The sequence below is a fragment of the Haliotis rubra genome, unplaced genomic scaffold (assembly GCF_003918875.1).
Source record: "Haliotis rubra isolate DU_JTF1 unplaced genomic scaffold, ASM391887v1 Scf721, whole genome shotgun sequence".
NCBI lineage: Eukaryota > Metazoa > Mollusca > Gastropoda > Lepetellida > Haliotidae > Haliotis > Haliotis rubra.
The window spans coordinates 333,866-478,044 of NW_025767437.1; the positions used below are offsets into that span (position 1 = coordinate 333,866).

The following is a 144,179-nucleotide window of genomic DNA, read 5'->3' on the forward strand; positions in this document are numbered from 1 at the left end:
CATCAGGCCATAATCTTGCATGATTTAAAAGTGTATTATAACTTAACAAGTCGGAGAGAGTGATAATTCTACAAAATGACCCCATGAAAATTCACTAGCCAGTTGGGCTAGTGACTGTGGAGATTTACTGGCCCGACTGGATTTTACTAGCCACGGGCTAGCGGGCCAGTGGCTATTTCGCACACTGCCTGTAACTATAGTCTAAGTAAACTTAGGCTCAGTATTATTCGTTACATAACTTTTCTGGAGTCTCAGTATAGCAGTGTACCGAATAATACTGCGCTTAAGTTTACTTAGACTGCCTGTAACTGCAAACTAATGTTACTGATTGTTTGACATTTTGAAACTGATAACTTCTCATCAGTGTGTTTTAGTTACGTCTAACTCATTTAGAATATGTTTTGTGTGTCATCTACTTTGATAATAAACTAATTACAATATTAACCGAGGTTCACTGCGATAAAACATACAACAATAAAACCAATATGAATTGTGGAAATATATCCGATTGAATCACAAAGAAAACTGTTTAAAGGGACGTAACTCTGTATGCTCTTTTGTAAAGAAAGCCGACATTTAAACTTCCGGTTGCGCTCGCGCGAGAAAGGGATTTTCCATGCAGTCTGACACCGTACACAATACAAATGTTCAGTTCAGTGTCCGATAAGATAAAGTCGTTTATTTTCCAACCATCACACGAGGAATCAAACCTCAGTGTTTCAAGAAAACGCAAAAGAATTACGGATGAAACGTAAGTGTCTGTTGTCTGCAGGTGTCAATAAGTGTAGAAAACACCATAATGAAAACAGCGCTGTTTTCCCCTAGTTTGTAAACATTACGCCGGTCATCACTAGTCTTCAAAAGCATTTCATACACTCTAGCTTGTTGTTTCCGATAGGTTTTCGATTACACACCACTTGGATTTCTTTTAAATAGAATTCTGTACACTGAACATATACCGCTGAAATGGGATACGCAATTTTTTTATTACCCACGTGAAATATTATCTTCTCTTTTATGTCGTGCATTCTTGAAATATTTAAAATCTCCATCGTCTGTAAGCACGACTTCGACTTCGTGAAAGTAATTGAGTAAATTTAACTGATCAGTGATATCAAGAGTTACATATGTAACACACGATGAATCAGAGTACGGATTTTTGATATTTTGGTTGTGTTGATATTCATATCCTATTAGCACCCTGATTAAAATGACAAATATTGTTCGAACTGCAGTTTTTCAGAACTCAGGTTACTACTTGAAAGTAAAGTAGGTAAAACTTTACTATGGATGCTTTACAAATAATTAGTCCAGTTTGAAGATTGGCACCTGACATTTTACACTTTTGAGCACTGTAGTCACCTTTATTCTCATGAATTGATTAAAATGTTACATTTTTCTCAAATGGTTTCATCAGAATTATTTGAACTAAGAATGACAGCAATCTCTAAAAGATCGAAACCACTAGGTTGTATTTCACTTTCATCACTTTGAAAATAATGTTCTGAATTATCAAAGGATCATGAGAAAACTTACCAATTGCTTAGCCTGATTATTTTTCCAAACTCAAATATTGGAAATATGTTTTAACATATGTACATTCAACTCTGACAGCTTGACTGAGCCATATGACTCATGTGCAACCTTTTATTAAAACTGCAAGCTAAGTATGGTATGTGTAATTGTCATGTTTTGGGTCTTCATCTGTGGGTACTTCAAGATTATTTGATAAATGTTTGATATCCAGGGTGCAACTTTGTTTTGCACCTGGTTCAAGTTAAATCAAGTTCCTTAACATACTCAGCATACTTAATCATAGGCGGATCCAGAGGAGGTGCAGGGGTGCGCACACCCTGTTTGTCTTGAAACTCTCTGGAAAACGGGTAGTATTGAACTCTGCACCCCACCCCCTTCTCAAAAAGCTGTATCTGCCCCTGGCCCTAATTGATGTCTTTATACAGTTAAACTTTGGTCTCTCTTGGCGTTCATATTTCATATCTCCACCTTCAAATCATGTTGATAGTCATTCTAAATTCATCAATTTACATATAACTTAATAAAATCAAAATATGAACTTACCCCTCTTCCGGCAGTATACTGTTTTTTTGTCACAAATTGACTCCTTGATATTTCAGAAGTCATAGGTTGTAATGAGTTGAAAAGCTTTTACTGTTGTTTTTTGTTTTCAGGCTGTTTTTTCATCAACTTTTGTTTTTCTTCATTGCTAAACATGTGTGCACTTCGTTTCAGTGATGGTCAGGACTCCGATATCGAGATTGTTGAAGTTAAGAGACCTAAAAAGGAATCCACAAGCTCATGTAAGTTTGAGAGTCACTTTTTGTGGTTCGTTGTAGGCTTATAATGATGGTTTTATACAGTCAAATTCAGTCTGTTAGTAGTGTTATTTTGTGATAGGCTGTAGTGGTGGTCTGATTAATTGAAATGATCAGATTGGTCGCCATGATTAACTGAACGACCAAGCAATGGATCATGTTTTCTCATAATAAAACGCAAACAATTTTGTAACACTGGTTTGCATTAACAACATTTTTCACAAGGTTGATTTAGTCTGTTACATTTCATAAGCACTACAAGCTTGTTCCTTGTCATGATTGAAGTTATCTTAAAGACTCCAGGAAATTTATGTTCCTAACATACTAGTCATCCTTTAAGATGTGAAATTTGTAAATGCATTTTGTGCAATTTGAAAAAAAAACCCAAAGAACTACACGCTTTTTTCTATGTTTTTTGTTCATTAGCAAACATAACCAGGAGAATTTGATAAATGACTCTAGCCAATTAGTTGCAATGAACCAATCATCAATTGTGAGATTTTAACCAATTCCCAACACTAATAGGCTGTAATGTAATGGTAAACCAATAAGTTGTTTCTGTATTCCAGGTTTTTGTATTGGTAAACATCAGAAAAGATCCGAGTTAGAATTGGTGTTCAGCAACCCATGCTTTTTTTAAGAGGCAACTAATGGGATCGGGTAGTCATGGCTCGCTGACTTGATTGACACATGTCATCATATTCCAATTGCAAAGAGTCATGCTCATGCTGTTGATCACTGGATTGTCTGGTCCATACCTGGGTTATTTACAGTCCGTCGCCATATCACTTGAATGTTGCCAAGTGCATCCTTAAACGACAATGAAACAAATACTGTAATTGTATATATTTTCACGGGGTGCCATTTTCTTGGAAAGTTCACAAAAGACCTGTTAGCACAGTTGTTTTTTCATGCATTTCAAACACCGAGTGATGGTATCCATCACAAAGTTTTCACAACTGATTGACATGCAGTGATCAAAGCTAGTCCCCATAACTAAATCGTGTTAACTAAAACAATCAGACAGAGGTGGGATTATACTTCAGCTATAGTCAGCTATCAATTAAGTGACAAACTGATAACAAACATTTGCTGATTGTGATGGCTATTTCTAGTAAACTCGTATATGCCTCTATTCCTTTATATATTGTTTTGATGTTATCTGATAGAATAAAAAAATTGCATGTTGTTCCTACTTGAGTATTTGTCATGACTGACCATGAATATTTCGCTTGGTATGATTATTGACGCACAATCATTTTGCGCTGAAAGTGTGAAAATTAATCCCAGGCGAAAATAACTACGATTACACTACAGTAAAACGTTTTGGAAACTGATACAGAATTAAATTATGAAGCAATACACGGAGAAGCATATTGTTTATCTTATTTCATCAGTGTGCAACTTTAGCCCCTAATCCAGTGCATTTCCTGTGAGTCTTGTAAGCTCTGCTGTGGAAAATCCATACACTATCAGATGAACATATATGGAAACTGATGTCAAGTATCAGGTTGATCAGTTACGGTTGAACACCATTATATCAAACTTTCGTATTTACATACCATATTTCCTCCAATATGCGCTTGGTCTCTAATAAGAGCTGGCCTCCAATAAGCGCCGGGGGTAAAGCAACTGTTCAAGAACTAAGCGCCAGGTCTCTAATAAGCGCCAGTTGTGCCACATGTTTACAATGGAGGTTTCAAATAAAATACAAATGGAGAAAATATTTATTTCCATTGAAACTTTACGTGTCGGGTCTTAAGTGCGCCAGGCCTCTAATAAGTGCCGGGTGTCTAATAAGCTCCGGGTCTCTAAATAAATTGAAAAAATAAGTGCCTGGGCACTTATCAAAGGAAATGTAGTAGGTCCTTTTATGTCAAACTTAAGGTTGTCTTGAAGTTAAGTGTTTGGTCTCTGTGTATTCCTGCTTTATTCATGATTTTTCATTGTTTCGAGCCTCAGTTAACTCCAGGTATTTATAGGTCCTTTTCACTTCAACACAAGGAAGTTTGACAACAGTTCTCATTTTTGGTGTGGAAAATATTGTCATTGTACCATGACACTCTAGTTCACCTGGACAAGTAGTTGACTCTAAATTGATTTTAAGTGTCTACAAAGTGATCTACTAACACGACTAACCAATAGTGGTGTAACGATTCATCGATAGTATCAATGTTTACATCGTCAACTACGCGATACGAGTGCATCGATACAAAACACATTTGGGCAATATATCAGGATATTTATATCGCGAGGGTCCATGATACATCGATGTATCGCCACAAGAGACGATATATCCCGATACAACTTAAATACTACTTAAGTTGTAAGGAGTATTGCATTAGGAATAGGAAAGGAGTCTCTTTGAAGTTCTTCTGAATTTTAAAAACAAATTGAACTTTAAAGGAATTTGTTTGTGTCTGTTATCTCTGTTACATGAACAAAGGAGTTGGTGTATAAGTCACAGAGTGTGAACATTTTACAAACTCTGTGAACTGAGAATAATTGTCTTCAAGTAATTGAAATATGCAGATATGTTTTAGTTGTTTGACAAATAACACTATTTATTTACAACTATGAACGATGTCTTAGCGTTGTTAAGAAAGAGAACAAAGAGAAGATAAAATGTAGAAAGCAGACTTAAGTGATTGTGAATGCTGATATAAATTACATTGAGTTGTTTGTGAAAGCATTGGTGTAGAAACACTTCAGATTTATATATATTAGATCAAGGTATACTGAATATGTTTGACTTTCTTAAGCATTAAATGCTGAAACTTTATTAGATGAACAGCTTTTTTAAGTGTGTGTGAATGGAACACAAGTTCTGCTGTATAACAAATACAGTTTCAGTCATTTTATCTATCATATCTGTTATCTGTTAATTGTAGAGTATCGGGATACGTATTATATCGCCACCATTGTATCATGATGATAATCGTCTCGCAGGTTCCTTGCCAATACTTTCATGATATATCGTCTCGCCTCATTTAACTGGTATCGGGATATATCGTCTCGCCACTTAGGCCACGATACACAGCTCTACTAACCAAAGATTGCTCTCAGCAGTCATGAATCCTATTTCACACCATCAGACTAATAATGGCTTGATTGTGAATAAAGAATAATATTTTCTTTGTTTATTTTTGGTACAGTCTGGTCTTACCTGAAGCTACCAGTCAACAAGATGGCCCAGTGGGTTCGGCAACGAGGATCGGGCAATTTCTCCACAGAGTTTGGTGTGCGTGAATTACCAGAAAACAGCCGATGGCGCCAGCGCTAACGACCACGTCACCAGGAGCAACATCCAGCAGTCAGGCCAACTGTCAAGGTGCCAACAACCAATGGAGGCTCTGTACATACTCAGGTATGTGTGCCATGAGAAGGTTACCATGGTTACCTACCATTCTTTATCAGAACAGGTCCTCCTTGGGGTACTTATAAGCATTTTTATGTCCATTAAAATTTTCTATGACAGTTGTAACTATAGTTTTGAATAAAATGTTTACAAAACAAAAACAACCACCCCTGCAGGTCACCACAGCCAAGAGAAGGTAACTCTAACCCACAACCTCGTAACTCACTTTCCATGCTGTCGTTCACATAGTGAAGATGTGCATACTGTCCTGTAAACTTTTTCAAGTTGAATTCCTAGTAAACAAAGATGAGTGAGAAAGAAACATATAATCGCATGGGTTGGGGTGGTGTTCAGGGCGACCTGTAGTCTCTGGATAACGAAGTCACAACCTACTGGAATTGACAGCAGTCAGGTTGGAGTTCGAGCCCGAACGCCAGGACTCGAATTACCTTTACGGCCAGACGTTCTCACTCTGAATGGGACACCACACCTGAATCCTCGGATTCACTGGGTGGCTTGGCCACTGTCGGGTCTAACCTCCAGACACGCGGAATTCCTGCAGCTGTTGCAGACACAATTCTGGCTTCGAGGTGGGATTCGACACCCATTCCGTGTGTTGATAGGTGGGGCTCGCTGATGTGCAGATAGGGGATTTCAGAATCCCTATTCTGCAGATTTAGTTCAGATATTGGAGTAACTTTAACCCCATTTTGGAAGAGAGCCTTGTGGCTTCCACCATTCGCAGGTTGCACCCGATGGTGCTCTGCCAAGGCAGTACCGTCTCGTACAGTGTTTCGTAGCTGGCATGAACAGGCAGGGCTCGATTTAGTGCTTTGTTACTTGCACGGGTGCAACCCAATATTACAAAGTGCAACCCGGTATTGGGACGGGTACCAAGGCCCAAGCCATTACCCACCCGTCCCGTGTATCCCGGTTACCCGTCCCAGCTCTAGTGTCATCACGTTCTATTTGTATCCCACTAACCCCCTTTTTAGTACATGTGCTCCAAATAAGGTAAACTTCGTTTTTACACATTTTTGACAGAAAAATCATTAAAATAAATAAATAAAAATAAATAAGAATAATGATAAATCAATCATATTAAATGTCAGGTATTCATGAATAAATATTCGTATTTGATACTATATATTCGTTAGACAAAATTTTACGTCATAGTGTATTCACTGCCACCCTATTAGACTGTATTATTATTTAAAAGCGATGTTTAACCCAACTCACTCACTGAAGCTGCTGCTTCTATATAAGAGATATCAGAAATATTACACTTTTTCAACATATATCCAGGGTTTTCTTGGATTCACTGAATTCCATATATTTCATGATATCAATTCTCACTTCAGTTTTTTTCGAAGATGCCTTCTAAGTTAAATCTTTGCATATCCTTTTCCTTCCAGATTCATGGTAGACCACCTATCCACACAGACATAGCTGCTTCGAGTGAGTACAATGATTGGTATCAACAGTTATCACTGTGTCATTATGAATGACAGGTCTTCTTTAGCCCCTGAAACTAACTTTTCATGCAGACTCAGTTTTTTTCAGAAAGTTTGTGTATGGCATTGAAGGATTACGTGTATATTCTTGCCAAAGACTGTTGGTCAAATGTTCAAGTTTCTGGCACATTCAAATCTGTATTAACCTTGATAGCTCCAATCAAAATTCATGTTTGATGGGGTCTTGAATAATATGTCCCACAGCCTTTTACATTCTCGTTGTATACATGGTAGAATTTATGGATAAAACTTGCTCTGGTTGTTCTGTTGAACTGTCACGCATTCATTGATCTGTTGCCATGGTTAGCCTTTCCATGACATGTCAAACTGCTTCAACAGTCACAAATCCCTTAAACTGTTATGCATTCATTGATCTGTTGCCATGGTTAGCCTTTCCATGACACATTCCTTCAGCAAAGACACATTCTTTCAAAGGACAAACATTCCTGAAACATGTTCACTAGTAGCACATTCCTTTAAAGTTTAACAGTCACATATTCCTTCAGATTCTTGCAACTGACACACTGTGCTTTAGCTGAGATATGTTTCTGGAACTAACATGCATACCCTCAACTATCCAAAATTCTGTCAACTTTCGAACATCTATTTAGACATCTTGAACTGACTCACATTCCTTCAACTCACATTCTTCGAAATTGTGACACATTCCTTCATCCAACATACATTCCTTCCACTGTCACACATCCCTTGAACTCTCATATGTCCCTTGAACAGTCCTGAAACATGTTTACCTACAGCACATTCCTTGAACATGTTGAACTGTCAGACATCCCTTGAACTGACACAGTCCTGAAACATGTTCACAAGTAACACATTCCTTGAACTGCAGACATCCCTTGAACTGACACAGTCCTGAAACATGTTAACAAATAACACATTCCTTGAACATGTTGAACTGTCAGACATCCCTTGAACTGACACATACCTGAAACATGTTAACAAATGACACATTCCTTGAACTGACACAGTCCTAAAACATGTTAACATATAACACATTCCTTGAACTGACACATACCTGAGACATGTTAACAAATAACACATTCCTTGAACTGACACATACCTGAAACATGTTAACCCACAACACATTCCTTGAACTGACACATACCTGAAACATGTTAACCTACATACAACACATTCCTTGAACTGACACATTCCTGAAACATGTTAACAAGTAACACATTCCTTGAACTGACACATTCCTGAAACATGTTAACCTACAACACATTCCTTGAACTGACACATTCCTGAAACATGTTAACAAGTAACACATTCCTTGAACATCTTGTCACACATCCCTTCAACTGTCGCACATTCCTTCATGATACAGCCTGCAGCACACCTGTGAATGAGACTCCACGTGTGAATGGGGAGCAGAGCGTCCACCACCAGGAGGTCCAGACTGACCAGCGGTTACCCCGCCGTCGCCAGGTCACTCCATCTGTTCGCAGTAGAGGCCTCTTCACAGCCCAAGAGGTAACAACAGTTGTTTACCATGTATTTGTTCATATCCTTTAACACCCAAAACAGAGGTCCAAGCAATTGAAACCAGTATAGAATACAAGGGTACCCTTGATAGTACATCCATTTGTAATTTACATGTGTCAGCACATGAAATGACAGAACTTATGAAACACCTCAATAAAATACCTCAGTTTCATATTTTTTGCTTTCAAAATTCTTCATTTATATTTGTGCAAACAGGTGCAAAAATAAGACATGATTTTCAGAATACTGATGTCACACGTATGGAGAAGTTAAGGGACAGTTCATAATTTATGACAAAGGGGAATGATGATGATTTTAAGGAGGGGGTGGGGTCACCCATTTTGTTCTGTGGAGGTAAAGGGGTATATCAATTTTCTACACAAGTAGTGGGGGTAAGTTTGTCAGAAATTTTGTACATTAAAATGTTGAAAAATTATTTGTAAAATTTATGGGGAGGGGAGTCATTGATTTTGTACATGACATGCAGGGAGGTCACTTACTTTGTACATAAATTTTAGGGGGAGAGGGGGTCATTCACATTGTACATGCTTCTCCATAAAATCATCATTGACACCCTACCCCCCCCACCCCACCCCACCACCCCCTAGCCATTAATTATGAATGGTCCCTAAGAACCGTAACTGTGGTCCTGTTGGTTGGCTGATTAATAGAGGAGTCGTTGATCTATATGTTACCAATTATATGGTGACATAATTATATGGTAGCACAATTATATGATGGCACAATTATATGATCGCACAATTATATGATCGCACAATTATATGATCGCACAATTATATGGTGGCATAATTATATGATGGCACAATTATATGATGGCACAATTATATGTTGGTAGCTGTAATTGAAAACTCAATTTGTTCAAACTTCAGAGTGTTCGTCTGGATGAAAAGAAACGATATCGTGAGCTGCTGCAGACGTTTGCCCCTTCTGTTCGGTTGAATGAAGAAAACCGAGATAAGACAGCAGACACTTCATCTATCAGGACGAAGATACCCTCTACCTTCGATTTTGGGTAAGCTGTATCATGTTTTTGGTTATGTGTTTTGAGACTGATGATTCAGGTCTCAAACATTGAAGGATTGACTGAAATAATACATGAAAAATAACAAATGAGAAATTTTATGGCAAACTGGTAACTGTTCCTCATGAATGCGTACAATCCTCTGCATACAATTTTTCACTGGGAGTCCAATGGTTGAAGCGTTCACTCGTCACACTGAAGACCCGGGTTCGATTTCCCACATGGGTACAATGTGTGAAGCCCATTTCTGGTGTCCCCTGCTGTGATATTGCTTGAATAGTGCTAAAAGCTGGGTAAAACCATGCTCACTCACTAACTCATTCAGGAGGTACATATATTCTGCATTTCTGGTTTTCATATCTTGTGTTCTTAAATTAAGCAGTATGGTGGCGCATTTGCAGTTCAGCCAAAAATGTGCATCTGCAAACACAGAAAAGTAATTATGCTCAATCTTCTTACCCTTTTTGGTGTCTTCTAATTTTGTATATTCTAAAATATTTCAGCATGTCCAGAACCTCTTTATCACATTCGTGTGTATGAGAGTTTAGTCCTCACTTTTACACACACATCATGAAGCCATACTAAACAGGGTACTTGAGGTTGACTTAAATTATGCGGAAAGTAAGACAATCTTTCCTGACTGAACATATTAAATATATTTGTTCAGAATAATCTTCTTATCAGTGGGAAAAGTAAAAGATGTTGAAACACAAAAATGTCATACATGATTAAAGCTTCAATAAATGTTGCTAGAGACTTGGAAAAATGTTTTAGTGTCTAATATATGTTAAACATATCAGGGAATTCATGTTCATTTTATTTGTGGGAACAGTGTTTCACTGATGCATTCAAATACAGTCCATGTCAATAATAAAGAAGTTCAAATCTATGAAATTTACTTTTTTATGTATTTCATGTCAAAATACCAAATAAAGACATCTTTTTGGGGTTGCTAGGGGAAACAACAGTATCCTTGGTCACAGTTACCTTGGCAACGACGGTGTGTTTGCCTCTGAGCTGAAGGTCAAGTCCCCTACCCCTCGTCCCACAATCTCCAGCACACTCCTGACCACGCGGAGGAAGAATGCCCTGGACGTGTTCCAGTCAACGCCATTGTCTCGGACAGGCAAGGAACAGAGAAACATGTCCAAGCTTCGAGTTCACCAACAAACAGGTAGATTGTTATTCATTATCATTAACAGACAGATGGACTGTTATTCATTATCATTAACAGACAGGTGGACTGTTATTCATTATCATTAACAGACAGACATGTAGACTGTTATTCATTGTCATTAATAAACAGGTTGACTGTTATCCATTATCATCAACAGTCAGTCAGTCAGTTATTCATTATCATTAACAGACAATTAAACTGTTATGATCATCAGCAGACGGATATACTGTTATTCATGACCACTAACAGACAGGTAGATCACTCTATGATCAACTGATTGACTGACTGACTGAGTTTGGTTTTACGCCGCTTTTAGCAATATTCCAGCAACATCACGGCGGGGGACACCAGAAATGGGCTTCACACATTGTACCCATGTGGGGATTCGAACACGGGTCTTCGGCGTGACGAGCCAACGCTTTAACCACTAGGCTACCCCACCGCCCTCTCTATGATCAACAGACTGATAGACATTTGTTCTTGATTATCAACTGACAGATCAGCCATTATTTATGATCAACAGATAAGTGGACCATTATTCATGATCAACGATCACTGGATTGTCTGGTCCAGACTCAATTATTTACAGACCTCTGCTATATAGCTTGAATATTGATGAGTGCAACGTAAAACTAAACTCACTCACTCACGACGGATTCTTATTTATATGTATATTTCCTTTATCAATACGTTTGCATCCTTCACAGTTGTGATTCCCGATGAGAAGGATGATGAGATCTCAGAAAGGATATCGCCCAGGTGAGTATACTGAAACTTATCACTAATGTTGACGTATAAACATCATAATCATAATAGGCCACTGTGTTGATAAAGCCAAGGCAACACAGGCTTGAAATGGCCTTGAAGTGGTAGATCTGGCCTTGGAAAGGCTATCATCTTGAATGTGCCCAGAAAAATGCTTTAAGTTGGGAGGTCCAGCCTTCAAAAGACTTTACATTTTAGTGTGCACAGAAAAAAAGCTTTTGTAATGATTATTTCTTGGTGATGATGTTGTATTGGAAAAGATTAGTCTGGAACTCAGTGGATGAATATCGTTTACAGTGATGTTTGGACTTTTGTTCGAATATTTTATCCATGTATTTGAATGTTAACAATGATTAATGAAGTTGTTCTGACAGTGAAATATTAACATAATCATGATAATGAATTTAGAAAGCAGATTTAGTCCTTAATTTTAGACTTGTAACACATGTTCGCTGACTTGAAAAGATCTTTAACAAGGGTTAATGAAGATATTCTGACAATGAAATACTATTAACTATTACGAATTTGAAAGCACATTTAGACATTAAATTTGGACTTTAAATGTATGCTTGCTGCCTTGAAAGATGTTTAAAATGTCTTGAAGTTGGTGCTGCAAGTTTTGTTTTCATGTTTTGTTGTCATACATAATGTCTCAATACCTGTGTCAGGATGTGTGTTAGGTACAACATTCCTCATTGTTTGCAAGAACATACTGTATGACAAGCCTTCGATGGTATGAGATAAGTTGAAGTATGTGTTGTGTTCACAGTTTGGAGAAGACATCCCATGAATTCAAGACGTCACCGTACGCCAGCGAGGGATGGATGGAGGACTTGTGAGTTGAGTTACATTGTTCATGTTCACCGATGGATGGGTGGGTGGGTGGATGGATAGATGGATGGATTGAAAGGTGGGTGGGTGAATGAATGGATGGGCGAGAGGAGAGAGGGAGGGAAAGATGGATGCGAGGGAGGGATGGTGGGTGGGAGGATTGAGGGAGGGATGGGGGAGGGTGGGTGGGATGGATGAATGGGTGGGTTGGAGGAGGTAGAGATGGGTTGGTGGAAGGGATGGGTGGGTGGGATTAGGAAGGGTGGATGGATGGGTGGGTGCGAAGAGGAAGGAAGGGGTGGGTGGGAGGATGGAGTGATGGATGGATGGGTGGGTGAGGGAGGGAGATAGAGATGGGTGGGAGGAGGGAGCGGTGGGTTGATGGGAGGAGGGAGGGAGGTAGATATGGGTGGATGGTTGGGTGGGAGGAGAGAGATAGAGATGGATGAGTGGGAAGAGGGAAGGAAAGATGGGTGGAGGGAGGAAGAGATGGGTAGCTGGGGGGGAGCAATGGATGGGTGGGTGGGTAACATACTCACTCACTCAAGACTCCATGCTTTCTTGTTGTAGAAAAAATCGCTATTCAGCAGAAGCAAGAGAGAGGAACCGGAAGATCACTGAAGCAGAAATAATAGCCAAAGTCCATGAGGAAAGGGTATGTTACTATTAGTTTCTGGCCAAACACCTTATGTGTTAACATATGTTACAAATTTGTCGTGGAAGGTCAAGTGATTTCAAGAAGACTGTAATACTGTGTCGTATATGCATAACAAATCCCCCAAAACATCACAAATTGCAAGGTCTGTTGCAGCTCTAGTTTAACCTTTTTTATTTGTTTACTGTTATATATTAAAGAAACTGAAAGGCTTTTATACCTTGTTAAAGGATATTTTTGTTTTATATATGTGGTATGTAAGTTGTATCTTTAGTGAATTTGTTTTCATAATCAGTTGCTGTTCAAACCAGTAAACAGTCATTAAATTTGAACCAGTTCTCTGTATTGATGATATTCTAAGGGACTCGGGAAGGGTTCAAAGGAAAATTAATAAATGATTGTTTAGCAGCCCATTTGTTGTGTCTCCAGTCATATTTCAGGAATGTTGCTAAAACCATACTCACTTGCTCATTTACTCTAAAATAATCTTTTCATTTATTTTTTTTTCAGAGAAAAGAACGAGAGGAGAATTTGGAGAAAATGGTAGGTCAGAAAATGTGGAACTTCTTTAATTCGTATTGAAACATTCTAAGTGTTTTTTACCAGAATGATCTGCTTGTGAAGTATATATTTCTTATCACATGAGAAGATAATGTGTAATGTCTGTAGACCTACTCAGATTTTGAAAACTTCTCTCCTCCTTGTGTTGTAGATTAAAGAGCGGATGAGGCTGGAGGATAAGGAACCTCCAGTATTAGAGGAACCACCGACCCTGGAACCAGAAAAGGAAGAGGAAGAACGGTTACCAGGTTAGTAAATAGTCATCCGATTATCGCCAAGGTCCCAATCCACACTGTGTATGTACCATTATGACACATTGTAACTCTTTACTTTATCATAGGCTTAAAGGGGCTTTGGAGTAGCCTCGTGGTTAAAGTGGTCTCTCGTCACACCAAAGCCCTCAAGTTCAACTCCCCACATGGGTACAATGTGTGAAGCCCATTTCTGGTGTCCCCGCGCCGTGGTATTGCTTTAATATTGCTAAATATTGCGTAAAACTACACTCACTTATCATAGGCTTACATTATCATTATGCTTTGTGCATATTGTCCAAGGGATAACATTTTAGTAAACTAAACTCAGGATCCATTCCCGTAATTTTTTGCAAACCAGCCTCAATGCTGGGTTGGCAGTGTCCATCAACATGGCACCCTGTCCTGTAGATCAGAATCGTGTTAGGGACAAATTCAGTTTTGAACCGACTGGCACGCAAAAGAAAGCCCGTAAGACACCCTTAAATATCTTTGATGGAAAGACTGTCTTCATGTTCATTAATAACTTGCGGTGGCTTTGGTTTCTAAATTATATGAGGTACCTCCCTTTCCCATGTGTTGATTGGTTACGTCAATGAAAATCAAGGGCAGGTAATTTTCGAGGAATGGTGGACATTATAGGTTTGCCGATATGCGAGCCCTTGAGAAATAGAGGAGATGATTATATAATGAGGAAATGAGGAGTTTGACTTTAGAGAAACTCTGCACCTTACTGCACTGGGATGTAGAAAATTTGTGTATCTAAAACTGATTGCAGATATTTCAAAAGTTGGTACTACTTAATAATAATTTAAGAAATGCAATACATTATTGATACAACAAATTCTAAATGAAGTCTCTTTGTTCAAGACATCACAAGCGATATGGAAAATATCATCTCCACTGCCATAAAAGGCTTTCCTCCGGACCAGGTGCTGGTGGAGGGCTACAGGCTACAGATCACACGGAAAGACATGGCAACCTTAGATGGCCTGAACTGGTTGAATGATGAAGTAAGATCATGAAGATGACTTGAAGCTTTGTTACTAGCTTACCTCACATTTCTACATCAGTTAGATGCAGCGGTGAGACTGGGATATTGCTGTAGTTTAGGCATTTGTTTCATCGCGGAAGGTCGCGGGTTCGATCCCCGACCGCGTCATACCAAAAGACGTTAAAATATGGTACTTCTTGGTCCCTGCCTGGTGCTCGGCATTAATGGGTACATCAAGGACTGATCGGCTTGGAGTCAGTATAATGTGTCGGAGTGGGGTATTCATGCTTCACTGCGGCATGGTATCTCAGTGGGCTAGCACTATAAAACAAGTCTGGGCTAGTACAAGCAGCCGCACATACACATACACACGCATGCACGTTGTCATATGAGCGCAATATTCTCCAGCACGACGTTAAACCTAATTTCACCTCACCCTTTTTGTAAGATAAAAGGATCATGTGTAGGAATTGTCATTCTTTTGAGAGTCTGGGGCAGAGGTGTATCTTAATGGTAAAGGATCTGCTCGTCACGCTGAAGACCCAGGTTTGATTACCTACAAGGGTATTATGTGTGAAGCATAGTGAGTGAGTTTAGTTTAGTTTTATGCCGCACTCAGCATTATTCCAGCTATATGGCGGCAGTCTGTAAATAATCGAGTCTGGACCAATCCAGTGATCAACAGCGTGAGCATGGATCTATGCAATTAGGATATGATGACATGTGTCAACCAAGTCAGCGAGTCTGACCACCCCATCCCGTTAGTCACCTCTTACGACAAGCATGAATTACTGAAGATCAATTCTAGCCGGGCTGAAATATTGCCGATGCGACTTAAAATCATAACTCACTCCCTCTAACCCGGATCTTCACAGGTTACATTGATTAGGGATGCGTTGCAAGTCGGGAATTGCTTAGAGTAAGCAAATGAATCACTTATCCTGGGCTTGCAACAGTTTGAAGCGTTTCTTACTCTTCCAAAATGGTGGAGTGATTACTGATTACTGAGCGATTACTCTTCACGGGTCCCATTGTATGGGACAGTGGGGTAGCCTAATGTTAAAGCATTCACTTGTCTTGCCAAAGGCAAAGGTTGTATTCCCCACATGTGTGAAGCCAATTTCTGGTGTTCCCTTCTGTGATATTGCAGTAATACTGCTGGAAGCAACATAATACTCACTCACTCACTCACTCACTCACTCACTCACTCACTACTCACTCACTCACTCACTCACTCACTCACTCACTCACTCACTCACTCACTCACTCACTCACTCACTCACTCACTCACTCACTCACTCACTCACTCACTCACTCACTCACTCACTTCATTGTACAAACCGCCTCCGTGGTGTAGTGGTTAGAGCATCCGCCCGGAGAGCGGAAGGTCGCGGGTTCGATCACCGACCGCGTCATACCAAAAGACGTTAAAATATGGTGCTTGTTGGTCCCTGCCTGGCGTTCGGCATTAATGGTTACAACAAGGACTGATCGGCTCGGAGTCAGTATAATGTGTCTGAGTGGGGTATTCATGCTTCACTGCGGCATGGTATCTCAGTGAGCTAGCACTATAAAACCAGCTTCAGTCTGGGCTAGTACAAGCAGATACACATACACACGCATGCACGTCGTCATATGAGCGAAATATTCTCAAGCACGACGATAAACCCAATTTCACCTCACCTCACTTCATTGTACACAATTCATTTTAGAAACTGATCAACAAATGTAATTGGTAATACAAGACACTTGATATGGATGTTCAACTTCTTTATTATCTACACACGTCGTTTGTTGAAGTTGCACATCCATATCAAGTGTCTTGTATTACCCTACCAACTTCTTAATGCCTATCGAACATCTGAAATGCATTTGGGATTACCATTTATCAGTAAAGGTCATATTCTTGTATTTTGGTGGGCGGTTTCCCATGATCTAACCCACACACCAGCACTACATGAGCAGCACACAAGAATTGGGGTAACCCTAACCAACACGGGTTCGAACTCACATGGGTACAATGTGTACATCAGAAGCGTGATACTGGAATATTCAGCGTAAAAACCTCAGTCAGTCAGTCATTCCCAGCCACCAAGTCTAACAACTTGTTATCTAGCCAAGTACTTTTTGTACACCTCTGATAAGTGCAAATTGACACAGCTCATATGGCTGCAAACTATGAATGCACAATGCCTTTTAGAACGAGATCAGTGTACTTATACAAAGAAAGCTTAATCCCTTGTACAACATTTGTTAGGTTTTACCAAAGATGCTGGGAGGTGGAGTAGCCTTGTCATGCCAATGACCTGGTTTCTATTCCTCATATGGGTACAATGTTACACCCATTTCTTGTGTCCTCCGCCATGATATTGATGGAATTTTGCTAAAAGTTGTGTAAAACTGAACTCCCTCACACACTCACCAAAGATGTAAATGTCAGAGACCTGGATCTAGCTTGAGGTATCAAGTCATCTTTCTCCCACAGATCATCAACTTCTACATGAACATGCTAACAGAGAGAGGAGAGCAGGAGGATCGACCCAAGGTGTACGCCTTCAACACATTCTTTTATTCCAAATTAATGAATGGCGGCCACTCAGCAGTGAGAAGATGGACAAGGAAGGTGGATGTCTTTTCACACGACTACGTCCTTGTTCCAGTTCATCTAGGTGTACATTGGTGTATGGCTGTAAGTAGTTGTTATGGAAACAGATGCACAGTTGCTGATGTTTTGTAATTGTTCCGGTTCATCTGGGGGTTCATTGGTGCATGGCTGTAAGTAGTTGTTAGGGAAACAGTTGCACAGTTGCTGATGAAATGTACTTGGTTTGAGAGTGGGGGTTCAACCATTGGTGTATGGTTGTAAATAGTTGTTAGGGAAACAGCTGCACAGTTGTTGATCTGGGTGTTCATTGGTGTATGGCTGTAAGTAGTTGTTAGGGAAACAGCTGCACAGTTGCTAATGAAATGTACTTGTTCCGGTTCATCTGGGGGTTCATTGGTGCATGGCTGTAAGTAGTTGTTAGGGAAACAGCTGCACAGTTGCTGATGAAATGTACTTGTTCTGGTTCATCTGGGGGTTCATTGGTGTATGACTGTAAGTAGTTGTTAGGGAAACAGCTGCACAATTGCTGATGAAATGTACTTGTTCTGGTTCATCTGGGGGTTCATTGGTGTATGGCTGTAAGTAGTTGTTAGGGAAACAGCTGCACAGTTGCTGATGCATTGTACTTGGTCTGCAACAGTGACAGTGTTTTTCGAGACGTTTTTTTAAATAAATTCCATAATTATTGTCCAAATTTACCAGCTGTCATAATGTAGTCATTACAACCACCAGTGGTGTAAACTGGTCATGTTTACTATGTTTGAGTGGGGATGAAGGAGGGGAAATGCTTCTAAAGTGGCTTTGCAGAGTTGCATCCCTTAGGAATGCCAGGAACCTAAAGACCTGGGTTCGATTCCTCACAGTCACATTGGTACAATGTGTGAAGCCCATTTCTGGTATCCCTCACCGTGAAGCGGTGTAAGACCATACTCACTCACTCACTCATGGGTGTCATTAAGTCACTTTGTGCTGACCTGTACTTGTAAGCTGTCACGCTGTATCGTAACTTAAATCCTGTTCAAAGCGTTGTCACTCACTGACTTGGTTTCATGGGCAGTCTAAGTAAATTTAGGCTCACTATTAATTGCTACACTGCTATACTGAGTCTAACAAAACCTAGTAGAAGGTCGCGTCAGCTAACCTTTGAGCGACCTATGACCGTCAAATCAAACGCGAGACGGCCGAACGGATTTAACCAATCAGACAACGACTACTTGTTAGGGTTTGGCGAGACTTACAAAACGGTTTTTTGGATTTTCTCTTCCCTGGTCGCTGACACTGATCTATGAACATACGAAAATCCGCATAAAACACAGATATTTGACCTGCAGTATATACGCTTATGGGTTTCTAATGACATGGTTACTATAATCTTTTATTTTTGCAAGATGACATCCTTGAATATTGACAAAACAGCTATTTTCAGCGACTGTTTACTCATTGCGTGTATCACTCGGGAGCGATCGTGCGGAAAATAGCATTTGGAATCGTTCGAGTTTTTTAGGTAAAGGTTCAAACGGTATGTGCGAATGTTAACTTTCGCGATTTGGTAAGCTGTGTTCTGATTGGTCAGTCCAAAAGGTTAGCTGACACAACCTTCTACTAGGTTTTGTTAGACTCAGTACAGCAGTGTAACGAATAATACTGAGCCTAAGTTTACTTAGACTGTTTCATGGGATATCTGGGGGCAGTGGGGTAGCCTAGTGGTTAAAGCGTTCGCTCGTCCCCCCCAAATGCCTGGGTTCGATTCCCCACATGGGTACAATGTGTGAAGCCCATTTCAGGTGTCCCCCGCCATGATATTGCTGAAATATTGCTAAAAGCGGCATAGAACTCAACTCAATCACTCACTCACTCATGGGATATCTGAAGTACCCCAATCTTAGAACATCTGAATTCAGAGCATTAGGGCCCTTATTCTCAAAACGTTCGTAACCCTAAGAATTCTTAACTTTGATTATATCCAATGTGTTAAGAATGGGCTAAAGAAATTTGTAGGGCTACAAACGTTTTGAGAATAACCAGCCAGATTATTTGTCTCTGCTGATAGACATTAAGAGAATCACCATCGATTATGACTTACATTTTGTTTTCAGAAACTATATATGTTTTAGTTAATACAAACAATCTTGAAAATATTTATCATGTTTTCTTTTATTATTGGATGATAATATTCATAACATTTGGATTCCAGTTGTGTGTCGCGTTAGAGATACCAAGTGTTTTAGTACTGTCATACCACCATTTCTGTTTTTAGGTGATTGATTTTAAAAAGAAGAAAGTCAGCTACTTCGACTCAATGGGAGGCAGAAATGTACAGTGTTTACAGGGATTGAAGTAAGTTTGTTCAGCATTGTGTCTGTGGAACAGAAAGGGGAAGTTAAGAGATAGCCATAGTGTGTATTCAGTATAGAGCAACCTGACCTGTTGTATAACAACTCGGAACAAATTTGGAACAGTGCTTGAATGGATGGAAGATGCCTAGTTATCAGTCACCTAAACATGTCCTATAAAATCAATATTGGGGGGTAGCCTTGTGATTAAAGAGTGCACTCGTCATGCCCATGACCTGTATTCCATTCCCCAATTCTGGTGTCCCCCGCCACGATATTGCTGGAATATTGCTAAAATCAGCGTAAAATCATACTCACTCACTCACTCACTCACTCACTCACTTAAAAAAAATGAAACAGTTCATAAACATTTGGGGCTTCTTGAATCGACTGTCTGGTGTGGCGAATTGTCACGTGGTAGGAGTACTCTTGCTGACTGCATTCAACTAACCATGAGAGAGTGGGATAAGTTATCTACTGATGACTTGTTTGTAAAGCTGTAGCTGTTGTTGACATGCAGAGATGCCAACCTCTACGATTTTATTGTAGTCGCTACGAATTTTAGGCTCAAACTACGCCAATACGATTGCATTATATATTCTACAAAATTTGAAGATCATTCATTAAAATTTGAATATACAGACAAAAAACTATATTTTCGTCGATGAAATACATTTTTGGACTTCACTTATCTTCCATTCATCAAATACAATGACATACTTGAACTGGAATCAGTAACAGTGCGATTTGACCCACTTATTGTGTATTGACGGAATTTGACCCACGGAAAATGACGATCCAATCGGAATGATTTAACCACGTGACCGTTCCTTTCGTTTGATTATACGAATCCGGTATGTGAAATTAAGCTTCACTCTTGATTAGTGTTGTATTATCTTTCTAAGAATCCATCGTGATTTTATGTATTTAGTTGACTACTAATTTTATGGTCAAACTACTAATTCTGATCCTTGAAACTACTATTTGCAACACTTTGGGGTTTGCATCTCTGGACATAGTTGGGCATGTACGAAACATGATCTGAGATGAGTTTGTGTTTCTTCTCAGAAAATACCTTGCCGATGAGTCAATGGACAAGAAGAAACAAGCCTTTGATTTCACGGGATGGGAATTACAAATTGAGTCTGTGAGTAGTTTTTTTTTATTTCTTGATTTCATGTTGATCCCCTGCAATGTCATGCCAACAAACTTTAAAAGTTGGTACTTATTGTTTCCCTGCCTGCTGCTGGGTGTTGAGGGGATAAAGCAAGGATTAATCAGCGTATCCTGAATGTTGGGTTACAATAATAACATGTCAGGACTTGATGTATTGTTCAGTATATTCAGTGAAAACATACCAAAGGAAATTATTATCCCCGCCCCGCAGTGAGGGATATAGGTTTGAACTCTGTCCGTCCGTCCGAACTGATGGGAACTGATTTTCTCAGAAACTGTTATAGATAGGGAAACCAAATTTGATGTTTTGGGGACATGAATGCTGTGATGGTGTTCGAAAACAGAAACCGTATTAAGATTTGTTACAGAGTTATGGCCCTTGTCATGCATTTCTTGACTTTGTGCACTGTATCCCCAATGGGGACAGATTTTCTCAGAAACCGTTATAGAGAGGGGAAACCAAATTTGATATATTTTTCCTTATCCTGACTCATGCTCTTTTGCTTGTCTTCTTCTTCTTGCGAACATAGTGGAACACTTGTATCTCCTTATTTGAAGCTCCCTTCAAAATAAAATCACTAATTGGTACTCACCAAGAGTTGCTCCCCTTTGTCTCCCCTGGCGGGAAAGGTGTCGCCACCCTCTGGCCATGTGCTTCACTCTCTCCTTCTTCGCCCAGTGAGCAGGATGTGAGAGCGCCTTGTGTCTCCTTACACACCATATCCTTTGATAATCTCTTAGTTTTTACCTCTCATAGGTTACTATAGAGGTATAGCTAGTATCCTTTACTATTTGTATTGATTAATTATCGTTATTTCTACTGTTTATTCAACGTGTATTCGTGATTGTTCAGCTAGCTTTTTACGTTGATGAAAATCTATACGATTTGTAGATTACGTTTTCTGCCTCCGATCCACATGTAATATGCCCTAGTTGTTCTACATGTATGCGCTTAATTCACGTTGCAGTTACTGCATTAATTTATCTCATTCTGCATTTAATAAATATCATCTTTGCGTCTTAAGACGTGCTGCAGATAGATCACGCAAACAAGGGCAAAACATGGCAGAGAGTCCAGATATTCCATCCAGTCAGCTGCTAGCGATCGACCCTCTCCCGTCTGGTGTTCTGCTAGAGACCCCTGCGGCAGAGGAACGTGGGACGCAGTCCGTTACCTCGAAGAAACGACCGCCTCCCCAGACATCCCGCCATTGCAGACCAAGTCTAAGAGGGCCTCATCGCCGCCTCAACGCAGGATTGAGGACACCCAGGGCAGCAGACTTCCAAAGGGAAATTCACGAAGACAGCAAGAACTTTCTCAGCCGAGATCGTTCCAGCAGCAGAATTGGGCCTCTACGATGATCAGCCGATAATCATCCCGACTTACGCAGAAGAAGCGACCCGGTGTCAGCGACTGTGACTTCTGCAGAGATCACCATGCAGCCTGATGCTTCTACACCGGCGCCAGGCGTCATTGATGTGAACCCATCGCAGAGAAAAGGCGCGCCGGCGACTTCGTCACAGATCATCCCAGAAGACATGATGCGGCAGTTTATGAACGAACATCATGGAGGACCACTACAAACTGCGCAAGCAGGGTCCGAAGCCAGCGAAGGCTCCAACGTGAACAGCACCCCAGAGGCACCCCGTCCAGCGTAGCAGCCAAGACGATGTCACCTTCGCGAAGGAAGTCCCGCACCACCTTGACGAAGGACCTAGATGTACAGCCAGCGCGGCGAAGGTCTTGGAGAGATCATCACCATCTACGATTTCATCTCTAGATATGGACTCAGACCATCAGACATCACGGAAGCCTTCGCGAAGGTCATATCATCGATCCCCCGGACCGGACGCAAATGAAGCATATGATTCCAGATCCTCATCATCTAGAAGAACATCGAGGGACTGCCGAAGAGCTTCGCGAAGCTATCAACACAAGTCTCCGAGAAGATCATCCCATAGACGATCTCCACTTCGTTCATCACCAGGCCGATCACCCGTCAGATCTCCACATAGAGCGGCGCACAAGTCAACTAGATCGCCACAAACCTCATCAGATATACAGACAGCTACGCGCCAGTCGAAGAGCATCTACAATTTGTTGATGATGATGGTTTTGAGGATGATGGAGGAATCATATTTTCTGATGCAGAATCACGGTATTGGATGGTCAATAACCTAGATCTCACATCACCATCTAAAAGTGGCAATACAGCGCAGGACGTATTTGATGAAGGAAGATGATCCAGATGCAATCACTCTACCCCGATCGAATCCGATTGCGGCAGTGCCACAGAACCTAGATGCAGCTTTCAGAAAGCTCACGAAAGTTCAGATACCACATCTGCCCAACTTTCAAGCCAAGAAGTTCTCCACGATAACATGGACTCCTTCTACAAGGCCCAGGACATCGATGAGAACTATAAGATCATCAGCGATGTAAAGAACAAGATTTACAAGATGGATGATCGCAAGTTGGCTCATATAGAAACCATGGACGAGGCGTATGTTCTTTGGGTTAAATAGATCTAGGGCCGATCAATGAGACTCTTATTACTAGATTCGGGATTCCACGACGCGGAAGATGATAGAATGATTTATTCTGCCTTACTTATGCAAAAGAAAGATCAGCAGTTTTTAACGGATCATCTTACATCTGTTTCAGCAGCACTGACCTTAGCTTCGTCGTCAAGGCCTCCTCAGCCTCCTGTAATTGGGGAGAACTTTACAGCCCCACTTTATACAGCCCGTGAATTGACAACATCCATCTTTGACGGAGAAACACAAAGTCGCCAAGGAAGTCTCTAAGGATTCCAGGGAAGTCCTTATGATTAGATCGATGGACACACTAGCCAGCGTCATTCGTCAGACTTCACAAAGATACTCAGGCAGATCTAAGTTCACGGGCCTACAAAGAGCAAGAGACAGGAAGATAGCCAGCTCTAGAGGTAAAGATTCTTTTAAAATTAAGCCCATATGGCAACCTATAGAGGAGGATCAGGAAGAGGCAGGACACCCAGAGGTTCCCGCAATTATAGGCGCTGAAACACAGGTTTGAACGACTGGAGTCTTCCACCCCCAGCCATTCCAGTACAGCCAGCTCAAGTGGGTGGACCCTCCAACTACACTGGGAAAACTGGGGAATATTGCAAGACCCTTATACGTCTCCAACATTCTTCAACACGGATTTTCAGTATCCCTCTACAGGCCAAGCCTCCGCTGACAATCAAACCCCCAAGTTCGATTTACAAAGCAACAACTACCAAAGATAAGAGAGGCTGTTTCATCACTCCTATCCAAACAGGCCATAGAAGTAATAGATCAAGCAAGCGTCGAACCAGGTTTCTACTCCCCAGTTTTCCTAGTTCCCAAGAGAAAACTCCACGGAGAAATACAGACTCATCTACAACATGAGCTTTTTCAACAAGAACTATCTACGCAAACCACGAAGTTTCGCATGATACATTTACCTCAGTTACGCCAGATGATTAGATCCTATGGACTACATGGGCAGCATAGATCTACAGGATGCCTACCTGCACATCCCCATTCATCCCGATTCCAGGAAATACCTACGGATTTACTCTAGAAGGGCTACATTACCAGTGGAAAGTACTCCCCATTGAATATCATCAGCCCCTGGCTATTCACGCGAGGATAACGAAACCGATTATCAAATTTCTACATCGTCAAAGGGCTCATGAGTCGTTTTACCTCGACGACGGGATACAAGTAGATCAAGATCCACTCGCGTCTCAAACTACAGTTAAATTACATCATAAAGCTACTAACACAACTAGGTTGGTTAGTAAACTTTACGCAAGTCGGACCTAGTACCATCGCCAAGACCTGCAGTTCCTAGGTATTCGATTCATCACAAATCGCATAACCGTATTATGGTACCAGAAGACCGTTGGCTCAAGATACAGCAGACCATTCCACCAGCTCTACTCTCTCCGTTACCACTCTGCGACAATGGCAGAGCCTACTAGGTCTTCTCACATCAGCCCAAGACATGACTGTCACAGGCAGATTACAGTTACGTCCCTACAGGTCCTCATCAACGCACATCTCAACTGATGTACAACCATTCAGTCTACACGAAACATCTCAGACCGCATCTACTATGGTGGACCAAGAAATCGAATGTCTGCGAAGGGATTTGTTTAGCAGAGCAGGAATACAAAACCCATCTGTATGTAGGCAGCGTCACTCCAAGGTTGGGGAGCTCATCTCACCAACCACACGATATCAGGGTTATGGAATCAGCAAGAATGCAAACTCCATATAAACAGTCTAGAAATGAAAGCTGTAATCAACGCCATTCTACATTGGAGCACATTTCTACAAAATCGCAGCCTAATGATCCATACAGACAATTGACAGTGGCGTTCTACATAAACAAGCAAGGCTCAAGCGAGATCGATGAACCTTTTGAACCTAAGCTTTCAACTGTTCGATTTAATACAAGATCTAAATCTACATGTCAGAGCAGTGCACATTTCGAGCCAGAAATATACTAGCAGGCGGCTCTCTCGGCCTCATCTACCATCACCGACAGAGTGGATGATCAACAGGAAATTTTGCACAGATAATCAAGCAATTAGGGCCGCTAATAGACCTATTCGCCACGCCGATTCAACAATCAGCTACCGACATTCGCGTGTCACCAGTCCCAGACCCCAAGCTTGGCAGCGGACGGCTCTAAGTCTATCATGGGAAGGCCTCAATGCGTCGCAGTTTCCGCCCGCCAGCAATAATACCTCAAGTATTACAGAAAATCAGACAAACACAGAGCCTACCATAACTCACTTTGGTGCCCTACTGGCGGCCAGAACGTGGTTTCCCATACTAATTCAAGAAATCGGTCAACCAACACTGGAGCTACCCAAAGCGGCGCAAACCTGTTAATTCATCCTCACACCAAACAAGTGCACGGAAACCCAGCAATGTTCCAACTACTGCGTATGGACTGTATACAAATGTGTTTAAACAAGAGAGGATATTCTGCCAGGGCGGCAAAAGCAGTCACGCTTTGCTTTACGTTACTCAACTCAGAACTTGTACTCTACGACAAGTGGCACAGTTTCAGAAAATTATGCAACAAAGAAAGGGTTTACAGCAAGAGAGGCTTCACAACCTCAAGTGGCAGACTATTTGTGTTACCTACGCCAAAACAAACATTTAAAAGGTTCAACGATATCAACATATCTTGCAGCTTTTAGTTCTGTAATCACCATGAGAGCGGTGTCAAATTGACAAGATCTCCAGAGTTACTGGCCTTACTAACGAGCTTTCGATTGGAGGACCAAAGCGAAGTTCCACGCCCAGCTTGGGATCTGAATGTAGTGTTACAACACCTCACGCAGTGAGGTCTATGAACCTTTGGAATCGACAAACTTTGAATTTCTCTCACAGAAAACACTGTTTCTGCTATCGCTAGCCACAGCAGCAAGAATGTCTGAAATTCACGCTCTGGATTACGAGAGGATACAGTTTGATGACAATCATAACACAGCGCACCTCGGATTAAGATGGGATTTCATCGCAAAAAATCAACTGCCAGGTCAACCAGACAGATTATTCCACATCCCGGCTATCCTCTATTCTCGGATCACAAGATACACAAGACCTATCACTGTGTCCGGTAAGAGCTCAAAGTTTATTTGACGATCCAAAACAAGGAGAAGATTTCTCAAACGTTTATTCATCCCCTTATCGCCTACTGAATCAAACAGAAGTGTCACGGACCACAATATCTATTTGGATAAGGACTGTCACAAGTGCCTACAAGGCAGCAGGCTTGGACCCACCAACAGCATCAAATCCACATGAGATCAGGGCACTGGCCTCTACCCTCGCCCTACACGGTAACTGTTCCTTGAACACGATTATGGAAGGATGCTATTGGAAATCTAACATGGTATTTGCTAATCACTACCTAAGAGACATCACTACAGAAGATGTCTCTGGCATTCACCATTTCGACCACTGGTCCTCGGCTCAGCAACTGACAGTCCCTCGTGAGGCGTTAAAATATTATCCTCACAAGATTAATATGTATTTTATACATACTCATCTAGCTTATAACTCTACGGAGTTTTAGGGCTATGTATATATGTTCAGCTTAAGTATTCAACCTTAAGCATATACTTTGGTATAGTCAATTTCAGTGCCTCTATCAGAGTCACCTATATATATATATATAATTTATATGTATTGTTCAATATATTCATAATGTAATTCCCTTTAATGGCTTTATATAACCTATGGTTTCTTTATACAGGAAACATCCTAAATCTAAGACTTCATGAAGTTCCGTAGGGATATTACAGTATATCTATACAAAATCACTAATTATAAATCCAAAGTATTCTGTTACCCACCTCCGTTCAGTAGGATGCTACAAACAAAAAGAGCATGAGTCAGGATAAGGAAAAGATGTAATTTTTAGAGTAAAATTGATATTTTATACTTATCCTGACTCATGAGGTTAGCTCCTCCCATCCTCCCCACATAACACTTTGGATTTCCCTGTAAATTCAAGTGTTGGGCTCGCTAAATCAGGAGAGAGTGGAGCACATGGCCAGAGGGTGGCGACACCTTTCCCGCCAGGGGAGACAAAGGGGAGCAACTCGTGGTGAGTACCAATTAGTGATTTTATTTTGAAGGGAGCTTCAAATAAGGAGATACAAGTGTTCCACTATGTTCGTAAGAAGAAGAAGACAAGCAAAAGAGCATGAGTCAGGATAAGTATAAAATATCAATTTTACTCTAAAAATTACATGTTTTTGGGACATGAATGCCGTGATGGTGTTCGAAAACAGAAACCGTATTAAGATTTGTTACAGAGTTATGGCCCTTGTCATGCATTTCTTGACTTTGTGCACTGTATCCCCAATGGGGACAGATTTTCTCAGAAACCGTTATAGAGAGGGGAAACCAAATTTGATATGTTTTGGGGACATGAATGCTGTGATGGTGTTCGAAAACAGAAACCGTATTAAGATTTGTTACAGAGTTATGGCCCTTGTCATGCATTTCTTGACTTTGTGCACTGTATCCCCAATGGGGACAGATTTTCTCAGAAACCGTTATAGAGAGGGGAAACCAAATTTGATATGTATTTTCAGGACACAAATGGGGCGGTGGGGTAGCCTAGTGGTTAAAGCGTTAGCTCGTCACGCCGAAGACCCTGGTTCGATTCCCCACATGGGTACAATGTGTGAAGCCTATTTCTGCTGCCCCCGCCGTGATATTGCTGGTATATTGCTGACAGCGGTGTAAAACTACTCTCACTCAGGACACAAATGCCTTAATGGAGTTTGAAAGTGTAAACTGTTATTTTTTTTTACAGAGTTATCGCCCTTGTTGTGCATTTCTTGACTTTGTGCATATTATCCCCAATGAACTGTTATAGATAGGGAAACCTTATTGGGTATGTTTTCAGTTCATGAATGTCATGGTGGAGTTAGAAAGCTGGAACCATGTGGCAAGGGATATTGATGTGTTTTTATGTTGAAAGTGTTGATTTATCATCCAAAACTGTGTTCCACAGGAGATATCACTTGTGTGAGATCAAATGATATCTCCTAGGAGATATCGTTTTGACAGTAGATTTTGTACAATGCCCTGACAATGCTATGACGTCATGTACTTGATGACGTCACAATGCTATGACATCGCTGCACTGCAAGTCTAATGGCAGTACCGTGTTCAGAGATGTACATTTTTCATTGAAAATTAATGAAGAGTGATTTTGGATGATAAATAGAATCTCACCCTCGTATCTTCTGATATCAAATATATCAACACTCGTTGATAAAAGTTAAAATATCCTCGGCAAGCCTCGGATATTTGTAACTTTATCAACTCGTGTTGATATAATTGATATCAGAAGACACTTGGGTGAGATTCTCTATTTATCACCTGACCAGTGACCCTATTACTGTCAAATTGATATGTGAGAGTGTCGGCTATTATCCTGCCTGACTTGGAATTGTTCTATTATGCCCATCTCATTTTGATAGGTAACTACCAAATTCAAGTAAAACACTTCTTTTTGAAAAATTAATGAATATTCAATTCTTGTGATCATGAATAACAAAATAAGTTAGTGAAGGCCTTCTGTTCGATTTACAGAATAGACGAGTGAATCATCACAGTCCCAGTATCCATGTTAAGCTTCACCATGGTATCTCTGTAGGCTAGCATTATAAAACCAGAATAGATCTGAACTTACACAAACAGCTGCACCCATATACAGTCGAGCACCGTTGTCTCGATATTCATGGGACCAAGAAAAAATATCGAGTTATCCGAACTTTGAGACATCCGACCAGCGGCATATCATCACACGTCACTATGAAAGAAAACAAAACAAAAAGTAGATTTTATGTATATCTATTTGTATATACATTTTTACTCACGGGGAACGCAATCTTGAAACAACTCAATAATCACATGCTAGTCACGTGATTACACAAAACTGTCATTGGATATTCTCAGTATGTTTTGAAACTATAATTCGTTATCAGTAGTGTTAGGTCGTAACAGTGAGTACTTCCTAATTAATTCCTTCTTCATTAATCGTAATTAAATAACGAATAAGTGATACCTTCAACTCAATTAGCCCTAATTAGTTTACACTACCACACCCCCTTTGATGCATGCCGTACATGTGGAAACAACCTCAGTTTAGAGGGATACTTGCCCATGAAAAGTAGGTGAATATTGAGTTTCTTTGCAAATATCGAGTTAATGGGGTATTTTGCTTGTTGTGATCATGACATTATATCGAGATATCCGAAATATCGAGACATTCGTATCAAGTTATAAGATCTTGAATAATGATAAATTATGAAGGATTTTGCCGGGACCGAGATGTTATATCGAGACAACCGAGATATCGAGTTATCAGAGTTCGACACAATGGTGCTCGACTGTATGCACATAATATACTCACATTGCTGTTCAAGTGCAGTAGGGCGGTGGGGTAGCTTAGTGGTTAAAGCGTTGGCTCGTCACGCCGAAGACCTGGGTTCGATTCCCCACATGGGCACAATGTGTTAAGCCCATTTCTGGTGTCCCCCGCCGTGATATTGCTGGAATATTGCTAAAAGCGGCGTAAAACTAAACTCAGTCAGTCAGTCAAGTGCAGTAATGTTACAGTTGAGTGTTGAACCCCGGTTTTACCTCACTCACCCTTGGTCAAGGAAAGCAGAAATGAAAACTTGGGACTGATTAGTGTGACCTGAAGATTTGTCCAGGAAGGATAATTACATATGGATGAACAACCTCTTTATTACTATATTAGAACTGGAGCGACGTTTTGTTGGAGCTTCTATCACCATTATCAAGCAAATGAGAGTTAGACCGTACACTGAAACTTCGCCCCTAAAGAAGTTGTTGGTCCTTTTATTATCCGTCCTGAGTGCTCCACTTTCTAACTGCCTCTCAAATTTGTTGTTAAATTTAATTGTAAAATGTTTTAAATGTATTCCAGGACATCCCACAGCAGATGAATGGTAGTGACTGTGGAATGTTTGCCTGCAAGTTTGCTGAATACATCACACGAGAAGCCCCTATCAGTTTTACACAGGTTAGTGAGACATTTAGGGCTGCCATGATCAGCATCCGAATATCTGTTAAAATATTAATACCCAAATTGGCATAAAAAATGTCATTGTTCATATTTTATAGGACAGAAATGAATAAGTGGCTTTAATGATAGCTTTACATTTGGTATTGTATGCTATGCTATCATGCCTAGGAAAGTATCTCTGAATTCAAGAAAATACTGTCAAAAATCTAAATCACAACACAATATTTTTTCCCAAGTTTTCGGCCACTTGTGCCAAGTTGTGAATCTGATATAAATCCAGTCCTGACGCAATAGCCGACTGAAATGATTCCAAGAGATGCCAGGTGGTGGGGTAGCCTAGTGGTCAAAGCGTTCACTTCCCCGGGTTTGAATCCCTACATGGGTTCAATGTGTGAAGCCCATTTCTGCCCTGATGTTGCTGGAATATTGCTAAAAATCGTACTCACTCCCCCCAAAATATGACTGCTAACCTTCCAGCATCTCACTAGCAGCTCGTTTGTATCCTCCCAAAGGAGCTGAGAATGAAAAACAAGTGCACATTAAATGGTGTAATAATGTAGTGCTTTGAGCTTGCTTTAGAGTGTGGAATAGGCACATTACAAACATTCACATCATCATAATCATACTCATGCTCATCATCGACCGCCTCCGTGGTGCCACCCGGATAGCGGAAGGTCGCGGGTTCGATCCCCGACCGCGTCATGCCAAAAGACGTTTAAATATGGTACTTGTTGGTCCCTGCCTGGCGCTCGGCATTAATGGGTACAACAAGGACTGGTCGGCTCGGAGTCAGTATAATGTGTCTGAGTGGGGTATTCATGCTTCACTGCGGCATGGTATCTCAGTGGGCTAGCACTACAAAACCAGCTTAAGTCTGGGCTAGTACAAGCAGCCGTACATACACACGCATGCATGTTGTCATATGAGCGAAATATTCTCCAGCACGACGTTAAACCCAATTTCACCTCACATCATGCTTATCATCAAACATGCACATCATCATTATAATCATCAAACACATTATACTCGCCATCAAACATACACATCGTCATCGTACACATACTCGTTATCAAACATACACATCGTCATCGTACGTACACATACTCGTTATCAAACATACACATCGTCATGCGCCATCGTGTTACACATACTGCGTTATCAAACATACACATCATCGCCATCGCCCACATACTCGTTATCAAACATACACATCGTCATCGTACACATACTCGTTATCAAACATACACATCGTCATCGTCCACATACTCGTTATCAAACATACACATCGTCATCGTCCACATACTCGTTATCAAACATACACATCGTCATCGTCCACATACTCGTTATCAAACATACACATCGTCATCGTCCACATACTCGTTATCAAACATACACATCGTCATTATCAAACATACACATCGTCATCGCCCACATACATTATCACATACATCGCCATTCGTTATCAAACATACACATCGTCATCGTCCACATACTCGTTATCAAACATACACATCGTCATCGTCCACATACTCGTTATCAAACATACACATCGTCATCGTCCACATACTCGTTATCAAACATACACATCGTCATCGTCCACATACTCGTTATCAAACATACACATCGTCATCGCGTCCACATACTTTCGTTATCAAACATACACATCGTCATCGCCCACACATTTCGTTATCAAACATACACATCGTCATCGTCCACATACTTTCGTTATCAAACATACACATCGTCATCGCCATCCACATACTTCGTTATCAAACATACACATCGTCATCGTCCACATACTCGTTATCAAACATACACATCGTCATCGTCCACATACATTCGTTATCAAACATACACATCGTCATCGTACACATACTCGTTATCAAACATACACATCGTCATCGTACACATACTCGTTATCAAACATACACATCGTCATCGTCCACATACTCGTTATCAAACATACACATCGTCATCGTCCACATACTCGTTATCAAACATACACATCGTCATCGTAACTGCGTTATCACATACTCGTTATCAAACATACATCGTCATCGTTCCACATACTTTCGTTATCAAACATACCAAACATCATCATCGTACACATACTTTTCGTTATCAAACATACACATCGTCATCGTACACATACTCGTTATCAAACATACACATCGTCATCGTTACACATACTGCGTTATCAAACATATACACATCATACGTTATCAACACATCATCATACACATCCTCGTTATCAAACATACACATCGTCATCGTTACACATACTCGTTATCAAACATACATCATCATCGCATACACATCCTCGTTACAAACATACACGTTATCAAACATACACATCAAACATACACATGCACATCGTACACATACTCGTTATCAAACATACACATCCTCGTTATCAAACATACACATCGTCATCATCATCGTCATCAAGTAATTATACCCTTTCTCCTTGCAGGAACACATGCCATACTTCAGGAAAAGGATGGTTTACGAAATATTAAAGAAGAAACTGCTACAGTGACAATGACCCCCAGCTGTAGTAGTCATTATCATATCTTACCTCATTCTATACAGACAGCTGACAGTTACCGTGGTTACGTGAATCCTGAATTTATCCTTGTTTACACACATTATATTTATAGAACGTCCAGTTTTGTTGAACTAAGTCAAATAATGTTTCATGTTGAAGAGTGAATGTGATCAAGCTCAGCTTGAATGGCATCAGCTTTTTCTGCCAGATTCGCGTGACCTTTGTGACATTTTTGTGGCACATGTTGTCGAAGACAGGAGATCTTAGCCTACAAATAATCAGGGAAGGAATGACGTTTTTACCGTACTTATTTTCATCCAAACAATTTTGAAACTTACATGCTGTGGAAGGAATTTTCAATCATTAGTCGAGAATATTTTATGCCTTACGGTTGTTGATGTGATAGAGATGTTGGTTGTTAGCTGCCATTGTTTTTACATAGTGTTGGTAAGTCGATGAGTTGCTAGTAAGCTTCTTTGCATTCTATTGTGCTAAACGTGTTACATTCAATTCACAATATACTATAGAAGCAGATAGAGAAAACACTGGAGTGTTCATGAAAGTAAATATCCTAACATTTATTGTGCAAATTCAGTATAGCAATAATAACGGTTTTGTTTATTCTTAGATGTTAAACTGGGTGTTTGATAGCTCACATCCTAATCTTTCTGGGCTTATGTTGTGGAGCTTTGTCATGAAAATTCATCTCCTTCAAGACAGTTATCTGTGTTAAAATAGTATGGATTCTGTATCTTCAAGGCTTGACTTTAATGATGATAACTTCAAGATGAATGTCACAATTAAAAGGATGTTTAAGAGATTACAGAGTGTCAATGGCTCAGTAAAATATATTCCCAGTACTTAAAGGGCACACTTAGAAATCATATTGTTTCAATGTTTATTAAATGATTCAGCAATTTCTGTATATTAGTAGATGTGAACTGGATAGGTGCATGGTAAAGGAACATATTAATATGTAAGATTAACCAAATACACATGAGGTTTAGAAACTGATGGTATCATCTCGATTAGAGGCGAAACTGTTTCTTTTAATATCCATAGTGATTGAAATTAGCATCACTGAGATCAAAAATGGATAGTATTATTCTTGGCCCAGTTTCACAAAGTTATTGTAGCGTTACGACTGTTGCAAGTCTATGATGCAGTATAGGAGGTTTGACGGTCATAGAGCTACAATAGCTTCGCCAAACAGGGCCCAGGTTGACACTTCTGTAAGCCAAAGGGCGTACTGAACATCTTTATGAGTACTCTGTGGTACACATGGATAATATTATATTTCTTTCCCAGCAGTGTCGCATGCTTGGATAAAACAAGTTTTGTTTTCTTTCCTTGGTGCAATCATGGTGAGTTTGGTTCTGACAATACAGCTGATGTTTATCACAGCCTCATCAAAATTTTGTTGTCTAATGAAGGTGAGCTCCAGGACCTATTGTACTCTGGACACACCATCTCAAGCTAGACTTGGGCACTTGCATCCCTCTGTGAAAACACAATGTGCATCTGTAGACAGTTCGAGGGTTCACGAGGACACGTGATCTGTGCTCTTATGGCCATAAATCATATAATTTATTTCTCCATCATAACATTGTGCGAGGACTATTCTTATGAAATATATCATTGGTGCAGACCTTATCTCTGTATATATCTGTATATATCATCAATTGTATTTTTTTTGTACGTCCAGAATATTTAAGTTCAGCAACGATTCATCATCAGCCATCTTTCGTTAATGAGTTCATCTTGGTGTCATGACGAGGAGAATCAGATGATGAAGGCAGAGGGGGTTAGCACAGTGGTGGAGGTGTTTCCTTGTGGAGGTGAACTGGTTCAGTTCTCCACGGATGAAGACACCATGTGTTGATTCCATACCTTCATTTGAGAGGGGTGGTGGGATAGCCAAGTGGTTAACATGTTCGCTCGTCACGCCAAAGACCTGGGTTCGATTCCTCACATGGGTACATTGTGTGAAGCCCATTTCTGGTGTCCCCCGGCGTGATATTGCTAGAATATGCTAAAAGTGGTGTAAAACTAAGCTGTGTTACTAAATTTCCCGAAAAAGATAGATGTCAGATATCAGACTTTCCCTGTTATGCCTGTTATTCAACAGTAGATTTCTCATGTATTTTCATCCCAGTCCTAACATTTCAAAATAAAAAATTATTGTTTCTACTGCACTACAGGCTCAAAGAATTGTGAATTCTGTTTGTCAACAGAAGCATAAAATGTTGTGTTTTTCTTTGTTATCAGTAAAACTGACATATTTTGTAAATTGTCACTGCCAAAGATATTTGTACTTTGTTTCCAGAGAAAATCATAGATATGCTCAACTGTAATTGTTTAGTTTGAACTCCTTGAGGAACTATTCCATTGTTAAGGGGGCTGGTGTCCTTGGTTCCAAGACTGAACGAAATTTTACAAATACCCTTCCATTACAATTTCATGTAACATTTTTCATGGACTCAGAGATAAATTATTCCATGATTATTCATCCCTTAGCTCACCTGTAACACCCCACCCCACCCCCACCCCCACTGTCTCTCCCCTTCCCTAATCTCCTACCCACCCTCTGTCTCCCCTCATAAACAACCAGTCCCTAAGCATGTGTTACATAATGACAGATTTCAATTCTTTTAAATTTATTGAAAACAAATGACAGATTTCAGAAGGCTTTTTTCTGAAATCGAGTATCATCTCATCTCATGAAACATAACGAATAATCCAGCTTTGTTATATATTGTGTAAATACACTTTGTACAAATTCAATAATCACATAACCTGTTGTACATGACTGAACATTCAACATGGTTACAAAAAAACACATGTATTTGTTACAGTGAGGGGATATATGTATGCTTGTATGTATGGTGTTTGAATATGCGAAAGTTTACTGTACATATTATGAACGACATCTTAGTGCTCGGTGTGTATGCTTTTGATGTTCGCAGGAAAATGTCTTATGTGATCCGATTGTGTTATTTGTGATGAAATTACTTTCAGAAAATGATAACTCCTAAAATATATTGTTCAAGACAATTTGGATGAAACAGCATGCACATATTGTCAATAAGAAGTTGCAGGTTTGGTTTACAAGGGAGATAACTTAGGATAAAGGGAGACAATCAGTTCCATTTTGCTTTCATGTTCAGCCATCTTGAGATACATGTATCAACGTGTGAGGTATCTTCAAGATTTATTAATCTAAAACAGTATTAATTATTCTTAATTAATTAATCAAAATTACATTGAATATATTGGTGTGACAGTGGTGTGAAAATTGTTAAAACTTTGATTACAGAAGATATAAATATGATGATATCAATGTTGTGACATTCAGTTGCAAACAAGGACATGTCAGTATATGTTATATTGTTTGTGGGTGCAGGAATCACTATGATCACTACAATGAATAGCTGCAGAGTAACCTGCAGTATCTCAAATGCTTATTTACTTAAATTGTCAAAGAGTGCATTTTCTAGATACTTGTAAAGTTTATGCACAAACCTCTAAACGCATTATGAGAATAAGGTTCACAAATATGTTATTTTAAAGGTTAGACAGTACATGGATTCCACTGACAATAAATGTATTACAGATTTAACTACCAAAGATGTGAACCTGTAACGTGATAAGAAATTGATGCGTATATGATTTTCAGGATGATTGTGTTGATTTGAAAAATTAAATATTTTCTCACTGTAGTCTGTTTGTCATTTCTTCACTCCTAGTAGAGCTTCAAGCAATATTGTCTGAAAAATGGTTTTGACTTTGTTCATGGTTGTTTTAATGGTGACATCACTGTTTGTGTTGCTGCATCCAACAGTGTGTTCAAGGGTGTGTTGCAAACAAACAATCGCTTGCAATCGATGTACAGCGATTCCCCTGATGAGGGGTGCTAACTTTCAGCCGCTTGCAATTGCACCAATCACTGGATGAGGTAGCTTCGTTCTCGAACCAAAATGGTGGCTTAGGGAAATATGAATTTGACAGCTGAACAAGAATTGTTTAACTTGACCAGCTGGGAAATTGGCAAAGGCGGCTTACATCCCAGCATCCTCAGTTTGTTTCACAACATCAATGTAGTCATCAGTAGTCATAAATTCATCAGTTCGTCATCGAGACTCTTCTTATACGTATTTCATTAGGGCCAGGCGAGCAAATAGTAATCGCTCCGCCATTTTGGAAGAGTGAGAAACACTTCAAGCTGTTGCAAGCCCCGGGATAAGTGATTCATTTGCTTACTCTAAGTGATTCCCGGCTTGCAACACATCCCTAGTCAATGTAATCTGTGAAGATCTGGGTTAGAGGGAGTGAGTTACGATTATAAGTTGCATCGGCAATATTTCAGCCTGGGTTAGAATTGTCTTCAGTAACCCATGCTTGTCATCAGAGGTGACTACGAGATCGAGTGGTCAGGCTCGCTGACTTGGTTGACACATATAATCTATCCCAATTGCGTAGAACAATGCTCACGCTGTTGATCACTGGATTGTCTGGTCCAGACTCAGTTATTTAGACACTGCCTCCATATAGCTGGAGGAATATTGCTGAGTGCAGCAATAAACAACATACCAACCAACAAATCAAATCAATGTGTTGAAGACACACAAGGGGGAGACTGTTACAGTACGCACTAGCCATGACGGATTAAACACAAGGTGTTATTTATCTTCCTCGGGTCCTGAAAACAACCTAATTCAGAAACTGTTAAACCAGGAAGTTCAGACATATATGTCAGCTGGTATACATAACTGTTGAGTAAGTGAATGTACTCTATGCCCCAGTCATCAATGTTGTTTTTGTTTGTTATTTTGCTAACAATGAAATCCAATATTCAGGTTTGTTGTGATTGCCCATATTTTGCTTCATGTGTATTCTCACACAGATGTCTACAAGATCCCGGGTCAGCTGCAAGAACTAGTCTAGACAAACTACAGGGGTGGAAATAACCCATTGCCCGACGCCCGAGTCCAGTGTTTTTTTCTGTTGGGCAAGCAAATTTGTATATCACACTGTACCGGTGTCCAGTTGACTTTCCAATATTAATTATGTTGTTTATTTAAAAAATTAACAAGAAAACGGCCGGTATAGTGGAAAAATTATCAGGGCAAGTGATTTTACATGTGCCACTGTACCGGAGTATACTAGCAATTTTAAAGTTATTTCCACCCCTGAACTAGTGATTGAAGTTATGAGTAACATCCTGTTAAACAAAGAAGAAAATCTGCAAAAACCAGTATGTTTGTTGTTTAGGCCAAATAAAAAAAATGTGGTTCTGATTACACGTCTATAAAATTTAGGGTAGGTAGGAAGGATTTTTATTTTATTTTTACATTTCAGGATTTTTTAAAAGGTGGTGTTCACGCGTTCACAGGAAGTCATTTGACAGATCCAGCAGTTAATATGAAAAGTGTCTGAAAAAAGGTGCCATGGGCAGCCCTTATCTCTCCCAAAGGATTTTCAGCTTGTTTTCGAAAAATTGTTTATTCAATCAAAGGGCTGTCTGACTGCTCTGCTATCTGACTGCTTGAGAGAGACCACAAGGGCTGTCTAACTGATTGAGGGTGGAGTCCACAAGGGCTATCTGACTGCTTGAGACTGGAGACCACAAGGCAAGGTAACTGCAACATAGTCATGGCATCACAATAACTGCAAAATCAGAGGTTACCTTTATTCTGTTTCCACCGAGTCAAGAGCAAACACTTCTCCATTGGATGTCCCAACTAACAGCGAGGATCTATTGAAATTGAGACAAAGAGCTGTGGGTTCTTTGACAACAATGTCATTAAATGGCTGTTTCAGCAAGCCCAGGAACTCGCCCTGCTCAGACACAATATGTATGCCATGATTCCAGTCTGCAACATAAAGCACGCCAACGTCTGCCGTAAAGATGTCCCAGAACTCGGGCCGAGCAAACGGAGACTTGTACGTCCATTTCAACTGGAAATTACCGTCGAACATTTTCAAAAACTTTCCTCCATCTGAAATGAAGACATAGTCATTCTGGTTGATGGTTATGAACCTTGGCGCCTCAAACAGAAGCTTTCCATCCCAGGTATACTTGATAATATGAACAATTCTTCCTTCCGGAGTCATCACGTAGATACATCGATCATTTTCATCACAGACATAGATACGACCATGACTGTCCACGGCAACCCCACGAGGAAGCGAGAGACCATTTGCGATCACTTTGGCCAATTTGCCTTCCAAGTCAAGAATATTGACAGACCCTCCACCAAGACTCTTCCCACAGTCTGTCAGGATCAGCTCACTGCTTGGAGCTTTGACAACACCCCAAGGTTTTACAACATGGTACATCTCTACTTCACAAATACCTTTCTTGATTTTCTTCAGAGAATTGCAGTTGGAAGCAACAAAGATACTCCCATCATATGCTGAGGCCATTCCTGTTATGTAGAACCCATATGCAAGACGATGGACCAGTTCTCCCACCATGACAGCGTTGTTTGGGTACACAGGGGAATCATCCACTACAGATTTTCCACACAGGATGTGACCTAGCGATGAGCTGCTTATCGCATTAGAGAGCGTTTCTACGGCATGGAACTCTATTTGACATTTCTCAAAATCATCCTCAGGCCAAGCGAATCATTCGACACACTCTGTCTCACTGTTTCTACGTGTCCGAACATGTTTGTGATGAGATGAGCGTCTGAACTCTTTCTTACATCTTTCACAAAACTCAAACCTTCCTTAATCCGCTGTGCATGTTCTTGCAACAGGTTGATCTTCTGTTGTTGTTTAGCATCAATCTGAGACACGCTCATAGCTATGTCTTGCATTAGTGCGACTTTCTTTTCTGTGATTATGTCAACTGTCTTCCGCCACGAGGCCTCAATCTGTGATGCAACTTTACTTGCTTGCTCCGACAGAAATTCCTGATTCATGAGGACCTTCTGATGCTGTTCCTCTATCGCCTCCTGCAAACCTTGCATTTCTTTTTCAACGACCTTCAACTTGTCCTTTGCTTTTGTGACAATATCAGCAACTGCCATGGTTCGATGTGACTTCGTAGCCGGGAGCCTGTTGTGCGGCACAGAACACGACTTACACAACCACATTTTACAATCGTCGCAAAAAATGTCAGTTTTCCTTTCCTCTTGACAAAGTTGGCAATATTTCGCAACTGTCTGACCGGACCACTCAAGGTCACTGTGTCCAGCCATGCTTGAACACTGGGCCATGACGGTCAGCAAGTTTTCCACGATGTAATTTGTTTTCAACGCCTCTAAGTTTCCATTTGGCACAATGCTTTGTTCTCGACACAGTGGGCATATGATGACCATACCAGGAAAGGAAGCTTCCATGAGCCTCTGTAAACATGGCAGACAAAACGTATGCTGGCACTGTAACACTTTGGGTTGTTTGTAACACTCAAGACACAAGGAGCAAGACAGTTCATCTGTTAGTTTCTCCTTGCTAACATGAGATGGGGAGGCAGTTGCCATGGTGATTCTGAAACACAATTAAACAACAGATTTACTCAAAGTTGCCCCAAAATCAAGAAGTAGGCCTGTGATTTCTAGGAGAATTCATATTCAGTTATCATAAAGCAAAACGTATTATATATATGTGCAGATGATCAACAATTAATTCATTGGGTTTCATTTATTGTTGAACATAGAGCAAGACACGGCATGAACACTTATAGGATAAACATGGATACAATGAACATGGACAGAGAGAACAAATGGATATGACAAACTCTTACAAAATCTGAAATTAATTCCCCTTTTGGCTTAGGTTAGGCCATATTGCAGTACTCAGCAATATTCCAGCTATATGGCAGCGGTCTGTAAATAATCGAGTTTGGACCAGACAATCCAGTGATTAACAGCATGAGCATTGATCTATACAATATGGGATATGATGGCATGTGTCAACCAAGTCAGCGCCCTGACCACCCGTCTGTCACTTCTTACAACAAGCATGGGTTACTGAAGATCAGTTCTCCGGATAATCACAGGTCTCTCTTTCTCAGGTAACATCACTGATTACAGGTAGGTTCCAATAAGTGAATGTAAAGTTAACAGTGCATGCAGAAGAATACCATATGTCTGCAATCAATGTGGGCTTGTAACAAGTTGTGGAAGAAGAGCCGTTCATTGCACAATTTTGCAGCTATCCATATGACTCATTCCTTCACTGGATTTCACGTAGGATATTAAGTTTCAAAGTCGTGTACACTAGTACAAATTTGACCTATATTATATCGACACTATGATCATCTAGACCAGAAAAGCTTACCTGACTTCACACTGTCGTTATCAAGATCGTTGAGTTATATATGCAGCCGGTAGCTTGCATATATAACAAAATGTCATTGTGTCAAATTGATGTGAATGAAAATCACAACGTATGTAATTTGTAAACCAGACCTGCACAAAACACTTGAGATGTCACTTGTAACCACACCGACTTCATGTTCAACATTACACGTGGACAACATTTTTTAAAAGAATTACCTACCATTCGTGTAAGAAACTGTCGATGATTGATATCGGTGACAGCGATTTTAACGGGACATTTGTCAATCAATGACTGCCCTCACAAATCAACTTAGATTGTATCGCGGAAGTAAAACGAAAATAGAGTTACTTGCCCTTGAATCCGTTCAAAGCGCCAGTCAGACTGGGATCCTGTCTACGGTAAAGGGTAAAATACTAAGATCGCAACCAAATTATTAGACTAATGCTAAGTCCCTGAACATATATAATATTAATAGTAACAAATAAACCCATTTAAATTGAAAAGGAGCCCCAGTGATATGGGAGGAAATCTAGACTTGCTTCAGACAAGGGATTTAGCATTGCAGGGAAGGCTTGGCAGTAGGGAAAATAATAATGTGGTTCAGTGACCGTGAAAAAGTCTACCGAAATAACAGAGGACTGTTTAATTGCAACAACCAAGATATGCTTCCATTTTTCATATTTAAAATTTATTCATCGCACCAAATGTCAAAATGAATATCTTGGTATTTAATCATACCATGTAATAATGTCAGTTGACCCATTATATTAAAATACACATTTAACTGATTTGAAAACATAAAACACGGAGACTATATAACTTGTAGATTATCCCTGCATACACTAACCATGGTGACGTGAAGTATATAACAAACGCCCAAAGAACAATCTAACTAATGGTGCCATGTATTCTTGAATAAAATTTAAATAATTTTACTACATATAGGCTAGCAAATTCAAATTGTACACACACACACACACACACAGAGTATGTCCCACTGTCCCTGAACCACATTATTTTCCCTTCTGCGTCGCCCTCCCTGCAATGCTCAAGTTTAATGAAGCAAGTCTAGATTTCCTCTGAATCGCCCGTCTCACTAGGGCTCCTTTTCAGTTTAAATGAGATTATTTGTTGCTATCAAAGTTACTGACTGACTGACTTGGAGTAAGACTTGGACAAAATTGGACTACTTCAAGTTCACAAATAAGCCCATCATAGTGTCACTCGGGTAAAGTCTAGAGATATTATTGTTCAAATATTTACCTGTCCATCTGTTTCCGAATATTTTAACGCCCAACTCAATGTTAACAGACAGACAGATGAAAATGTGCCACACTATTCGAGACTATGTCCTTACATAAAAATAATATAAAACTCAAATTGCAAAGGTTTTTGTTGTTGTTGTTGTTGTTGTTGTTCTTCTTGTTCTTGTTTAACGCCACACTCACTAGTATCCCAGCTGTATGACGGTGGACTGATAAATAATCGAGTCTCAATCAGATCATCCAGTGGCTGGGATCACTCGCATCGATCTAAGCAGATGGTATACGACTGACTGAGTTTGGTTTTACGCCGCTTTTAGCAATATTCCAGGACATCACGGCGGGGGACACCAGAAATGGGCTTCACACATTGTACCCATGTCGGGATTCGAACCCGGGTCTTCGGCGTGACGAGCCAACGCTTTAACCACTAGGCTGCCCCATCGGCCCCTGCTATCAAAGTTATATTTAGAGACTAAATGTTAGTCTAACACACATGCACGCACACACCAAAGATATATATATTGGCGCTTGCAGAGTGTGGATGGAGATAACAATTGTTAATAACGGCTCTTTTGTTGTCATGTTTATCTAAGTGAGTGGCTTGACAATATTGATATCTTCATGACCTACTGACCTGTACGAGTGTACATATATAGGTCAGGTCTCGACATAAGGTGAATATGTGATCGAGGGAGTGAGTGAATGTTTGACACCCATTTTAGCAGTGTTCCAGCAATATCACGGCAGGGGACACCAGAAATTGGCTTCGCACATTGTACCCATGTGGGAAACATATTATTAAAAAGAAGAGACATTGCATTAAGTTTATTAGGTATTTATCTTACGGATCCTAATCTTGCTGATGCAAAGATTTAAAGTGCTTTATAAGTGCATATCATCGTATACCACCTGCGTAGATCGATGCGAGTGATCCCAGCCACTGGATGATCTGATCGAGACTCGATTATTTATCAGTCCACCGTCATACAGCTGGGATACTAGTGAGTGTGGCGTTAAACAACAACAACAACAACAACAACATCAACAACAACAAGAACAACAAAAACCTTTGCAATTTGAGTTTTATATTATTTTAATGTAAGGACATAGTCTCGAATAGTGTGGCACATTTTCATCTGTCTATCTGTTAACATTGAGTTGGGCGTGAAAATATTAGTTCGGAAACAGACGGACAGGTAAATATTTGAACAATAATATATCTAGACTTTATCCTAGTGACACTATGATGGGCTTATTTGTGAACCTGAAGTTGGTCCAATATTGCAAAGGTTATCAGACTGAACTCAAAATGTCTCCCTCCATTGACTCATTTAAAAGTTCCCTGAAAACCCATCTTTTCAGAAAATATTACAATCTATAACTTAACTTTCCAAAAATTTAACCCTCGTTCTAGCATAACCTTTGCTTTGTAAATATTTGTAAATATGTAGCGCTTTGAGCATGACTTAGGTGTGGAATTCAGCGCATTATAAATACACATATTATTTATTTATTATTATTTATGTAAGTGTAGTGCATATAGGTAATATAGGTAATCAAACATACCTTATATATATATATACGCAGGTACCATAACAGACCCTGTGTTCAACCTGTTCCGTACTTGCTTGACAGCGATACAAGAATCTGTATCGAAACGTCGCATCATCCGATTGAAGAAGTTGTCCATCCATAAAGTTGGTCTGATCCAACATACCTTTCCTTCTGTTTTATTTAATTATAGAACACTTTTAGAAAATGTTGATAACACTGACTGGTTTTCAGTAAGGCTGGTTTGTATTAAAAGATATCGGTGCTGTAGTCTGGTACAAAATACTGAGTTTTATACATTGATTAGATATGATAAAAAAATAGTGTCTGTGTATGACCAGAGACCATATACCGGTATATGGTCTCTGGTATAACCATTACTTCCCTTCCAAGAACGGGGCGGTGGGGTAGCCTCGTGGTTAAAGCGTTCGCTCGTCACGCCGAAGACCCGGGTTCGATTCCCCACATGGGCACAATGTGTGAAGCCCATTCCTGGTGTCCCCGCTGGAATTTGCTAGAAAGCGGCGTAAGACTAAACTCGCTCACACTCTTCCAAGGACACGATCCGTGAAGATCCGGGGTAGAATAGGTCTTCAGCAACCCATGCGTGCCACAAAAGGCGACTATGCTTGTCGTAAGAGGCGACTAACGGGATCGGGTGGTCAGGCTCGCTGACTTGGTTGACACATGGCATCTGTTCCCAATTGCGCAGATCGATGCTCATGCTGTTGATCACTGGATTGTCTGGTCCAGACTCGATCATTTACAGACAGCCGCCATATAGCTGGAATATTGCTGAGTGCGGCGTAAAGCTAAACTCACTCACCCACTCTTCCAAGGACACTGCAGTCCGTCATTGGACGAAAACGATACTGTATCGTAAAACTGTATTCAGAGGTACAGATCTAGATAAGATGCGAATATCTGGATAAAGTATGCAAAGATGTATGTGAAAACTCAAATCCTATCAGTCATTGCGGACAAGTACGTTTGAATTTTTGTAGATACTCAATAAATTTGATCTTACATGCGTACACACACAAATGTCAAATTTTAGCTTGCGTACCTGTGGATAGATAAAATAACGGAGGTGTATTGAGAGGTTCTATTTCAGTACATGAACTTGGCAACTTGCAGTGTTTCTTATCGTTTGTCATATTACAGATCAAATATACATAACAAATACGTAAACCAACATTTTAACTTTAGAATTTTTTACAATTAATGGAAAATGGCAAAACACCTAATTGAGTTTGAATGAGGAGGGTACAATTTATTAGGTTACACAAAGGAAAATTTGAATACATGTACCCCATTAAACGTACATAACACAATGACCCCAAAGTTATCTGTAGCTCTTCTGTATGGATGTGATTTTGTTTTCATTTAGCAATAGAACGCGGACTAGGTATGTGATTATGTTCAATATCAGCTTTCAACAGACAATGGATACTTTTGTCTGTCTGTTTTACCTATGTGTTTTGTGAAATTATGGTAGGAAAGTTCGATGGATTGTGAAATATATTTATCCTGTACATATCTATTTGAAATATGTTTTAATGCTGTGTATCTGTGAGGAATAATTACACTGTTACTTTAAAAATATGTTTCCCTCCCCGATATATGATACAACAGTGAACTTGTTCCACTATGAGCTGAGTCGGCATATGCGACTTTGCCTGGAGCCCTCGTTCACGTATTGCGCAACAAACCATTAAACCCAGTTTAAATGTTACCGGAAGAACTTATTTACTTCCGGTGACCAAAACAGACGCTAATTTTGAGATCTGATTTATGAAATGCACCTCTCTTATTCATTTGTGTTTCTGTGTCAATATGCATTGAAACCATGACAGTAGAAACTTTGCTTTTAAACGCAAAATGAAAATATTGTTTTTGCAAGATGGACCATGCATGAAGTAAAGGTTTCATTTTATGCTTGTTTACTTGCAAAGTGAATTGCACTATAATATTTTCATTTACAGTGCCGAATTGAATGCTGTCGAACATTCATAAAAATTAATAACATTCGAGTTGGTGAACATGAGTGGCTATGAAAATCAAGCCGTTGACATGGCACGAAACAGGCTTGAAAGCCTGAAACGAAGGGGTCTTTTGGACAATGAACCCACATATCCGCCGCCATCCCGACCACCGCGACGCGTTTATGGTCGACCACCGCGAGGTGGTGTTGGTGGACCACCGCGAGGATATGGATATCATGATCCATATGGTCCTGTGAGAGAGCAAGAACAGTACGGTACAGATTATGATTACCACTATGAACCACCTCCAAAAAGAGCATTACTTCATGATCCTCAACGCTTTGAACCTGAGTGGAAAGAATATGGTCCTGCTCAGGGGGGCTACGGTCGAGGTGGGCCAGGGGCTGGTCACTTTGGTAGGGGTGCTGAACGTATTCGAGGAGCCAGTGTATATGGAGGTGGAGGCGGAGGCGATCGTGGACGTAGAGGTGATCGTGGACGTGGGGGTGATCGTGGACGTGGATGCGATCGTGGACGTGGAGGTGATTATGGCCGAGGGTCTACTTTGCGCGGAAGAGGTGGGCCAGATCATGGCAGAGGATCTGTTTTACTTGGTCGAGGGAGAGGAAATGCATTTGTTCATGAGAGTAGTCATGGTCGTGGGACTATTAATCAGGGAAAGGTGGCTGTAAATCGAGGTAGAGGACAGACCAACACAAGAGGCAGTCCAAGAGTTGGTAGTTCAAGTGGAAAACCTACACCAGACACCATCAAAAGTGAAAGTGACTCTGTTGATCAGAAAAGTTCTCTATCCACTTCTTTAAATACAGACTCAACTAAAAACAAAGACTTAACTATCAAAGGTGAAGGTGAGGAAACAAAAGTCAAAGAAACACCTGATAAAAATTCCAAATTAACACCATCTATAAAGGAATCACCAAGTAAAATGGCATCAGCATCTACCAAGTCAACAGCTCTGAAAGAATCTCCAGGTACAGTACCACCAAGTGGCCTTGGAGGTGGTTTGCCATCATGTATGTTAATTCCAATGCTTTTTGTAATATATTAATTGGATCTCGTTTATGGTCCCCGCCCTTATCATGCTCATAATCATGATAATCACGATTGTTTGTTTTTTTATCTTTATACAATAATTATACCTCTTTAAATGTCACATATGTTATATTTGGGATTACACTTTCTTAGTAAAGTACAAATTCTAGTACTTTTTGAGTTGAGCCCCATCCGGGATTCGAACTCACACCCTCAGAGTCAGGCACCTAATCGCCAGCACACAAAGTCAGCCGCCTAACCCATTCAGCTACCGCGACTTCCACAAAAATGGAAGTCGGACAACTGGTAGTCTTTAAATGTCTTCATGCCTTAATCCTGTTAAATGAACTGACATGTCATCGATTTCAAAACATGTAATTTGCAACATAATCATTGGCAAATTATATTAAGGTAAGCTGTGGATATATTACAGATAGAATGAGGGATGTGACAAGATGCCCAATCGTCTTTGACGACATTAGAATCTATGTCACAACATTGCCTTTCACAGAATAAAGAAGTTATATATCCATAAAATTATCATCATTCTTCAAGATGCCCAATGTTTCTGTGACTGGTGATCATGGATAAATAAATAAAAAGTTACTTTTCAATCCCAGCTGAACACAACAGTGTCATGAAAAATTGGTTTACAGGTATGGTCAAACGTAAAATGGGAAAAATAAAATCTGGACAGCTGTGCATGTAACATTGTATTGGTCCTGTGTCAGTCTTGTAGAGTTCCTTCCTTTCAGTAATCAGAATTCTATTGAAAATCAGGGAACGGTGCTCCCGATACTTTTTTAACTGTACAAGTACAGTAGTTGTCATTATCAGAACTAACAAGTACCCAAGATATTTTGTCCAGAAAGTACTGCTAGTTTCTAGTATTAAGTAGTGCAGGTGTAATATTATGCAATACGGCAATCTATTCTGATCACAGGGGTAATGTATCATGGTTTGTGTGAAATAATCTCTCCCACTGTCAGTAAGTCTGCCCAAACAGTCCCACCTATAGATAATGAGTCTGGAGAATGAATGACTTTGATGAATTGGATGTATGTTCCAGCTGGAAAGACATCATCTACAGCAATTAAGACAGCAACTGTGTCTTCATCACCAATATCTACTGCAACTGAGTCTCCAGCAACATCTAGAGCAACTATGTCCTCAGCAACATCTACAGCAACTACGTCCCCAGCAACATCTACATCCAAGGTCTCCAAGCCATGCCAGTCACCAGCATCCGATGGGAAGGAGAGTGACGAAGAGAGCACCTATTGTAAACCGTGCAATACCTTCTTTGCCAATCATGTGGTATGGGCCAAATTTTCTGTTAGTTATTATACCACACAAACCAGTAGAATTGGTCTTCAGAAATCTATGCTTGTTGTAAAGGCGACTAATGGGATTGGGTTGTCAAACTTCCTGACTTGATTGACACGTCATTGTATCCCACTTGCGTAAATCAATGCTCATGCTGTTGATCACTGGAATGTCTATTTCATATTGCCGCCATGTTGCTGGAATACTACTAAGTGCAGTGTTAAAGAGAAAAAACAAGAAAAAAACAACATAAATACCAGTACCACATGTTAATGATAGCAACTGTCAACCAAGCCTGTACATTTGTAAACTCTTGCCACGATAAGAAGAGAATACCTATTTGGGTTGTCCACAGTAAAGATGAACAATAAAGATGAATCCATTCAGTACAGGGTTCTATGTGAAGCAGAAATTTGCATGCAGTACCAACAAACATACAAACTGGACACAGAAAAATACAAATTTTTAAACTCATCCTATCTCACGATTTGCACTTCTCTCGCTTGCTTTGACGCTGAGGTCCCTGGTCCCATGCTGAGCATGCAGCATGCTCCCCTATCTACCCACGTGACTACCTCAGAGTGATCATTCTTCTTCTTGTCGCATGACAGAGTGGACACGTTACAGCTCTTGTCATAGAGTTTTGAGTTGCTTTTTGTATTATGGGAGGAGGAGGGGTGGTGGTGGGGGTAACCTAGTGGTTAAAGCGTTGGCTCGTCACGCCGAAGACCCAGGTTCGAATCCCCACATGGGTACAATGTGTGAAGCCCATTTCTGGTGTTCCTCGCCTTGATGTTGCTGGAATATTGCTAAAAGCGGCGTAAAACCAAACTCAGTCAGTCAGTCAGTGTATTATGGGGAAATCAGATCCTCCAAATAAAAAGCGTAAGTTTTGCGCTCAGTGTAAAACAATATTTTCGACTTGGGACCCACAAATTTCGTGTGTTGATTGTGTGGGTCAATGTTCATAGGAGAAACGGTGTGAGAAATGTGCAGGGTTATCTACTGAGGATTTCAAGGCTTATAAACAGGTCTGTGCTCGTAGAATTGCAGATAGGGCTAGGAATACCTCTGTTGACCAAGGCCCCTCCCCGACCAAGAAACCACGCCTGGAGCGTCCCACCCTCACGGCTTGTCGTTTGAAATCCCCACCCTCCGAGCGGAGGATTTTTTGGATGCTTCTTCAGATTCATATCTCTTGGAAGAGGTACGAAAGCTTTTTGGGATGCTTCCTTTCTCTGGTTCAACATCTCAGGCCGGTTCTAGTAGGGTAGGGGGCGGTGGGGTAGCCTAGTGGCTAAAACGTTGGCTCGTCACGCCGAATACCCGGGTTCGAATCCCCACATGGGTACAATGTGTGAAGCCCAATTCTGGTGTCCCCCGCCGTCATGTTGCTGGAATATTGCTAAAAGCGGCGTAAAACCAAACTCAGTCAGTCAGTCTAGTAGGGTAGTTGTGGTTGATAAACCTCTAGTGTCTACAGCCTCCCCTGAACTGCGGTCTACACTCTTGGTTTCTAGGGCCTCTGGTTCGTCTCAGACCGTGACCACAGTCGCTTCGGTTCATCGATCTGCATCACCTGCGTTACAGAATGAGTCTGTTTCTCCAAGTCATTCTAGACGATCCCGTTCGATTCATTGATCTATCTCGTTGGAACGTTCCAGTTCTGCTAGTCATTCGAGATCACCTCACGGATTTGTCTCGAATCCATCTCGTAGATCGATTGAGCGGTCATGTTCACCCCAGCAGAGTGGTACTTGTCGTCGATCTGTTTCTATTGATCGAACCGAATCACATATTGATTCGCATAGTGGTTTCGGCGCTCCCTCCCATTTGGATTCACACCAGCGAACTGATTTACCAGGCCGAATCAATTCACCACGTCGAATCAATTAACCATGCTGTAGAGATTCGCGTGAACGGATAGGTTCACCTTTTCGTGATGGCTCACGTCGCCGAACCAGTTCAGTTCACCATCCGGTTTCACCTAGTCATTCTGAGGCGTTTTCTTGAAAACCACGACTTCTCGGCGAATTGATTCACGGGTTCGTTTCATCTCACCGATTTGGTTCGTCTAGTCATTCCGGTTCACTCCACTTAACTACTTCATCAGATCGAAGTGGTTCACATATTCGTTCTGGGAGTTCTCCCTGGACTGGATCACTTCGGCGTTCAGGTTCACCTGTTCTCTCTAGGTCATCCCATCGGGATGGTTCTCCCTGGACTGGATCACTTCGGCATTCAGGTCCACCTGTTCGCTGTAGGTCATCCCATCGGGATGGTTCTCCCTGGACTGGATCACTTCGGCATTCAGGTCCACCTGTTCGCTCTAGGTCATCCCATTGGGATGGTTCTCCCTGGACTGGATCACTTCGGCGTTCAGGTTCACCTGTTCTCTCTAGGTCATCCCATCGGGATGGTTCTCCCTGGACTGGATCACTTCGGCGTTCAGGTCCACCTGTTTGCTCTAGGTCATCCCATCTGGATGGTTCTCCCTGGACTGGATCACTTCAACGTTCAGGTCCACCTGTTCACTCTAGGTCATCCCATCGGGATGGTTCTCCCCGGACTGGATCACTTCGGCGTTCAGGCTCACCTGTTCGCTCTAGGTCATCCAATCGGGATGGTGTGGAACCCTACCCAGGATTCCTCTCAGGGGCCAGACTTGAATACAATGCTTCGGGCTATTACAGTAGCATGGAATCAATGCCAACCTTTGACTACTTCGAATTCAGTTCCCGTTGCATCTACTGGTAACCAGTCTTGGTGTGTCTCATCAGCCTTAGTCCTGCTCTCCAAATAACTCGAATATTTCTACCCCGGAGGGTAGTTTCGATTTGGTAGAGCCTTCACATGTACTTGCCTGGATTGTTGAAAAGCTTCCAACTACTGGTGAGCAGAGCCCCGGATGACCTTAATGTCTCTTATGCTCTTAAGAATAGAGACTTATCAACTATTACCTTGCCACCACGATCGTGCATTCTACAATTGACCAGTTCACTGGATGATGCGTTTAAGAAATTGAAACACGTTAGGGATGGTTTGTCTTCACCCAAGTTTATACCATCCGTCGCTCACGGGCATGGGTTTTCTGTATTGGCTTCGTGCGGTTGACGAAGATATTTCTACCTTGTGTGGCAAGCGTGCTGCTTCACCTTTCTTTGTGGAAGACAGGGAATTGGCACATATGGATTTGACTGTTCGTCGTACACTACCCTTTATCAATTGTGCTATTTCGGCAGTGGACGCCGTTGCTGTTGCTGTTGACTATGCCTATACTGACCAAGATGCTTATACTAGGGGATGCATGGCGTTGGTTCTAGACCAGTTTCAGGTCGTTCTAGACCAACTATCCCATTTTATGGTTACATACTTGCGGTTCGTCTTGGGATGACCGATTCAAAGCTGAATTGTTTAGGCAGCCTTGGTCGTCAGATATGCTTTTTGGTGGCAATATTGGAGAGGTTTCTAACACGGTGCATCAGGAGACTCATTTTCAGGTTTCTGTTGAATTACTAAAAATGCAGAAATCTCAGCTGCAGAGTTCCATTAAACAACGCAGAACACCACGGTTTTCGCCAACCAACCCGGAGTTGAAGGATTGTTTTCGTGACTGACCCTTCACCCAATCGCGAAACAGGGGTAGGAAACCTTCCCGTGGTGGCGTCTCCTGTCACCCCCCCAAGGCCGGTCCCGATACAGGAAGTGGCTCCTCCAAGCAGTGACTCAAAGAGATTGCTGCCCGACTTGGTCCTACCACCCCCAGTCGTCCCAATCGTCCCAATCTTCGACTCACCGGTGGGCGGGAGATTAGGAAAGTTTGCTCCCAATTGGGACATTCTCGGAGACCCGTACGTTTCGACCATCCTCACTCATGGTTATCAGATGCCACTTGTCGGGAATCCACCTCTCACAGTCACTCCTCTTCAACGCAATTATCCTCCAGATCAAAACTTGTTTCTTCAGGCCACCATAGACACACTTCAGGACAAGCATGCTGTAGGACAGCTCGACCAGCTCATCGCTACTCCGGGGTTCTACTCATTCAAACAATTCTACTAATTCAAACAAACTTCGTTTGAAATTCAACATGAAACAGTTCAATGCCCGGTTTCTATCTCCACCGACCCACTTTTGGATGGTGTCAGTCAACCTTCTATGCACCATCTTAACGAAAGGGGACTATCTCATTTCCCTCGACCTGCAAGACGCCTATCTTCACATACTAATACATCCGGACCAGCAAAGTATCTTTGGTTCATGTTCCAAGGGCGTCATTACCAGTGGAGGGTACTGCCGTTTGGAATATCTACAGCCCAGTGGCTTTTTACTCGGGTAACCAAACCGATAACAAGCTACCTGCATTGACGGGGAATCACTTTCGAAAGCTATATCGACGACTGTGTTCAAGCTCAGCAGGATCCAGTCGTCCTTCATCTCAACAGGCAGTTCACCATCAAGCTGCTAACACAATTAGGGTGGCTCCTGAACTATGTGAAGTTGGAGTTAATACCGACTCAGAGATTACAATTCATAGGGGCGGTATTCGACACAGAACAGGCCATGTTGTTTGCACCCCAGGACAGATGGGACAAAACTCGGCGCATTCTACCTTCAGCATTGAACTCACCCAGAACTCTGCGCCAGTGGAAGGAGTTACTAGGGTTATTGACATCGGCACAAGCACTGACTTACAGGGGCCAAATGCAACTTCGCCCTCTTCAGATGTTTTTGTGCCCCTACATCCGGAACGACAACCCCAGGGAGTTGATTCGTCTTCCCGTGCAACTACGACCAGTTCTTCGTTGGTGGCTCGACGAGCAGAATGTTTGTGCTGGAGTCTCTATGGTGCCCTTCACACCGATTCATCACCTGTTCGTGAACGCATCCCTCGAGGGCTGAGGAGCCCACTTTCTTTATCATCAAGTGGCCGGGCAGTGGTCATCTGCAGAAAAGGCCCTTCACATCAACGAGTTGGAATTCAGTGCTGTCATTCTTGCCATTCAGAATTGGGCGGCAAAACTCCGGTCGTGTCATCTACTGATTCAATCAGACAACTCGACAGTAGTATGGTACATCAATCATCAAGGCTCGACAGGTTCGGCAGCTTTGCTCCAGTGGACGTTTCGATTTTACTATCTAATCAACTCTCTCAACATTATGGCCAGAGCCCGACACATTCCCAGGGCGAGGAATGTCATAGCCGATGCCCTGTCACGCCCCAAACGACCATCACCGATAGAGTGGAAGTTACTGCCCCTGATATTCTAGTCAATGATCTACCCGGTATCACGACCAGACGTAGATCTATTCGCCACTCGGTACAACCATCAGCTCCCACGGTTCGTGTCCCCAATTCCGGATCCTCAGGCGTGGGACCACGATGCGTTTTGCTCACATTATCTGATGGACTTATCGGTCACTGACGTCCAGGCTCTGCACCAGTTTGTACCCCTTGTGTTGGCCTAGCAGCTGTCTGACGTCAGCCCATCAACGCAGATGAGTACAGTGCACATCTATACATTCGCTCTCGTGTACATACTGAATAAAATTCTGAATTTCATTTCTGATTTTTGTTCTCGATTCTTCTGGCATTAGAACTCTCCACTCGATTTTATTGGCTTATTGCAATTAGTGTCTATACGGATCTACAGTGCTTAGTTCTCGTATTTGCGATGTAGAAGTGTTCGACAATCTCGCTTGCTGACCTCTACTCTACGGAGCAATCACGTCAGTGTAGTGAGTCCTTCCCGATTTCCTTTGTGGATTTCATAGCGTTCTAGCTCCTAGTACCTTAGCACACCGTTGTGGTCTAACTGTGGTAAGTAGTGGAAGTCATGTGGTGGTGTTCTAGTACTGAACGTTAAACTTGTGAGCTTTCCCAATTCAGTTTCCTTTTCCCCTCTTCGCGATGGGGTCTGGGGGGCTGTCTCGAAGCAGGTGCGGGGGGTACTCTGATAAAGTGAGGTGACTCACCCAGTTGCGTCCCCTTGCGGCCGAACACCACATCGCTCGGGAGCACCCACTCCTTGGGAGCGATGGTGCCTAGTAAGCTAAGGGGTTCAGGAGAACCCATCACTAGTAAAGGTACTATACTAGTCAAATCCTGCGGCCGAACACCACATCGCTCAGGAGCACCCACTCCATGGGAGCGATTGTGCCTAGTAAGCCAAGGGTTTCAAGAGAACACATCACTAGTATAGGTACTATGCTAGTCAGATCTGGCCTCCCTTGTTCATTGCTTTCTACGGTTGTCATTAGCCTATACAGTGTACACTGTCAGTGCTTTTTGACTTAGGGTAATCTGCGACCTGCCGTCCAACCGTGGGATAAGTGTAAATCGTGAGATAGGATAAGTTTAAAAAATTTGGAAATATTAACTATAAATTGTATATTCATATACTTATCCTATCTCACGTGATGTATGGCCGCCCAACCTCCCTGCTACTCAGTTTACGGCGGTTACAGTTAACTGTCATTGTCTCCAAGAAGAGAATGATCACTCAGAGGTAGTCATGGGGGTAGATAGGGGAGCGTGCTGCTTGCTCAGCATGGGACTAGGGACCTGTCCTATAAGGAGAGCAGCCTGGGGAACACGGGCGTATGGACCAGAGAGGCCTACAGGGACAGTTCTAATTCGTTCCACTCAGCATCGGAGCAAGAGAGAGAAGTGTAAATCGTGAGATAGGATAGTATATAAATATACAATTTATAGTTAAAATTTCCAAATTGCTTCCCAAGTCCCGAGATAATATTCTTCATACCAACTTGTTACCAGGGACTATAACATTCCTGCCATCAAAATAAATACTAAATCTTACACCAGTACACTGCACCATTTAATTACTTTAGAGGATCATGTATTTCATGTAAGGACCTTTTATATTAGTAATTGCGGTCCTCTTCCATGAAATTCCAGCTTAGCCTGTAGCAACTGAGGCTACCAAAATAGATTATTTGGTTAGATGCCATAATGGATTGGGTGGTTAGATGCCAAAATGTATTGGGTGGTTAGATGCCAAAATGGATAGGGTTGTTAGATGCCAAAATGGATAGGGTGGTTAGATGCCAAAATGGATTGGGTGGTTAGATGCCAAAATGGATTGGGTGGTTAGATGCCAAAATGGATTGGGTGGTTAGGCTGGTGACTTGGATGATTGTGTGTTGGCATACCCTGAAGGCGCAGGTCACTGTTCACAATCTCACACTGGATTGTCTGATGATTTACTCTGTTTTCTTCGTTGCAGCGATACATGGCCCATGTTCGTGGAGTAATTCATGCACGGACCATGCATATAAAGGACATGATGGAAACCTTTAAGGAGACCACTACACAAGCTCTTGAAAATGGTAACTGGAGTGCTCTAGAAATACCAGACCCAGCATATGTTGTGTCAGCTCATTTTGTGTATTTGATGAACTAATTGCTTGAGATTCAGCACATCACTTCATAATGTCAAAACTTAAGAAAATTAAAATGCCGTATTTTGAAAATGTCTCATGTTGATGTTGCCTCAGCTGCACATAGTCCAGATTGATGTTTTAGATGGTACATTTTAAAAATATTTTCTGCAGTTTCTCCCACAAAATCTGGTCCAAATTTACAACCTGGAATGCAATCTAAGACCGAAACAACTGTCTCCTCGTCGACCAAAGAACCCATCTTAGCAGCAAAGGAGCCTCAGTCAACAACAAACAAGCAACAGCCACCAGCCAAACAGACCCAGTCAGCAACAAAACAACAGCCAGCAACAAAACAACCCCAGTCAACTACAAAACAGCCACTGGCAAAACAACCTCAGTCAACAACACGACAGCCCCAGCCAGGATCTACAGCACCCCAGAAAACTACTGCTGCAGCAGGATCCGAGCAACCAGCTTCTGCAGCTGCAAAAAATGACACGGATGATGAGAGCTACTGTGTCACCTGCAATATATCTTTTAAGGATAGAGGGGTATGTACATGTTGAGAGCATGCTGTATGTGCTGGTTGTGAAATGGGGCTTTTATTGACTGTCGTGAAAATATTTCAAATACGTGTGAGAACTGTGATTGTGATTTGAGGAAAGATGTTACCAGTAGTTGCAGGTACTTTTTCATATTTACAATAGTTGTAGGCACGGCTGGGATATTAACAATAGTTGTAGGCACGGCTGTGATATTAACAATAGTTGTAGGCACGGCTGTGATATTAACAATAATAGGCATGGCTGTGATATTTGCAATAGTTGTAGGCATGGCTGTGATATTAACAATAGTAGGCATGGCTGTGATATTTACAATAGTTGTAGGCACGGCTGTGATATTAACAATAGTTGCAGGCATGGCTGTGATATTAACAATAGTTGTAGGCACGGCTGTGATATTAGCAGTAGTTGTAGGCACGGCTGTGATATTAACAATAGTTGTAGGCACGGTTGTGATATTAATAATAGTTGCATGCACTTTTTGATATTAACAATAGTTGTAGGCACGGCTGTGATATTAACATCAGTAGGCACGGCTGTGATATTAACAATAGTAGGCACAGCTGTGATATTAACAATAGTTGTAGGCACGGCTGTGATATTTACAATAGTTGTAGGCACGGCTGTGATATTAATTATAGTTGCATGCACTTTTTGATATTAACAATAGTTGTAGGCACGGCTGTGATATTAACATCAGTAGGCACAGCTGCGATATTAACAATAGTTGCAGGAGGCGCTGTTGTTATGATATTACCAACAGTTTCATGCACTGAAAAGCTGCATGCTGTGGTGATGTTACCAGTAGTTGCATGCACTTTTTGATAATAGCAATAGTTGCAGGCACTGTTGTGATATTAGCAATAGTTGCAGGCACTGTTGTGATATTAGCAATAGTTGCAGGAGGCGCTGTTGTTATGTTACCAATAGTTTCATGCACTGTTTTGATATTAGCAATACTTGTAGGCACTGTTGTGATCTTAAAACAATAGTTGCAGACACTGTTGTAATAATATTGTGACTGTGTCAAGCGTTATTTTGATGATGTTGCAAATCTGCCAACTTTGTTGTACTGGCATAGCTCTATAAATGATGATAATTATGATTCTTTATACTTAATATCATCATGATGACAAGAACAGATAGAGAATTGTCATCATGGCTATCGCATGTCATTCATTGCGAAAGAAAGTATATGAGCATTTACATACCGGTATGTTTTCCTTTCCTAACTTATATAATATTCAAGTCTTTCTGTTAATTATTAAGTCTCAATCTTTCCTCAGCAATATGTGCGCCACACAAAAGGCTTGATGCACACGCAGAAGCAGATCGAGTTTGAAAAAGCCCAGGGAAGCTCCAAGTATGATGACGCTCCAGTTGGAGGTGAGTTGAGGGGAAATCTAGCCAGTATTGTCAGTCTGTTTACGACTTCTTCAAAGCCTGAATAGGACCGGGGTAGCTGAATGGTTAAAGCGTTCACTTGTTATGCTGAAGACCCGGGTTTGATTCCCCACATGTGTACATTGTTTGAAGCCCATGTCTGGTGTGCCCTGCTGTGATATTGCTTGAATATTGCTAAAAGCAACGCAAAACCCAACTCACTCACTCACTTCAAGCTGCTGGAATATGGGTGAAATAGCAGCTAGGAGTATGGCTGGAATGCTTTGAAATTTGATGCTTACCCAAAATTATTTTTTTTTATACGTATTTAAAAACTAGAAGAAAATGAGGACATCAAACTTTATAATGTTTATTGATAACAACTTCTTCATTGTTAGATACAGTTTTATACCAATATTGATTTCCTCTTAATTAGGTTAATGGTAATTCATACAAATGTCCATCAAAGTTGATTTGACATTTATTAGTTGAAAACAATATTAAGGATGTATAAGTCATGAAATCACTGAATTACATTCACAGTTGTAGGATGTATGAGATAAAATGCATATGCCCCACACATTTTTGACTGATGTCAAGTTCCTTTTGTTGTAGACACAAAGCGGGTGTTTACTTACCCCACAGCGAGAAGGCGAGGCTCAGGAGCTGTAGTGGGGGTGTCAGCCAGTTGGGGGCGTGGAGGAGGCAGGGGCAGGGAGGTTCAGGATGAAGGCAGGGGGCCTGGGAACAGGTCAGAGGAAAGAGGGGGGTCAGTGAACCGAGGAGATGCAGAGGACAGAGGAGAGGCTGGGACCAGGAGGGGGGTAGGGAACAGAGGAGTTGGGTCGAGAGGAGTTTAGAGAACAGAGGGGGATAGGGAACAGAGGGGCTGTATGGCATAGTAGACCGTTTGGATATCACAGAGGGGGGTCACATAGTGGAGAAAGATCCGATTTTGAAGAGTCTGTGTATGATGGATGGTCGGATTGTGGAGGAAGGCCGGGGTGTGAGGAGGGGTCGGGGTATGAGGAGGGGTCGGGGTATGAGGAGGGGTCAGGGTATGATGGGGGGTCAGGGTATGAAAGAGGGTCAGGTTATGGTAGAGGGTCCAGCTCCAGAAGAGGGTTCGGAATGAGAGCTGGGTATGAAGGAGATAGAGAATATGGTCATGAATCAGGATTGGGTCGTGGATTAGGGAGTGTTCGAGGGTCAGGATTTCGTCAAGGGTCCAGGTATGAGGGAGGGGCAAGAACTGAAGGCTCTGCTGAAACCCCTGGCTACCAGGAAGTGAATGAGGAAGAGGAACCAATGATCACAGAACATAACAGGTATAGCAGGATTGGATATCCATGGTAACCCATGTTAACAACTTCTATGTTACCATATCCAGTACGAAAGCTAGTTACAATATTTAGTTATCTGTATTATAAACTATTTGAGTTTTGCTTGGACATGAAGTAAATATATTGCTCCACTTCAAGCTGATTTGCCAGGATGTACCTGTAATGTTTAAAGTTACATTCAACCCATCTCACTCACTTCACCATCCCAATGCATACTTGACCTGTATCTTTGTCTGTCCAGACATCAGGAGCAGCAGACTTCGAGGTCAGTGAGGAACCTGAAAGAGGCCGGCATCACAGACAAGATGTTGGAAGAGGCCAATATGACCTTGCCCAAGGTCAACCCTTCAGAGAGGGAGCTTCGCCCCGATGATGTTGGCAAATGTCAGTTTCCATCTGAGTTCACTTGCAAGGTGAGATGCTCTACATATTGGACATTTTTCATTCATTTCTTTATGGATACTACCAAATGGAGCCCAAAAAACAAATGGAGCCCAAAAGACATAATCATAAGATACAAATAGCCTGCTCAAAGTCAGTTTACTATTAGTTGGGTGTCTCAGTTGGTTAATGCTACAAGATTATTGTAAGTCTGCCTGCACATCACTACAAGAGTGAAGGAATATTCAACTCAACATATAATCCCATTTCACCACCACCGCTTTTTGGCCTTTGGGGTAGCTTAGTGGTTACAGCATTCGCTTGTCACGCCAAAGACCCAGGTTTGATTCCCCACATGGTTACAATGTGTGAAGCCCATTTCTGGTGTCAACCGTATTATTGCTGGAATATTGCTAAAAGTGGTGTAAACCTAAACTCACTCACTATTTGCTTGTTATACAGGAGCTTTATGAAACAATCAACATGAACATTACAACGACATTTATTTGTATTTTGTTGCAGCTGTGTGATGCCAGATGCACATCGGCCGTCACGTTCCAGTCCCACCTGGCGGGATCAAAACACAAGAACGTAAGTCTGTTTGTAGATACCTGGACATCAAAGTGCAGCTCTTCTTGTTGGCTGTACAAAGCAGTCTTTTGTATTGTGCAAAGATAGACTGTCGACAAAAGAATCCTTGTATATCAGAGGTTGATTTAAGGACATGAATCTTACTTGCACCCAGTGCAACCTTGTAGTAACCTTGTTGCACCAGACAAAAACATGTTACACCTGCTGTTCAGTTTGAAAACATATTTAAAAATCATTTTATTTTAATTAGTTTTCTTAGCATGAATAGTAACAGTCATTCAATCATGGTCTGTGTTGTCATCAAGGGTCACTGCTCCAAGCCACTTCCTCGTTGTGTTTCTACCTGGCTTCTGTATTGTTTAAACAGCAAAATATTAATATGCCTTGGGTGCAAGTTGGTATAAATATGAGGTTGCATTTTGCAGTTCCAGCTTGTATTTGTTCAAGGTTCATTATGAATATTTTATAAGGATGTTTTACAAGTTGGTGGAAAACAGTACCACAGTAAAGTGCAAGGATATGTTGGTAACAACAGTACCTTAGTATAGTGCAAGGATATGTTGGTAGCAACAGTACCACAGAGGATAGTGCAAGGATATGTTGGTAGCAACAGTACCACACAATAAAGTGCAAGGATATGTTGGTAGCAGCAGTACCACAGTATAGTGAAAGGATATGTTGGTAGCAACAGTACCACAGTATAGTGCAAGGATATGTTGGTAGCAACAGTACCATAGTATAGTGCAAGGATATGTTGGTGGTAACAGTACACAGTATAGTGCAAGGATATGTTGGTGGCCACATTGCCACAGTATAGTGCAAGGATATGTTGGTGGCAACAGTACCACAGTATAGTGCAAGGATATGTTGGTAGCAACAGTACCACACAGTATAGTGCAAGGATATGTTGGTGGCAACAGTACCACAGAGTATTAATGCAAGGATATGTTGGTAGCAACAGTACCACAGTATAGTGCAAGGATATGTTGGGAGCAACAGTACCGCTGAGTATAGTGCAAGGATATGTTGGTAGCAACAGTACCACAGTATAGTGCAAGGATATGTTGGTGGCAACAGTACAACAGTATAGTGCAAGGATATGTTGGTGGCAACAGTACCGCAGTATAGTGCAAGGATATGTTGGTGGCAACAGTACCGCAGTATAGTGCAAGGATATGTTGGTGGCAACAGTACCACAGTATAGTGCAAGGATATGTTGGTAGCGACAGTACCACAGTATAGTGCAAGGATATGTTGGTAGCAACAGTACCACAGTATAGTGCAAGGATATGTTGGTAGCAACAGTACCACAGAGTATAGTGCAAGGATATGTTGGTGTCAACAGTACCACAGTATAGTGCAAGGATATGTTGGTAGCAACAGTACCACAGTATAGTGCAAGGATATGTTGGTAGCAACAGTACCACAGTATAGTGCAAGGATATGTTGGTAGCAAAAGTACCACAGTATAGTGCAAGGATATGTTGGTAGCAACAGTACCACAGTATAGTGCAAGGATATGTTGGTAGCAACAGTACCACAGTATAGTGCAAGGATATGTTCAGGGGTGGAATAACCCATTGCCTGACGTCTGAGTCCTGTTTTTTTTTCTGTCGGGCAAGCAAATTTGTATATCACACTGTACCGGTGTCCAGTTGACTTTCCAATGTTAATAATGTTGTTTATTTAAAAAAGCAACAAGAAAACGGCTGGTATAGTGGAAAAATGATCAGGGCAAGTGACTTTACATGTGCCACTGTACCGGAGTACACTAGCAATTTTAAAGTTATTTCCACCCTTGATGTTGGTAGCAACAGTACCACTGAGTTTTTGAGGGTCCCTAAGACTCATACTCTTAAATTTCAGGGGTCCTGGACAACAAAATGGGGGTCCAGACACTTAGATATTAATATTAATAGTGTCTTGTGTATTATGATCATCACATTATTTGTTACAGTAATTGAATTACAAATCATACCATAACCCAGCTAGTAGAAAACTCTTTGATAACTTATTGTTACTTGATTTGAATTTTTACAAAAAGTATTTGGACCTTTTCTGCGTCCCTGTCGATGCGCTAATAAATTTTGTTGCGTCCATTGTCAATTTTTATGCGTATAGGACCTGTAAATCCCTGCTTGAGTTTTAGTCTGTTGCAAGGAGAGCTGCACTTTGTGGTCCTATTTACATGCTTGTTATATCTCCATAAAGAATCTTTGAAATTTCATTGGTTAGTCCATATCATGTGATGAAACAATAAATTGACCTGACATGTGATCAGTAGTCGTACCCCCATTCCCTATACTACTTACTAGAAAACAGTGCGTCTGCAATTGGCAATATAAGTTCTTGACTGAATTTTATTGCAAAAACCAGCAGACTATGAAGGTGAAATAGTGAAGTGACAAAGCAACAGATTTCTCTTGGTGAGGTCACAAGATAAAAAACCCTGTGTCTATTGTTGGCCTGGCTGAACCTCAGCTGTGACATGATACATACCTGGATTATATGGGCGCGTTACGATTTATATCCTGCTACAATCCTTCTGTTACCTAAGTTCATATATCTCCTTTCTGCTGGTAAATCACAAACCTGGATCACTTATTTTAAATCTGATAGGGAAGGTAGATTATTGGAAGGGAAAAACGTATAAGCTTGGGGGCATTGTGAATTTTCCAGGGCTCCAGATATTTTTTCAACATCAGGAGTATGTACTGCTTATTTTTTTATTACAAGAGTACTTGAAAAACTTAAGAGTACATTTAGAGTACTGAATGGAATTTAATGGGGTATCAGCAATTCATATTTGCACCACAACATTGCTACTCTTGTGTAAACAGGTCAATAAACAATAAAACAATACTTTTTCAGATAAGTACGTCAGTAAATTATTCTAATACCGTACACCATTGCTGTGGTGCGTACCTGCTCCGTTCTCTAAATTATTTCTTACCGTATCGTGCCCATTTTATATTTGTACATACGCTGATACGGCCCTTATCTGGAGCCCTGATTTTCAAACAGAAAATACTAGAGTATTTGAATCAACTGGTTGTCAAACAGTTTCTAATTCTTTTTTGAAATTTTTACATCAATATAAATTGCAGTGTATTGTATTGTATGTATTGCAATACAAGAGTTGTAAATTGATGTATCATGAGCCTCATATCATATTTCAACAGCATATGGACTCAGTGAAGTCCCTCGTTCATGAGTCGGTTGGAGGTCTTCGGCAGGAGTTCCTCGTCCCTTCTGATCGGGGCCGAGTCCGGGATTGGGATCGCCGAAGCTCGCTCCGATCCCTTGGCCTGAGGCGGCTGATCGATCCTTTGCCTTTGGCTTCGTGTCCCAAACGCCTCGCTACCTCCCGAGAGAGGAGGGTTTGCTCCCAGTCCTTCTTCATGTTGGCGCAGGGTCCATTGAGGATTCCTGGGGTTCCGTCCTGCTCCACCCTCGCCCCCATGAGAGCTGAGGAGCCGGGTTCTGTCCGGGCTTCCTCCCTGTCTCGGGACCGGGTTCGAGTGTAGTGTCGGGTTGCCTGGAGCTGAGAGTTCCTTCCAGCTCTTCCCTTCCCCCTGGTGTCTGTGGCTCTCGGCCTCCCACTGGATCGGGTTTGGCTCCTCTTCACGTGGAGATCCGCATTCTGACTCAGGCTTCTATGGAAGTTGGGGAGGTCGAGGAGTCGGAGGGTATTTTCCGTTTTCCGTCAGCTCCCTGAGAGGTTAGGCAACATATTGCCCAGTAAATTCCCCAAGCTGTGGCGCCGACATGTAGCTCGGACTCTACTGAGTTCCGCCTGCCGGGGGGGGCATTTGCTCCTCGGCAGCACTCTCCTCCGCATCTTGCCCTCCCTGGTGCAGGACGTGATGGATCCTCTCCTGGTTGGTTCTTGCCTCAGGTTCGATCTTCCCTACTTACCTAGCTCATATAGTTACACAAGTATCCGTGAGAAGGAAATGTGACAAATCTGATACAAACCTAGTTAACGTTTCTCATTTCAACAACAACAACAACAACAACAACAACACATACAAATACAAATTTAGTGAACTCAAACTCTTCTCCCTCGTTAAGTGTTGAGCATTGCCACATTCCACTGCTTTTCGACTGTCCGGGTGTGTATTCGACAAAACATTCAACAGTCCGGGTGTGAACCAGTATCCTACCCAGTAGGAATTGTCAAAGCATGTTCTTTTTTTGTGTGGACTTAAAAAAGCACAAGAAAAGAATTCACATGTCGTTCTATAACTAAAACAAGCATGTGTGATAACTGTAAGACTTGAATGTGTTCTCCATTAATACTAACTCTGTGTACTAAGTACAGGAAGTTGATGAGTTCATATTTACATACCGGTAGTTTATGAGGGGCGTCGGGGTAGCCTAATGGTTAAAGCGTTCACCCATCATGCCGAAGACCCGGGTTCGATTTCCCACATGGGTACAGTGTGTGAAGCCCATTTCTGACGTTTCCCACCATGATATTGCTGGAATATTGCTAAAAGCGGCTTAAAACTAAACAACCTCACTCACTCACTCCGAACTCTGAATCAACTATGAGGCCAATATTATACCTATCACAAATATTGGGTTATGAATATGAATATTGTGTAATGAAAACAAATATTGGGTAATGGATACAATAACAAGTCAGCAGATGATGTAGGAAGGCGTTTCCTATTCTCGCGGTACTTACGGATATCAGCTGAAAAAATAACACACGTTGTGGAGTGCATGGAAGAGCAATCCTGCCGGAAAGGGCGGGGAAAAGTTATGACATGTCCAAGTTGGTATAAGGGAAGACATTGCAAGATTTTGATCACTCGCAGACTTGGGCCACTTCCTAGTTACCGGTCGGCAAGGTTAACAACCGCTCCGTTTCGTGCATCAGAGATATATCGGCAGAAAACGTGTTTACCGTGAGAATAGGAAACCCGCGAGGATATGAGACGGACCTATATTAACAAAATACATCCTTTGACATGTTTTGACCATGTTGACTGCGTTAGTTTATTATGACAATGACCAGTGACCACATTACAAATCAAATATGTCAAAATGTTGACTATGATCCTGCCTGACTAGAATATATTCCATTTTGCATATCTCGCTTTCATGTAAACATCTAACTTCAAGTGAAAACATTCCTTGAGAATATTTGAATCTAGTGATGGCAAACGATTGATTGAATTTATGGATTGAATTCATGAAGATGGTTCAATTCACTGAAAACACAAGCTCTAGAGAGAACCCCTTGCAGTCTGTTCACACATACACTCGCTTCACAGCACATTTCGGTCGGTGGGGTAGCCTAGTGGCTAAAGCGTTGGCTCATCACGCCGAAGACCCGGCGTGATGAGTCCCCACATGGGTACATTGTGTGAAGCCCATTTCTGGTGTCCCCCGCCTTGATGTTGCTGGAATATTGCTAAAAGCGGTGTAAAACCAAACTCAGTCAGTCAGTCACAGCACGTTTGGTCACTAGCCTCAAGCCCGAGCCCAGTAAAATTTTGCTTGGTCTAGTAAGTCAGTTATTAATAATCCACATAATTGCACTAAAACCCAGTGTTAATACTAATAATAGCCATGTTGGGCTGGTAGACACGAAACATTTTTGAACAGACTGACACAATGATGCACACAATGTTCCCGACATTTTTCAAGTGATTGTTTAAAATGGTTTGTTTATAGTTAAATACCCACAAAACATGGTCTGCCATATCCTCCACTATCCACTGTTCGTAATATCATTTACAGTCCAGTATGTGGAAGCTCTTCTTTTTTTGAAAAAAAAATCCCAACCCATTAAGCATAGTAGATAACATGTGGCTGAATTTTGTACTCGAGTCCATATCAACTTCTTGGAATTCTCGTGAATAGTAGAAAATAGTTTTGACATCCAAGTACCAGATGTCCCAGCGTTATAATTCGGTGAGTGTGTGAGCAGTCTTTCGATACACACTGAAACAGATGATGTTGCGACTTGGACATCTTCTTACCGCCTATTTCCCTAAAGAATGCAAGTTAACTGTTCGTGAGACATCTTGTAAAATCGATTTTGATAAACGTGCCGGAGATATGACAAGTGATAATTTCGGAAATACATTTTGTGATCAGAATTGATCAGTTTGTTGCAAGATCCACCAGCTTTACCTACAACAGATGATGTTGATGCGCCATACAGATTGGTGACCGGATGTTGACCGTAGCACATCTGCACTCATATATTACCCACAGATTATTCATGAGCTCATTGTTATGTCACAAAATTATTTTGTCTCACATTTACTTGATGAGAAAAAATGAATTTGTGTCCGTCTTTTTGTGTGTTGACATGACCATTTTATGCAGAATACACCTAAAATACTCTATTGTAAGGCATCAATGCTATGCCCTGTAAGGTTAGGGGCAGTGGGGTAGCCTTGTAGTTAAAGTGTTCGATTCCCGACATGGGTACAATGTGTGAAGCCCATTTCTGGTGTCCCCCTCTGTAATATTGCTGGAATATTGCTAAAAGCGGCATTAAACCATAGTCACTCACTCACCCCTGTGAGCTGAGCGGGACCCCCATTTACCTCTGCTTGTCATACGACGCAGCTAAGGGACCGTTCATAATTTATGGCTAGGGGGGGTGATGGTGATTTTTATGGAGAAGCATGTACAAGTGAATGACCCCCCCTAAAATTTATGTACAAAGTAAGTGACCCACCCCTGCATGTCATGTACAAAGTCAATGACCAGCCTCCCCCTTTTTCCTATTTTTAAAGCACAATTTTTAATATCTTTATCTACAAAATTGCTGACCTCCCCTTGAAACGTGTACAAAATTGCTGACCCCCTACCTCCCCAGAACAAAATGGGTGCCCCCTTAAAATCATCTCTCACACACACACACACACACACACACACACACACACACACACACACACACACACACACACACACACACACACACACACACACACACACACACACACACACCATAAATTATGTACGGTCCCTAAGTCGTGTACTCTTGCCATCAACCACTGGTTTCGTTTGACCAGATTATTTATTTAATTTATTAAGTTTTGCCTGCCTTATTATAAAGCTGGAATAATGTTGAGTGCAATGAAAAGTAATTAAAAGCAAAAGCCCTCTATTGGCATAGTCACTCAAAAAATGTTTAGGTAGCAAAACATTGAAACCAATTGCCAGTTTCGTGTTTGAGTGACAAATGTAAATACTGTTACTATGGGAATACATGGATGAAGACCTCCATGATTTTTTAGAAGAAAATTGTAAATTTTGTTTGTCATGTACAAATTTTCTTCTGAAAAACATGATATGTGTTTCTTTATCGTTTACTCTATTGAAAACATTTTTAAATGATCAGATGAAAGTTCAATGAAAATTCTTTAATTTTTTTACACTTGAGTAGATTTGGATTTATAAATTTGGTGCCAAAGAGACATGTTTTATTTAAATGCGAAACCAGATGTTCGATAAATGACTTCTACATTTGTTTAGCATAATTAATCAGTATTGTTAATATCATTACTGTTGTTTGTGTAGAGTGATGCAACTGAAAATGATGATATATTTTGTTTGTTGTATGGGATTAATTATTCTGGAAGTGCTCATTTGTTTAAACAATACAGTTTATTTCAGTCGCCGAGAGCTGTTGAGGTAGGTGTTTCGTTTTATGTCCATGAACATGGCCAGTTTTGAGATGATAACCTGATAACTGAACACTGTGATTTATGTTTATTGCAGAATGTTGAAGCTGCTAAAAAAGGAAGTAAGTATGACACTTGATTGATGGGAATTGATTGACAGCTGTCAGTCAAACTCGGCAGAGACAACGCTGCATAATCTGCAGTGGCAACCCGCCAGTCGATCCAGAAAACTACGAAAGAAAAACATTTTTCGTTTTGCGCAAGATGTCTGAAATGCGATCTGATGTTAAATATTGACTGATCTCTTTCGGAAACGGGATGTTCTTTGTAAGAATGTGATAGTAGTTCGACCAGTGTTTGCCTCTCTTTTCTTATTCAAATGTGTCTGTATGGATTGGCATACAGAATTTTGAGAAAGAACTGAAGCAGCTTATTATCAATATATGACATTAAAGAAACTTTTTGCGTTTGATCTGTTAGATCAACTCTTTCGACACTAGTACAGGTGTGAGAACACATGTACAGATGTCTCCAAATATGCTGGTAGCTCTATGTGAAGCATAGTTGAACTAGTCATATCAGTATTTTAAAACACACTTCGATGTACAGTAGACGTTTCACAGTCATCCTTCAGAATTCATGAGCGCCTCCGTGGTGTAGTGGTTGGAGTGTCCGCCCAGAGAGCGGAAGGCCGCGGGTTCGATCCCCAGCCGCATCATACCAAAACACGTTAAAATATGGTACTTGTTGGTCCCTGCCTGGCGCTCGGCAAACATGGGTTCAACATGGACTCGTCGGCTCGGAGTCAGTATAATGTGTCTGAGTGGGGTATTCATGCTTCACTGCGGCATGGTATCTCAGTGAGCTATAAAACTATAAAACCAGCTTAACTCTGGGCTAGTACAAGCAGCCACGCATACACACGCATGCACGTCGTCATATGAGCAAAATATTCTTAAGTGCGATGTTAAACCCCATTTCACCTCACCTAACCTAAGTATTCATGTGCATTAATACATCATATTTTATGTTGTTTTGTTGACAAGCTCTCGCTATGAGTAGTTTCTTAGCTTAGGAGAAGATACACGCAAAAGCCATCTTTACTTAGTCTTCTGTAGAGGGTTAGTGTTAGTCTTAGCAACCCATGCTTGTTGTAAGAAGCACCTAAATGGATTGAGTGGTGAAACTAGCTGACTAGGTTCATGCATGTTGTCGTATCCTAGTTGTGCTCATTATGTCAATCACTAGAGCCTCAGGTCCATACTACATTATTAGCAGACCACCTTCATTGAAACAAACAAACAAACAAACAAACAAACAAACAACCAGAGCCATTTATTCACTTGAGGTAAAGGAGTTTACAACAAATCACATATTAATGCCATCCTCGATAATCTGCAGGGTATACATTCCGATAAATCTCCACTATACCTTGGATGCATCTACAACTCGGCCCGATGATTTTATTACCTCCCTTTGCTGGCTTTTTATCCTATCAGGTGTCTATTCTGGGAAGTTGAGCGTACCAATCACAACTCACTTTCGCTATTTAAATTATCTAACCAATTAAACTTGGCAACACAATACTATATTGGCAGATGTACTCTGAATGAGGTAGAAGGAGTTCTTGCATATATATTTTTAAGATTTCAGACCTGTCAATTTGTCTGTATGTTTTCTCCCAAATCTGAGTGGCACCGCGAACAAACTTTCGTGGCTGCGATCACTATCTTTGTTGACACTGGCAAGCTTGGTTGTAACGGCGGTTATCTGATTGGCTACTGTGAAGATACAGAGCCAGTAAAGGGAGGTAATAAAATTATCGGGCCGAGCCGTAGATGCATCCAGGGTATAGTGGAGATTTATCGGAACGTATAACCTGGAGATTATCGAGGATGATATTAATGCATGTTTAGCTAGAAAGATATTTCCTTTGCATGAAGCCAAGGGAGAAGACCGACATGTTATGGGGCATTGCCAGTTTTATTTGAGATTACTCACAGTTGAGTACCAGCGTATCATCGCTTACTTCATTCATGAAAGAAAACTGTAATTTTCTGGGATAACAATTTCTGTGCCACATCAATGAAAATGGACACTAAACGAAGCTATAGCAGTGAACCGGTCCGTAGTCTTAATGCTTATAGAATGCAGGGTTCGTTTTAACCTTATAAGACATGCAGAAGTTCACAGCGTTTTCAAAAATGCAACAATATTTGTTTCTACATGCACCAAGTGCATGTTAGAGAGGTTCAAATTTATGTCTTCTCTGTGAACATATTCAATACCTCTGACTTATCATACACCATGACTAAACCCTATGTAATGTGTATTTGTCATACATTCTTTGAAATGAGGGTACTTCAAAAGTTTGTATGATACTGTAGTTTCATCTGTCGTTGACAAGGGTGCAACCAGTTTTTGTATGGTGTAACCCGATAGTTATGTCAACATTCACCCAGTTCAAATTAAATATCAAATTTCTTCAATCAAGCCCAGCGTCCCGATCCAAAAAGCGTTTGTAGCGCCACAAGATTTGTAAGCCTGTGATAAACTATCGAGTCATGACGGGTCGTAATGTCCCGAACGCTTTGGGGATAGGGACCCTGGAATGAATATATGATAAGCTGTTCGTTAGAATTCCTAACTGCTTTTAAAACATGCATATCAGTGTTATTTGTGTTGAACAGGCAACATTCATTCCTTACATGTTTCATTTTATGCTGAGACTTCCAAACACGGCACACATTTCTTGGAATCAGAATGACAAGCATTATTTACCTTCACACATCTTTTTCATATGTGTCAATCTGATTCATAAGCCAGGAGAAATTGGAGGAACGGTTTCAGCAAGACGAAAGTAATAATGGCATCTCTGTTGTTTCATCTGTAGGCCGGGCAGAACATGGCCCCTCAGTTTGTTTATTGTTTTACAGCTAAGATCATCCTCAAAAGCAGGAAGAAAACCCGGCCCAGCCTGATATCTTTGGATCGAACATCCAAGATCGAGAAACTGTTTGAATCAGTAACAGACTGTGCTGTACTTGGTGAGTGAACTAAGGTTACGAACTGAAAAAACATGAGTTGACATTGGCCCCCATCACATTGCGCTTGTTGAAAGAGCCATCTTTATAAAATCAAGTTGTTAGACTTGATGTCTTGATTGATGGTATGCCATTATGGCATGCTAAGGATATCGATCACTGGATTGTCTGGTCCAGATGTTTTTGCAGGCCTCTTTCATATGGCAGGAATTTTGTCTGAATGGGTTGTTAAACAACAGACAAACACACTCTCAGAGATTAAAACACATTTCTTGATGTATCTGGACCTGCTGATTTGTCTGGTGTCTCGGTCTTTTTAGCTGATGGTGTTTTGATGACGATAACGATGATGATGATGAGTGTTGTTGCAGGGCTGGAGTACCTGACAGAGTTCCAGAAGCTGGACCCCAAGGCCGTCACCATGTGTGTGTGTAACCTGTGTGAGTCTAAGGTTGACGAGAACATGGTGGTCTCCCACATCATCGGCACCAAGCACAAGCTCAATTACATGGTTAGTAATGCACAGACAGCAGGGCAGGGTGACGCAGGGATGGGACTGCAGGGTAGGGATGCTGGGGAGCTGTTGCAGGACAGGGTGACGCAGGGAAGGGTGATGCAGGGAAGGGTGATACAGGGCATGGCAATGCTGGAGAGCAGTTGCAGGGCAGGATGATGCATGGGAGGTGTTGCAGTGAAGTAATGCAGAGGTTAAGTCAGATTGTTGTGTGAGACTGCAATATCAGTCGGTTGTGTGAGGTTGTGATGTCAGATTGTCCTATCTCCTGCAGAAAGAGAAGCACCCCAACGCTTTTGAGCACTTCAAGAAGTTCTCTGGGAAGAAGTCTCAGCAGTCAGCATTTGCAGAGGAGCTGGCCCGGGGGGCTGGAGGTGGAGGACGGGAGAGGGCAGGTCATCATGAAGGTCGACCTAGAACAGTATGACTTCGAGGATGAAAAATCTGGTAAGAATATCATAGAATCTGGCAAGGTAGAACTTGGTCTTGTGAAAAACATAACAGTTTTTGTAAGGCCATTTTAATGTAATGTTAACATATGGAAAACAAAGGTAATATGTAAAGGTCGAATAAAAACATGTGGATGATCTAATTTTGTCAGTGCCCTCACTCACTCTCTATGGCTTATGGCACTGATGCCTAGATGAATGCAAGGTACTGTTAGTATTTGAGAACCCTGTTGTTCAGGGACTTAGTGGTGTTGATTCAGAGAAATGGCTCTTAACCAAACATTTTTTGTTTTGCTACAGAACCTTCACAATATCCCCCGGAACGTCCATATTTGTCTGAAGGTCATTCAGATCAAGGTCAAGGTTACAACTCATCAAGGTGACTACCACTACTTCATGTATATGGTGTATGACTATATCAGCTTTGTTAAAATAGTTTTCTTCAGATTTTTGTCAGTTAACTGTGAGGTAGACCGTTTGGGTCTACAAGGACCATTGCGTACTGGAACATGTGTTCCTCTTTTCATGGGATGGTGTGGTAGCCATTCCCCACATATGTACAACGTGTGAAGCCCATTTCTGTTATCACTCCCCTCCCTGGGATCTTGCAACCAGCCACTGAAAAAATAATTATGTATTTGGAGAATATATCAGATGTGACAGGGGACACAACAGAATGTTGTGGGTGTTTTCATCTGATAGGGATGCCCTGATACAAATGCTTCCCAACAAGTTCTGCTATGTTCAAGTCATAACTCACTAATTCTTTTTCAGAAGAAGTCCTCCTTGGGGTTCATATAAGCATTAAAATGTCCATTTTAAAATACCATACGACAGTTGTAACAATATTTCAATAAAATATTTTACCAAACAAAACTCGCTTTTAAATATTTTATTGAAATATTGTTACAACTGTCGAGGTATTTTAAAATGGACATTTTAATGCTAATATGTACCCCAAGGAGGACTTTTCTTCAAAGAATTCATAACCCTACAGGTTTGTACAAGTTTTCTGGTTGTCTACAGACAACTGGAACTGATTTAGTCTTTGCCCTGTGATATATGAAACAAGTCATGCACACAGGTTTTCCACATCCTTGTGCAATCAGGCAGTCGGGTGGCCTAGTGGTGAAAGTTGCTATTTGCCACGCCAAAGACCTCAGGTTCGACTCCCCACATGGATACTATGTGTGAAGCCCATTTCTGGTGTCCCCTACGTGATATTGCTGGAATATTGCTAAAAGTTTACATAAAAGTAAACTTACTCATTCACTCACTCTTTGGTCATGTGGACAAGGCATTGATCTCATATCGGTGGGCCTGAGGTTTGATTCCTGGAATATTGCTAAAAGTGGCGTAAAATCATGCTCACTCACTCCTTGTGCAATCACTGTATAGATGAGGTAACCTGACAAACAGCCTGACGTTACCCTGTGATTAGAGTGCTAAGTTGATCGTAACGTTATTATAGGATTATGATCATTGAAGTTTTAGATCGTGTTATGGAATGGGACCCTGTGTTAGAGCCCTACAACTGTAAATCCACATGCTCATGCTTTCAACCACTGGTTTATCCTATCCAGAGCCTATTTAATTCATCCATGGTCATGATGATAAGGAAATCTTATTCTTATCTGAGATAATGATAGTAATTTTATTAACTCAGTTATTTTGCTTATGTGTTTGAATTTCTTCATTCATTCTGTTTTCACAATATCAGAAGGTTTTCTTGCCATTTACGCTTTCATGGGATGTGTTCATCTAATATGCAATATTTTGTCTTCCACAGATCTGGATATCGTGACCCATCAAGACATGGTAGTCATCGCCAACAAGATACAGGTAGGCAAGTGTCTGATCTCGTGTCATAGTCTTTTCCGAAGTTCCAGGGATGAATACATCCCCAGTGCCTGTTATAATAGACAGACAGGATAGAGTTGTCAGACTGGATGACTCAACCGATGTTATTCATTGAGTCACAATTACTCAGGTGCTCATGCTGTCAGCCATTGGATTTTCTTGACCAGACTGGCCCGGAGAGAGGAAGGTCCCGGGTTCGATCCCTGACCGCGTCATACCAAAAAACGTTAAAATATGGTACTTGTTGGTCCCTGTCTGGCGCTCGGCATTAATGGGTACAACAAGGACTGGTCGGCTCGGAGTCAGTTAATGTGTCTGAGTGGGGTATTCATGCTTCATTGCGGCATGGTATCTCAGTGGGCTAGCACTATAAAACCAGCTTAAGTCTGGGCTAGTACAAGCAGCCACACATACACATACACACGCATGCACGTCGTCAGATATTCTAAGGCACGACGTTAAACCCAGTTTCACCTCACCTCTTGACCAGACTGGAATGTTTGGCAGCTTGACTCCTGAGACTTTCTAGGATTCAGTCCTGCCCCACAACGAAACACATGTGGTCTCACCTTAGCCAAGTGAGTTTGTTCAAAATTGCCCCTGTTCACCAGCAGAAAATGACATAACCTTCTAGCACCTAACAGGCAGCTTGGGTTATCCAGGGTAATAATGTTGTGCATGCTTTGAGCATGTCGAGTATTGCGCAGTATAAGTACCCTCATTGTTATTATTATTATTATTGAGTGTGGGTTAAACAGATAAACAAACAAATATAACTCTTCACTTACATGCTGTCAACCCTGGTTTAGTGATATTGTGTGTATTTATGGAATAAATGTTAAAGAACCACTAAACTTTGTTTTTTGTCACTCTTTTAACCATTACATATGAAAGATTTGTGGTTAGTCTTATGCGGAACACCAAATTTATTCTTTAAAAACTTGAGGTTATTTAATACCGAAGCATTAAAGTTGCCAAAGTCGTTCTTGCTTCCCGCCTAAGCCAACGAAAACCACAGACAGGTTACGAATCCTGTCGCCAGAGCACTGCAGTGACGCTATATGAGGAACGCATTTTCAGTTAGTTGTATAGAAAATGTAGCACGCTTTCATCATTTTGATGATTTCTCGACATCAACGACGCATATGCCGAATCGTTGCTTGTTCGCCAATTGCTCCCTTAGGGTCGGGCGATGGTGTCCCTACGCACAGATTTCCACAGGACCCGCGTCCAGTTCGTGCTAAATGGGTTATGTTTTGTGAGCGGCTTAGCTGTAGAAGCCTGAAACGAGCATATCTTACTTGTGTTCAGATCGCTTCCACGGAAGTTAAAGAATCAAAAAACTACTTACTAGTTGTAGTAAAATTGCATATGATTGATGACCATAAAGATCTTTCTATGACAACTTGTAACATAACCATTTTCTTCCTTTAGTGAGGTTGTGGTCAAGCAACAATAATATTGTAAGTAGTATTATATTGACATTCCACCCGCGCCACGAGAGAAATTGTTATGTTATACGCTGTCATCATTCAAAACTCTATTGGTCATCAATCGAAAAATACATATTTTACTACTCAGTAGAAAGTAGTTTTGATTTTGTCCGTGAAAACAAACCTAAATACCATTTATCCTCAGACCGGCTATGATGTTCCCGACAGGTACCGCATATTTTAAAAATAAAAATCTGTTAGAATTCAAGGAGATTATAGTTTGTTTTCACAAGTTAGAAAATCAAGACTACTTTCATCAGAGTCAAATATGTATTGGAATCATAAACCAAACGGATTTTGCATGACACAACTTATAACATAACCATTTCTTCCAGTGCAGCTTGTGGTGGGTAAAAGTCGGTCAATACCGCGCGCGATAAATTTTTTGCCACATTCCCATGGTTAATGTCCACTCACCAGTATGTAGATACCAGTCAATGCCTTTATATTTGGTCTTATAATCCTCTAATTAGTTTATTATCATACTTTGTAGCGCATTTTGAAACTAAATAAAAAGCAGACCATCTGCCGATACTTATAGTGAATTTATAACAGAACTGTAATATCTAGACATTTTATAGTTTGCCAATGTGAATCATAATTGCATTACACACCCTAGTGCATGTTGTCTGTCTCTATTACACTTCACGGTGAAAACAATGATTCTGTTGAATGCTACCACAAATGAATAAAAACAAAATGCAATATTAAAATTAAAACAGATTAAAGTTATAGGAACAATATCAGGCCATTACCTTGTTCGAGGAATGTATCCATCAATATCCACAAACTGTTCCAAATGATGTGTCTTTTAACAGTTTAATATACTTAAAAGTGATAAATCTTTTCAGGTATTGGTGTATAATCTCATTGGTCACCCAAGATAGCACACCTGGCAACTAATTGCATAATGTCCGCCTTTCTTTAAAAACAGTAATTTAGTTAAGCCAATAATGGGCAATCAATCAATGTATTGTCGTTAATCCTTTGAAAGAAGTTGACGCGCTTGTTTTACGCAGGAGACACCTATTGACACAGAGTGGTATTCAGTATAGATTAGTAAATCTACATACATAAACACTACCTTTGACAATTCCGCTGTGTAAGATAAAAGTAATTAATCAATCAGCGTTAAGTTATCGGTTAATCTTTTGATCGATGTTTATAATGTTGAATATTTACTCCAGACACAAGAAATGCCAAATGGAACCTTTGTCGGTAATTTAAGCGTGTTACCACTAATTATACCTGTTATAAATTCATTAACTGACCATCAAGTAAATGATGACAAATAACATGTGTAGGTTTATACCACCTAACATCGGTTACAACAAGGGAGTATTAATTGCTGTATTGCATGTGAAAACTTATGGGCTTGCATTAATTGTTTTGAGAATACAAACAGATTTTACATGACATGATTAAATATCGAGGTAAAAAGCACAGAAATGGGATCAATTTGGATCAGTCATTATACAAATAGGGCCTAACGACACCAATCGATTTTGACAGAATCGCCTATGAAAACAAGTTGTAACCGGGAACTAGGCAAAGCATGAGACAAAAAATTAAATGACAGTAGATTGTGAGAACATATAGCTTTCATTTTCCACAACAATTGTCCCATTTCAGGTTTATACAAGTCCTGTAAACAAGATAATTTAACCCCTAAAATGTAGATGAATTCTGCACAGGCCCTCCAAGCTATTCCTCATATGACGTCACAGAGTCGCGCCGCTCTGATTGGTTGAAATTTCGTTCGCGGGTGAGAATTGTGCACTGTTGTCAAAAAGGTCGATTTAAGCCAATTAAAGGTCGAAATGAGTAGTTTTAATGACGGGGTTTCATTTATAACGATGCGAGTTAGTGATTTATGTATTTTTACCCCCTAGAGTTTATGTGACCTTTAAAGATTTCTTGATTGAATTATAACAATTTTTTAAGCAATAACTTTTTACACTATTCAATCTTATAGTCACTGCCAGGAGATTGGGGGGAGATGTGGATGATGCAGCAAGGAGGACTTTCCCTAGAGGAGCTTCAGGAGAGCACCATGAATGGTACACTGTTTAACCAAATTTCTGGTGCATTTCTGGATGTCAAAATAAATATTGTATTTTGAGGAAGTGTTTCAATATCTCTTGCCAATTATGAGGCTGATCTATTTGTGAACTGTGCAAGTGCATGACTTATTTCAATTTGTGTTCCCACAATCAACCTGCCTTATGAAGGCATGTAAAATGACTTACAGCCTCTGTCATGGCTGTTATGTTACTGTTGATGATGACTAGTGTTCTCACAATTTTTGAAGTCAGGTCAGATGCTATGAAATAGTTGAGACCATAAGAATTTAAATGCTTGATGCCTGTTAAGTTATGTCCAAAATGAATTATTTGTGTTTCAATTATTATTTTTCGAGTTATTGTGTTTTGTTTTCTTTGATTTTGATTTGATCCCCCTCAGTGCGCTTTTTATGGGTATTAAAATGGACTCGATCCGTGGGTCCGTGGCGTCCGTCATCCGTCCGGTCCGTAACATTTGTCTTTACCGGAGCATAACTCTAGAAACCCTTCTAATGTTTCTTCACCAAACTTGGCACATAGATAGATCTGGTGGTGTACTGGTGCCTTTTGGTAGTTTTGGGAATTTGAATAAAATATTTTGGCGCTTTCCATGGCAACAAGTTTGACAGACCTTAGACTGAAATTGGTGGTAGTGCTCTTTTCTCGAGCAGAACTCTAAAACCGTTTCACTATTTCTTCACCAAACTTGGCACATAGATAGATCTGGTGGTGTACTGGTGCCTTTTGGTAGTTTTGGAATTCTGAATAAAATATTTTTGTCATTTCCATGGCAACAAGTTTGACTTAGCCTGAAATTGTGGTAGTGCTCTTTTCCGGAGCTGAACTCTAAAACTGTTCACTATTTCTTCACCAAACTTGGCACATAGATAGATCTGGTGGTGTACTGGTGCCTTTGGTAGTTTTGGAATTCTGAATAAAATATATTTTGGCTTCCATGGCAACAAGTTTGACTTAGACTGAAATTGGTTGGTAGTGCTCTTTTCCTCGAGCAGAACTCTAAAACCATTCAATATGTCTTCACCAAACCTTGGCATAGATAGGTCTGGTGGTGTACTGGTGCCTTTGGTGAAGTTTTTGGAATTTTGAATAAAATATTTTTGTCATTTCCATGGCAACAAGTTTGACTTAGCCTGAAATTGGTGGTAGTGCTCTTTTCCTCGAGCAGAACTCTAAAACTGTTCACTATTTCTTCACCAAACTTGGTACATAGATAGTTCTGGTGGTGTACTGGTGCCTTTTGGTAGTTTTGGAATTCTTAATAAAATATTTTTACGCGTTTCCATGGCAACAAGTTTGATTAGACTGAAATTAGTGGTTGTCCTCTTTTCCTCGAGCAGAACTCTAAAACCGCTCATCGTGTTTCTTCACCAAACTTGGCACATAGATAGATCTGGTGGTGTACTGGTGCCTTTTGGTAGTTTTGGAATTCTTGAATAAAATATTTTTGGCGCTTTCCATGGCAAACAAGTTTGACTTTAGACTGAAATTGGTGGTAGTGCTCTTTTCCTCGAGCTGAACTCTAAAACTGTTCACTATTTCTTCACCAAACTTGGTACATAGATAGATCTGGTGGTGTACTGGTGCCTTTGGTAGTTTTGGAATTCTGAATAAAATATTTTGATGCTTCCATGGCAACAAGTTTGACTTAGCCTGAAATTGTGGTAGTGCTCTTTCCCGGAGCTGAACTCTAAAACTGTTCACTATTTCTTCACCAAACTTGGCACATAGATAGATCTGGTGGTGTACTGGTGCCTTTGGTAGTTTTGGAATTTGAATAAAATATTTTTGGCATTTCCATGGCAACAAGTTTGACTTAGCCTGAAATTGTGGTAGTGCTCTTTTCCGAGCTGAACTCTAAAACTGTTCACTATTTTTCTTCACCAAACTTGGCACATAGATAGATCTGGTGGTGTACTGGTGCCTTTTGGTAGTTTTGGAATTTGAATAAAATATTTTGTCATTTCCATGGCAACAAGTTTGACTTTAGACTGAAATTGGTGGATAGTGCTCCTTTCTGAGCAGAACTTTAAAAAACCTTTTCAATACTCTCCTTCCACTTTTCTATATACTAATAACCTAAATATTTGACATAATCATAACTCTCGAGACATAATCACTGAAGAGTATTTTGCCATTATGGGGATATTGATGACTTTGTCTTCTTTGTAATTATGACCAAATGACAGATGACTTAAAGCTACCAAGTTAACTGATGACTCGTCTCTGTGCCTACGCAGAGACAAATATGGACACTATTCTCGACTGAAGAACATGGGCATCATGCATCTAAGAGGAAGACACCGGCACTATCCGCATGATAGCATGAACATAGGAACTATCCACACACAGAAGAGCTGCAGACACCTGCCACAAGCAGAACAGGAAGCCGTGGCACCATTCACAAGCAGAAGAAAGTAGGTACTATCCGGCAGACAGTAGGAAAGGGGCACCATCCACAAGACAGAGGAAAGGGCACTTCACACAAGACAGAGTATAAACCACTATCCACCGGCAGGGTGAAAGGGGCATCATCCAGCAGACAGAGAAAGGGGGCACCATCCACAGACAGTGGAAAGGGGGCACTTTGCCACAGACAGAGAAAGACAAAGCACCATCCACGGCAGGGGAAAGGGGGCACTTTTGCCACAGACAGAGGAAAGGGGCACTTGCCACAGACAGAGGAAAGGAGGCACCATCCACAGACAGAGTGAAAGGGCACTTGCCACAGACAGAGGAAACCATCCACCGCGTAGCAGGGGAAAGGGGCATCATCCACAGACAGAGGAAAGGGGCACCATCCACAGACCTTGGAAAAGGTACCTGGCTACAGATCACAGAGGAAATGGGGCACCATCCACGGGCAGGGGAAAGGGGCACTCATCCACAGACAGAGGTGAAGGGGCACGCCATCCACAGACAGTGGAAAGGGGGCACTTCTGCCACAGACAGAGGAAATGGGGCACTATCCACTGGCAGGGGAAAGGGGCACTCTGCCACAGACAGAAGGAAGGGGCCACTATCCACGGCAGGTGGAACATGTGGGCACTATTCACAGGAAGAGGAAAGAGGGCACTATCCACTATCCAGTGAAAGGGATGACCATGCGACATATGATTACAATCATGCCAGATCAGAAACAGATCACACCTCGAGAGAAGACGGAGCAGAAGACCAAGTTGGGCGGACCTGCCCAGGTGAGGGTAGTTCTTTCTCTATTTCTGTAGGCCTTCCAGAATTTGAGAGATGAAAATGACAGCAGAATGTTGTCAAGCGACAACCTGGGGTACAGCGAACTCTAACAGACCCGTAGTATAGAATAGCTTAGTTCAGCTTTGCATCTCGATGGTAAATGTTGCATACTGACTTGGAAACATGGCCTTCAACATCAAATTCAAGGTTTTTCAGTGCCTGTGTCAGGTAGAAACACAGCATATAATGTCACCTTCAGTGTTTCAGTTCCATGGCAGTTACTAAAGATTGACCAGTGAAACATTTCTTGACCAGTAATCCCTAAGGCTGTCCGCTCCTAAGTCAGACAGAAATAATACATACAATACAATAACCTTCAGGTCAATGTTTCCTTCCATAGTGTATATTGGCCATTGACAAGTAAAACGTGGTTTTGACCTGCTGACTTTGATTCATCATCGCATCCCAGTTGTGTAGATTATGCTAGTCACTGATTGTGTTCTCCAGTGAGTGAGTGAGTTTCAGTCTTACCGCAGTCAGCAATATTCCAGCTATATGGCGGCAAGCGTCTGTAAACAATCTTGACCAGACAATCCAGTGATCAACAGCATGAGCATCGATTCGCATTGGGAACCATTGACATGCAGTCAACCAAGTCAGTGAGCCCGACGCACCCTATCCCCGTTAAGTCACCCCTAGACAAGCATGCATTTCCAGATTTCTTTCATGATACATCTTTGACGATGAAGCCACCAAGTAATGCCGTTTCTTGGCATGTCAAACAACTGAGGGAAGATGGAGATGAACCAGCTGTCCGCCCGCTGCTGATCGCCACCCGCCAAAGCGGTATGTTAGTGAAACCGTATTAATGTCGTATGGATGTATTTGTCCTCACCGACAAGCACCAGGCCGGGAATAACACGCGTCACCTTGGCGCCTTTTTGGTATGATGCATCCAAGGATCAAACCACCAATCTTCTTTTAAATTCCACCAGCCAAACATCAGTGAAAAAATGCGCGGCATTGAATTTCATCTCAGAAGTTTATTTTTGCAAACCACTCCTATGACACTCAGAGACTTCATACCTGGATTTATCTTCTCTACAATGAGAATCAGTTGGACATTGATTAGATGATATGCAAGGTGAAGGTCACTCAGTATAATGCAGCTGTCCAAAAACTTGTGTAGTTTTATGAATGGCATTTGATAAGACTTGGTATATGTGGTCCTAAAAGATGGCTCTTTGATTGCATCAACTTTGGGGCATTCACCAAAGGAGGGGGATGAGGCTGCTCCAGTTGATGAATTGTAGTACAAACATACTTCAGTTTTTCTCTGAGAGTTTGTTGATCGACAAGATCATAACATATTTGTCCCTGCCACACTCTTCCAATCAGGGAACTTAGCCTAAGGCTGTGTTCATATGTCAGTTACATGGCAGTCTGACGAACCTGGCATGATAATGGTGACTGTTATCTTACTCCGATGGACATAACAACCTCGGTACCTAAAAGGTTGGCCTCTATCATTATTCATTACCAGAGCTTCATGATGAGTTTGTTTGCATTTGCCGTGGTGTTGTTCCAGATGACTGAGGCCGGAGTGGGAGGACAGATTGGAGACATGCTGCAGACTCGGTAGGTGGTAATACACCTATGACTACACCTCAATACATCATGAACAGTCAATACCTAGAATATCGCTGAGCGCTGTGTTAAACAATGTAAACAAACAAACAGGAGTAATGATCATGATGACATCTCAGTGTCATCGGGAATAAGACATGGTGACACTTCATAAAATAAAGATAATGATGATGCATGAGCCGTGATCCGAAAATGCATGATTGCACCACGGCATGCCAGGAATAGACATGACACCTCTGTACAGCTAAGAGTAGGCATGATGATACCTTTAGAAGTGCATCTCAGTACACCACATGGACACAGCATAGTCGTATCATGATAACACCTCAGCAATCTGCATAGGCATGATGACACGGATCAGAGTAGACATGGTGGAAACTCACAGTACACGGAGCAGGCACAACGATCAACCAGGAACAGGGCAACCACACCCACCATTACAACTAAGAGTAGGCATGATGACACCCTCAGTGCATCCGCAGTAGGCATGATGACACCCCAGCGTAATCGGCAGAGCAGGCACCATTTATCAACCCCCAGCACCACCAGGAATAAGGCATGATGACACCTTTAGAACTCCAGGAACAGGCATGGTGACACCTTAATAACCAGTAACAGGCATGATGACAATCTTAGTACAACCAGGTATAGAGCATGATGATCCACCACCCTGAATCACTTCAGAGTAAGCATAATGACAGCTCAGCACATGAACAGGCATGATGGCATCTCTGCACATCAACAACATGTTCTCTACCACCCCAATTTGAAAGGCCTTTACGTACGAAAAGTAACTTGATAATTCTTCTCGATGTTGCATCATTAGCCTGACGAATTGCCTTCAATTTAATTAACCACCTGGTACCAAAATCCTTATTCAGTCATTCCTGGAAATAATTGTAACAATATTCCCTGTTACATAACAGCCTGTAATAGTGTATTTTGTAGTGTGAAGAAAAATGTTCATAGTGATTTAATAGTATTTTCTTCAAAGCGATTAACATTGATAAATGTTGTTTTAGTTTGACTTGGTTGATAATACAAGCTCACAGGTTGATTGTTCTGTGCAAAGTGCAGAACTGATGACGCTAACTCCAAAATAGGAGCTTATATGCTAGAAATGCGTGTCCCGGATATTTAGCATACCGCAATGAGATAGAAGACCTGCATGTGTGAAGATGATCTTCATCCTCATCTCAAGTTATTTTTTCACATGTCTCTTTTTGTGCTTTCTTTGTTTCAGTCCAGCTTCAACGAATCCTCACAGAAGATGAGGCAGTCGCGTGGCCCTCCAGGTGTCACGCCTTAACCTGGGCTCTGTTGTCCTTCCGCCAGAAGTAAATACAGCGATGTCAGTGATATGATGCAGACTGTCCAGAATTTAACCCCAGGGATAGATGCAAGACGGTTCACCAGGATCAGCAATATCTTCAAACACAGTTCCGCCAGTGTAGGTGTCGCCAGTAGCAGTGTCAAATGTAATGTAATTCTTTACAAATCAGTGACTCGCTAACTCAGGGATTGCAGACTACAATTGTCAGTATGAGAAGATGTGGCACAAATATGTCTTGAGATTTTGCATACCACAACTGACACTGGTAATAGGCTACTAATATTTTCGTCTACGCCAAGAGCAATTTACTATATTGTAAATCATGAAAATATATGAGTTCTTCTGAGGTGTAGGATCCAGGGGAGAATATGTTGTTGGAGTGGTTGTTGTTATTATCCCTCAACGCCGCTTTTCTTGGTATTAAAATGGACTCACGCCAGCAGTCTGCGGAACATTTTGAGTTTTTCCGGAGCAGAACTTTAAACTGTTCTTTTCTCTTCACCAAACTCTGGCACATGGATAGATCTGGTGGTGTACTGGTGCTTTCGTAGTTTTGATATTCTGAATTAAATATCTTTGATGCTTCCATATAAACAAGTTTGACTAGACTGAAATTGATGGTTGTGCTCTTTCCTCGTAGCAGAACTCCAAAATCGTTAGGTCAAAACTCGGCACATACAATTAATATCTGTGGTAAACTGGTGCCTTTGTGGTAGTTTGGGAATTTTAATAAAAATATTTTTATTGTCGTTCCATGGCCCAACAAGTTTGATCTGGACTGAATTGGTGGCAGTGCTCTTTTCCCGAACAGAACTCTAAAACCGTTTCACTATTTCTTTTCTAAACTTCAAGGCACACAGACTGGCTTGGCGGTACCTGGTGCCCTTACGGCAGTTTCGCGACTTCGAACAAAATAATTCCCGGTATCTACGCCAACGAAGCTTGGACTTAGACGGGAAACTAGTTTCTGCCTTCCCGAACTATTAAAAACTTTCAAACTCTCCTTCAAACATCCACCCTTCATACACCAAAACATTCATTTGACATAATCAAAACCAGTAGACATATTCATGAAGAGTATTTTGCCATTGCAGGATAATTGATGACACTGTTCCTCTTGTTAAATTACTAATTCTGGTGTATTTCTGGTTTATAGGTGACAATTGGCAGGTTGTTAAACTTCCCAAAACTAGCAATCAGCAAGCCGTCGTGATAACTCACCACACATTGACCCTGCAGGTCTCTCACCTCCAACCAGAACATGTTTCAAGGTGTTTCTTCCTCCAGACCAGAACATGTTTCAAGATTGTTTTAACCTCCAGACCAGAACTTCATTTCTAAGGTGTTCCACCTCCAGACCGACCAGAAACATGTTTCTGCAGGTGTTCCGCCACCAAACCAGAACTTGTTCAAAGGTGTTTCGCCTCCCAACCGAATCAACTTCGTTTCTGCAAGATTATTACCACCTCCAGATCAGAACAATGTTTCAAAAGGTGTTCCACCTCCAGAACCAGAACATGTTTCGGGTGTTCTACCTCCAGACCAGAATGGGAACATGTTTGAGGTGTTCTCTTTCCTCCAGATCAGAACATCCTTCAAGGTGTTCAACCACCAAACCAGAAGCGTGATCCCAATATGGGACTACGCAGAAGCATTCCCTCAGGAATGTTCTAGTATGACTTCGGGCAAGCACCCTCACGAAGATTCCACAGTTCCTTTATGGATTATAGTTCCAGTTCTCACCCACGGGCCAGTGTTGACAAAATTCCACAGGTAGTAATCTTCACTCTGGCCTTGCCCTCAAGGCTCTTGTTCAGCTTTGATTACACCTCTACAAGTTATCATGCGCTATTATCAACCCCACTTCCTAGTTATGAAGCTCCTAAACCACCACCGCCACCTCCTGTATGAGATGTGTGACTTCGATCTTGTAGGTGTGAGGTCGGAATTCATCAAGGTGATAGATCTTTAGCACAGCATATCATGGAGAAAGCAATGAAGATGTCTCGATAACTTTAAGTCCCATTAGGTTTGCTTTTATGATTTTGTTTATGGATGTCAACCCCAAATAGAGGAAATGGAGATCTATGTTTTGCTGCATTTTTCTTACACATTTAAGAATTAAGTGCAAACAGATAGCCTGATTGGCATGTGTTCATTTCAAAAAGGTGCTTGGGGAGGTGGGTAGCCCAGTGGTTAAGCGTTAAGCCGTCAATACACTTAAAGACCCGGCTTAGATTCCTTGAAATAGGTAACGCAGGAAGCCCATTTTGGGGTTCCTTACCATAATATCTGCTGGAATATTGCCTAAAAGCTAAAACCCAACCAACTCATCATGACATTCAAATGCAAACGCAAATGTTTCTAAACAGGAGTTCTAAGTAACCGAAAGTATATATAGTTCATTGGTTTAAACTAAGGCTTTGTACTACCATGGTATCTGTGACACAAGGGGATTTTCTTAGCTGAAGTGCAATTCAACAAAACAATCTTGTTACCTCGGACTGATTGGTCTTTCTATCAAGAGTTCTAAAACTGATTTCTGAAAATTCTACTTGCACTCCGAATGTCAAAAATCAGTTATAAATTAGATCTAACATGGAAGACTGTAGTTGGTTTTGAAAATTATGTTTGTGTAAAACTTCGACATTTTATGTGAGATGGTACAGAATGATTACATTGTATATATAGTGTATATAAACAATAAAATGATTAAACATCCTACATGCTTTCTTGTTTGTTTGTGTAGAGACGAATACCCGCATATTTTACCATATGTCTGCGCGTGGTCTTCAACATTGCATAGTCTCTACTGATTACAGGTGAAAGCGGTGCACTCTTACTTCAACAACCGTGCACGCGATTATAGCGGTACAAGGCCTTCGGTTCAGTCCATTTCAGTTCCGGCATATGAGAACTTACTTACAGGGAAGATGCGGGGTCTAGCAGAGACCTGCATAGATTTTGACAAAATGACATCAGATTTCTAGACCTTTGAAAGCATTTTAAAAGGTCATTAAATGACAGATGGAAAACCAAAATTTCTGAACGCTATCACGGCAACCGCAAAGGCAAAAATAATTACCATCACCACGTCGCATACCGCTTTCACCCCTAATACTCAATACGTGATAAGTAATTGCAGTATACTTGGCTTATGATAGATTAACATTAAACGTAATGTAACTTTTAAATCTTTCTTTCAACTTACAGATGCCGAGGGAGTACTTTTCTACTTTCTATCTCCTTCAAAGGAAACATACTCTTTTGACATATGCAGTTTGAAGAATCAAGTGTTACAGAAACTACAAGCAATAATCTGAGTGTGGGCCATATGCCCATAATTAACATGGTGAATACATAAAGGGGTTTACGGGCCCCCTTAGAGTTTAGGACTACCACAAACATTGCCTGGGAACTTTCATCACATGGAATTATTCATTAGAGGAAAATGGCTTCATTAATGCATGTGATTTTAAGATTACTGCTATTATATAACGGCATGCTGCCAACCGCATGTTAACTGGGATAATTTAATTCCGCAGCTCCATCCTAAACCAGGGTCTTATGGGTATCCACATTAAATGTAACACCGAGAACAATAGGGTTGGTTTCTATGGTAGTCTAAGTTAACGCTCGTCACGTACCGCACATGCATTTGTTTCACTGTTCCAACTACTACGCTTACCCCCTTGTAACGCAAACCAATAATATCGATTCGAATCTATGATCGTTTGTTACCCAACTGTTATCTTAAGTTGAATAAAATTCTGAGATTTAAATGTTCAATTGGCAAGGTAAAATTATATGGATTCGCAATCTAAATTTCACTCTATTTGATTTACTTATTTATTTAAAGTGAAATTCATCGGTACGTGTACACTGCAAACAGCCTATAAGTGCACAAGACCTATGATCGATCTTGATGAATGTCACTTAAAATCCTTTACCATGAATGATAAATCATACCGTACCCGGGTCCGTCATTGAGTCAATATTTAACGCCGGAATCACTTTGACTATTGTGTGAATCAGTCTATTGAGCCAATTCATTTCATTGTGCAAAATGTACTGATATACTAATATCAACCTATTCATATTAAGTAAACATTCTCCCGAAGTATCATTTCTTGCGTATTTTTCTTTGTACAACAAAGAGTTTTATGGATATACATGTACAACTTCTTTTATTATTAATGAGTGACATTTCGCGTAGCTACTAACAATCGGATCAAGCAAGTGATGCTACTCAGAAGTACTTCTTCTAGTATTGAACTTTTCACTCTTGCCCCTGGAAGCCAGGTACCGGGCAAAACACTGAACCCGCCACCCAGCATGACAACATTGGCATTGAAAGTGGTTTGTATCAAGTATACACTACAGCACTCTGCTTTCACTTTCGCAATATTTGTCCATGCCATGCGGGAAATAAAAATATCATCGCTGGCAGAAGTGAGTGAGTTTAGTTTTCGCCCGGCTTTAGCAACATTCCAGCAATATCTCGGCAGGCGACAATGTAAGAAATGGGCTTCAATATCAACTGCACCCAACATGGGGAATAAGAGGGTCTTTGGTGTGACGAGCCAAACACCTTAACCAACTCCGCTACCTACCCAGCCGGCCACCAGTATTATTTAGGCATGTAATAAATATAATCTCTCATACAATGTGCCTGGAGATGCACTTCAGTTAACAAAATTTCATTTTTTCTGATTTTTAGTTTAGAACTGGCTTAGCTAATAATCATTGTAAGTGCGTATCCAATCCCACAGTGTTGTGGTTTTGCACCTCAGGGGTGTAAATAACTTTAAAATTGCTAGTGTACTCCGTACAGTGGCACATGTAAAATCACTTGGGTTCTGATAATTTTCCACTATACCAGCTGTTTTCTTGTTGATTTTTTAAATAAACAACATAATTAACATTGGAAAGTCAACTGACACCGTACAGTGTGATATATACAAATTTGCTTGCTGCCCGACAGAAAAACACTGGACTCGATGGCCGGGCAATGGGTTATTTCCACCCTTTGACTGTTACTAGAGAGAACTCTGGAAAGTAGTTTTAGTGACAGTGTTTGCAAGAACTCCGTGGTGCACTTTTTGATGGGTTCAATGCTGCCTATCCCTATTCATGCAGTAGGCAGCACCTCAATCTGACAAGGTCTTGCAAAGCGCTACCGTCATCTCTGCATGAACACTGTTGAAAACAACCTAAATCATTTTAAAAGCGCTGATCCAGTTTAATAGTGTTTCTTTTTGCAACAAACATTCGCTACCCGTTTCCTCTATATCTGGCACTTGCCAATAAGTTAAAATCAAGACATCAGTTAAAATTTAAGTATGACAGCTAATGAAAACCAATGCTCTAAAGTCCACAAATTGGGGCACAGCCTCCTTTGAGTGGTAAAATGATGGAGATAAGATGTGTTCTAACAGTTCATCCTTGAGGACACACTAGTTGCAAATTGATACAAGACTGTACAGTTTATAATTTCCTGGATTGACATTATCACTTTGTAAGACTCCTCCAGGTAATGCTAATAAAGGTCGTCACCTGCGCTCCTGCACTTTCGTTGAAGATCCAGCTTAAAATCATTTTTGTTCACAGGGATGTATTTCTTGGGATTTTCTAAGTATTCGAACAGAGTAGTCTTGGACCAGGTGATACCTGTACAACAAAAATGAAAATATTTTAGTGACACTTACATGTTGACACAAACATGATATACAAACACTATACATAATGTATGATATACAAATTGCCATGGCAAAGGCATAAATTACAAGGAAAAAGCATGTAACATAACGTTCCATCTTTGACCACTTTCTAAAATGTACAGCATTGTGTATTTCCAAGGAAAAAGCATGTTTAGATATTTGCAATTCAATGCGAAAGCAGAAGAAACTAAAGGTGGAAACTAAGGTCACTATTTAGGGGATGGTAACAGGAAAAATTCAGCTGAAAACTTAGTATTAAGGGCCATCGAATGGTGGGTTCAGATGATTCACAGAATTGATCAATTTGAACAAAATCTAATGGATCGAGGGAAAATTGCCATCCCTGCTATTCCTCAAAACTTGTGGCTTGTCCTGGACAGACAAACACTGTAGATTACATTGTCACCTGGCTGCAGTGATTAGACGCACTTGAGAACTTAAGGTGATAGCCCCTCAAAAGACCTACAATCATTGAATTCTACTTGTCCTCAATATATCTGTAGTGCTAGGTGGGTGGGTAAAGTGTGAAAGGCCTTCGCTATTTGTTCACAATCTGTTGTACTTTTTAGCTGTGGTGACTATTTGGATAACATGAAGTTGTGGCTTGAACAGTAGCATCTGCCAACCTGCAATCAATAATAAAACAACAAAGTCGAATATCACCAAGCAAATTTACTATATTACTTATAGCCAAGTAACTTAAAGGTTGGGGTTAATAAAATCTAAATTACTGTCAAACTGAGCTTGATCAATGTTCACTAAATAACACGTAAAAACGTGGAAAGAGGCAGTTGCCGTTACCTTTGTTCTTGTTAGCATCTGTGTAGGAGAACCTTGGTGCTTGGTCCAGCCTTTAGGCCCAATAAGCCCATTCAAACAGAAAATCAGCCGGAAGCTTTCTACCCTTCTTCACAACACGGCTAATGGGCACACCTCTGAATCGAAGCTTATTCCTCTCAGGATTCTCCGGTGTATGCCGGCCATTTCAAACCACCGAAAATTAATAAACAAACTGTTTCGTCGGCACAAATCATGATAACGGTGTTCAACACCGCCATAAGCCCAGGTCATTATGATAATCTTTGCTGTTATACAACAAGTTGCTTTTGCCTACAGCATTTGAATTCAGAGACACCTAAATATTCAACATCTAACAAAAGAGCCCTGGACCTTGCTAAGATGCTGGCAGCAACACATTGACATTGTTTGATTAACTCATTTCATTTCTACCAGCTTCCTTTTATTATTCCCACTCTGCTAACCATATGTGGTTGATGTTTAAATAAGTAACACACAAAGTGTTGCTATTGGAAACAATTAAGGATAAACTCCGAGTTTAAACAAGTAGAAACAATCAATTTTGTTTAATGTCCGTATGTTTTTAATGATTAAACACAAAAGTAATATCAAAAACAAATCAAAATATTGTATTACAATGCTTCGACCTACCACAACAACGACGGGGAAACACTCTGACAACTTAGCTAAAATGATCACCAAAGAGGCACCTCACAACTTAGCGTAAACAATGCTTTACATTTGTTTTGCGTAAACAAGGAACTTAAAAGTATCCTGTTACTCCTAATGGATAGATCTTGTTAGCAAACTTTGTTTCTGTAAAGCATCAGTGGCTTTTTGAACATGTTGAGGTACCTTCTACCTCACTTCTGTGAACGTGTTGACCCATACCTATGTGCATAATACACTTATCTTCCGGGTAGGACTGCTCCACAGGGTAGGTATTGTTGAATTAAAATCGATCTGATTTTAATCCAACAACATTCCTGCCTTCCACAATGACTGAACTTTGGGTTGTATCCATCCCTTGGCGGTTAAGTAATGCCACATGTTTGACAGCTAAAATACCTCATTTTACGCAAACATTCACACGTGGTTCATTCATGACCTTGTGAACAATCACGTGACCTTCTCTCAAAGCTCACACGCACATATTCATCAACGTTTCAAACAACATCCTGATATGACAGAATTTCTTTCTTCAAAACTTTTACATTTACAAGAAAGTATCCATACGAATAGTTCTTAGGAAATTTCCCAAAAATAGTCGGTCTGTCAGTTTTGTCATTGAACTGTCCACAACAGGCGGCGTTCGACAGAATTTCAAAGAAACGTCTGTTTTACTCTCACATAGGTCTTAAATCAATGTCAAAACATGACTACCCTTCATATCCATCAACTTCTCTGACCTGAACTAATGGAAATAGGCCGATTTTACCAAAAACTCACATGTTTGTCCTCGAACGTTCCTGGTGAGATACCGGTAAACCAGCTACAGCTATGGCTGCCTTTATGAAAGGACTGTGACGTCACTTTGAGGTCATGGGATGATTTCATTTTGGATGGAAGGGGGTTTTGATATTACTCTACGTATCATTTCTTAATATTCGATTAACACGATATATCGCCTTTTGCGATATATGTTAAATATATTCAACATTTGTTGTTTGGCTATGTTCATAACATGTGTAAATTCAATGAATTTAGACAGTAACTTGGGATAAATTCTAAATATCCCTCAAATAAGTAGACTAATCCTGATCTGGTTCCGGATTCTGGCTGATGTCATCAAACCCGTTTCTTTTCGAAACCCTCCATCGACGCAATTTTACACACCAAAACCGTCTCTTTTGAAACAGTAATCGATTCAAATTAAAATTCTCAACTTATGTATTTCAGATAGGTAAGAACAAAGACAAACACATTCTCAGTACATGATGCAACAGCTTGCTATTGATTTTGCCATAGTTATTGTTTTCTGTTCAATGTAATGAAAAACTACACGTAGTCATTCGTGGAAATGCTATCACTAAGTACTGTATGTATATTAACATCAAGTTATATTTGTGGACAAACGCTAATGTTGAGACAGTAACATATAAGAAAAAATGCCATCACCAGTATCGTCAATAAAGCATACCACTCACACACAAACACAACGTACTACACACTCTGACCTCGTCTTTTGTTTATAAATATGAAATTAACCCAAACAAAGTTAAGGCTTAGATAGGCCTACGCACGCACAAAGACGTAAATGTGACGTAAATAATGTGTCTATCATTAAGTTCTCGAACGGCCAGGTAGTAGAAACATTTATGTTATATATATACTTCTAAAAAGTTAAAGTACACCAAATTCCGTCATATTACTGCAGCTGACGTACACATACCGGTGCACGACATACAAACACACGTTTTAACAATTTAAATTCGTCCGACAAGGACTGATGTTTCTGTACGTTAATTTCCATTGCTTGTTTACATGTTTAATCAGAATATTATATTGTTTTTATATAATTTCAGTACCCTGGTTTGATTTTGTTCATTTATGTTCTCCAGCTTTATTTTTTCAGTAAATGTGACAAAGTTGTTTTACACTTCCACGAGAAACCAGTCAGCATTGAGAGCACCGGGTAAGGACAATTAAACTAATTAAAACCCGCTTTACAACGAGCAATTCTGGCTATTGTCCAGATGTTTGAGCGATTACGTCACCCGTAAACATGTCAACTTTTGATCTTCGGGGGTCTTATCAAAACATTTTAATGTTAAAACCCACAGTATCCAAGTTGTTTGTGACGTTTAGCATGTTTCGTCACGAATGACTTTGTTGTTAAAAAATATACATGTATTTATAGTTCTCTTTTTTTACACTGAACAAAGTCCATACGCCGATATATATATATGGCCTATCATGGGCGGATCCAGGAATTTTGAAAGGAGGGTTCAGGGGTTCGACCCCCTGGCTCCGCCAACGCAAAAAAGATCTTAAATGAGATCTTAAGTCATTTTCAAAAGGGGGGTCCAACACCTGAACACCAACCCCCAACCCCAACCCCTCTGCGCGCCTATGCATTGAAGAATTGTTCAAGTTTGTTCATGTTCATTGAAGCCATTATTTTCACACCCTTCCATTTGAAGCAAAAGGAACCTGATCTTTGATACGGCCCCTGCTGGTTGTAATATGACCTTCAGCTAATTGCCTCGGGGTACCCTAACCTACATTACGTAACTTCGAGTTTACGGCGTAATGACTTACGTAGGTGTAATGACTTTTACATCATACAAGACATGTTCCTATGGTGACGGAATAAAGGACATACATAGTTTTACCAACCTTTTAATTGCACAAGACACGGGGAAGGTATGTTTCTATGATGAGTGAGTGTGTTTAGTTTTACGCCGCAGTATTACATTATTAGTATCAGCAGTACTACAACAGTATCATGACGGGGGACGCCGGGGATGGGGCTCACACACTGTACCCATGTGGGGAATCGAACCCGGATCATCAACGTACGTGACGACTAAGCTACGCCACCGCCCCGTTTCTATAATGAAACAGGGCATCGTTAACGTTAGATCGTCCAAGATCTTATAGCAACATGAGGACCGCCCCGTGGTGTAGTGGTTAGAGCGTCCGCCCGGAGAGTGGAAGGTCGCGGGTTCGATCCCCGACCGCGTCATACCAAAAGACGTTAAAATATGGTACTTGTTGGTCTCTGCCTGGCGCTTAAATTGGCATTAATTGTTACAACAAGGACTCGTCGGCTCGGAGTCAGTATAATGTGTCTGAGTGGGGTATTCATGCTTCACTGCGGCATGGTATCTCAGTGGGCTAGCACTATAAAACCAGCTTAAGTCTGGGCTAGTACAAGCAGCCGCACATACACATACACACGCATGCACGTTTGTTTGTTTGATGCTGCGCTCAGCAATATTCTTGTCATATGGCGGCGGTTTGTAAATATTCGAGTCTGGACAAGACAACCCAATGGCGACGTGCACGTGCGAGCGTGTGTGCGTGTGCGCGCGTGTGGTTGCATGTAATAGTCTAGTGCACATTGACATACATGTTCCACTTGTGTAAGTCGAGTGAGTCACATACAAGCGTAATACATAATCAGTCAAATTCCAATTAATTGGATTTGGGTAGCTTAATGGTTAAAACGTTCCCACGTCACTTCCGGGTTCGATTCCCCACGTGTTGACAATGTGTGAAGCCCATTTCTGGTGTCCACTGCCGTGACGTTTCTGGAATATTGCTTAAAGCGGCGTAAAACCAAACTCAGTCAGTCAGTCAGTTAGTTACATGGCTCTCTGCTCATGATAGCCTTCTTATCATCATGCATCTGGGTCAGGCGGTGACCTAGATATGTAGTAAGACCTCGTGACCTGACCTACTAAATCTGTACGACCTTTGTTAGGCCAGCTCTGAAACTACTAACCCACACTGTTGCACTAGGTGAATTCACATTGCACGAACCAGGTATAGTGGCTGGTGGTTGTATCTAACGTGAAGCTATGACAAGTTCAGGATTTGGCTCGCATGCAAAAACTCCTATGCCATGTTAGAACACGCCTGTTAAAAATGGAGCTTCGATTGTGATCTGTTGTACGGGGTTAAAGGTCTGTCATATACTTATCTACATGTTGGTGACGGTGACGGTGATAGTGTATTGTATGTATATATCAACTGATCGGTGTTATACAAGACATGCATTTTATAAGGTTGTGTCCGGGCAACTTAATATTTTTTATATTCAAAACACTTGAGTTTGGTTTACGATCGTAGTCCGTGAAGTGTGTGAACACGGGTGGATTTGGCATTAAATGCATCGATACTTTCACTTTCCACCTGATAACGCTTAGCAGAACTTGACTGCACGTCTTGAGTTACAGGTAGATCTGGACCTAATTCAAACAGCTCTGGAGGAACGGAAGGCCCTGTCACATTTGAGGCACTGCAGGGGTCAGAAACATACACTCGTGGGGGTCAATCACTATCTTTATGTAACCAAAACACAAAAACTTGTCTGGGCCCCATTTCACAAAGCTATCGGACCGCCTCCGTGGTGTAGTGGTTAGAGCGTCCGTCCGGAGAGCGGAAGGTCGCGGGTTCGATCCCCGGCCGCGTCATACCATAAGACGTTAAAATATGGTACTTGTTGGTCCCTGCCTGGCGTTCGGCATTAATGGGTACAACAAGGACTGGTCGGCTCGGAGTCAGTATAATGTGTCTGGGTGGGGTATTCATGCTTCACTGCAGCATGGTATCTCAGTGGGCTAGCACTATAAACCAGCATAAGTCTGGGCTAGTACAAGCAGCCGCACATACACATACACACGCATACATGTCGTCATATGAGCGAAATATTCTCCAGCACGACGTTAAACCCAATTTCACCTCACCTCACCTCACAAAGCTATCTAGAGCTAAGGTGATCGTAACTCCCGTGCTTTAACATAGACCTACGACAGTCGTAGCGCTACTATAACTTTGCGAAACGGGCCCCTGGTGAGGGAACTACATGTACTAATCGCTATAATCAGAAACACAATGTCAGGAATTTCTTTAATGTTATAAATTTTTGTTTGTTTTCCCTAAAGAAATCCATTATTGCGCATGCTCTCACCAACGCACAAATCACCTCATATACAGAATGTACTTAGGAGATGCTATCCTGACTACACCTTAGGGTTGTCCACAGTCACCAGGTGATGCTATCCTGACTACACCTTAGGGTTGTCCACAGTCACCGGGTGATGCTATCCTGACTACACCTTTAGGGTTGTCCACAGCCATCCTGAGGTGATCCACACAGTCACTGGTGATGCTATCCCTGACTACACCTTAGGGTTGTCCACAGTCACCAGGTGATGCTATCCTGACTACACCTTAGGGTTGTCCACAGTCACCAGGTGATGCTATCCCGACTACACCTTAGGGTTGTCCACAGTCACCAGGTGATGCTATCCTGACTACACCTTAGGGTTGTCCACAGTCACCAGGTGATGCTATCCTGACTACACCTTAGGGTTGTCCTATCCTGACTACACCAGGTGATGTGATATCCTGACAACACCTTAGGGTTGTCCACAGTCACCAGGTGATGCTATCCTGACTACACACCTTAGGGTTGTCCACAGTCACCAGGTGATGCTATCCTGACTACACCTTAGGGTTGTCCACAGTCACCGTCACCAGTGATGCTATCCTGACTACAACACCTTAGGGTTGTCCACAGTCACCAGGTGATGCTATCCTGACTACACCTTAGGGTTGTCCACAGTCACCAGGGTGATGCTATGCACTTACACACTAGGGTTGTCCACAGTCACCAGGTGATGCACCTGACTACACCTTAGGGTTGTCCACAGTCACACAGGTGATGCTATCCTGACTACACCTTAGGGTTGTCCACAGTCACCAGGTGATGCTATCCCTGACTACACCTTAGGGTTGTCCACAGTCACCAGGTGATGCTATCCTGACTACACCTTAGGGTTGTCCACAGTCACCAGGTGATGTCCTATACACCTGTGACTACACCTGACTACAGGGTTGTCCACAGTCACCAGGTGATGCTGTCACCTGACAACACCTTAGGGCTGTCCACAGTCACCAGGTGATGCTGTAGTCCTGACTACACCTTAGGGTTGTCCACAGTCACCAGGTGATGCTATCCTGACTACACCTTAGGGTTGTCCACAGTCACCAGGTGATGCTATCCTGACTACACCTTAGGGTTGTCCACAGTCACCAGGTGATGCTATCCTGACTACACCTTAGGGTTGTCCACAGTCACCAGGTGATGCTATCCTGACTACACGTTAGGGTTGTCCACAGTCACCAGGTGATGCTATCCACAGTCACCAGGTGATGCTGTCCTGACTACACCTTAGGGTTGTCCACAGTCACCAGGTGATGCTATCCTGACTACACCTTAGGGTTGTCCACAGTCACCAGGTGAGAGGCTGAAGGCCACCCCTTATCTGTAACTGTCATGTGGCAGAAAAAGTGATGCTTTGTACAAGTGTGAGGCTACTGCTGAAAGGTTTTATAACTTGCGGTTTAATGCGTGTCCGGGCTAACTTGAAGGAGGATCTGGACCTACTTATTGGTGGATCTGGATCTACTTGTTGGTGGATCTGGACCTACGTGTTGGTGGATCTGGACCTACTTATTGGTTGATCTGGATCTACTTGTTGGTGGATCTGGGCGTACTTATTGGTGGATCTGGATCTACTTGTTGGTGGATGTGGACCTACTTGTTGGTGGATGTGGATCTACTTGTTGGTGGATCTGGACCTACGTGTTGGTGGATCTGGACTTACTTATTGGTGGATCTGGATCTACTTGTTGGTGGATCTGGGCGTACTTATTGGTGGATCTGTATCTACTTGTTGGTGGATCTGGACCTACTTGTTGGTGGATGCGGATCTACTTGAAGGAGGATCTGGACCTACTTATTGGTTGATCTGGATCTACGTGTTGGTGGATCTGGACCTACGTGTTGGTGGATCTGGGCGTACTTATTGGTGGATCTGGATCTACTTGTTGGTGGATCTGGACCTACTTGAAGAATGATCTGGACCAACTTGAAGAAGGATCTGGACCTACTTGTTGGTGGATCTGGATCTACCTGAAGGAGGATTTGGGAGTACTTGTTGGCGGATCTTGACATACTTGTTGGTCGATCTGGACCTACTTGAAGGATGATCTGGACCAACTTGAAGAAGGATCTAGACCTACTTGTTGGTGGATCTGGATCTACCTGAAGGAGGATCTGGGCGTACTTGTTGGCGGATCTGGACCTACTTGTTGGTGAATCTGGACCTACGTGTTGGTGGATCTGGGCGTACTTGTTGGTGGATCTGGATCTACTTGTTGGTGGATCTGGATCTACTTGTTGGTGGATCTGGGCGTAGTTGTTGGTGGATCTGGGCCTACTTGTTGGTGGATCTGGATCTACTTGTTGGTGGATCTGGACCTACTTGAAGAAGGATCTGGACCTACTTGTTGGTGGATGTGGATCTACTTGTTGGTGGATCTGGGCCTACTTGTTGGTGGATCTGGATCTACGTGTTGGTTGATCTGGGCGTACTTATTGGTTGATCTGGATCTACTTATTGGTGGATCTGGATCTACTTGTTGGTGGATCTGGATCTACTTATTGGTGGATCTGGATCTACTTGTTGGTGGATCTGGACCAACTTGAAGAAGGATCATGACCTACTTGTTGGTAGATCTGGATCTACCTGAAGGAGGATCTGGGCGTACTTGTTGGCGGATCTGGACCTACTTGTTGGTGGATCTGGACCTACTTGAAGGATGATCTGGACCAACTTTAAGAAGGATCTGGATCTACTTGTTGGTGGATCTGGACCTACGTGTTGGTGGATCTGGGCGTACTTGTTGGTGGATCTGGACCTGCTTGTTGGTGGATCTGGACCTGCTTGTTGGTGGATCTGGACCTACGTGTTGGTGGATCTGGACCTGCTTGTTGGTGGATCTGGACCTACGTTTTGGTGGATCTGGGCGTACTTGTTGGTTGATCTGGGCGTAGTTGTTGGTGGATCTGGATCTACTTGTTGGTGGATCTGGACCTGCTTGTTGGTGGATCTGGACCTACGTGTTGGTGGATCTGGGCGTACTTGTTGGTGGATCTGGGCGTAGTTGTTGGTGGATGCGGATCTACTTGTTGGTTGATCTGGGCTTACTTATTGGTGGATCTGTTCCCACTAAGGAGTAGTGAGTGGGTGAGTTTAGTTTAACGCCGCTTTTAGCAATATTCCAGCAGTATCAAGACGGGGAAAACTAGAAATGGGCGTTACTCATTGTACCTATGGAACTTAGAGGAACAAGGCCTACTTGGCGGTGGATCTGGACCTATTAGTAGGACCAGGACTTTCTAGAATGTGATAGTTGTGAGCTGCACGCTGGATATCAGTTCTTAAGACTTCCTACAGTCTGTATATATAGTGAATGAGGGAGTTCGGTTTAACGCTTCTAGGAACAATTTTCTATTTTCATAATGTGTCAGCTTCAAGTGTGAAGAATGCCCTTAGTGATGCACGTTTACCAGTCTGGATAAAAGAGAAATGCTGACAACATACATTACAGTTTGAGACAAAATCAAATAGACATAAAAGAATCAAACCAACGCGGAGTGCAATAAAAACAACAGACCAACTCTAGAAAAACATTGCATAATTTGCGGCACAAATATAAAAAGGTTGTTTAAGAAACTGTCACAATTTATTTATTGCAATTCATCGGTATCATTTTGTCTGAAACGGACTGTACAACAAATGCGAATCACAATAATCGGACCCGTGAAGATCCGGGTTAGAATTGGTCTTCAGTAACCCATGCTTGTCGTAAGAGGCGACTAACGGGATCGGGTGGTCAGACGCGCTGGCTTGGTTGACATGTCGTCAGTTCACAATTGCGCAGATCGATGCTCATGCTGTTGATCACTGGATTGTCTGGTCCAGACTCGATTATTTACAGACCGCCGCCATATAGCTGGAATATTGCTGAATGCGGCGTAAAACTAGACTCACTCACTCATGCACAATAATCGGGGTCTGGCCTGCCAAAGGGACATAACTCCGCGAAGTCTAAGACAAATGGACCAACCGTGCCCCAAAATTCCATAATGAAACTTCTAGCAAGTAAATATATATAATTCAAGTCCATTATAGTCCCTACCAGCCCCCATATCTAGCAGAGTAGCCAGGGCAAGCTTACTCTGGTGATGTTAGGAGGAATCCCTAGAAACCTGTTAAGCATTCAGAAGCGTAGATTATATAATTTGGCTTGACCGTACAGGTATTTTGTACAGTCAAGAGATATAACAATTTTACGTGCGCATCAGAGACATTTAAACTGTTCGTGGGTTAGAATTCCGGTGTGCCACGGTTATATGCCCGGGTATGTCAGTTTCACACCAGTTCTGGGTCTCATCAAAGGCCAGCAAGAGTCCGTCTCTCCTCTCTTGACGTGACGTGACGTGACGTGACGTGAAAACCGTGGTACATCGTTTGGTTTGGTTGTTGTTTAACGCCGCACTCTGCAATATTCCAGCTATATGGCGGCGGTCTGTAAATTTATAATAGAGTCTGGACCAGATAATCCAGTGATTATCATCATCAGCATCGGTCTACGCATATGGGATACGATGACATGTATCAAACAAGTCAGCGAGCCCAACCACCGGATCCCTCCTATCGCGTCTTAGCATGGGTTGCTGAGCATCAATTCTAACCCGGATCTTCACGGGTCTTTGGTACAGGGGTATTAGCAAACCAATATGTAGAAAACCACAGAAACTTGGGGTTCAATCTTCACAGACCTTGAAAATATCAAATAACAAATTCCGTTTGTATTCACATGAACAGATGACTTGACTCTGCTACTACAAGTACTTTGCTGAAGTTTAAGTGTCATGTGCAACAGTTATAGCGCTTCTATGTATTCAGTGTTTTTTATGTAATGTGAAAAGGTTTTCTGTCATTCTTTTTGTAATATGTGTTTCTAAATAATATCATATGCGCACGAAAGAACAGTCGTTACGATACACGTCCACAGAATACATCAATGTATGATTGAGAACAGCTTGCCAGTAAAAAAGTATGTTTAACTTTACATGTAAAATTATGTTTCTAAAAATGACACTTTTGCAAGTTTGGCTGTTTACAGAAAACGGGTGAGTGAGTGAGTTTAGTTTTACGCCGCACTCAGCAAACCCCAGCTATATGGCGGCGGTCTGTAAATAATCGAGTCTGGAACAGACAATCCAGTGATCAACAGCATGAGCATAAATCTGCGCAACTGGGAACCGATGACATGTGTCAACAAAGTCAGCGAAACTGACCACCCGATCCTGTTAGTCGCCTCTTACGACAAGCATAGTCGCCTTTTATGGCAAGCACATGGGTTGCTGAAGACCTATTCTACCCCGGATCTTCACCGGTCCAGAAAACGGGTGTAACGTGTTGTTTTATAATTTTATCCATTTGCACCGACCATGAGGTTTAGTTCGTACGCTAGGACTAACAACTGATTTGTATTGTGCCCTTAGAACCAAAATGTAGTACCTAACATACGCTTAGATGAAGTAATGAAATTTATAGTAAAGCTTAAATGAAAATTATTATACTTGTAAATGTAGGCCTGTAATGAAACCGTAATATTATGTGGGCGGTGGGGTAGCCCAGTGGTTAAAGCGTTCGCTCGTCACGCCGAATACCGGGTTCGATTCCCCACATGGGTACAATGTGTGAAGCCCATTTCTGGTGTCCCCCGCCGTGATATTGCTGAAAGCGGCGTAAAGCAAAACTCACTCTCTCACTAATACGTTATGTTTTAGGGCGTGATCACCATTCCACTGTATCGGGATCACCATGTCCAGCAACAACCATGTTAACCTCATGCGTATAGTTTTGTAGTTTTTATTTGTTTTGGGTTTTAGTTCACAATGGCGTTGGCAGCTCTGATGTGTTTGTTTCAGAGTCAAGTTATCCTTGACCTAACCGGTCGGTTAGCTCAGGCTGAAACTAAGCAATCGCACGTACTGAACGTGTATGCACGTACACGAAGAAGCGGCCGTAAAATCAGGGGCATAGCCCTGCTCGTAACACAACTTTACAACTTGACGCTTTTGTTGTTGAAACGCCCGCAGTGTTCGAACTGGCATCGAATGTTTTGCAGAAGTGTAACAGTCGGACTCGGCCCCGATGTCACATGACTGCACATTGTGAAAGTAATTATTTTCAAATATTTGCAGAATTCTTGAACCCTTAAAATCTATAATAAATTACATGATATTGTGGCACGTTATGTTACCAATTACGACGTTCGTATTAAATTGATCAGATGAACTTTTATTGTGCAAAATTAACAAACAGATAAACCTATATACTCTACCCCAAAAGTAGTGGACATTTGATACCAGCAGGTTGTAGAGATGGTAATGGATGGATCACTTGCCAATAATTCATCCACCTCATAAGACGGCGATCTGTAATTAATCTAGTCGTGTGATACGATGACATGTGTCAACCACTCGATCCCGTTAGTACCCTCTTACGACTAGAATGGGTTGCTGAAGACCAATTCTAACCCGGATCTTCACAGGTCCAAAGCGTTGCAACACTTTGTCGCCCGGATTTATGACTGCACTGGACTATCGTTTTTGACGGGATAGCTCAACCAGTTTATGACAAAATAGGAAAGAAAACTTAAAGGCCTCCGCATCATAACTCCCTAACCTTCCCCCACCCACACCACCCCACCCCCATCTCCAATTAAAAAATTTAAGGGGGTGACAACCATTATTGGCATGAATATATTTGAATGAAAATATAATAATGAGAATGTTCTGACCTCAATGGAAACTAATAGAATTTTGTCTGTGTTGGTACCAAACATCTTCTTCACACATTAAGACAGTTCTACGTCTGAATACATCGATAAGAATGATAGAAGGCAACGTAGTATCAGTGAATCCGTCACACTGGAGGACATCATTCAATATAAACTGACCAGTTTTCTTTCCATGATGCGACAGCTCCATGTAAACACCATTAATGCTGTTTATAAGGCGTGTATAACAAAAAATGTAGATCTGGATCTAATGGAAATCGCAGCTGTTTTATGTGGGATAAGAAATACATGACCGTGTGCCAACAGAGTCTGAATTGCATCTCATCGCTGTACCGTCTTAAGATCCGGGTACAATTACCCGTCATGATTCTACAGAAACCTGTTTCACATATAATGCAAAAAACAGGATTAGGTGCCCAGGCTCGTTGACTGACTGACTGACTGAGTTTGGTTTTACGCCGCTTTTAGCAATATTCAAGCAACATCACGGCGGGGGACACCAGAAATGGGCTTTACACATTGCACCCATGTGGGGATTCGAACCCGGGTCTTCGGCGTGGCGAGCCAACGCTTTAACCACTAGGCTACCCCACCGCCCCCCAGGCTCGTTGACTGGGTTTTTGCATGTCATCGCATTACATGTGTAGCGGGGTTGAAGGATAGCCTAATGGTTAAAGCGTCCGCTCGTCACTTTGAAGATCTGGGTTCGATTCCCCACATGGGTACAATGTGTGAAGCCCATTTCTGGTGTCCCCCCGCCGTGCTATTGCTATAATGATGCTAAAAGCGGCGTAAAATCCAACTCACTCACCCACTTCATGTGTAGATCGATGGTCATGTTGTCATTCACTGGATTGTGTGGTCCAGATTAGATTGTTTACATGCTCAAGTCATACAGGTGGAATATGCGGTGATAAACGAAAGAGAAAAAATACTGTACTCTCCAAAATCATAGACGTTTTTTCAGCGTTACTTTACGCCTTGCGTTAGTCTATGAACAGTGGCTGGTGTGTGTAACCTCTTCCTGAAGCAGTTCTTGATAATAGGGCATAAAACACCATGTGGCGCCGCAGTTCGTCGTACGCAGTCGTCCTTAACTTGCCAAACCAATATCCGATAAAAAGAGTGTGAGTGAGAGAGTGAGTGAGTTGGGTTTTATCAATGTTCCAGCAATATCACCAGAAACGGGCTTCACACATTGCGCCTATGTGGGGAATCAAACCCGGGTCTTCGGCGTGACGAGCGAACGCTTTAACCACTAGGCTACTCCACCAACCCCCGATAAAAAGCAGTTGTTGACTCAGCTTTGCTAGGTATAATTCAATACACAAACAATTAATTTACTATTATTTATTTCTTGAGAAAATTTACATATATTTGCAAACTCGTATTCTTTGCAAACACATATGAACATAATAATAACTGCAAAATAATAACAACACGATAGAAAGTACAACAGAATATCTCGTCAGTAGATATTGACTATATAACCACGGTAGGACGCACACCCAGATTTCTAGACGAATGTGTTCAACTCGGTACCTACTACAGACTGTACCAAGAGAAAAGCAAATTCCAAAGAATTGAAAATGGCCTCTCTGGGTTCTCAGAATAGATCACTTAACGTCTACCAGTGTAACGACGAATGGTTCACCTGTAGAATAATGCGTCCCGTGTTTTGGAACCAGTCACCGTTTTTCATGCAAGATCAGACATTGTTGTATATTTTTTTATTTGGCTTGCGGTCCATAATGACGTCATTTTTCGTGGGCACCAACTTCCGTTGGGAGAGCTTTTATAAACATTGTTTTACAACGCCCGCTTTCCTCTACAGAGACGAACTGTGAGTAAACATTGCCTTTCTGAAGAGGCACCACGAGGAACTGGTCTACAAAACCATGAACATAGACATGTAACCGGTTCATGTTCGGGATTGAAAGAAATGTAACAAATGATTGGTTAGAATTTCTTAAATTATGTCAGAGGAGAGGTCAATTACATTTCTGGGATGAAATTTTAATAAAATGCATTTCTCATCTTGTACCTTAATGCGTAATATCATGTGTGACTTGTGAACAAGCGTTTGTGTCCACGTCTAAAGCTGAAAGTGCTACAGATAACATCACCGCCATAACATAACACGCACGATGAATCATGTCATTTTCACACATAAAAAAGGTCGCGGACAACATGTTGAAGAAGATCTTCAACATTTCTCTGTAACATAAGTGTTTATAATGGTTGCCGCCCACAGCGGGATGTTGTGTGTCTGTGTGGCGGGGATAATACTGGTCCTGGGTCCCGATCCCAAAGTGTTCGTAAAGTTACGACATGTCGTAACCCCATAGTATATCACAGGCTTACGAATGTCGTAGCGTTACGAACGTTTCGTGGATCAGGGTCCTGATCTACAAAGCGTTCGTAACGTTACGGCATGTCGTAACTCCATAGTATATCACAGGCTTACGAATGTCGTAGCGTTACGAACGTTTCGTGGATCAGGGTCCAGGGGCCCGATCCACAAAGCGTTCGTAACGTTACGGCATGTCGTAACTCTATAGCTTACCATAGGGTTACGAATGTCGTAGCGCTACGAACGCTTTGTGGTTCGGGGCCCAGGATCCTGGTGGTAGGACCCGTTCACCAAAACGACATCATTCCATTATTACAATAGTTTAATGATTACGATTGTCAACAATGCCTAAAAATCACGAGGATCTAACCCATTCAATGTATAACTTAGTTTGTCGTAACTGGCATACCTTAACATATACTTATCTATAAATACCTTATTTGTACCACATAAACAGCGCCTGTGGAACGGAATCAAGGGTCGGGTTGCACAAAGCGTTCTTAAAATGATCTCTTAGACGGTCGTAAGTTCAATCATACTTTAAACTTGCTTTGTGAAAACAGACCCTTCAACATTTTTGAAATAGCTCAGGTACGGCAACCGACGCCTTCGTGTAACATGTACGTTCCTTAGACTCCAAGATCCATTTATACAAAGCGAATGTCGTAAATCTTTGTCAGCTTACGCGAGTTATGATCGTCTAAATGCTGAGATCCCTTTGTGGTATTGTTCACAGGGTAGCTGAAACAGACCTCGCGGAGGGACAACCATTATAACCAGACTTGATTAACGAAACAATATACACGTTGAACGTAAACAGACCACGAAAACAATCGTTGTAGTACAGAAACAAAATCATGTATACATGTACACCAACTCGACTGAATATGAAATTTCCTCGTGATCCGGATTATACCGAGACAGTGACCGTGACCTGATGACGTCACAGAGGAGTAAACCTGGAGACAAGTCGGGAGAATCCCAATAAAAAAACATCACAAATCAACAACTCCGTTGATTGCCTTTGAACAAGCTCTCGTTTTATATAATAACCCATAATTTTCGGGATAAGACAAATCAAACTTGTTTGGGTAATCTCCCCTGAACACTGAACTCTTCACATCGCAGTCCTCCTTGCACCAGTTTACCATATGCGCATCCTGTCAGGATACGAAGCGTTATCAATGAAACGTTCCCAATCGTTGTAACATTAACATACTATAACCTGACGATGCAGCACGATACCTGTAGCATTCTGCAAAGGTTTGGAAGAAGTTAGTCAAAGAAAACGACTCTAGATACTTATATATTGTTGCAAACGTAGCCAAACCGCTGGGAAATTTCCAATCCATCTTTTGTAAAATATATCCCGTACACAAGGCTCAAACTTTCTTTCTCGTTCTCGCCATTCTCAGATCTATCTGTTCCGGTCGTCACCCGCTGACAACCAGTTATCGAAGCGAGATAGTTGAGTTCTTCTCTCCAACGTTTCTTCTCAGCCCATCCTGTTAAATCCGCCGTGTTCATCATAATCATCATCATAGTCATAATCATTCTTCGAGTCGTCATTTCCAGCACGTAAAACCTGCATCAGCCAAACTGCTGTTGGCACGTTCTGGCATCCGTAGAAGTCTCGACGTAGTTCACGTGGCGTAAACGGCGGTCGGACGTTACACGGGGCACCAAATATGGTGGTCCTGACTTGATTGTGGCGACCTTCGCCGAGTTGAGGGGACGAGTGCTTGATCGCGTTACGGCTTTGCTGCAAGAAGAAGTAAATACTAATAAGCGTGAACAGCATAATCATTTTACGAGTAATACATATGACCAATGCTATCTTAATTTACCTCCCTTAGCCGCTGAACGTCTGTTCGAATCCCAAATTTACCCCACTAGTGAGTGAGTATAGTTTTACGCCGCACTCAGCAATATTCCAGCTATATGGTGGCGGTCTGTAAATAATCGAGTATGGACCAGACAATCCAGTGATCAATAGGATGAGCATCGATCTACGCAATTGGGAACCGATGACATGTGTCAACAAAGTCAGCGAGCCTGACCACCGGGTCCCTTAAGACAAGCATGGGTTACTGAAGATCAATTTTAACCCGGATCTTCACGGGTCATCCTTAAGGAACGCCATATCCGTGCTCGTGGTTTAACCAATGTGGTATGTATGTGTGAAATGGGCCTCGTTCAGCAAGACGACGTGAGTGCTACGTTCATCGTATGTGTATGCTAAAGTATGTCAGTCCAATCGTCTTATCGACGAGGATGCTTTGTGAAACAGGGCCCTGTATCCTTTTGAGCTTTCCAGCCATACAAGTTGACACACCCCGATGTTCCCGAATGCTTACGAAGTCACATTTTCACAAACGCTCGCAAGCACGTACGCATGCACGGACGCACGCACTCACTCTCAGGCAGTAGCCTGATATAAAGACTTGGTTTGTTGTTTAATGCAGTACTCAGCAATATTCCAGTTATATAGTGGCGGTCTGTAAATATTCGAGGCTAAACCAGACAATCCAGTGATCAACATCATGCGCATCGATCTACGCTATCGGGATACGATGACATGTGTCAACCAAGTCAGTGAACCTGATCACCCGATCCCGTTAGTCGCCTCTTACGACAAGCATGGGTTGCTGAAGATCAATTCAAGGATCTGGCTAGACACTAACCTGGTGGATATCAGCAGTGCACATCCGAGTGTGGTTACTTCCGGTCCAGTGCCTGGTATATTCGTCATCAAATGAATATTCATTACCACGTCCACTGGTAAATACAATTACGTTTCGGTGTTCCGGAGATTTACGAAGTGCGTAGGCGATTTCACCCGAGTAGCTCTGATCGACGATGAGATGGACGCTCTTGGCTGCACAGTCAGCCAGGTCTTCCTTCAGTTCATCGACCGTATACCGCTCGTTGCTGTCAGCCTGCGGAACATACAAACTCATGTGAGATAACAATAAACAGATTCGGTAAAGTCACAAACCAAATTCTTCTTTTAGGCTGGGGGGACACACGACTGTATATGTGGGGTGGGGATGAGGGAGTGGCGTGTCAAACGTGGTAAGTATTTGTGCTTCAAACTGTTGAAATTAAAGACATTTAACTGACCTCTTTACATCTACCAGTGGCTATGTGTTTTCTGTGCATAAAGTCAGTTGTGTCTTTAAAAACGCAAAGTTAAGTAAGTTAACTTAGCACTTCACAACATTCTCATGTTTCATTTAACTTGTATACACTTGAAATAAAGTTAAATGACCGGGCCAGTTTGCCATAAGGTTTGAAAACAACTGAAGATGGCTCCAAACCAATGTCATTAAAACCAAAATGAGTGAGTGAGTGAGTATGGTTTTACGCCGCTTCTAGCAATATTCCAGCAACATCACGGCGGGGGACACCAGAAATGGGCTTCACACATTGTAACCATGTGGGGAATCGAACCCGGGCCTTCGGTGTGACGAGCGAACGCTTTAACCACAAGGCTACCCTACCGCCCCTTGAAACCAAAACGCGCTATTTCCTATAAGAGTCATTTATTGTCGATGAATAAGGACAGAAGCAGGACACAGGAGTTACAATGGTATAGGTTAATATTTCACTGTGAGACAAACAAACAGACAGTTTATGCAATTAAAAAAGGCCATAGCCCCGTAATACAAGCAATGTTTGGTTGCATGAATCGCGTTAGGAAGTTATTGATTAAGTTTCTCTGAGCTTCTTTGAGTGGCATTTAGAAGTTGGTGTGATGAACGTTTCGCTGTATCTACTATAACACCGTTAGTAGTTGTATATCCATAGAACGCTCCCCGTTGTTACTCTGAGCTGTTGGACTTTATCTAAATATAGACATATGCTGTATACAGTATTAACGTTTCAACAATTTCGATAACGGATTTTACTCTGTAACATATTTCATTCTAAATAATGCTGGTAAGTGATTCACATGGAAACTTGTGCAGGATGTTCTAGACACTTGGGAGCAGATTCTGTGTCTTGGACGCCTTGATTTCAAGAATGTGTTATAACGGGTTGAGATATGGTCCCGATGGTGTTCTGCGTGGAGGCTGTCCCCTGTCGAACGCGATGTGCTCTAGACACTTGGGAGCAGATTCTGTGTCTTGGACGCCTTGATTTCAAGAATGTGTTATAACGGGTTGAGATATGGTCCCGATGGTGTTCTGCGTGGAGGCTGTCCCCTGTCGAACGCGATGTGCTCTAGACACTTGGGAGCAGATTCTGTGTCTTGACGCCTTGATTTCAAGAATGTGTTATAACGGGTTGAGATATGGTCCCGATGGTGTTCTGCGTGGAGGCTGTCCCCTGTCGAACGCGATGTGATTTCGCATCATTGTCTAAGTAGACAGCAGGCCGTTATCAAGATGTTCCACAATGGAATCCAGGATTTGACGTCTGTCACTATCTTGCAGTCATGGACAAGGAGTTCCAACATCTGGACTGATCTTCCACCACTGCGGGGCGAATGTTCTTGGCGTGTGTGTAATGTTTCTTTGTCACCAAGCCCGAATACTCCAATCTGTGACCCGCAAACAGAACCTGTTCTCATCTGACGAGTGGATCATCTTCCACAGGCTTTGGTACCGACCCGTAAATATCCGGGTTAGAATTGCTCTTTACCAGCCATGTGTTCCGTAAAAGGCGCCGAAAGGGATCGGGTGGTCAGGCTCGCTGACTTGGTTGACACATGTCATCGTATCCCAATTGCGTAGATCGATATTCATGATGTTCATCACTGGATTGTCTGGCCCAGGCTCGGTTATTGACAGACCGCCGCCACATAGCTGAAATATTGCTGAGTGCGGCGTTAAACAACCAACCAACCAACCAACCAACCCTTTGGTACCTCTCGCCAGACACGATGCCAAACGGTCCCTGTGATGACGATGACAGCAAAGAACGCTTGATCACCCCTCTAGACCTGAGTCAATCTGTCAATGATGACAACTGCCTCTGGGGCATCCAGAATGACAGTGGCTTGTGGCAAAGGACTGTCGTCTTACTCAGCGGAGCTGATCCCGATCTTCGGCTGCTGGCGTCACACATGGCCAGACGCTGGACGGTCCTTCAGCTTATTACTTTTCTGTGGCAATCTTCTTACCCAACCCGATGGTGGTAACCGAACAAACAACCAAGAGCAATGCAGGACATTCCTGCGTGAATCATGCCCATTATTCACCTTTCAGATAATCCCCTACTAACCTGGGCCCAGTTTCACAAAGCTCTCGCAGCTCTACGACTGTCGTAAGTCAATGTTACAGTATAGGAGGTATAGGAATGCTACGAGGAAAGCTACGAGATCTTAGGCTTACGGGAGCTTTGTGAAACGGGCCCCAGGACCATAAGAATAAAGACTAGAGATTACAATAATTCAAGTTGTACTTGGATTAAGAGTCGAGAGTTACATCATAGCTGTGTACATGTATAACAAACTACTCGTATCGTTGCCAAAACGATTTTACCATTCGCTACAATGATTAAACTTTAAGAGGGCGCTTAATATATTTCAAGGTCACTTTCTGTATATCCAAGTACACTATACTTTCGCAAAAGCGTTCTCATGCCTAAACGTATAAAATCCCAGCTGATATTTCAAAGCATTAGGATCCTGTTTTTTTAAATCTTTAATCATCCTACGAACTAAAGAACCTTCGAAAGATACCTATCTTCAGTCTAAAGTGGATTTTGAGTGACTTTCCAGACACCATCTGAATAAATACCATCAGGCTACGCCAATCAAAAGTGTACGATAATAGTCATTAAAAATCACATGCAACAACATGAGTCGAAAGTCTTTTATTAGTACCCATTTCCGCAAAAGTGAAATTCTTTTATCTGATAATTTCTCAATGGATTAGCAACCGTGGGCAATATATATTATTAGGCCGTAAGATGGATCAATTAGGAATGTCTGCCAAAACCCATAACCTTGGAGTCGATTCAGAGCTCCGCCATGTTACAGTGAGGGTTATTTCCGTTGGTGGCAAATATATATTTTGCAGTCGCGTCAAAAACGAAATTTATTTCTTTGAAAGGAAGCGCCAAGCAATTAATTTACATCACATTAATTATGTTCAAGAGATCCGACATTATGCACGTTTTGTGCAAATAGGCAAGATCCGAGGACAACGCATTTTGTTTCATTTTCTTCTGTGGTTTTGACCCCTCACTTGCGAGGGTCCACAGCTCAAAGGTGTTGGGAGGTTGTGGACTTCGGGAACCAAGTGAAATATTCCGATCTGACCAACACCAAATGCTTCACTCTTGTCGATTTTGATTCGTCCTTGTTAAGAAGTCGGCACTGATCATTTATTGTAGGGAAGTTGGGTAAAGGTGAGGGTGGTCTTGGAAAAATAGTTATGATGACAACAACTACTTTTATTCTCCGCTGACAACAAGCTATCCATTTTGGCATATTTCTGAAGATATTTTTCATTCAACACATCTTCCCCCCCTCCCGACAGAAATGAAATGTAGCAGTAATAGTCCGCTCATATCCAGACACATTGCCTGCTCACGGTGCTACGTACATTACTATCCCCGGTCATAGGACACTATCGTACTTTCCGATAATTTTTTCAACTCCCTGGGGATCATACAGCCATGCTTCCTGTGAGGCGCAATGAACTAAACACTCACATTACCAGCACATCCTCACGGGTACCCATTTTACAGTTGGGTGAACTGAGACAATGTGGATCTAAGTATCTTGTCCAAGGATACTACGCAAATGTGCCCACCTCGGGACCGAACCGAGGTGCCTCCGTTATAGAATAACTCAAGAGCTACGATGATGTTACGATTTCAATTATTGAATATTGCAATGTGTTATGCTGTTAATCCTGTGATCCCGAATTTTTTAGGAGGGCCATATATTCCGTAATTACAAATTGGAGGAGGTTGCTCTGTATTTTCCTCGTGACATTTTAAAAGTGAAAATAACTAAAGACGTATCTGATGTCAACCATTGTTCTGACGTCATAAATTATCGTATTTTTCTTAACAATTAAACAATGTGACGTGATATGGCGTCAAGGGGCGGTGGGGTAGCCTAGTGGTTAAAGCGTTCGCTCGTCGAGCCGAAGACCCGGGTTCGATTCCCCCACAATGTGTGAAGCCAATATCTGGTGTCCACTGCCGTGATTTTTCTGGAATATTGCTCAAAGCGGCGTGAAATCCAACTCACTCACTCACTCACTATGGCTTCAAATGAAAATCCGCATTGGGAAGCTTACCAAACCATCGTTGTTGACGTCCCACAGATACGACGTGCCATCGTTCCGTGCCGGGTTGTTCATGTAGATGACGAGAGAGTCGACGCAGTGACGAGACATGCACATCTTCCGGATGTGGTAGCGGAAGGCGTGTTTCATGGCCGCCGGATGTACCCGTTGCGGGGGGTCACCGGGAACTATGGGTAAGAAGTGACAAGAAACGATAAAATGAAGCACACACACAAACAAACAAAACAAAACGAAACAAACACAAAACAAAAAGCAATATATATATACACCACAAAAAGTACAACACACAAGTACGATAGGCAGTTTGGAGTCAGTGAGTTTAGTTTTACGCCGCACTCAGCAATATTCCAGCTATATGGCGGCGGTCTGTAAATAATCGAGTCTGGACCAGACAATCCAGTGATCAACAGCATGAGCATCGATCTACGCAATTGGGAACCGATGACATGTGCCAACCAAGTCAGCGAGCCTGACCACCCGATCCCATTAGTCGCCTCTTACGACAAACCAATATTCTAACCCGGACCTTCACGGGTGGCAGTTTGGATAAACTATCCCCATCCAGACATTTAAGTTCATCGCTTCTCCCTACTCGTGAAGATCCGGGTTAGAATTGATCTTCTGCCACCCATGCTTGTTGTAAGATGCGACTAAGGGGATCGGGTGGTCAGGCTTGCTAATTTGGTTGACATATGTCGTCGGTTCCCAATTGCGTAGAACAATGCTCATGCTGTTGATCACCGGATTATCTGGTCCAGACTCGATTACTTACCGACCGCCGCCATATAGCTGGAATATTGCTGAGTACGGCGTAAAACTAAACTCACTCTCCCTCAGACTGAACATTTTCGGAATATTTACCGACATTGTAAGGGCTTAGTTTACTGGTTCATATTTCTAGACTCAAACTTCCCAAAAATTTATTGAATGATTTTCGTGAAAGAAAACCCCATTTTGGTAGCACCCTTCGTTCATTAAAATATATTAACCTATCAACTGAATATTTCATACAAATCAGACACATAGTTTCCCATTCTTTGTGTAGTCAGTAGCCATTTTGACCACCCAATCACCAATAGTCAATTGTCACATAATGTCTGTCACACTCTGTCCTTTCTTCAACTCTATTAGGGGGGCGGTGGAGTAGCCTAATGGTTAAAGCGTTGGCTCGTCACGCCGAAGACCCGGGTTCGAATCCCCACATGGGTACAATGTGTGAAGCCCATTTCTGGTGTCCCCCGCCGTGATGTTGCTGGAATATTGCTAAAAGCGGCGTAAAACCAAACTCAGTCAGTCAGTCAGTCAGTCAGTCAACTCTATTAGGAAAACATCTGGTATCGTCGCCTTTGATGGTCTACTACAGTGCACCCTGGTTATACATACAGTACATAAATGATATTCATGTAGTCCGAATACACAATCGACTCTGTTTTCAGGATTGATGTCTTATGAATACTGAATGCGTTTCGTCTCTTTTATCAAGTTTTAGTTACATTATTTTCAACCTTCTAAGCGTGTTTAAGAATATTCCATTTTCACCTTTTTTTTCCTTTTGAGATAACAGTATCCCTCTCGTGTTTGAAAACATTGTTCTCATGAGAAATAAAGATGAAAACGTTTTTTTGATATCAAATAACTAACAAAACTCTGTCAGTCTTTATCTCAAAGCCACCTTTTTAAAGATATGTAACCCAAAAAATATATTTAGGAATCCAACCGTTTGAACAACACAACTGGAATGACGTTCTCTTAGACCCAGTCACTCTCACCTACATATTTCTGTCTTTCAAAGAGAGGTCATTTTTCAAGATTAATATCACTTTGACACATTCGTATATAATCAGGCTTGCTAGAAACTCAGTGTCTGAAAAAAAAGCCTGGGAAAAAGTTTGAGAGTCGGAGCCTGTGTAAAAAGTGTCTAGCGCAAAGAGTCATAACAATAGTTCCGGAACAGATGTTATCATTTACCAGTTCCCCATTGTCCGATCGGGGAACTCACCTTTAGATGCCGGACCGAAATACCAGGTATTTGAATGAAAATCTCTTTGATGTACCGCATTGCCAATTACGCATCGACTTGACCTACTTAGAGTTTATGGAAGTAAGATAGGTAAATACATATGTATGTGAATCTCGGAGTAAGGGTTTAGGCTTCGCCGTTCGTTGGTTTCAAGCCTTCTGTGAAATTTTACGCTATAAATCATGTCAGTGAAGAGGTGTTTTTCTCGTAAAATATGAATTATGTCTCATTAGTACATGATATATGAGATCCGAAGATATTATGCTATACGCGTGTGTAAATTTATACGGATACATTTCGTTTTAGGAATGAAGCATGCTTTTGGAAATTCGTGTTTTGTTTTTGATCTAAAAGAAGCAAGATAATGTGAAACGGAAAAAGACAGGAAATATATCTCAAGCACGGATCAATAAAACGTGATCGTATAATCTATGTTTGCGCTATATAAAAAAGGGGAAATGGCGCAAAATGGAATTACGAAAAAACGAACAGAGAGCGGACGTTGCTTGCGGCTTAATAAATTCCACATTGGATAATTAACCTATGACATTTAACAACGTTTCAATCTCCAATGCTATATACCAAGTTTCCGTATTGTCGAATGTGTGTGATTGTAAGATAATTGTCAATTGGTAGTCAGCGCTTTAATGCAGTGCAAAAAACAGGTGTCTTTGTCGATAAAAACGCAAGAGTAAAAAGTTAGCATCTTTGAGTCATAAAAATACATACATATATTCAAGATCATTGCCAGATAGTTTATCATCACATTATTCTGAAACTTGTTCTCTACGTTTAAAGTATCCTTCAGATGTGACAGACTGCAATACAATGAGAAATACTGAAATACCTCCTTTGAACTTGGAGGTTACCTTATCTTTAGCGAGTAACACGACCAGTATTTACATGAAGTGAAAGGGTTTGTTTCAAAAGTTTTTTATATTAATAATACCTCCACCAGTAATCGGAAATCGGGAATGGGTTCAGTAAAAGTAGATTCTTGACCAGTGTGCGAAATAGCCACTGGCCCGCTCGCCGTGGCTAGTAAAAATCCAGTCGGATTAGTAAATCTCCAAGGTTACTGGCCCGATTGGCTAGTGAATATTCATGGGGTCATTTTGTAAATATATCATTCTCTCCGACTTGTTAAGTTATAATACACATTAAAATCATGCAAGATTATGACCTGATAAAATGTTCATCATATTAGCAGATTAATGATGAAATCCGTGTCATGCTGACAATATCTTATTCTCATCTATTTTTGTAATCTTTTGCTTAGTTTTTTTTATTCAAATTTCGGGCTAGTGAATTATTTTGTGGGCTAGTAACTTTCAGGCATAGCTAGCCCGACTGGCTAGCAAAATTTGGAAACTATTTCGCACACTGCTCTTGACAAATCAGTCTTCGTTGCAATTCCATATATGACTTAAGCACGAACGCGTATTAAGTTTTTCGCATAAAACAACTTCTGTATACAGGTCATCGTCTTTCTGCGCTGCATAAAACCAGGGAGACTATAATGTTGTAGATTATCCCTGATAAAACGTTATATTAGAAATTAATTTTTTAATTACGGTACTTACTTTGTAAAGATGGCGATCCATTGGCGAAAAACACTTTAATATTTCTTCTCTTAAATCCATTATTTCTGAGCATTTTAAAAACAAGTTCCACGTTCATTTTATGCCTTTTACCGGTGCTTTGTCTATTCCAACCACCTGACAAAATGACCGCCTGGTCACAAATTTCAAGGGGGCGACAACTGCTCTTAACAGTTTCATGTGTTGTGGAGCATCTCCTCGTATTGTCACGGAGATGGTTGCAGATTAAACCCGTGGTCTCGTTCAGTAATCTCAATTCAGGACATCCGCCAAAGCCGGCAAGTCCAGAATAACATTTTAAATGATTGTGGCGTGCCGCCATGTAATGTCCGCCATGTTGGTTATTGGCCCGATGCACCACGGGAAGGAAGTTAATCTCACACCGTCTTGCAAAGTTCCGTCTTCTAGAACGTCTTTCTAAGGCATTCTTGCATCTCCGCCTTAAGGCTAAACTTATGCATTCTCCTTTATCTGGAAAATAAATATGAAAACATAAATATTACATAAATAAAAAGGATACAGAACAACACTGGAGCTGGTAATATTACCCAGAACTACTTAAGAACACCCACAGTTGGAAGGCTTCGTGTACCCAAATGCCATGACAGGTTAGCGATGTTCAGAGTGAGTGAGCGTTGGTCAGAGTGAGTGAGTGAAGTGTTACGCCGCTTTAAGCAATATTCCAGCAATGTGCAAACCGCGGGGACACGCGAAAGCTTCTTACATTGTACCCGTGTGGGGAATCAAACCCGGGTCTTAGGCGTGAAGAGCCAACGCTTTCACTACAGCTAGCCCGCCGCTCCTGGTCACAGAGTGAGTGAGTGATTACGGTTATACGCGTCTTTCAGCAATATTCCAGCAATATCACGGCGGGGGATACCAGAAATACCAGAAATGGGCTTCACACATTGTACCCATGTGGGGAATCGAACCCGGAGCTTATGCGTGACGAGCGAACGCTTTCACCACATGGCTATTCCGTGGTGTTCGACTCTAGGGATTCTGTTCTTGGACATTGTCAGATATCTTCTTTCATTCTTGCTAAATACAGGAGAACCGCGTTATCTCGGACTCTTTTATCTCGACATATCGGTTATGTCGACGTAACATTTCGTGATGTAACCTTCAGCAGCAATATGATCGAATATTGGTTGTCTCGACTTACATGACAAATACTTTAAATACCTAGAACTTCGACTTGTCGTTGCTTTTTAATACATCTTATATCTTACGCTGACATAAAATATATTTTACATTTGCATTATGAAATAATTTCATGTTACACAGATCGCTGAGGACAGTATAAGTTATCACATCGTGTCGAGGGAAATACGGGGTTTTATCAGTCCCTCAGGTAGGGACGGTGGGGTGTCTAGTGGTTAAAGCGTTGGCTCGTCGCGCCGAAGACCGGGTTCGAATCCCCACATGAGTACAAGTGAAGCCCGTTTCTGGTGTCCCCGCCGTGATATTGCTGGATTAAAAGCAACTAAACTGCAGCTTAGTCAGCCCCTCGGTGGTATGCACATCAAATGAAACACCGAAAACGACAAGGGTTGTTATAAGTTAACGCCCTTAATGCACGTGCATTTGTTTCACTGTTCCAACTACTGCGCTTATCCCCTTGTAATACAAACCAGTAATAGCGATTTGAATCTATGATCGTTTGTTCGTCAACTTTTATCCTAATTTGAATAAAATTTTGAGATTTAAATGTTCAATTGGCAAGGTAAAATTATTAGGATTCGCAATCTTAATTTTACTTTATTTGATTTACATTTTTGTTTAAAGTGAAATTCATCGGTACATTTTCACTGCAAACAGACTATACCTTCCGTTCAACCTTTTAAGTAGGAACTTGGAAGGATACTTACAGGCAACCTTAACTCCGCAAATATGACTGGTTATTTGATGTAAAACTGATATGTGTGATCCTGAATATATGCTACCAGTCATATACCAGAATATAATGGAATACATGGTACAAATCGGAATAGGGATTAGCGCTGGAGGTGTCACTGATGCATCAAATGTCTTCCGTTTGTCTACAATAAAACATTTCCAAAGGTTGATCTAACAACTTTTGAGCAAATGTCGAATTACGCTCCATGAAATCTTTGTAGAAAGAGCATGTTCGATAATACATCAAAAGTTTTTGTATGTAGACGCTAAACCTGCAGGAATATTCCTCCACGGAAATGGAAAGTTGACTACTTAACATATGGAGTCATTTCTCTTATCATCCTTCGCCTGGATGGGTTTTAGATGTAAATATGAAACAGGTAGGATAGTTTCTCGTGTATCTTTGATTTCCAGCTCAGGTGTCAGACCATCCATATACCAGAAGCTTAGTTAACTTTTTGGCCAAATTCATATTTTATTTTGCCAATTTAAGCAGAAATGTGGACTCGTATGCATAACGAAATAGTTCAACAACATTGACATATATTCCAGAGATTAGCGTTTGACAATGAACTGCATCCGAAGGATTAACGACACAAATTCAACGCCAATGGCGACACCCGTTCAAGGGAGTGACAACAGTCAGATGCGTAGGCGAATAAACCCATGGTTTTCTAACACCATAGGGTATTAAACATCGTTTACAAGTAATTCCCCCCATTTCATTAACATCACCCTCCCTGCAGTCATTAAAAGATGGCGCGAGATACCACCGTCAATTCTCGCGAGAACGAGATCTCGCCCTGAGCAAAAGAAAATGGCGGCGCTCTGTGTGTTGAGAGATTGCCGTGACTTAGCGTCGTTTTGAGTGTAAATGTATTGGCGTGTGTGGTCTATGTTACCCTCTGTAGGAGCAGTGTAAGCGTGTTTATTTGCTACATGGGCGATCGTCGATAAGCCCCGGGCGTACAGAGATACGCGGTGGGTCTACACTCCTAGGACGAATGTTGAAATCGTTCAAACTTGTATTTACATGGATTAGGACTGGAATCGATTTTTATGTCAGAATATATAATCGTAATATAATTTCATATCTTTCAGTTGAATGATAATTGCTTCTACGCGACGTGTGGGATCATACATAGATCTATGAATTAAACATTTATGATTATGAGATTTATGACGTAAACAGAATAACGTCTCCAAATCTTTGCTCTTCGTGTTTTCAAACAATTTATCCTTTTAAAACAACCAAATAAACGTATGTCTTGAATTTCTACATAATAAAACTGTTAAAAGGAAACAAACATTGGAAGAAGGTACTTTTGACAAATACGAATTGAAAAAGTACAGTGGGTTGAAAATATTCACGGATATTTGTAATCTTTCGTCCCTTTTCAGTGGTATTTAAATGTATTGGTATTAGTTGATTACTCGATTGTAACATTCAAACAGAATGTACCTTTGGAGTCTGGCCTAGACATGATAGAGGCGATCGTGTTCGGAAATAGACACATTTGAATAATGAGTGGACTAATACGTAGTATCTAAATATATATAAGTTTGACATTAACAATTATAACCATTTAAATTGAAAAGGAGCCCCAGTGAGAAGGAAGATCCTGAGGAAAACTAGACTTGCTTCATTTAGAGCTTAAGCATTGCAGCAAGGGCTTGGCAGCAGGGAAAATAATGAGGTTCAGGGACTGGGAGACAGACCAAATAATGAATTGCGTTATGGTTTCGTAAATTTAAAATGAATGGGTCACTGACATCCAGTGACGGAACCATGTCCTTGTTTCACACCAGTAGACAATGCCCTTGTTTCACATTCCTTTTCGTTGTACATAAATGTCAGTAGACAATGCCCTTGTTTCACAGACTGTTTCGCCGTACAATAAACATAGCATAAGTATCCCTGTTACATACAGGTGAACACTAGTATTGATATTTAAATATCTCTGTTACATAAAAATGAACAATAGTATTAATATATCAGTATCTCTCTTACATACAGGTGAACAATTTTATTGATATTTAAATATCTCTGTTACGTATAGGTGAACAATAGTATTGACATTTTAGTAACTCTGTTACATACAGGTGAACAATAGCATTGACAGTTAAGTAACTCTGTTACATACAGGTGAACAATAGTATTGGCATTTAAGTAACTCTGTTACATACAGGTGAACAATTGTATTGATATGAAAGTATCCCTGTTACGTATAGGTGAACAATTGTATTGATATGTAAGTATCCCTGTTACAAACAGGTGAACAATTGTATTGATATGTAAGTATCCCTGTTACAAACAGGTGAACAATTGTATTGATATGTAAGTATCTCTGTTACATACAGGTGAACAATTGTAATGATATGAAAGTATCCCTGTTACAAACAGGTGAACAATTGTATTGATATGTAAGTATCCCTGCTACAAACAGGTGAACAATTGTATTGATATTTAAATATCTCTGTTTCGTACAGGTGAACAATTGTATTGATGTTTAAGTATCTCTGATACATACAGGTGAACAATTGTATTGATGTTTAAGTATCTCTGATACATACAGGTGAACAATTGTATTGATATTTATATATCTCTGTTACGTATAGGTGAACAATTGTATTGATATTTAAGTATCTCTGATACATACAGGTAAACACTAGTATTGATATTTATATATCTCTGTTACGTATAGGTGAACAATTGTATTGATATTTAAGTATCTCTGATACATACAGGTGAACAATAGTATTGATATTTATATATCTCTGTTACGTATAGGTGAACAATTGTATTGATATTTATATATCTCTGTTACGTATCCCTGTTACAAACAGGTGAACAATTGTATTGTATTGATGTTTAAGTACCTCTGATTTATAGTATTATCTCTGATACATACAGGTGAACAATAGTATTGATATTTATATATCACTGTTACGTATAGGTGAACAATTGTATTGATATTTAAGCATCTCTTTATGATATGAAAGTAGTATCCCTGTTACAAACAGGTGAACAATTGTATTGATATTTATATATCTCTGTTACGTATAGGTGAACAATTGTATTGATGTTTAAGTACATACAGGTGAACACTAGTATTGGTATTTAAACACGTATAGGTAGTTGTATTGATGATATCTTTACATAACACTAGTATTGATATTTATATATCTCTGATACGTATAGGTGAACAATTGTATTGATGTTTAAGTATCTCTGATACATACAGGTAAACACTAGTATTGATATTTATATATCACTGTTACGTATAGGTGAACAATTGTATTGATGTTTAAGTATCTCTGATACATACAGGTAAACACTAGTATTGATATTTATATATCACTGTTACGTATAGGTGAACAATTGTATTTACATTTATGTATCCCTGTGATATACAGATGAACAATGGTATTGACATTTAAATAACTCTGTTACACACAGGCGAATAAATAATAGTGTAGAATCTTTAGTATCTATGTTACATACAGGAGAATAATAATACGGACATTTACATATCTCTCTTTCATACAGGTGAATCATTATATTGAATCTTGGGTATCTCTGTTACATAGAGGGTAATTATGGTATACACCCGTGAAGATCCGGGGTAGAATAGGTCTTCAGCAACCCATGCTTGCCACAAAGGCGACTATGCTTGTCGTAAGAGGCGACTAACGGCATCAGGTGGTCAGGTTCGCTGACTTGGTTGACACATGTCATCGGTTCCCAATTGCGCAGATCGATGCTCATGCTGTTGATCACTGGATTGTCTGGTCCAGACTCGATTATTTACACACCGCCGCCATATAGCTTGAATATTGCTGAGTGCGGCGTAAAACTAAACTCACTCACTCACTAATAATAATATATGATAAGCCATATGACATTGAGTCACACGAGCCATCCACCCACACATCAATGCGAAACCTTGAAACAATCTTTTTTTTAAAGAAATAAAAAAAAATACATAGAACCAAGAAAACTATAACAGATCGGTAAAGTACTGAATACGCGGGTACTATAACGGCACGCTATTGTGGATCGGTATGCGCTTCAATTCTACACATAGCCAATCCTAAAATACAGCACCATTTCTATGTCCGGGTAAACACCGTTTTTGTTATTGAACAGAGTCTTTCGATTGATTTGAGTGTTTCAATTTACACTTTAATTATGTTTTGAAGACAAACAGCTATTCCAAACACTTCACCTACTTCAGCACAAGTCTAGCCGTAGGCTCTTACGTGTGCCAAACATGCCGATAGAAGGACTCGGTAACGCGGACAAGTGGAAGGATTTTGTATTAATCTTGTATAAATATTTATTATTTGTTCGCATACCTCTTCACAACGCTTCATTGCGCATGCGCGATTTCTAATGAGTCTCGCTTCAACACGGCTTCCTGCTTAAGGGTACAGCGTGGTCGTTACATTACGAATGCACGATCCGGGCTGGGATACGTATCAACGTAACCCTGCTGATGGATAATAGAAATGACAATGCGCATTCTAAAACCCTTTCGTATATTTATGCCCGTTTCGGGCTTGTAAAAGAGTCTGGGTGATTCTTAACCTGCATTATCAATAAAATCGGGTTGAACACTTAAGCATGTTCAATGTTGTGATTGTGTAAAGTACAATCTTTAAAGTGTTTTTGGCAATGTGTTAAAGGGACCTTTCGAGAACAAAGCAAGCATCCCCGACAATAGGCTTGCATGGTGTGGAGGTGACAAGTAGCTGTGACAACTCACAGATCACAGATTTCTGTCACGACCTCTTGGAGATATTTTCTTGTACTTGGGAAATGTATATCTGATACATCGAAATGTTTATTCAGATGCTCGAATGTGACACTCGTGATCACAATACCGTCCTTTTAACATTCCAACCCTTCCCAAAAAGTGATATTCATTTGTTTGACCTCAGAGGTTTGGTATTTAGATCTGTGAATAATATTCAGAGGGACGAAACACTCTCCATAAGAGTGAGTGAGTGAGTTTAGTATTACGCCGCTTGAACAGTTTTCCATCAATATCACGGCGGGTGACACCAGAAATGGGCATTACACGTTGCACCCATGTGGGGAAACGAACCCGGGTTTTCGGCGTGACGAGCGAACGCTTTAACCACTAGGCTACCCAACCGTACCTCTCTCCACAATACTGTACAACTAGGTACCACTACTTCCAATAGTCAACCTTTCACTATATCTACTTATCTACTTGAAGATCCGGGGTAGAATAGGTATATTCACTATATCTACAACGTAACGGATCGAGTTTATTACAATGCTGTTTCCAAGACGATTTCTAACGATGTTCTAACTGTTGTAATGAAGCTTTCCAGGGAAAAGCCTATTAACAATAACAGACAAAGGTGAATTGAAAGTGAATACACAATGCCATTTAGAAAGTGGTCACAAATGTAACATAATATGCTATATTTGGGATTTCACTTTCTCATTAAAGTACAATTTCTTACAATTTTTTGTACTTTTTAGCACCCATCCGGGACGATCGACCTCAAAAGTACTAGAATCTGTACTATATTGAGAAATTGTAATCCCAAAGGTTACACGTTACATTCAAAGTGACTGTGATTTATTTAGTCATTCAAAATTAAGGAACCACAGTTGACCACGTGTCCCGATTAACACATCTCCAGATTAACACGTGTCCCGATTGACACATCTCCAGCAATATCACGGCGGGGGACACAAGAAATGGGCTTCACACATGGTACCATGTGGGGAATCGAACCCGGGCCTTCGGCGTGACGAGCGAACGCTTTATAACCACTAGTCCACTCCACCGACCCCAAGATAATAGAAGGCAGCGAATCAGCATATAGGGTTATATATAGATTAGAGGTGAACGTTTAAAAATTCCCCTTTCTTTTACAACTCACTCCTGACATGTTCGGAGCTGGTGTTGATTTCTCTCGTGAAACTGCCTGCATGATTAAGTACAACATGGAGACCTTACGTCGGTGTTTAGATTTATCACTGCCAAAGAAATGCCGCATATGGGTTGAAATTGAGCGAAATGGCATCAGCAAATGTATAGCTTCTATATCTGCATCATTATTTGAAGACGTCGAACATATTATCGAAAACGATCCAACTCTGCGTTTCGACAGTGAGTGAGTACGTGAGTGAGCTTGGCATTTAATGTTACTTTTACCATTATATGTGGGCTTGATGTTGAAGAGTGAGTGTGTGAGTTTAGGTTTACGCCGCTGTTAGCAATATTCCAGCAATATACCACGGCGGGGACACCAGAAATGGGCTTCACACGTTGAACCCAGGTCGGGATCGAACCCGGGTCTTCGGCGTGACGAGCAAACGCTTTAACCACTTGGCTACCTCACCGCCCCTGATGTTGAAGAAACCAAGGAGAATTGACACAGTGATGGTGAAAAAGAAATAATATTCTCGGATTCGAACACTCGACTAACGGATCCTAACACTTTGTACAGCGGTAAGGATTGGTTACCCTCGAACCTGTAAACAGGCAAACTTTTGAAGCATTGAAGCATTGAAGACAGTAATGGAATGTGCCTTTCAATCTGAATCACTGGGATCTGATAAAAATCAATTCAATCCACACAAAACAGAGGCTAATATTATAAACATAGATCTATATCGACGTGGCAAGATGACTCACAAGCGCCATAGGGGCACTGGGTAGCCTAGTGGTTAAAGCGTTCGCTCGTCAAGCAGAAGACCCGGTTTCAATTCTCCAGATGGGTACAATGTGTGAAGTCCGTTTTTGGTGTCCCCCGCCGTGGTATTGCTGGGATATTGCAAACATCGCCGTAAAACCATACTCACTCGCTAACACGCGCCATGCCGACAATTAAAACCATACCCATTGGTCAGTTATAACATGGGATACTCTGACCTTTTCTGACCTTGAATCCTTTCACAAAAATTAAACCTATCCACACATATTTATACATAGCATAAACCGGAATGCGTTTTTACATCTCTTCAGTATATTTGAAGAGGCCACACCAATAACAAAATACCCCTGTGTTTACCCCCAGAGAGCGCGTGTCGGTGGGGGGCCTCTGAGTGTGTGCCCGTCTTCAGTGCAAGGTCACGAGGTGCATATGAAGGTCAACAGTCGTGTTTAAAACCCAAACCCATAACGGCAACAAACAAACGAAAGCCACCAAGAAAAAACAAAAAATTAAAAACCCCGAAAACTGCCAATGCACTATGCGTCAATTACTACGGCAAACGCATTAGTTCAGCAAAAAACGCGAAAGACACATCTACGTCAACAGTTGATTTGTAAAAAAAATATCCATTTGTGTTGAAGTAACTTTAACCTCTTTTGTTCGGACCTAGTTTGTTGCTGATAATTACTGCTGCGAAAACCTGTCACAAAACGACACTTTACGAACTCATTAATCCGTTAATCCTTTTTTTGTTTGGATTAAAGCGGTGGTGTTGCATTGGGATCTTTACAAGAACATGGATGGATGGACGAAGAACCCCAATTGGCAAGTTTACATAAGCCATAGTCTGTCTCACACTTTCTTAACCATATTCTGTTCAATCCAGCCGTTCATAATTTATGGCAAGGTGTGTGTGTGTTAGAGAGAGTGATAATTTTTATGCAGAAGCATGTACAATGTGAATGATCCCCCTAAAATTAACGTACAAAGTAAGTGCCCCCCCCCCCCCACACACAACACACCTTGCATATCATGTACAACATCAATGAGACCCCCCTCCCCTTCCCATAATTTTTAAACATAATTTTTTAATATGTTTATGTACAAAATTGCTGACCTCCCCTAATGCATGTGTACAAAATTGATGACCCCCCCTACCTCCCTAGAAATAAATGGGTACCAACAAATTCTGAACGGTCCCTTACTGATTTTCCACAGATTTTCTAAATCCGTCATTTCACAGGGCCCCTTTTCAATGTATGTGTAGCTGCTTGTTTGTATCAATATTATATTTTTTCGGAGTGTTTTTGAGTCTACCAATGCCAAGAAATATATGTATACGATACTTATATCTGGGCAACTGATTGATAAGCTGAAGACGGCGTCCCAATTCGACTGGTTCTCGCGATATCTACCGCTTGCGCTTCATGGAGGTCAGATCACGTGCGACGATTTACAAGACTAACCAAAGCCAGCGAAGTGAAATGGAAACTAGTCAATGAACATTTGTAACCATTGCCGGGAAAGTATAGTTAGGTTCATAACACCAGATAATTCCCGATACCCCGTTTCGATATATCGAAGCGAATGCACAAAATGCTCTCCCCTTACACCGCCCCTCATCAATAACCCCAGACACACTAGGGGATTATATTCTCATCGAACTTCTAGCATATCTCAAACCTCAGGAAATAATGATTATGATTTTGCGAACACCTGGTGTCATCACTAATGTTCTGTGATCCATTTACATAGTCTTCATTGCTATCTGCCCGTGAAGGTCCGGGTTAGAATTTTGATCTTCAGTAACCTATGCTTGTCGTATAACGGGATCGGGTGGTCAGACTCGCTGACTTGGTTGACACATGTCATCGGTTCCCAATTGCGCAGATCGATACTCATGCTGTTCATCACTGGATTGTCTGGTCCAGACTCGATTATTTACAGACCGCCGCCATATAGCTGGAATATTGCTGAGTGCGGCGTAAAACTAAACTCACTCACTCACTCATTGCTATCTTGATCGGACGCTCAATGGTTTTGGTTTGGTATTTGTTTTACGCCGCACTCAGCAATATTCCAGTTATATGGCGGTGACACTCTTTGGAATCTGTGTCTGTGGAGGACCGAGGTTGGGTATTTTCTGACGTTGACGATTTAAACGTCATATACTGACGTTCATAAGAAAGTACACACCTGGTGTTTTGGGACTATTTCCATTAAAACCATAAATATTTCGCTAGCAATGTTGTAATTGGGTACACTATCTGGTGTTTTTGAAACACTTGCACAATGTTTGTGACAAGGCAGAATCAAAACACTTTTTAAAATATTCATGCTGTTTTAAAGAAAACATTTTACCAAAGAATCAGGTGCCTGTGTACTTTCTTCTGAGCGTCAGTTTATTTCAAACTGACATGTTTCCCATCTTGATGAATAATTTTACACAGAGAAACCCCTAAGCTAAACACACAAAACCATATAACAAACATAACGTCACGGAAAAAAGAGCATCTTATTTAAAAATGGAGCTCAGGAGAATGTTTAGTTTTATTGTAATTAACAAAGACTTGTCAAATCATTTTAGATTTGGAGTTAGTATCCCGATTTTGTAGTCTGTTTTCCAGACACCAGAGAAAAAACATTACCCCTTAGTTAAGAGCATGTTATTTGAAAATGGAGCGCAGGAGAATGTTTAGATTAAGATTAATTAATTTAGACTTGCGAAATCATTTTAGAGTTGACGTTTGTTTATTTATGTGTTTTTATCTTAAGGGTTATTTAATGTTTTCTCTGGGGTCTAGAAGACAGACTACAAAATGAGAATACACGGCTTCCTAATTTTGAGAGCGTATCTTATTCTTGAAAAAAGTTCTTTTAGGATAGACAGGCCTCGCCCGTGTAACCCGACAACGTCTGCAAGACTTTCCCCTGTAAGACCCTGTCATGTGAAACACGCTGTTACAGAGCCAACGCGGAGTGATACATCATGTGTAGACAGCCCCGTCAGGGTAATTACACCTTAGTCGTCTACATCCGCCGTTACCCAGACAGGTGGTCAACACCAAATTAAGGGCCAGCGTTCCTGATTAATGGTCACTGTTGGGGTTGAGTGGCCTAAATGACCACCATGACAAGAGGACATCTAATGGTCAAGGACCAGTCATCAGATGTCCGCGTGGCAATTAGACACGCTGACCGGTGGACGATTGATCAAAATAGTCCAAAGAAACTCTGAATTAGGAATGTTATTGCTGCCAATTTTCAAATGTCGTTCTGGATTTGTCTATGTTTAGATAAATCTCGTTGCTGCACTTATGGAGGTACTGCGTCAATTTTGAAGTGTTGTTCTAAAGGAGTGCAAGGAAGTGGCGTCCGGCCAGTCAACAATCAATGGGATCCTGCTTGGATGAAGCGAAGCAGATTTTCATTACGTTAATGGAACCCCCCTAACATCCCCTCCCCAAAAATAGAATATAACACCGCACAAAAAACCAACATAAACAAAACAAGGTGTGAGGTGAAATAGAGTTTAAATCGCTTTCAACAATTGCGCTTATATAGCAATGCGTATGCACGCATGTGTGTGTGTGGTTGTACAAATCCGCTCGTTTTACTGTCCTAACCCATTGGGTTCTCATGGTTCAGTTTAACATAGATGGCCGACTCATAAACTGATTAACTCGTGAAGACCATGGTTAGAATTGGTCTTCAGTAACCCATTCTTGTCGTAAGAGGCGACGAACGGGATCAGGTGGTCAGGCTTGCTGACTTGGTTGACACGGCATCGTATCCCAATTGCGTAGATCGATGCTCATGCTGTTGATCAATGGATTGCCTGGTCCCGACTCGATTATTTACAGACCGCCGCCATATAACTGGACCAGATAGGCCAGTGATCAAAACCATGACCATCGATCTAAGCAATAAGGATTTTAACCCGGATTTGCACGGGTGTTTAAAAGGTCACATGCAACCAAAAAATCAAACATAATTAAAACACAATTATCACTTATTCATGACATATAATATGCATTGCTGATTATGAAAAAACATATAAACAAAATTATAAGCGTACAATCGCAAATCAAAAGTGCAATATTTTGTAGTTGGGTTTACTTCCCAAGAAACGAAGCAGACGGGATACCGAACCCAGTCAGAGCGGGTGGGTGTGCACTCAAGTGTAACGGCTGGTTCATTTGCAGATGCCCCCACGGCTCATTGTGTGTGTATATGTAGAGATGTTGGGTTTTGTAAATACATGCTCATTTTTTGTGTATAACATTTTGCAATCAACAGACATCATAACATGTCATGTGTACAAGTATCACACCTGCCTGTCTGTGTAATTACATAATGTGACAGAGACCTAACTCGGGCCATAAATCAATGCGTTTTGTTTATGGTGTATAGCCTGATAGGTGTTAAGTTCAAATTGCATGTGGTCAGTGATCGAAGTTGTGTATTGAATATTGTCATTAGCAGACAGGCAGGCAGACACATAGGTGTCAATAAAACAGACATTGAGTTGCTACATGTAACGTCACTAACTGGTAGTTTAACACCAGTTAGTATCTTCATTACCCCTCATAATATATAAAAGCGGTGGGATGGCCTAGTGGTTGGAGTGTTCCTTCTTCAGGTGGGTTCGATTCCCCAGAGGAGTCAAATGTGTGATGCTCATGTGTGGTGTCTCCCGCCTTTATGTTGATGGGTCATTGCTTAAAGAGGAGTAAAACACCACTCACCCATAAGATATAAAATTATGTGAACATTGATCATTTAAGATCTTCGTCTGTGCCCATACAGTGATGACCGTCCTGACCATGATTATAATTTAAGATTCGATTCCATTTGAGACGGGCACCCCACCGCCCTGGACGCGCTAACCACGACAAAACGTCATCCTCAAAATGAGCCATCTTTGCTCCCCGACCCTTCTGAACCACCCCACCCCTTCAAGACCACACCTCTCTGTGAATCACCTCAACAACTCCCAAGGTTGTAACAAAGCATTATCATCCGCACAATCGGCCACCGATCTCGCAAAGTCTCGTCAGATAAACCACGTTAGTGCGCCCCATTAACTTTTATGGCATTTTGAGCAACGTCAATTAGAATTGGCATAGCGGGGATTTTCTGAAGTGTAATTATACCCAAATTACCGCTACTGGACACAGAGTAACAAAAAACCGAAACAAAACGGAACTATTATATACACTAAATCTACACGGTGAATTGGTACACTGGTCAGACGAGGTGATCGGAAATATATCTGCCTTGAAATTCCAACGGATCACATGACAGTGACGGTATCACATGACAGGGTGGTGATCACATGACCGCATGAATGGTATTCGAGAGTATTCGTTCTTTCTGGGTAGACTGTCTGTGAATGGAGACGACTGAATGGCGGTATGACTTGGGTTACAACTATGAATGAGTTGCGGTATGATAAGAATACATTTAAACGATATCGGAATGCGCATGACTAAGCATGTGAATCTCGTGTGAGTCCACGTGTTTACCACCATTACTTCCGGTCACGCATGCGTATCACTGCTGTTTGGACGTATATTTGTACCACACGCGGCTTATAGCTTATAGTTTTTATAGAATTATAGAACTAAAACTGAATGAAAATGACCGAAAGAATAAGTTCAATTGTCATTTAATTATCAAAGAAATCCAACTAATTCAGGAACCTTATGTGCAGAGTGATTGTGAGTGAGTGAGTGAGTGCGCGAGTATTGTTTTATGCCGCTTTTAGCAATATTCCAGGAATATCACGGCGGGGGACACCAGAAATGGGCTTCATACATTGTACCCATGTGGGGAATCGAACCCGGGTCTTTGGCGTGCCGAGCGAACGCTTTAACCACTAGGCTACCCGAATCGCCCCTAGAGTGAATGTAACGAAAGCACCTGTAGCTGAATTTGAAGTCATAATTTTCAAAATTGATTTCGATTGTTTTCGGATGGTCCAACAGCGCCTTCAGCAGGTCGTAAGAAGCAAACAAATAGTTTGGGTGGTCAGGCTCTGTAACTTGGTAGATGGGGATCGTTGCTCATTATATCAATATCACTAGCTTATCTGACCCAGACTCGACTATTTACAGGCTGCCGTCATACAACTGGAATAGACCAGAGTTAAACTAGAAACAAACAGACCCGTGAAGATCCGGGTTACAATAGCATAATGCTTGCAATAAATCGTTTAGCATGTTCGCCAACATTTTCTGTATATTGGCATGAGTCAGTTCTAGGCCAGACAATAGTACCGTTACGATTTTTCTTTGTGGATTATTTCTGTTGTTTAATGCTACACTCATGTAAAGTAACCAAGTAACCCGTGAAGACCCGGGTTGGAATTGATCTTCAGTAACCCATGCTTGTCGTAAGTGGCGACTAACGGGATTGGGTGGTAAACCTCGCTGACTTGGTTGACACACGTCATCGTATCCAAATTGCTTAGATCTATGCGCATGCTGTTGATCACTGGATGGTCTGGTCCAGACTCGATTATTTACAGACCGCCGCCATGCAGCTGGACTTTTGCTTAGTGCGGCGTTAAAGAACAAAGAAACCAAACCAAGAAACAAACATATTTACAAATGCACGGTAAAACCAATAGCCCTCACCTAAAACAGAGGATGACTATTCTCAAAAACTTTGTCAAGTATATCAGTTTATCATCCAAAACTGTGTTCCACAGGAGATATCGCTTGTGTGAGATCATATGATAGCTCCTAGGAGATATCGTTTTGACAGTAGATTTTGTACAATGCCCTGACAATGCTATGACGTCATCAACTTGATGACGTCACAATGCTATGACATCACTGCACAGCAAGTTTAATGGTAGTTTAATGTTGAGAGACGTACATTTTTCATTGAAAACTAATGAAGAATGATTTTTGATGATAAATAGAATCTCACCCTCGTGTCTACTGATATCAATTATATCAACACTCGTTGATACAAGTGAAAATATCCTCGGCAAGCCTCGGATATTTGTAACTTTGTCAACTCGTGTTGATATAATTGATATCAGTAGACACGAGGTACAAGTGAAAATATCCTCGGCAAGCCTCTGATATTTGTAACTTTATCAACTCGTGTTGATATAATTGATATCAGTAGACACTAGGGTGAGATTCTCTATTTAAACCGAAACAGTGCCGAACGAATTCACTGCAATGACTAACGTCAGCAGCACACATGTTAATAATTAGGGACGATTCGTGACTTGTAACTTTAAAATGTTTACATGTATTACCATGTGACGTATGCGTGTAATAACGAATTACTTAAATGTAGCCAAGATATATAAGCTGTACATACTCCAAAACATATTCTGACACACTTTGACGTACGCAAGCATGGGGCTGTTTAGTCTCAAAATGAAACATATATTAAATAGAAATTATCTACTCAGTGTGAATTTACTGTTACCAGCACGTGGTTAACAAGAGCAGATAAATGGATTCCTGTAATTATGTTTTTCGTAAGATATTCCTTTTAATATCGAGTTCTTTTAACGTGGTGATTTAAAAGACCATTTATATTAGTTTATCTAACCGGAAGTGACGGTTTCGGTCGAAAATCTTCCCTCTTTGTGTTTTGGCACCGATTATAACCCTGTGTCTGTCAACACAAAAAAACTATGATATCCATTGCCGATGTAATTCAACCAGCAGTGAATGGGTACCGGGTGGTATAAGATGGTCGAATGACTGTTCACCTTCTAGCGCCTCACAGGCAATTCGGGTTATCCAGGGTAATAATGTGTTAGCACGAGTGGAAACAGGCGCTCTGGAAATAGTCATTTGTAATAGCAGTAGTAGTAATCATAGGCGGATCCAGAAATTTTCAAAGAGGGAGGTCCAGGGGGGTTCGCTCCCCACCTTCGCTCTGCCATTGCAAAACATTAACTTCAATGTGGTCTTTTGTCATTTTCAGAAGGGGTTGTTCGAAACAAACCACCCCCACCCCCACCCCGATCTGCTACTGGTAATTAATCAAATCTCTGAACAGACTTCAACATTACATGGTTTTGATGATGTCAAATATCCGTTGAATAATCACTGCAACTCCCTTTAAGCACTACTCCCTACTGTAAGTCCCCGTGGTCCCTAGTATGGTGGTCTTCCTTCGGTTGTTGGTGATCTACAGCCTGTTTTTATATTCTATTGTCTTCAATTAGACTTAGAAGTAGTTTTACATCTATATCTGTGGCATTCTAGTTGTTTTTACTGTCATTCGTTGACAGGCATTTAAAGTAACTTTATCTGTCATGAATGTATAATGACTGAAATACTGCCGATGTGACTTAAAATCGTAACTCACTCACTCACTATTGGAACATCATCTCGGCTAAAACTTTATCCGATGAAAGAATTTTATCGATGTTCAGAGAATTGGTTTAACCTGAAGAAAATAATCTTCCTCAGTACCAGGTAGCTGCTACGATATGGTACTTAACTGGACATAACTAACGATGAAAGAAATACGAGATCCGAAATCCTGATGCTATGCTTCAACTGGTCTGTATCCCCCTCCCCGGTCTTCAGTAACCCTAGCTTGTGGTACGAGGTGATTAACGGGATCAGGTGGTCAGGCTCGCTGACTTGGTTGACACTTGTCATCAGTTCCCAATTGCGTAGATCGATGCTCATGCTGTTGATCACTGGATTGTCCGGTTCCAACTCGATTATTTACAGACCGCCGCCATATAGTTGGAATATTGCTGAGTGGGGCGTAAACCAACCACCCAACCAACTCCTTATAGAATAGATTAACTAAAGTCTGGAATGTTTCGGAAAGTCTGGATGTCTCTCGAATTAAGCACTTTCTGGGTGCCATTTTGATTATGTTTCTCCTTTTTTACATATACATATATCTTTTTCAGAAAAAAATAACATAATTATTTGGACTAAATTTTAGTGACCGCTGTTGCCTGACAAGACCTGTGTTGCAGATGAAGCACGCCCGTCTGTTCATGATGGATGACCATCATACGAACATGATTCCTTGTCGGGGAATTCATCAAATATTTCCAAACATGCCGACAAAGTACAGGGCTTCACTGAAGAATGAGACTCCTCATTAAATCCGGCTCATGTTTTATGCGAGGATACTGTAACACAACGATCGGCTTTGTGTTAACACAATCAACAGCCTCGCAGCCATCAACAAAACTCGACACCAGCCGTCGAATGCATTTGTAGCCAGATACAATGAAAACATTCTGATACATCTGGGTTAAGGTAAGTCGAAAATATACATGCAAAAACATATTTATACGAGGTGTCGTGTTTTATGTCTTTTGTTGCTAGGGCTATGTTGTCAAAGTAACCGATACCATGACGTCATCGTAGATCTATGATGTTTTGTAAGGGAGCAGCTGATTGGTTAATACCATGTGATGTCAAGCAGCTCGTAGGTTCGTTTTATATACCTCAGTATGTTGACGGATGACCTGGGAATAACCAGGTAGGTATATTTGGTTACTTAAAGTACACCTTTTATGATTTCCAAACTGTACTCATCTACCGTTAGGTCTGCACAAGCATAATATTTTTGCCAATCGGAACAAATCGGTTAACTTCGTTACTAACCTCGGGCGGAACAGGCGTAGTGATATGAACTAGTACTTTAACGGTCAGACATCACCGCACGTATAGTTTTGATAGTTCGCTTGATAGCTTTGAATATTTTCGAAAATATTAACGGTAATTTTTTATTTGGAATGCATTTCAATACGACGCTATTGCAAAACTTACCAAATGAGTGAGTGAGTATAGTTTTACGCCGCTTTTAGCAATATTGCAGCAATAACACGGCGGGGGACACCAGAAATGGGCTTCACACATTGTACCCATGTGGGGAATCGAACCCAGATCTACAGCGTGACGAGCGAACGCTTTAACCACTAGGCTACCCCACTGCCCCAAAACAGTGATAGGGGATTTTGTCTGAGAGTCTTGAAAACATTTTGTTTGAAAAAACCCAATAGTATTGGTCTTATCTATCATTCATAGGTAAGGCTGAAACTACTTCTAATACAAAAGGACAACCTCCATGGCCTGCTGGATCGACCGTCCTCCCAGAGTTAGGCTGGTCGATTCTCGACCATATCATACCAAGAGTGAGTGCGTGGGTGAATATGGTTTTACGTCGTGTTAGTAATTTTCCAGCAATATCAGGGCGAGGACAACAGAAACGGACTTATCACACTGTATCCAAGTAGAGAACCGAACCCGGGTCTTCAGTGGTTGCTTTAACGATTAGGATACCCTTCTGCCCCTAAAACCCCTCGAAGGGCGGTGGGGTAGCCTAGTGGTTAAAGCGTTCGCTCGTCACGCCGAAGACCCGGATTCGATTCCCCACATCGGTACAATGTGTGAAACCATTTCGGGTGTCCCCCACCGTGATATTGCTGGAATATTGCTAAAACTAGACTCACTCACTCACCTACAGCCCCTAATACATAACAAAATTATTTACCTGACACGTTTTCGCGTCAAAACCTTCAATTAAAACCTTTGAGATGGCCCCTTGACGTAAGTTTCAAACCGCGTCTTGTGCGGTTGAATGATAAAGTGGAAGATATTATCTACCTCGGTAAATCTCCATGTATATCAGACCGGTAGCCCCCGGACACACAGATGTAAAACAGGTGTTGCCGTTAAGAGCGATGCAATTCATTACATTACAAACGTTGTCTATAGCAGTCATCGCGTTGTCAATTTCGCTCCGCTAAAAATGTCAGTTTGTTTTTGAGATACAATCTGCGGGCTATCCAGTACATTATTGGATTACATAACTTTAATTAAAGCTGGGTTATCTTGCGATCGAGACATGTATTCTGTGTTGACGTAAAGAGTAACATATCAAGTCGGGGACATCTGTTTGAACTTTGATGTGTAGTTCATTTCAAATATAATTCACAGCAATAAGCTTATATTGAATCTTTGACATCGTTAACAGAAGCCGGTCACATTTTTGTCAAAGATGCTGAGTAAAGTTTTTTTCCTGTTTTTGTGTGTTTGTTTTTTAACACCTCACTCTGCAATATTCTAGCTATATAGCAGCGGTCTGTAAATAATCGAGTCTGGACAATCCAGTGATCTATGAATCCATGAATTTAGCATATGATGACTTGTGTCAACCAAGTCAGCGAGCCTGACCACCCGATCCCGTTAGTCGCCCCTTACTACAAGCATGGGATGCCGATGAACAATTCTGAACCTGATTTCTATTTTAGAACTGCGAATGATGCTTTTTTTTAAAAGAACTGCGTTCTTTATTACAGTGCGTATACATTCAATATGTAAATGCATATTATCAAATGGAAAATCGATCTTTACGAGCAATGTCTGTTTTGTCGATCTATTCAATATTATTGTTAGTTATCCCCCTGGGGACTTGAATAAGAATATGTCCCCAGCCGCTTCATCTGGTCGTATGCTGGAACGGGTGGTCGCGCTTGGTGACGTGGTTGATTGTGGCACCCGGCGGCGTAGATCGTTGTTCCCAATATCGATCACTGTATTATCTGGTCCAGAGTCGATCATTTACAGCCCCGTCATATAACTCCACTATTGCTGAGTGTGGCGTTAAACAACAAACATGCTGTAGTATAAATGGATATGGGGCCAACAGGCCATGTGTTCCACACGCATTGCTGAACAAAGTGGTCCACCATTAATGCATTAATGCCATCCCGTTAGAACAAGGAAATGATGACTCAGCAAAAGATGGGTTTCGAAACTTTAACAAAATGAATTCTCGCAAATGAGCCGAAATTATATTCATTCATTAATTCATCAATTCATTCGTGATAATGAAAAATGTCACGTATTTCATGACATGCCTTGTTATAACATTTGTTTTTAACTCTTAAATTTTGTTTAAACTTTTGCGATGTCACGACGGTATAAGAAGCTATACCGAAACGTTGCTATTGTGAAAATAAAGAAGTTGATCATCTATAAAGTCTTGTCATCTCTAAACTCGATGTGGTGTGGCTGCACCTTAAACAGATCCCTTCCACCAACCCACCTTGCCCCGCTATGTTGAAACGGAAAGTCAGTCAGTCAGTCAGACAGACAGACAGACGGACAGACACGATCCCTTTCGCCAACTCACTCTGCACCCAGCTCACTACACACACAAACACACGCACACGTACGCGCCCGCGCACGCACGCACGCACACACACACACATATGCACGCACACAAGATCTCTTTCACCACCCTATTTTTTACCCGCATTCGGCTCGTAGTTAGTGTTATTGTATCTGAGTTGTATCTGGGCCGGTGGGATAGCCTAGTGGTTAAAGCGTTTGCTCGGCACGCAGAAGACCCGGGTTCGATTCCCCACATGGGTACAATGTGTGAAGCCCATTTCTGGTGTCCCCTGTCGTGATATTGCTGGAATATTGCTAAAAGCGGCGTAAAACCAAACTCACTCACTGAGTTGTGTCTGTGTTAAATTGTGGCATGGTATCTCAGTGGAGTAACACTGTTGAACAGGCAACTTGGTACAAGCGAACCAACAGACACAAACACTGACACACAGACACACACAGACACAGGGGGCACAGAGATTTAAAGAGAGATATTTAGAGGCACGCACACCACGTGTGTGTATACCACACACTGACAGACTATCGTACAGTTCAACAGAGCTCGGCGAAACATGAACATCTTGGTACATTTGTATGTTTTGACCAGAACTCGGTGATCCAGACTCTATTTCCACCATAGATATAATGTTGTTTTATACAGACACAACATTAACAACATTTTAAGACACGTATTCCCCTATATTGTGCAACCGCTTGACTTATAACTGGTGTAGTAGCCTAGCGGTTAAAGCTTTCGTTCGTCACGACGAAAACACGAGTTCGATTCCCGCATATATTATGTACGACACACATTTTGGGTCTCTAAAGCGGCGCAAAACCACAGTCACTGAACATGCGACGAAACAATACCGAACACGATAAATAACTGTTCCAGTGATATATTCACCTTTAAAAAACCTAACCGGGGCGGTGGGGTAGCCTAGTGGTTAAAGCGTTCGTTCGTCATGCTGAAGACCCGGGTTCAATTCCCCATATGGGTACAAAGCGGGAAGCCCATTTATGGTGTCCCACGTCGTAATATTGCTAAAAGCGGCGTAAAAACACACTCACTCACTAAAACCCTAACCATGACCTTTTAAAAATCTTGAAGTGCTCTTGACTGACTTCGATACTGCATTACTACCAACGCAAAATGCTCGATCTGAATTTCTTCTTAAGCATCACCAGCCCCGGACGAGCATAACTCAGCAACAATGGTGTGTTACCGCAATGCATTCCGCGATCACTAGTACTAAGACGACCTTACATTTGACCTGTTTTGTTTACATCTACCGCGAGCAAACATGAATATAACGTAACATTAAATAAATGGATTTATATCGTGTTGAAAACACTTACCCGTAAACCACGGCATGGGCTGCAGAATACAATTATTATGGTCGACAAAACGGCTCTTAAAGGCGCAGTGTTGCTTTGAAAGCGTTCGTGAGTGTGCTTGCATAAGTTGGGTTTAATTCCAATTTTAGAAATGTGAAAGGTGCAGGTAAGTCAGGTGAGTAAGTGAGTGAGTTTGATTTTACGCCGCTTTTAGTTATATTGCAGCAATATCACGGCGGGGGACACCAGAATTGGGCTTCACACATTTTACCCATGTGGGGAATCGAACCAGGTCTTCGGCGTGACGAGCCAACGCTTTAATCACTAGACCACCCATCGCCCCCAGGAAGATCAGGGATCGTGTCCAGTGCGTGTCAGGGATTCGAAACTACGTCCTGTCACGCCAAAGGGAGGCAACTAAGCACAGCGGCCACTAAGAGTCACAAGAGTTTGCTGCGATCTCTGTTTTGCGAGTAACTCATCAAGTCTGAACTATAGTGATATCTCATATATATCATTTATATTGATATCCATACTTTAAGGGGCGGTGGGGTAGCCTAGGGGCAGTGGGGGGTTCGCTCGTCACACCGAAGACCCGGGTTCGATTCCCCACATGGGTATAATGTGTGAAGCTCATTTCTGGTGTTCCTCGCCATGATATTGCTGAAATATTAGTGAAAGCGGCGTAAAACTATACTCACTCACTCCATACTTTAAAGCATGATAATCCATTTATATAATAAATCCAAATAATCATTGACTCAGAACCAATACAAAAGATTTACAACCATTTTTACAACCTAATTTGTCTTCATCTCATTGAATGGATGAACGAAGTTTCAGCACGCGGAAAAGCGCAACGCATCCATGTAATCCTGCTACCCACGTGGTGGTGCCCGCAAGTCGTTAGTCAGTCTCGCATACCGCCTTTAACACTGAAACGTGCATACTTCACTAACACACTTGCAAGCGTAAGCAGGCTGATTAAGAATAACGAAGCAATTGTTTAGAGTAGATTTACGTGGTGTTAATGTTTATGACAATGCTCCACAGTGTTTCATCTTTAACGAGCGTCTCGCAAATCACACACGCCGTACTCTTGTAGCGGTGATAACATCTTGTTTAGCTGTGTGTTTAATCATAAACACACAGCTCGTGGGGTTGGCGTAAATCTAAATGCGAATTCCTGGTATTAATTATGAGCGGGGAAACATAGACAATTTATACATTCCTTGAATAATAGGAATAATAATTGTACGGCGTTGGGGATGTGTTTGGGAGCTAGTTCGTGAACTCGGGGACTTGTTTGGATTATAAAAAAAACGTGTATGGTTGGGGGGGGATTTCTTTAAGCGTGAAGGTGAGAGAGAGAGATGGGGGAGGAAGAGGAGAGAGAGAGAGAGAGAGAGAGAGAGAGAGAGAGAGAGAGAGAGAGAGAGAGAGAGAGAGAGAGAGAGAGAGAGAGAGGTGAGAGAGGGAGAGGTGAAATAGGATTGTGTGCATATGTGTGGAGAGAGAGAGAGAGGGGGGGGGAGGGGTTGTGGAACTTTAGCCAAACTTTTTGAGAATATTCAATAATTTGGCAGAAAACAACTGCCCTTCAAGATTTCTACTTGTCTCAGTCTAATAGTCCAGTAGTTTTGTCAATAACTTCTAACTCTCACATGCTACAAAATATAATCCCTTTAAACATTCTTATAGTCAGGCAACATGTTTGAGTATTCAAAAAGAAACAGAAAACTTTATACCTACCATGGAGATACGTTCCACCGGATTTTTCACAAAAGTTTCTAGAAATCCCCCCATCCACATAGAAAGCCACCACAAGGTGTCCAAAGTTTGCAGCTGGGTATGGGTCGACAACTAGCACGGCTTCGTGGGAGGAGGACCTTGTCAAACTTTCGTCTGGCAAGTTAGCACGGTATTTGCCGTACGGTGTTGGGGCAGCCATATACACGTTCATAGCGGATTTGGGTACAGCCACTAACTGTCGACATTCTCTTGCAGTCGTGAAGAACACCACAGCACAGTTTAGATTATGAATGTAATGATAGGCAGCATCTGCCCAACGCTTCAGTCGAAAGTCGTGATTGTCGTCTGCTCCAAGCGTGTACTTGTCCTTATTGAACACAGACGACACTAGATGAAAGTGAAGCGCCACTTGTAGACATATATGAAGAAACGTTCTCTTTCTCAACCTTTCGAAACACATTTTTGGATGAAATGTTTAAGGGCTTGTGAGAGGAAGAACTTTCAGTGAAATGAAGATATTATTTCGTTTTCTTTTCTCAACTAAACCGGCCGTTCAGCTCACATGATACGACAGCATTTTCCCCGCGTGCACTCACTCCCAGAAAAACGGAATCAATTAGGCGATTTTTCCAGGATTTGTTTTCTCCTAGTGTAAATATTCCTCCCAATACCGCCTGTAATCTTGACTATAACACAAGCGGGTCTTGCAATGTCTTGTTCCCGCTGAAACAGCGGCTCCGTCTGAGGTTCCTTGTCTCAAGGCCTACAAACAAACTACACACAGGTTATTTCCGAACCCGATGACTGTAGAAATACTCGTCAACTCTATCGTTCGGTCATTGTAGTCACGGTACCTAAAACGAATTAATCTCAAGCAGAAAGCTGAACGCCTTTTCATTGGTCGAGGGTACTTAACATACCACGCGCTGGTCAGGACAAGTCAGTATGATTGGTCAGCGGGGTTTTCAATCATAATGCACGCACCTCCACTATCCACAAGCCGCTCGCCGTGGTGAGCATTTCACCTGCTTGGCGGCCAACAGGTGATTTGTCGGCATGAATACTTTCGTGAAGTAAACATGACTGGGTTTATGTTAAGACTGTCTTCGTTCGCCCTACGCGCGACGCTCAACGCCGTCGGAGGAACAATATGCGAGTAATTCTAGGCGTATAGTATGGGGGTGCCCATTCATGAGTCTCGACACGAAAGCCGCGCTGTGGGAGCCCGGTGCATGGGCCTTCATTCACTGGGTGTTGTAGCTTCTCGGAGGTGGGTTAAAGTGTAATTTTGACTGTGATGAAATTTGTCTCTCGGGGTGTACTGCTATCGACGGTTGTGTGTGTGTTTGCCTTGCAGGTACGGTACGTGATAAATTATACTGTCGTCTTAGATACTGAAAATTGTTTGCAAGAGAGGAATTCTGATACAAGTAAAGTTTCCGGAATTCAGACATTGCTGGGTTAGTGCAGTGATAAGATGTTAACGCAATTATTTTGCATGCAATTAGGAAAGAGATGTTGTGATGCACCAACAGTGAGTGAGTGAGTTTAGTTTTACGCCGCACTCAGCAATATTCCAGCTATATGGCGGCGGTCTGTAAATAGTCGAGTCTGGACCAGACAATCCAGTGATCAACATCATCAGCATCGATCTGCGCAATTGGGAACCGATGCCATGTGTCAACCAAGTCAGCGAGCCTGACCACCCGATCCCGTTAGTCGCCTCTTACGACAAGCATAGTCGCCTTTTGTAGCAAGCATATATGGGTTGCTGAAGACGTATTCTATCCCGGATCTTCACGGGTCGTGATGCACCAACAGTTAACACGGTATCAATTAACATACGCCAGTCTTGGTACAATTTACACACAAATATATGGAAAATATATGCATGGATTATAAAACATTTATCGAATATATAAATGCTGAACATGGCTAAAGCGTTTGGTGGTGATAGAAAGGATGAGATATATTAAATGAAAACCCAGGATATATTACAGTATGCATGTTGCATCAGAAATTAAATCGGAAACCGCACATACAGATATGGATGCTCGACACAAATGTAAATATGTGGATAAAGAGACGTCCATATGTTTTACTAAACGATAAATGGCTTCTGAAAAACGAACTCCTGTCTTTTTATTTCCTCATGTATATGTTTTTAACAGATGGGGGGCGGTGGGGTAGCCTAATGGTTAAAGCGTTGGCTCGTCACGCCGAAGGCCCGGGTTCGAATCCCCACATGGGTACAATGTGTGAAGCCCATTTCTGGTGTCCCCCGCCGTGAAGTTGCTGGAATATTGCTAAAAGCGGCGTAAAACCAAACTCAGTCAGTCAGTCTAACAGATGGATGATCTTTGATGGATGGATGCATTTAGAAGTGATACAGATAAGGAAGGGAGTTTTTATGGATGTCAGCTTCTGTATTAGGAGGAACACAACGTTTTGGAGTATATCCTTACTCCTTCATCAGGGTAATCATTCACTTCATAATAAAGAAGTTGACTTCTTCAAAAATTCCCGTCCTCAGATGGATGATGCCAGATGGCATTCCCTATTTTGACATCTGCTGTATGTTCCCGTGTTTTGTCGGGTGATCCGGGTTAGAATTGATCTTCAGTAACCCATGCTTGTCGTAAGTGGCGACTAACGGCATCGGGTGGTCAGGCTCGCTGACTTGGTTGACACATGTCATCGGTTCCCAATGGTGTAGATCGATGCTCACGCTGTTGATCACTGGATTGTCTGGTCCAGACTCGATTATTTACAGACCGCCGCCATATAGCTGGAATATTGCTGATTGCGGCGTAAAACTAAACTCACTCACTCACTTGTCGGGTAAATATTTGACCTGCCTTGGCATGTGTTTGGAGCTACAGATGGAACAGGATACGCACACCATTTCGCAAACACCCGGTATCTTCACTGTATATAGCTATTCACAAACACATGCTCATGATATAGTCAGTTTAGCAGAGGTTTCTCGTGATAATGGAATTGATTTTTTTGTCTCTTTAATTTAAAAAGAGTTCAGAATTCGTGGCTTCCGGATTAAAAATATTCGGAGCATCGAGTTTCCTTGTTCTTTAAATGATGCCTATGCGATGTAATTCCTAATTAACTAAGCAAAATATGTAAAAGAAGCTTTAATTTTAAGAAGTGTATGAAAGGTGTACCTAACGTTTTTGTCACTATCATTATTATTTTGTTGAGTTTTGTACATGGGCCTAGGGCCTTTATACAATCGTGCTACAATCAGTCCTAGTTAGATAACCGCGGTTGTGTCTGTTACTCCAATGACATATTATACAGGTTACATGAGAAAAAACCCGACACCACAAGCTAGGTTGTGTCTATTAACATGACACAAAGAGAACACACTCACAAATAGAATCGGTGTAAGAAGTGATTGTGTTGTGATGTTCGTAATCACAGTAATAAAGAAAAGTTATAAAAGTCGGTATAAAATGTTGGACTTTGTGATCAACGGAACACTGTCGAGTTTTGAGTCATCTTACCTTTGATATTCGAGTTCGTGATTCACGGAGTTTTGTTGTCAGTGGAGTAGCTCATCCAGCCTATCCTTTCATCTCAATCTGGTACACAGGCGCTATCAGATAGCAGGATCAATATTCAAACACAACATATTACAAACTTGTTTGCAAAATGTTAATTACTCCTGCGAAATTTAACCCGTTCTTTTCCAAGTAAATGAGGTGAGGTGAAATTGGGTTTAACGTCGTGCTTGAGAATATTTCGCTCATATGACGACGTGCATGCGTGTGTATGTGTATGTGCGGCTGCTTGTACTAGCCCAGACTGAAGCTGGTTTTATAGTGCCAGCTCACTGAGATATCATGCCGCAGTGAAACATGAATACCCCACTCAGACACATTCACTGACTCCGAGCCGACCAGTCCTTGTTGTACCCATTAATGCCAAGCGCCAGGCAGGGACCAACAAGTATCATATTTTAACGTCTTTTGGTATGACGCGGTCGGGGATCGAACCCGCGACCTTCCACTCTCCGGGCGGACGCTCTAACCACTACACCACGGAGGCGGTCTCGAAGTAAATGAACATTGGGTTATTCGACGTCATTTAAAATTAATGTTACAGCTCGTGAACCACTTTTGCACTCGATTCTGATGGCTGTTGGGGCGGTGGGGTAGCCTAGTGGTTGAAGCGTTCGCTCGTCACGCCGAAGGCCAAGGTTCGATTCCTCACATGGGTACAACGTGTGAAGCCCATTTTTGGTGTCCCCGGCCGTGATATTGCTGGAACATAGCTAAAAACCGCGTAAAACCATAATCACTCACTCACTGATGGCTGTCATGCAAGTAAAAGTCTACCATTCTGTATGTTATTCAACGTCATTTTCTGAAATAAGTCTTTAATTCAGTTTAATTTCAGTGACACGGGAGATTAAAACTTTTTGATTCATATACTGCCAAGAATTATTACAATTCTGTAGGAGACAAGTATATTAACACGTCGTTGCGGTGTAAATAGGTGTATTTCCTTGAAGTTGAAT

General features: G+C 41.4%; 5 protein-coding genes and 2 long non-coding RNA genes across 7 annotated transcripts; 4 read left to right on the top strand and 3 right to left on the bottom strand.

Moving 5' to 3' along the window:
- Window positions 1-587: 587 nt before the first annotated feature.
- LOC124259456 (sentrin-specific protease 1-like) lies at window positions 588-36,972 on the top strand. Its single transcript, XM_046693594.1, has 18 exons — window positions 588-751; window positions 2,251-2,318; window positions 5,489-5,700; window positions 7,107-7,149; window positions 8,554-8,699; window positions 9,602-9,744; window positions 10,710-10,927; window positions 11,638-11,689; window positions 12,465-12,530; window positions 13,097-13,181; window positions 13,692-13,724; window positions 13,894-13,990; window positions 14,864-15,006; window positions 17,473-17,676; window positions 19,850-19,929; window positions 20,994-21,072; window positions 30,607-30,702; window positions 33,179-36,972. Exons 7-18 carry the CDS (start codon window positions 10,897-10,899, stop codon window positions 33,242-33,244), a joined length of 1,032 nt encoding a protein of 343 aa, XP_046549550.1. The 5' UTR covers window positions 588-751; window positions 2,251-2,318; window positions 5,489-5,700; window positions 7,107-7,149; window positions 8,554-8,699; window positions 9,602-9,744; window positions 10,710-10,896; the 3' UTR covers window positions 33,245-36,972.
- Window positions 36,973-38,928: 1,956 nt separating this feature from the next.
- On the bottom strand, window positions 38,929-41,868 carry LOC124259454 (tripartite motif-containing protein 2-like). Its single transcript, XM_046693592.1, has 2 exons — window positions 41,765-41,868; window positions 38,929-40,750 (listed from the first exon to the last, which is right to left on the bottom strand). The coding sequence occupies exon 2, from the start codon at window positions 40,741-40,743 to the stop codon at window positions 39,844-39,846; it is 900 nt and encodes a 299-aa protein (XP_046549548.1). The 5' UTR covers window positions 40,744-40,750; window positions 41,765-41,868; the 3' UTR covers window positions 38,929-39,843.
- Window positions 41,869-46,114: 4,246 nt separating this feature from the next.
- LOC124259453 (proteoglycan 4-like) lies at window positions 46,115-58,950 on the top strand. Its single transcript, XM_046693591.1, has 6 exons — window positions 46,115-47,338; window positions 48,469-48,716; window positions 55,973-56,075; window positions 56,301-56,680; window positions 57,979-58,078; window positions 58,691-58,950. Exons 1-6 carry the CDS (start codon window positions 46,405-46,407, stop codon window positions 58,933-58,935), a joined length of 2,010 nt encoding a protein of 669 aa, XP_046549547.1. The 5' UTR covers window positions 46,115-46,404; the 3' UTR covers window positions 58,936-58,950.
- Window positions 58,950-77,466, top strand: LOC124259455. Its single transcript, XM_046693593.1, has 10 exons — window positions 58,950-59,403; window positions 59,660-59,831; window positions 60,322-60,390; window positions 68,143-68,167; window positions 70,982-71,092; window positions 71,461-71,600; window positions 71,878-72,050; window positions 72,353-72,431; window positions 73,842-73,894; window positions 77,381-77,466. The coding sequence occupies exons 1-7, from the start codon at window positions 59,207-59,209 to the stop codon at window positions 72,028-72,030; spliced, it is 867 nt and encodes a 288-aa protein (XP_046549549.1). The 5' UTR covers window positions 58,950-59,206; the 3' UTR covers window positions 72,031-72,050; window positions 72,353-72,431; window positions 73,842-73,894; window positions 77,381-77,466.
- A 4,792-nt stretch (window positions 77,467-82,258) lies between these two features.
- Window positions 82,259-85,949, top strand: LOC124259451. The gene is made up of 3 exons (XR_006893838.1): window positions 82,259-82,323; window positions 83,569-83,775; window positions 84,815-85,949. It is a non-coding gene; the product is annotated as an uncharacterized LOC124259451 (long non-coding RNA).
- A 2,935-nt stretch (window positions 85,950-88,884) lies between these two features.
- Window positions 88,885-90,364, bottom strand: LOC124259450. Its single transcript, XR_006893837.1, has 2 exons — window positions 90,180-90,364; window positions 88,885-89,328 (listed from the first exon to the last, which is right to left on the bottom strand). It is a non-coding gene; the product is annotated as an uncharacterized LOC124259450 (long non-coding RNA).
- A 13,543-nt stretch (window positions 90,365-103,907) lies between these two features.
- LOC124259449 lies at window positions 103,908-140,730 on the bottom strand. The gene is made up of 5 exons (XM_046693588.1): window positions 139,643-140,730; window positions 115,800-116,288; window positions 112,188-112,363; window positions 107,610-107,864; window positions 103,908-106,687 (listed from the first exon to the last, which is right to left on the bottom strand). Exons 1-5 carry the CDS (start codon window positions 140,100-140,102, stop codon window positions 106,421-106,423), a joined length of 1,647 nt encoding a protein of 548 aa, XP_046549544.1. The 5' UTR covers window positions 140,103-140,730; the 3' UTR covers window positions 103,908-106,420.
- Between the last annotated feature and the right edge of the window lie 3,449 nt (window positions 140,731-144,179).

Coding starts and splice junctions, on each gene's coding strand:
- LOC124259456 (XM_046693594.1), top strand. CDS start 10,897: ATGTCCAAGCTTCGAGTTCACCAACAAACAG. Junction 13,182..13,691: donor CCAAAGTCCATGAGGAAAGG/GTATGTTACTAT, acceptor TTTTTTTTTCAG/AGAAAAGAACGAGAGGAGAA. Junction 19,930..20,993: donor CAGTGTTTACAGGGATTGAA/GTAAGTTTGTTC, acceptor GTTTCTTCTCAG/AAAATACCTTGCCGATGAGT.
- LOC124259454 (XM_046693592.1), bottom strand. CDS start 40,743: ATGGCAACTGCCTCCCCATCTCATGTTAGCAAGGAGAAACTAACAGAT.
- LOC124259453 (XM_046693591.1), top strand. CDS start 46,405: ATGAGTGGCTATGAAAATCAAGCCGTTGACATGGCACGAAACAGGCTT. Junction 47,339..48,468: donor AGCTCTGAAAGAATCTCCAG/GTACAGTACCAC, acceptor TGTATGTTCCAG/CTGGAAAGACATCATCTACA. Junction 56,681..57,978: donor TATCTTTTAAGGATAGAGGG/GTATGTACATGT, acceptor ATCTTTCCTCAG/CAATATGTGCGCCACACAAA.
- LOC124259455 (XM_046693593.1), top strand. CDS start 59,207: ATGAGAGCTGGGTATGAAGGAGATAGAGAATATGGTCATGAATCAGGA. Junction 59,404..59,659: donor ATGATCACAGAACATAACAG/GTATAGCAGGAT, acceptor TTGTCTGTCCAG/ACATCAGGAGCAGCAGACTT. Junction 71,093..71,460: donor AACAGACTGTGCTGTACTTG/GTGAGTGAACTA, acceptor GTGTTGTTGCAG/GGCTGGAGTACCTGACAGAG.
- LOC124259449 (XM_046693588.1), bottom strand. CDS start 140,102: ATGTGTTTCGAAAGGTTGAGAAAGAGAACGTTTCTTCATATATGTCTA. Junction 116,289..139,642: donor CGGTGGAACGTATCTCCATG/GTAGGTATAAAG, acceptor TTTATTTTCCAG/ATAAAGGAGAATGCATAAGT. Junction 107,865..112,187: donor ACGTCAACAACGATGGTTTG/GTAAGCTTCCCA, acceptor TATGTTCCGCAG/GCTGACAGCAACGAGCGGTA.